The 112167-nt window shown below is 40.4% G+C and overlaps 2 protein-coding genes, 1 non-coding gene and 1 pseudogene across 7 annotated transcripts; 3 read left to right on the top strand and 1 right to left on the bottom strand.

The window, feature by feature from the left end:
• Positions 1 to 7735: 7735 nt before the first annotated feature.
• BHLHA15 (basic helix-loop-helix family member a15) lies at positions 7736 to 12198 on the top strand. Of its 2 annotated transcripts, none has more exons than XM_007498275.2 (2): positions 7736 to 7840; positions 8867 to 12198. In XM_007498275.2, the coding sequence occupies exon 2, from the start codon at positions 8924 to 8926 to the stop codon at positions 9455 to 9457; it is 534 nt and encodes a 177-aa protein (XP_007498337.2). In that variant the 5' UTR covers positions 7736 to 7840; positions 8867 to 8923; the 3' UTR covers positions 9458 to 12198. The 2 variants fall into 2 exon arrangements, with proteins under 2 accessions (XP_007498337.2, XP_056662491.1); XM_056806513.1 differs by having other exon boundaries at positions 7740 to 8060.
• A 4835-nt stretch (positions 12199 to 17033) lies between these two features.
• Positions 17034 to 101856, bottom strand: TECPR1 (tectonin beta-propeller repeat containing 1). Of its 4 annotated transcripts, none has more exons than XM_056806511.1 (25): positions 101570 to 101709; positions 85360 to 85597; positions 83132 to 83314; positions 82705 to 82827; positions 75956 to 76081; positions 74536 to 74710; positions 74320 to 74420; positions 71583 to 71684; positions 64417 to 64562; positions 62073 to 62497; positions 58718 to 58863; positions 57311 to 57466; positions 55684 to 55833; positions 55245 to 55402; positions 42929 to 43056; positions 41848 to 41950; positions 38696 to 38792; positions 38020 to 38099; positions 34743 to 34799; positions 33337 to 33511; positions 31579 to 31714; positions 27843 to 27935; positions 22916 to 23022; positions 22010 to 22129; positions 17034 to 19155 (listed from the first exon to the last, which is right to left on the bottom strand). In XM_056806511.1, exons 2-25 carry the CDS (start codon positions 85582 to 85584, stop codon positions 18955 to 18957), a joined length of 3513 nt encoding a protein of 1170 aa, XP_056662489.1. In that variant the 5' UTR covers positions 85585 to 85597; positions 101570 to 101709; the 3' UTR covers positions 17034 to 18954. The 4 variants fall into 4 exon arrangements, with proteins under 4 accessions (XP_056662489.1, XP_001377803.3, XP_056662488.1 ...); XM_001377766.4 differs by lacking the exon at positions 101570 to 101709 and adding an exon at positions 101284 to 101470; XM_056806510.1 differs by lacking the exon at positions 85360 to 85597 and having other exon boundaries at positions 101570 to 101856.
• Positions 22276 to 22382, top strand: LOC130455726 (U6 spliceosomal RNA). Its single transcript, XR_008913821.1, has one exon. It is a non-coding gene; the product is annotated as a U6 spliceosomal RNA (small nuclear RNA).
• Positions 67828 to 69933, top strand: LOC103106561 (ADP-ribosylation factor-like protein 1; annotated as a pseudogene).
• Positions 101857 to 112167: the final 10311 nt, after the last annotated feature.

The following is a 112167-nucleotide window of genomic DNA, read 5'->3' as shown; positions in this document are numbered from 1 at the left end:
ATAGTGTTCTTTCTCATAAGTCCTTCAGAATTGTCCTGGATCATTGCATTGTTGTTAGTATAGAAGTCTATTACATTCAATTGTACCACAGTGTATCAGTCTCTGTGTACAACGTTCTCCTGGTTCTGCTCCTCTCATTCTGCATCAATTCCTGGAGGTTGTTTCAGTTCCCATGGAATTCTTCCACTTTATTATTCCTTTGTATGTTCTCTAGTATTTTTAAAAGAAATGAGTACTGAATTTTGCCAAAAGGTGCCAAAGCATCTATTAACATAATCATGTAGTTACTTATTTATTATTTATATTTATATTATTAACATGGTTTGTGATATTTATAATCTATCTTATTTTGAACCAGTCCTGCATTTCTATTGTAAAACCAACCTGATCATCATGTATATCTTTCTTTTTTTTATTTAGTCAATTTCAAACATTATTCCTTGGTTACAAAAATCATATTCTATTCCTCCCTCTACTCCTCCCACCCCTTCCTGTAGTTGACACGCAATTCCATTGGGTATTACATGTATCCTTGATCAGAACCCATTTCCATGCTGTTGATGTTTGCACTGGGATGTTCATTTAGAGTCTACATCCCCAATCATATCCCCCTCGACCCATGCATGTATATCTTTCTAATGTGTTGTTATAGCCTATTTACTAATGTTTTATTTAAATATTTTGTATCCACATTCATCAGTGATATTGACCTGTATTTTTCTTTCTCTGCTTGCTATTTCCCTGGTTTAGGTATCATATTTATAGACATTTATATCCTGTCCTTTTTCTTCCTTATATAACATTAGAATTCATTGCTATTTGAATGTTTGATAGAATTCATTAGTAATTACATCAAATCCTGGAATTTTTCCTTTAGGAGTTCATTTATGACTTGTCCAATTTCTTTTTCTGAAATTGGGCTGTCTATATTAATTTGGTTATTTCATATTTTCAAAGAATTAGTTCATTCCCTATAAGTTATCAGGTTTTTTTAGCATGTATTTGGGTGAAATCTGATAATTTCCTTTATTTTCTCTTTGCTGGAATCTCCTTTTCCATTTTTAATGAACACTTTGATTTTCCTCTTCCTTTTTTAATAAATCAAATTAGTTAATAACTTATCTATTTGATTCATTTTTTAAAATGGTCCCTTGTTTCAGTTATCGATTCCATTTTTTTACTTTAAATTTTATAACTTTATATGTTCAAAATTTCTGCTTTGTTATTGAATTTGGGATTTTTTATTTTTGCTAATGTTCTAGTTCTTTTTAGTTCTATGCCCAATTCATTGTTTTGTTCTTTTCTTAATGAAACTAGTTAGAGACAAAAAAATTCTAAAAATGCTTTTAGTTGCTTTTAGTTTTAGTATGCTGTCTCAGTGCCATTTTCTTTTGTGAAATTTTCTATTTTTTCCATTTGTTCCTTGACACCACTTTTGTAGAAGTAAGGTAATTAGTCCATCATATACTTTTTATTCTTTCTTTACAGTCCCTTTCTTGAAACTAGTTGTTACTGTACTGTAATCAATGAGTGATATGTTTAGCATTTCTACATCTTTATATTTTGTGATGTTTTTATGCCCTAAAACATGACCAGTTTTTGTAAAGATGCCACAAACAGCTGAGAAATATGTAAATTACTTTCTATTCCCATTCAGAAATCATCAGAGATCTTTCATCTCTAATATTTCTAAGGTTCTATTCAGGTTTTTAACTTTCTTGTTTATCTTTTAATTAGATTAGTCTAAGTCTTAAAGGGATACATTAAGGTTCCCTACTATTGTAGTTTTATTGTATATTTCTCCTTCCAATTTGGTTAACATTAAAGTTAATTTGGTTAACATTGGTTAATATTGAAGTATGTAGTCGTCATGCTATTTGTTATATATATATATATGTGTTAAATATTGATGTTGATTCATTTTCTTTGGTGCTTTTAGGCATAATATTGCTACCCTGCTTATTATCACATCTGTATTTATTGTTATCTGAAATCATAATTGCTATCCTTGCTTTTTTTAGTTCATCTAAAGCATTATAGATTTTTTCTAGTTCCTCATTTTAACTCCATGTAAATCCTGACATTTCAAGTATGTTTCTTGTAAACCACATATTATTTGATTATTTTCTAATTCTGATCTAATGTCCTCTTATTTTATGCCTGAGTTTATCCCGTTCACATTCAGAGGTATCATTGTTATTTGTGTATTTCCCTCCTTTTCCTCTTGTATTTTTTCCTCTCTTTGCTCCCAATCAACTCCTTGCTTATAAATAAGAGTTTGCAAATGTATAAATTATTTTACCAATCAAAAGAAGCCAGTAAAAGAGAGGAAGTTTGCCTGACCTTTGTGGCCTATAAATGACATGGCCCATTCCCACTCTATTGCCCTTCTCTTCTGCTTGCCCCACTTTTCATTCCAGGTTTTTACACTCTCTTCTTTCCTTTTAATCCTTTCTTGACCTTTCCTTTCTCAGATATTGAAGTTTGTAAAGTAGGCTGAAAAATGTTTATGCTACATACTTCCCAGAATGTCTGTGAGAAAATCATTTTGGCAGTGTGAATTATTATAAATAAAGTGAAATTTAGTTATTTTTATGTGGATTGAGGAATCCATCAGAATATGGTTATTTTAGCATGGTTCTTAAGCAACCACTGCAGTTGTAGGGTTCTTATAGGGCAACTACAGAAATGATGTGAAAACATATTTTTTCTTTTTTTCCCAAAATTGTATTTCTTAAAACTTATTATTTATTTATTTTAACATTCTTTTAATAAATTTTTTGAGCTCCAAATGATCTCTCTCCTTCCAATCTCTCCCCTACCCACTGAGAAGGTAAGCAATATGCTATCTAGTATACATGTGAAGTCATTATGTAAAACATATTTCTTTATTAGCCAGAAAACATAAAATCTTTTCAATGTAAAATAAGATCTAGTCTGTCTTTCTCTGATGATAGCAATAAAGACAGAATATTCCTAAAGAAAACATTGTAATAATAAATGTACTTAAAGCTTTATGTGGGGGGGGGGAAGTTGCAATATATACATTGTGATGGAAGAATTTTATCTACTTTTTATTTTAATTTTCACATTGGTCATTTTGGTAAGAAAATAATCATATAAAAAGTGAAAAATCACATGCTTTTATCTGCATCTGATTCCAACCATTCTTTCTCTGGAGGTGGAGAGCATTCTTTGTCACAAGTCCAGAATGGTCCTGGATCATTTTATTGCTGAGAGTAGCCTAGCCTCTCACTTCATACATTATTGCTATTATTTTGTACAATGTTCTCTTGGTTCTGCTTATTTCACTGTGCATCAGTTCATGAAAGTCTCTCCAGCTCTTTCTGAAATCATCCTGTTCATCATTCCTTACAGCACAATAGTATTCCATCACCATCATGTACCACAATTTGTTCAACCATTCCCCAATTGCTGGAATCCCCTTAGTTTCTAATTCTTTGCCACCACAAGAAGAACTGCTATAAATATTCTTGTATAACTAGGTCCTTTCCCTTAAAAAAAACTCGTTGGATACAAGCCTAGTAGTGGTATTACTGGATATGTACAGTTTTATAGCCTTTTGGGCATAATTCCAAATTGCCCTCTAGAAAGGTAGGATCAGTTCACAACTCCACCAACAATGTATTAGTGTCCCAATTTTGCCACATCCCCTCCAACAGTTATCATTTTCCCCTACTGTCATCTTGACAAATCTAGCAGGTGTGAGGTGGTACCTCAAATCACAAGAAGTTTCTTAACTATTCTATCTTTTTGAGTTCTCAACTTCCATTCCAGCCTGGGATTAGGAAAGGGAGATGGAATAAAACAAGAGAGAAGAAATACAGAAAAGGCAGAATTTACTTGGCAGAGAACAACGAAGAGTATCAAAATAAAGTATTTCCCTAAATCCATGTGTTCTATTACTGAACACTTGTAGGGGGAGCTAGGAAAGAGGTCAATGGACAAAATACTTTGTTGGTTTAATTATTTAGAGCAGCAACACCTAATTTGCAGCTGCCGAGTGCCCCTAAAGACTGCTAAGCCTGCTGGACAGCAAACAGATGGGCATAGAGCATGTATCATTTTCAGCTCTGAGTGGAGTTGAATTTAAGTAAGATAACAGACTCAAATAATATTAAGAAGATAACGGAAGGTCTTCCTGAACTTGGCTGCCTTACAAAGACCTTGTTTTTCCAAGGAAGAACTATTTTGAAACATTTTCCTCTATGGCTTGCCCACTGGCCAACTTTCTTCCAGCTTGGGCACTTCCCATCTTTGGACTCTCTTACCAACAAGAACTTTGGAGGGAACTTAGAGGAAAACTCACTTTCCCAAATGGGGGAGTTTCCACAGAGCCAGTGTTAGCATTCGAAGGGACCTTCCTAGTGAGAAATCCAGAGCTTCCTTCGGCATTCTTGGTTCCAAACTCATTTTCCTGAAGCACTTCTTTGTCCCTTTCTTTTCAGGTTCTTTGGAGAAGGAGAAGGGAAATGGAGGGCGTCCTGTTCTGAGTATATGTGTAACTACTGCTTAGCTGGTCCATTTTTAGTCATTTCTCCATTCAGATGTCTCCAATGGAGATTCATGGCTCAGTCCTTTCAATTAGCTAAGACTCTTTGTGATCCCATTTGGGTTTGGGGGGGGGGGGGTTGGCAGATACTGGAGTGGCTTGCCTTTTTCTAGCTCATTTTACAAATGAGGAAACTGAGGTCAACAAGGTTAACTGACTTGCCCAGAGTCACACAACTAGGAAGTGGTTGAGGACTGATTTGAGTACTGGAGTGGCTTGCCTTTTTCTAGCTCATTTTACAAATGAGGAAACTGAGGTCAACAAGGTTAACTGACTTGCCCAGAATCACACAACTAGGAAGTGGTTGAGGACTGATTTGAGCTCGGGAAGATGAGTCTTCCTGCCTCCAGGTCCAGTCCTCTATCCAATGTGCCACCTAGATGCCCTTCCCTTCATGACATAGAAGACTCCTATGTATTTACTAAATTTTAAAAATAATAATAATAAAATCATCTATATAGCACTTTAAGGTTTTGTAAAGTGCTTTACAAATATTGTCTCTTTTTATCCTCACAACAACCCTGAGAGATAAATATTATGATAATGTCCATTTTATAGATGAAGAAAATGAGGCATCAGAGGTTAAGTGACTCATCTAGGGTCACACAGCTAGGAAGTTTCGGAGGCCAAATATGAACTCAGGGATGGTCCAGTTCTCTATCCACTGCATCACTGATAATGTGCAAAGTGAGTTGTTGAATTCATTTCCATATTATATCTCCTCTGGCCTCCATCACACCACCGCAGAAATCTTCTTCACCCCAGAGGTCCCAACCACAGAAATCTTAGTCTAGGCCAAAGGAGCAGGTCCTGAATTCTTGTCCCAGGGTTCCTAGGAAGGAACTTCTCACTAAATGGCCTCCAGTCAGTTCCCAGTTTCTGACCCCAGGCCAAGAGCTGTCTATAGAACCCGTCACACTGGAGAATAATAATAGCTAACATTTACCCTGCATTTACTGTATGCCAGACTCCACAATGATTATCTCATTTTATCTTTATAACAGCCCTGGAAGGCAAGTGCTTTTATTGCCTTCATTTTACAGATGAGAAAACCAGAGGTCAAGTGACTTGTCTAGGGTCACTGAGCGAGTGCCCGAGGCTCAGACTGAACTGAGATTTTCCTGACTCCAGGTCGCCTGTTCTACCTTCTGTGCCAGCGAGCTGCCAGCACCAGGATGGAGCAGCTGCTTTGACAAATATCGGTTGTGTGTGAGTGGTGTGATTCCGGGCAAAGTCGGGTAGTCAACAAGCATTTGTTAAGCATTTACCACGTTCTAGAGCCTGCCATAGACGCCACAAATGAAAAGAAAGATGCCCCTGCCCTCCAGGAGCTCACACTGCATTGTGGGGAGTGGGAAAGCCCACCCAGGGCACAGTAGTACCGACGGTCAGCTCTCCCCATGGACAGAGGCCACCGAGAAGAAAAGCTTTGGTGACCAAGTCCCATGAGTCACTGGGAGGGGAAGGAGGAATGTTCTAGTCAGAGGTCCCGGGTTACCATTGACCCCGGTTTCTGATGCTACTTCTGAGGTCTCCTTGAGCAAGTCATTTAGTCTTCCCGAGCTTCCGTTTCTTCATTTGTACAATTAAGAGGATGGACATGGACGTCCCGCTCAGCACCAGATCAAATCGTTGGGTCATTCCGGGAAGACCCGTAAATGGCAGAAGAAATGCAGCTCTGTACTGGGAGAGGGACTTTCCTCTTTGGGAGGTCCCTGCATCCATGAAGTCGCCGCCAGTCTGGTTGGTTGGTTGGTTGAAGACGCTGGTGTAGTCTCTAAAGAGGGTTTCTCTCTCCTTCGGTTTTTTCATTCCGCCCTTACAATTCAGATCCTCCCGGAATTTAGCCCACTCTCCTCTTCTTTTTCGACTCTTTACCCTCTTTTCTGGACTCTTCTCTATACTAACAGTCTCCCCCTGTGCCCAGGAGAAGAGAAAGAATCAAGCTGCGAAGCTGCCTTTTCCAGAGAGCCACACTAGCTAGGTCTCTGTTCCAGAGACCAAAGGGAGGAGAGGCGAGCCCAGGTGCCCACCAATGCCGCTCTGTAGCTGCTCTTTTTGTCTGCCAAAGGCCTGGACGCTAAGTGGAGAGGGCTGGCCCCTGTGGGGGCCTGGCTGAACAATGATGCCTGAATGGGTGGATCTGAATGTAAGGGAATAATTCCGTGCCCTAAGAAATGAAGAAAGGGATGGGGTCCGAGGACGCCTGGGAACACTCGTCTGAACTGATGGAGACTGAAAGTGAGCACAACCACGAGCTCCAATAAGAGCAACACTGGAAAGACAACCCACTCCGAAAGACCAATTACACAGCAGAAGACGGGGTCTAGCACAGTCTAGCGACCTCCAGACCCCGAGAAGAGGCACTCCCGGGGCAGAAAGGACCATCCTCGTTCCTAAGTTTGGACTCGACCGTGCTTATATTTGTTAGGAGTCCCTATTTTTACGACAGGGGAAGAGGGTGGAGAGGTGGGCGAGAGAGAAAATAAACGTTTGCGCATTGAACAATTATAAAAGAGAGTCACTGCTTGTTCCTCCCAGGGTGGCCCAGCCGGTCAGGTAACGGCTCGGGACTAGGTTTCTTCCTTAAGCTCCTGCAGACAATGCTCGTTCTGTGCCTCCCCCTGCCTCCGGGCGGCTGGACATCCCTCCCTCCCCTCCGCTCAGTGGGGAGAAGCCCGACCCACCCTGCCAGTTACTGTCTCTTCCTCTCTCCTTCCCCCAAACCCAGAGGATTTCCCACCCGCCTCCCCTTTTAAGAAAGAGATACGGGACGGACAGACACCACCCCTCACTCCGAATCCTCGAATCCAGCTCCCGCCTCCTGTCCCTCCACCCCACCCCACCCCACCAGCGGACTTCCTCCTAGTCTCCCCTTCGCTTCTCTCCAGCATCACCCCCCACACGCACGCACACACACCTTTCCCCTCCCATACCCCCACCCCTCCTGGCTCATTTACATCCCGGAGCCGCTGGCCCAGCCCTGCCCCGCCCCGCCCGGGCCCGAACTAAAGCGACGTGTCCTTGTCCCCCGTGGGCAGCCCGAGCCCGCCGGCCCCTCGCACCTGTCCCGTCTGAGCACCTGTTCTAGCCCCGCGCCTCTGATCTACAGGTAAAGGGGCGGGGAAGGGGGTCGCGCGCCGGCACCTGGGGCTGGGGGCCGGTAACTTAGCGGGGTCTGGGGTGGGGGAGCGACTCCACGTAGAAGATTGGTTGCCCTTGTCCTTCTCACACGTGTTGACGCGGGCGCCCGGGAGAAGGGTGATGGTGAGACGGGTGGGCGCTCTCGGAGTTAGAGGTGGTCCCGTAGTCGCCTCTCTCTTCCCATTCAGTCTCCCCACTGCTAATCCTTCCCATCCCCCCACCTATCGCTGTGGGTTAGAGGGAGAAGAAAGGGTCCCCCACTCGCTAGAAGCTGCCTGGGAGACTTCACTGACCGAGCCGAGTCTCCTGAGCCTTATCCTATGGGGATGGGACAGACCGAGCGGTACGTCTCGGCAGGTCCCTTGGTAGAGCCGCGGGTCCAGCTGAGCCTCTGGACGTCCTGAGTCGTCTCCCTTGTAACTTCTGCCCCCTAATGTTTAAAACCTTCTTGGCTCCCCTGCTGCTCTCAGAGCTACTTTGTATTCCCGTTCTCGTGTTCGCTCGTTAGCTGCTTCTGTGGTCCTCTAAGGAGCCGGGCTTGGGGGGTCAGTGGACCCCTTTGGGGTTTTCACGTGAGAACGTGGGGAAATGAGATGCTGTGTCCAGGGCCCGGGGCTCCCAGGGACTTCTCTCTCAGGGTAGCAGTCAGGGAACTACAGAGATGTCACCTTCTGGGGTGAAAAGTCCGGAGTTTTTAGAGTGAGAACTCAACGGCATCTAGTGAGAGCAAACGGCTGGGAGTCCCCAGGGATCCCGCAGAACTGGGCAGGGACACAAAGGCACTCGTGGGGAGCCCTGCTGATCTCCCTGAGTAAACCTAAGAAATGTCCCCGTCAATCAGTCAATCCAAGGGATTACTAATTTAGGACGCGCAGGGACTGCGAAGCAGACACAAAGATAAAGCAATTATTAGTCACGGTGGGGGAAAACGACAGAATACAGGAGAGGAGCTAGAAAGAAGATAGCCTAAAAGGCATTAGAAATGAAAGAGATCAGTTATGGCTTCTGGGTGTCTTTCTAATAACGGGGTTCAGCCCCCCTTGACAAACGTGGTCATTCAGCCCAACACTAGGAACTGCCTGTGTCTTATTGTTACCACCCATTCACGATTGGTGCCCAGAGATTTTTAAAAAGCCCTTTTATTTTTAGGAGGAAAAAACAATTGGAGATAAGCCTGGGCTGCCATTCCCCATCTTCTACTGAAATATGAAGACCAAAAACAAACCCACAAAGCGCAGGATTTTGGCGGACAAAGAGACATTTCATGGCGAGCCAACATCCAGTAAGCAGGACCTGGAGAAATGTTTGAGGAACAGGGACAGGCGGAAGGGAGAGAAGGTTGAAGGCAACAGCAAGGTAGCGACTGCCAGGAAGAAGTCCTCGTCGGGCAGCCGGGAGAGCAATCTGAGGAGGCTGGAGAGCAACGAGAGGGAGAGGCAGAGAATGCACAAACTCAACAATGCCTTCCAGGCCCTGAGGGAAGTCATCCCCCACGTCCGGGCCGAGAAGAAGCTCTCCAAAATCGAGACCCTCACTCTAGCCAAAAACTATATCAAATGCCTGACGTCCACCATCCTCAACATGTCCAACGGCTGCCTCCCTCCCCTGGAAGGAGAAGGGTCGGCTCACAACTCCAAGTTCTACCAGCACTATCAGCAGCAGCAGCGGGGAGATGAGGAAAGCGAGGACCACCTAAAGAAATATTCCACCCAGATCCACAGTTTTCGGGAAGGGAGCTAGAGGGCCTTTGTGCCTCTGGAGCAGCATCACGGGATCTTCAGGCCAGGAGGAATGGCCTCCAGAAAGGCGCAGCGATGCCTCTTCACCCTATATTTCCATTGTCTCTCCTGTTTTGGCCACCACCTCAAATTACCGCGCACAGACTACAGGGTGATTTTTTTTTTCTCATCTTCCTTCTAAAAGGTAGCCAGTTACTGAGAAAAACTTGAGCTTGCTCAATCACCATCCCCAGAGGGCATTTTCCACCCCTTAGCCCCAGGGACTGTGTGACTCTGGGCTCCCCCACGTCTCTGGACCCCTGGTGTCCTCTGACTGGCGTTCAAGGCCTGATTCTTGTATGATCCATTTGAAACGTGCCCTGAGGGGTAGGAAACGAAAACAGAGCCTGTTTTCAGTGGGCGGTGCATTGTGACCTTTGCGACTGAGATATTTCGGACCCTCTCTGGTGTGACAGATAATGTTCTAGGACACTTTTTTTTTTTTTTGTGGTAAATATCACCAACTGAAATTGAAGCCTTAGTCTACCTTTCTGCAATGAAACCTACTTTTTTTTTTTTTGGGTTGGGAACTGTGATTTATTCGATTTATGTAGGGGAACTCCACTAATGCAAATGGCAACTCTCTACCTTATAGTGTTAGTGACTTGACCACAGTCACACAGTTATATATACATCAGAAGGGAGAAATGAATCTACCTTCTTGACTCTAATCTACCCATAATGCCATGCTGCCAATTTAAATCAAATATCATTCTATGATTAATCTATAACTATTTGTTATAGTATTCAAGTACTGGAAAGGATTTTTATAATTATATGGTTCAACTTATTTTATAGATAAGGAAACTGAGGCTTAGATAGGTGAAGCAGGGTGGGAGGTTAGTTAGTTTTTTGCTTCTAGATGATCAATGATAGATCAGAAAATTCCTAAAATAAACTTCAGAGCAGGAGTTCTTCACCATTTTTATGTCATGGATCCCTTGGGTAGGCTGGCGCAGCCCACGGATAACCTCAGAAGAATTTTTAAATAATTAGAAGTGGTAATTTTATTGACTTCCATTTATTAAGAGTTTTTAATAATTGAAGAAAATGCTAGATTTTAGTTAGAAAGTAGGGAGAATAGGACAGTTTTTTTTCCTTTCCAAATTCACAGACCTCCCTTAAATCTATGAAGAGGCCCCTTAAAGTCTGTAGACACCAGATGGAAAACTCTTGTTCTAGAAGGAGCTTTGCCGGAAAAGGGGGGGGGGGAAGATTATCTTTTTTTCCTCCTCCTTTTGGTTTTCTCAAAGACCCTAATAATGTTTCTCAACAGAAGAGAGAGAGAACCAAATCCAAAGCAAAACACTGTGTTGGTGAAGTCTGTGCCTCAATTCTCTCAATCCACTAATCTAGACCCCAAAATGGGGCCCTGCCTTGGGAAGGAAGAACTTTCTGTCCTTGGTACAAACAAGCAGACTTTCTGCAGGGTTGGGGAGAAATTGTCTGGGTCCTGGGCACCAGGCCACTAGAAGTGTTAGCATACAGACTCTGAAGTGTTTGAAGGTTTCTTCTTCATGTGCATCTGTCCCTGCCGAAGAAAAATCTGTTGCTTTTCTTCTGTGGAAATGCTGGCTCTCCCTCACTGTCAGATTGCCCTGTTCTCCCCAGAAAGAAGTTTGGCCAAGCTTCATTGTGCTCCCTTTTCTGCTTGGGATGAACTCTGACAACAATTCTTCGAATAGTTGTTTGTGCTCATTGTGCATTGTTCCAGGCAAGGGATGATGGGGAAAACTGCACACTTCCCCCACCTGCAAGCTGAACACTTCCCTTGACCGCTCGAGCTGCTCTGCTTGTTCCCTCAGTTCCTGTAGAGGTCCCGGGGGGCTCCGGAGCGGAGGACCCCTAAGAATGCGGACCTACGTTCTTCCCTTAGCCACGTGCCCTGGTGTTTCAGAAAAGAGTGGGGGACTGAACTTAGATGCAGGAGGGATGTCACAGGGCTGTTTTTACCTAATGGAAACGAAGGAGAGAATAATGTAAAATCACACTTTCTACTTGGCACACAGTAGTCTCCCCAAATATTACATGCCTGTGCAGGGCAGACTGGAATCTCGTTCTGATTCCCTTTGGAAGGACAGAAGGTTTCTCCTCCAAGGAGCTGAACTGTAAAGCTTTGGGGAGCCTGGGGTGTCCCTGAGCACGAGGGGAATTGATAAATGCAAAAATGTTATTTAATTGTGTTATTATATGATTATGTAATATGATGTGATCACTGAGCTCTATGCAATCATCAGGGAAATATTGTGATGGGACTTTCTTGCAGTTTGCTCCTTAAAGTTGGAATCCTAAAACCCAGCTCTCGATCTGTTTTTTGGAGGGCAGCAAAGGGGCATCGTGGGCTGGAGTCAGGAAGACTTGGGTTCACATCCAACCTTAGACACGAGCTGTGTGACCCTGGGCAAGTCACTTAACCCTGTTGGTCTCAGTTTCCTCATCTGTCAAATGAGCCAGAGAAGGAAATGGCAAACCACTTCATTATCTCTACCAAGAAAACCCCAAATGGGGTCATGAAAAGGTGGGCATGACAGAAAGGATCTGTTTTATGATGCCGTGATGAGAGGTGGAAAGTTTGAGGAGGTGGCTAGAAACAAGAGGTCTGGGGGGTGCCCATCCCACACAGGCTCTGTTTCTAGTCCTCCACTAAAAATGCTGCATCTTCAGGTCCTCAATGACAGAAACAAATCGTTATTTGATTAGAGAACTATATAATAATTAGAGAATAAAGTAATAACTATAGAAGAGTTATAGATACATTATTCTATAACTCTTCTATAGTTATTACTTTATGCATATATCATAATTATTAAGTCAATTACTTCATCTCTTCACCTCAGACAGCGCTAGGAGACAGTTGTAGAGAGGCTGCAGACCAGCTCCTGGATGCATTGGCTCCTTTTCAGGAAGCTGCTTCACCCAGGGCCAAAATATGCCATTTGGACCCCCAGTAGGTGTTGCATGACTATTTCTAGTCAACATCCTCCTGGCTGTCTATTGCTTAGTGCTTCTTTCTTTTCTCTGGCCTAGCCCTTGGGGGGGGGGAGGGGCGGAAACTTAGCAAAGGGAATGAGGTTTGAACCCAGGACCTCCCATCTCTGGGTTGGGCTCTCCATCTACTAAGCCACCCAGCTGTCCTCTAAACTGGAAAAAAAATTCTCAGGATGGGGGGGGGGGGGTATGTTCCAGGCAGGAGAGAGAGTTCTTCATGACCCAGTGTAGACTCAAAGAGTCAGAAAAGGAAACACGATGTATGAGGAACAGAGAGAAGGCTGGCTTGTTGGACTATAGATACAGATGGGGAACTAATGTATGGTAAGGCCAGATAGATGGATTGGAGCAAGGTTGTCAAGAACTAGCTAAAAAAGCTAAAACATAGGGGTTCATATTTTAATCTTGAGGAAGTAGGGAGCTACTGAAATTTGAGTAGATATACTTAAAAGGAGGCTAGAAATCTTGATATTTGGGACCAGGAGAATTTTAATTTCTTATTTGAGTACTCAGTTGTATGAGATGTTAATATATTTTTTCACAAATCAAAAAAACTTTTTAAAAAGCCTTGAGAGAAATGAGACAGAATCCCTTAAAACATTCATCTCTTCCACTCCATTCCCCCAGTTTTAAAATTCCCTCAGGCAGTCCTGGATTCAAGTCCAGTCTCAGACACGTCCTAGCTGTGTGACCCTGGACAAGTCACTTTACCCCATCCTTGCCTAGCCCTTTACCACTCTTCTGCCTTGGAACACACTATTGATTCTAAGACAGATGGTAAAGATTTAAAAACAAAAAGTCCCTCAGGGTAGAGATTCTGGGATCTTTCTGAGCTGGGCTAATATTTTTGACACAATGCAATTTCAAGTACTGTTTACACAAATAGGAAAATGATGGTGGAAGGAGTCCAGGATAACCTCGTTGGGGTAGGGTTTCCCAGGGTGATTTCTTTAAGGTGCCACACTCGGTCTTCCTGAACTCGCCTTGCAGGGTTAGGCACAGGAGTGAGAGGCAGCTGCTGTTGTTCTAGTTAAAGCTTTTTTGGACTTGGGCAATTCTTAGGGCAAATAGAGGCATTATGAAATATCAAAGGTTTGGCGAACAGCCCTGTTTACATGAAACAGCAGTATCAGGCACCCCAAGGTACAGATAATGACTTTGAGTTTGAGTCTTAACTTTGCTGATCAAATACTGGTCACAGGAACTTGCTGTAACCAGTCCTCCTCGCCCCAACTCATATCTCTTGCAAAGCCAAATGCAGAGGTGCAACCTGTAGGCGTTTCAGAAATTCCCATAATCTTGTAGTTTAGTGAAAGAGGCAGCACAATCTGGGGTAGTTTGGGGAGATGTAGGTTCAGTCCTAGTTTCACCGTGCTTTTACTATATATAATACAGATAGATCTTATCTAGAGAGACACATGAACCAGATGGATCATTTTATTGGTTCAGGGAACTCCATCCACCCATGCCAACCAGCACCTGAGCTGCTTTTGAGAAATTGCCTGGGGCATTGAGGAATTAAATGACTCACCTAAGATATCACAGTCATTACTTCATAAGAGCATAGAGTTAGATCTGGAAGGGATTCTCACTTTACAGGTGAGGAAACTGAAGTTCAGACAAATTGTGCGAACAAGTATCTGAATTAGGATCTGATTTGAGAGCTTCCTGATGCCAACATTGGCTGCTGAGCCACACTAACCATACTGTTAAATGAGGCCAGGGAATAGTTCATCATCTTTCAAACAGGGAGAGAGAATACTTTTTCTATCTACCTCCCAGGGGGACTGAGAGGCCCAAATGAGTTAGAGAGGATGTAAAAGCACTTTGAAAACCATTAAAAGCGTTATAGATAAATAAGGTTGATAATGGAGCTCTTTTGTCCTTTGTAGAAACAAAGGTGAGCCATAAAGTTCCTTCCTTTGTCCAGTGTTTTGAAATCTCATAATTGGGTCTCAGATGAAAGGCAAGATTGCTCCATTGCCCCCTGAGGGGCAGGGTTTTCTTCCTTTGTACCATATGTGATTTATTCAAGTTACATTATAAAAATAATTCTTAGTTTCCCCATAAATAGCATCAGATAAACCTGATGTTGTGGGTGTCTAGTATGGTTCAGATTTGTATTTATCATGCTATGAGTGGGATGAGAAAGGAAGATGATCTAAATGGGATTTTAAGACTAGTGGAATTTGAGAAAACTCTTTGGAACATTGGTTTGTTTTTTGAAAATGTATTTTGGTCAATTTTGTGGGGCCACTTCTGGAAAGGGTTGGATTGCCCAGAACAAACTCGTTTCCTCGTCAGCAGCACCACTCTGTTCTGCCTGCTGAGGGGCATCCCTCCGAGGTATGTATGTACTGGATTTTGACACGGGAGGATAAAGGAAAGGCATAGTCCCCAGACATGAAATTTGAAGTCCAACACTGATGTGAAATCCAAAGGCCTGATGGATGGTGGAAAGTGCTGCTTAAATAACTGGAAAATTCTGTATTGGATGCAATAAATTCAACTACTTGTGCTCATGTTCTTTTGTATGACGTATGTAGAGGCAAACATCCCCTGGAGAACCACACAAGTTGCTTTTCCTCCTCAATTCTTTTCATCTTTTTTTTTTTAACCCTTACCTTCCATCTTGGAGCCAATACCGTGTATTGGTTCCAAGATAGAAGAGCGGTAAGGGCTAGGCAATGGAAGTCAAGTGACTTGCCCAGGGTCACACAACTGGGAAGTGTCTGAGGTCAGATTTGAATCTAGGACCTCTGGTCTTTAGGCTTGGCTCTCAATCCACTGAGCCACCCAGCTGCCCCTCTTCTCATCTTTTCTGACGAAATTTGGTAGAATTTTTTTCCTTGAGTCTGAAGTGGGTACATAGGTACAAATAACAATTTTTAAAAATTTTTTCCACAAACAAAAATGGATATTCTCTCCCTTCATTACCTATCACCTCCAATTAAGGGAAAAAATACAAATAAAATCTTTTTTTTTTTTTAAACAAATGTGCAGTCAAGCAGAACAAATCCCCAGATGGTACTCACTGGAAGTCATTTCTCCTCATTAAGTAAGACTTAAAAGATATCTTAATCCTGAAATCTGTTTTAATGTGTGTGTATGCTGGCTAAGGGGTGACAGAAGCAATCGAGGTTGATTCCATCTACTTTGCAATACGAGATGCTCAGGACATCTTTCCTGTGCCACCTGGATAAACACTGAACCTTTAGGAGATGGTAGGGGGCAATGCTAGGTGGCTCAGAGGATAGAGAGCAGACTAGAGATGGGTTCAAATGTGGCCTCAGATTTCCTGGCCATGTGGCCCTGGGCAAGTCACTTAACCTCAATTGGCCATCCTTGACCACTCTTTTGCCTTGAAGAAAGAAGGGTTTTTTAAAAAAAGGGCAGATCCATGACTTTCAACCCAATAGATATGAATTGACAAGGGAAAGTTTATGCTCAGAGTAGGGGTTTAAATGGGATAGGGGTAGGGTAATAAAAAGAATTCAATAGGTGGCTTCCATCTTTGACTTCCTATTCCCTTTCCTGAATTCAGACCAGAATATGGATTTCTTAGGCAGATACACAAGAAAAACAATCCTTGAATCCTCTGTGTACTGTGATGGAGCAACAGGGACACATTGTCTCAGAATTGGGAAGGGCCTCAAAAGATTAGTCCAGCTGATGGAGAATCCCTGCTCCCACACATCAGAGGAGAGGCTGTCCAGCCTTTGCTTCAAGAACTTGAAAGCCCACAATGGCCTGAGGTGGCCCCTCACGCTGTTAGGAGGCCTGGAGGCCCCTTTCATTTGGGGACAGTTAGGAGGCCTGGAGGCCCCTTCATTTGGGGACAGTTAGGAGGTCTGGAGGCCCCTTCATTTGGGGACACTGTTAGGAGGGCTGCCATTTTAACATGCCTAAATCTACCCATTTTGATGTTCTGCCCATTGGGGCCAAACAGAATATGCCTAATCCCTCTTCCCCATGAGGGGTCCCTTCACACACTGCCGTCTCTTTTAGGGCTAAACACCCCAGTCCCTCCACCGTCTGTGGTCACAAAGTGCTGGTTGTGGGGTGCAGGCTGTCCTTTGGGATTGCAAATATTGTCCGTAGCAGCTTTCACAGCCTGTTAAATACATGACGTATCGGACTATGAATAGCTCGATCACTCATCTGAACGATTCCCTCGTACACACAGATCACTGGCTCTTCCTTGGGTGGGTGGTGTAACGCCTGCTTGACACATTTACAGCACGAATGGACATTCCCTAAATGGTATAGACCCGTTTTCTGTGCAGCTAAAGCTACGGACTTCTTCATGCAAATAAGCAGCTATCAGTCGAGGCAAACACCTCAAATCCAAGTGGAAAATCCCCCCAGGAAAATGTTTTGTTACATGGCCCCTGGAGTCAACTTCTCTTCTGAAAATGGCTGTCAGTATGACAAAAATGGGGAAAAGGTCATTTTTCCAGCATTTCAATGATCCTCAGAGCACACAGAGGTACATGAGCTCTGAATGCTTCCTATACACACACACACATAAATAAAGGAAGTGGCCTTGATGAACAAGAGACATACGCAGCCATTTTATTCTGGAATATATTTTATGGATTCAAAGAATCTTGGAAATTGGAGAGAATTTGGTACTGTTAACATGTAAACATTCGATTCTCAAAAGGGAAAAGAACGAGTTCACCCTTTGAGAGAGTGCAGAGTGAAAGCACAAATAAAAATCAATGGCATAACCTGCAAGTCACTTTTAGGAAAAGACAGAACATAATGCCCATTTACAAGGAAATCTTGAAAGAAAACATGTAAACAAGACAGGAAATCCACCCACTGTGAAGTACAAGCATCTCTCTTCTTTTTTAAGCAAATCATCCTGAATAGTTTTCATCTGGGACATCGAAACTATACAAACACCTCCGGGTCAAAGTGCCAGGAGACACCGTGCATGCCAAAGAGCCGCTCCCTCTGGGGCTTCAGGTCTGGTTCACGAGATGGAGTCACAAAGCACATTTTTCATTCAGAATCAGGTCCGTGTGTCGTTAAACACAAAAGAGGAATAGGATCAGACCTGCGCCTGGCCTCCCCCGACAACAGAAGGAAACAGATCAAAGGAAAAGGCCGACGACTGGGCAGAGCCAAGTGTGAAGCCGCTTCTGTTCTGGAGAGAGCGAGGCCGGCGTGGGGTCCCGATTCTCAGCACATGCAAAGGGTCCCAGTTTGGAAAGGCAAACTGGAAGATGTCCCCAAGCAGACTGACCCTGGCAATAAATGACACGAGACTGCCTGCCATAAGAGAGACCTGAACTGGGGGCGATTTCACTGACTCAGGAGTCCAACAAAGTGCATTTTGATTCGGCGGATGGAACGGGCTGGGGGTTTGTCTGAGCGGAACAGCCGGCCTTATTTTCCTAGAAGCAGTTCCTGGAAGAACTCAAAATGAATATATAACAATGCTCACAGGGAGGGACAGAGGAAAGCGACCCCCCCCCAAAGGGCCGAGTCCCAACACCGATGTCGTCTTCCTTCCTCTGCCTTAGTGTTATTTGGTTACATTCATCTAAGTTAACGACTACTTAGAACAATGTCCATTCAAGTGTTCGGGACAAACTACATTTTCTAAAACTCATCTCTCCTTTTAGTCTAATGCCATAGCAAATGAATTCTTTCTAAGCGTGGCAGCACATTCTTTTATGACTCAAGTTAACGGCAACAACATGGGGAAAATTCAGTAGGATTGTCTACACACAGATGCGGATGAATTAAGTCCAACTGTTAGGTTTTTCTTAAACAACTGCTTCGGTAACTGATTGTTGTGGGATAAAATCGATCCACTTTTGTGGGATTTTGTGTTTGTTTTTATCTCGGTTTAGACGGACACACAACCTAGGTGAAAGAGAGGGACCAGGGGAGAAGAAGGCCATCGGGAGGTCCCCTCCAGCCTTGCCGCTCTCCTCCTGACCGTCCTCTGCTGAAGCCCAGGGGTAGGTCTAGGGGATGGCATGACGCTGTTGGGCAGGGGGCCTGAGGGCACCAGCAATTCCCCTGGCTTTACCTTCCTGTTCTCTGCTCCCCAGCCCTGGTCCATGGCTGGGCCTGTCTGCAGGGAGGAGGGAGGCTCCCCCAGGGGGGCTGCCCTGGGGAAGGGGGCCCGACTGACCAAGAAGTGGGGGGAGGACACTCCAGAGGCCAGGAAAGAAAAGATTAGACAGCAGATGGGAGACAAAAGTGCAATGACACCACAATTCACATTTCTGAGGTGGGGGGCGGGAAACTGACCGCCTCCCTCAAACCTGGCACAGGAATCAGGCTGACCTTCTCTCCCTGCACAAACTATAACACAAGAATAAAGGAATCGAATTGTAAAAGGCTCATGGAGCAATCTAGACCCTACAAACCCTGCTGGCCCCAGGGAGCTGGGCTGCCCGCATGGCTTCCAGTTTCAAGTTTCCCGAAGGGTGAAGTCGCCTGGACCCCTCAGCAGGTCACCGCGCTGCCGTTCGCCTCCTGCCCTGCATGCACGACGAGCATCGTCTTGTTGGAGAAGCTGCTCTCTCTGCTTTCGTCTCCTTCTTCTGGGTCTGCCGTTCTTGAGGGACTGTCTTGGGCCGTCTCTTGAGACACACTCTTTGGGGCTTTGGTAGCATTGGCCCGGACCGAAACATGGTCCCATCCTCCCTTGTAGAAAAGGGGAGCACATAAAGAGGAGTGAGGCAGCCTGGACTCAGAGGGGGGAGCAATAACAACTAGGGCCAGGAGAGTGAGCAGGAATGGGGGCCTCCCTCCCAGCGGGGCGATGGGTGTGTGTGGGGGTGAAGAGCCGGCCAAAATCAGCGAACCAAGGGCAGGCCCTCAAGCTCCTCACGGACAAGATACGGAATTCTTCTCAATTTAATAATCATTCCCTAACAGTTTTATAGACATAGCAGAACAGGAAAAAAATAGGAATCTGTTTTTATAAACAACTTGCTTTTTAAAGCCTACAGTAAATGTAATGTGCCACTTTCAAAGCTGCCACGTATGCCTCTTTTCTCCTGCACCCCCTTCTTTTGTGCCTTCTAATAAAATGTGTCAATGGCCTTCTCCCCCTCCGCCGTTCCTTCCCTTTTTTTTACTTCTAAACTACTCTGCATTTAACTACCTTGCACATGTTTGTATATAAATATATATAGGCATACACCCCTCCCTCCCAGTTTTGTCTCCACTAGAATCTAAGCTCACTGTGAGTAGGGATTGTGTCATTTGTTGTACTTGGACACCATGGGGCCAGCACACTGATTAATTGCCCACTATCATTTCCATATCGGTAAGGTTAAAATATATTTCCTTTTTGATTGATTAATTGGCCAATACTGGCTCCATATTAGAAAGGTTAAAGCACATTTCTTCTGTTAAGGAATAGAAAACTAAAATTTGAAGTTATATGAACTGTCAATATATTTTATATGGCATTGCTTAGCTTTTTAGAAAAATTATTCTGCAGTTAAACAGCTGAAGAAAAGAAGAGAATTTCCATAGAGAAAAGAAATATTATATGTGAATCTGCAAGTTTCTACTATGTACAGCTTGCTTTCAAAAAAGTATAATAAATATGAAAGGCCCTGGGTTTAAATCTGCCTTCAGACACTTCCTGGATGTGTGACCCGAAACAAGTCACTTCACCCCCACTGCCTAGTCCTTACTCCTCTTCTACCTTGGAACCAATACACAGTATTGATTCTAAGACAGAAGGTAAGGGTTTAAAAAAAAAATTCTCTATGTTGCTTTTGATACTATCCTACTTATCTCTGTATTTCCTACTAATTTCTTGTTCTAAATATAACATTTTAAATGCCTCAATGCCTTTCTTTTCTTGGGCAAAATTACTGACATTTTCCATTTTTCCCCAACTTAAAAAAAAAGAGAAACAAAACTCTTTTTAACAAATATTCACACACAAACCCCACCACATATTGTCCATGTCCAAAAATCATACATCTGTGTATTTGAGTCTATTACTGTCAGGAGGTGAATAGCCTGATTGGTAACTGAATTGAGCTGAGTTCTTAAATCTTTCAAAATCACTTTTCATTACAATGTTACTTGTTTTCAATGTGATGATGTTTACTAGGAAACAAACGATGCATCCAAACAAAATGCATCAATAAAGATGAATGTAGACTTAATTTTTTTCTTCTTTTCATAAATTTCCACCTTCAATTTCCATTTGCCAAGTACTGATTAATGTATTATGCTCTCTTCTTTTTCTTAAAAATTACCCTAATACTTAAGGCTTCCAGATCCATAAGGCACTGAGAAGCCCCCTGGCTCAGCCCACTGCCTTCAGGCAAGATGTGTAAACCTCTAGGCAAGCACTCAGGTGGCATTCAGAGCCTGCCTGCTGTCAGCCCAGCACAGAGTTTCTTGCCAGAGAGCCAGAGGGATGCGGGGCCAGGCTGCTCCCTCCTCCCCTCCTTGGCAGTTTGGGCACTTGGTCTTTCAAGGTTCGCTATCACTGCTCTGGTCCCTGGTCTTTTTCCTGACTTCATCCCCTCTCTCCAGAGCCCATTTAGTACTTCAGCAGCCCAGGGATGTTTTGGCCTTGGTTTTCATTTAAATCCATTTCTCCCTGTAGGGACCTCTGAAGACACAGAAGATAATAGCTAATCCAAAAATAAAAACTTCCTCACACGGCTAAGCTTGTCTTCTTTAGGCTAACTAGACCAATTCACACAAAATACCAAGGATTTCTGAGCCCAGATGATGATCACAAATTCTCAAGAACTATAAGTAGTGAATAGGGCTTAAATCGAGGGGCACATTTTGTGGAAATAGGGTGGCTTGTCCACAGGCAAAATTACAACTGGGACAAGCGCCAAACAATTCCATGTTCTCTTGAAATGGAATGGAGGGCTCTTCATTCTTCCTTTCTTCTCCCTCCACACTAGGCATTCCAGCCCCAAACTTGCCAGATTCTAAGACCAGGGGAAACAGGCGTGGGCCCAGGTCTTCATGGCCTTACTGACCGGCTGCCACCCATGTGTCTTAGAGTGAAGGAAGGGAAGGGTCTTGGATATGTGGTTCTTGAGCTCCAATTTGTACGAGGTGCTTCAGAGGGATTCCCCTCCCTGCCCCCCACCATCTCCCTCCAAGTTCTGTCAAGGTTTTGGCTGGGAAGGTGGCATCTGGGAACCAGAATGTCCTCTGCCCCTCCCTTCTTTGCCAGGTAAGTACGGTGAGCAAACATTCTAGAGGGCAACCCATTTTTAAAATTTCTGCCAGGTGCTCAGGGAAAATGTGTTATCATACCCAAAGCTAAGAATTCAAGTGGCTCAAGAAGCCAAATGTCCAAAAATTCCATGTGCTGAAACCATGCAGAGAGGTAGACGACTGTATTATGTCTGACAACATAACTGGGTGTCCTGGGGCTGCCTGAGTCTGGACTTCTAAGTGCCAACACTGAACAAGGTGGTGGAAGCAGCTTTGCGTCCCATTCTCTGCACGGACAACCACGTGCTACTCCTTCCTAACTCCAGAAGGCTTCCATACTCACCCCAATGCCATAATCCCAGCCTTGCCCTTTTGGCTCCCGGGGTTGCACTCCTGTTCTATGGCATACTGTCCCACAGCTCAGGCTGTGGCTTCCTTGAACTTTATTGGCAATGACCCAGACCTGAAATGTAAAAGAGGAGGTCTGAGAATGTCCTCTTCCACTGAAAGCAACAGCTACTGGAAAAGCCTTGGGAAGAGTGAAGCATTTACTCAGGGTAAAAAATGTAAAATGGAAAGGGCAAAGCTCATACAGAAATAAAAGAACCAGTGCTTGCTTTGGCAACACATATACTAAAATTGGAACAATACAGAGAAGATTAGATTGGTCCCTAAACAAGGATGGCATGCAAATTTGTGAAGCATATCATATATATATTTTATTTATATATATATATATTTTTTTTTTTAATTTAAGAAAGAAAGAGTGAGAGGAAGGAAGAGAATGAGAGGAAGGAAGAGAGAGGAAGGAAGGAACGAAGGAAAAGAAACTGTGATAAGCTCAAGGAGTAAGTAGTCTTGGGACAGCTAGGTGGGTAGCACAGAGTATAGAGCATCAGGACTAGAGTCAAGAAGTCTGGGATTCAAATATGACCTCAGACCCTTCCTAGCTGTGAGACCCTGGGCAAGTCACTTAGCTTTGATTGCCTGGCCCTTACTGCTCTTCAATCTTATCATTGATATTAAGACTGAAGGTAAGGGTTTAAAACAAACCCCCCAAATTAAATAAGTGAATAGATTCTGTGGGTATATCCTGGGCACTGAAATAAAGTAGCAGAGAGGTCATGAGCATGCAAGAGAAATTCCTATCCTCTGGATTTGGGTTTTAGCTTTCTCTAACACACCCTAGTAGCAAGAGTCCAACTGGAGGGTTTTTAAACACTTTACATCAGAGAAAACATATGCTGACCTGGTCCAGGGGGCCAACAGAAACCTTGCGGACATTATTAGAGACGTGATCCCAGCTGGAGCCCTGCGGGTAGCTGGGGGTGATTCCCTGTCGGTACCATAAGTTACCTAGGAAGAATAAGTAAGACATTAGTACAAGGACTGTGCTACTGTTCTGTTCTTTATCACCAGAGGTCAAATCTATACCCAATAGGTATGGCCAAGAAGGAAAGTTGCTTCCTCCTTCCAGCTTCATACTTGTGGCTTGGACAGACCTATCAGATATATATTTTAAACAACAGGCTACACTTTCTTTTGAGCATAACTGGATCACCCTGTGTTGCCCAAGTTGGAAGCAAAATAGCTACTCATGGACCCTGATCACCACAGAACTTTTAACCTGCTCTTTTTCCAGCTGGGTGACACTCTGCTCCCAAAGGGCTTACCCTATTGGTGTTAGATTTATTGTGGGTACCCAAATGGCTTTAGGTCTACTGCAGTTCAGAGCTCCCAATCTCAAGTGTTCTACTACCCTCCACCTCCTCTTAGTAGCAGGGATGCTAGGCATGTGCCAACACACCTGGCCAAGTATTATTATCCTTATTTTACAGGTAAAGAAACTGAGGCACAAAGAAATTAAAAGATCTGTCCAAGGTCAAACAACTTCTAAAAACAGATGTTAAACTAGGGTGTAGATCTACTGAATTTTGATCCACCAACTTTGTTTTTTTCTGTTACCATACACCATACCAAGTCACCTTACAGGGTTAGTGACAGGATCAAACTCTCTTCCTGATAGATTGTCCTAGAATTAATTTCCTGGTTTCACTGTTCTAGTACATAGAATAGAGGGGGGAAAAAATCCTAATCTCAGTTTATATGGAGATGACAAACTGGAGGGAGAATGGTCTTTGTCTTCTGCTTCCCTTTCCAAAACCCCCACTGGCTCAACCATCATGAACTACACATTGGGCTCCATATGCTCCTGTTCCCCATTGTTATTTGGCACAGTTCCAAAAATGCTAGCTACAGTCATCAGACAAGATAACAAAATCATAGGTATAACATTGGCAAAGAGGATACAAAATTATCCCTATTTATAAATAACAAGATTGTGGGAGTAAAAACACCGAAGAAAAGCAACTGCTTGACTACTGGGGTGGAGGGGATATGACTGAGGAGAGACTCTAAATGAACACTCTAATGCAAATACCAACAACATGGAAATGGGTTTGAATCAAGAACACATGTGATACCCAGTGGAATTGTGCGTGGGCTATGGGAGAGGTGGTGGGAGGGGGTGGAAGGAAGAAAAGAAAATGATCTTTGTTTCCAATGAATAATGTTTGGAAATGACCAAATAAAAATAAAAAATAACATAAACAAACAAACAAATAAATAAATAATAAGATTGTGTACTTAGAATACCTCAGAGAATCAGTAAAGAAATGGATACAATTAATAGTAATAGCAAAACTACAAAACAAATAAATCTGGGAAGATTATTAGCATTTCTTTAAAATACTAACAAAACCCTGAAAGAAATAATAAAGGAAATTCCATTCATAATAACTGCAAAGTTCTTCATATATGTGGATGTTTTTCCTATCACTGTATAGAAAAAATTTAGAATATAAAGGCTGTTATATTATTGAAGAGAAATTCACCTCTCATGGTGGGGCCATACTAATATAGTAAAAATGACAATACTCCCTAAATTAATTACATATTAAGTGCTAAACCAAATGACTAAGAGTTACAAAGCAATGATCTTCATTTGAAAGCATAAAAGGTCCAGACTGTCAAGGGAAATAAAGCTATAGCCATCAGAAAACAGAAAAGTAGATTGATGGAACAGATGTAGGCAAGAAACAAGTAAATGAACACAGTAGTCCAGTATCTGATTAACCCAAGTAAACAAATTGGAGGTAGGGAGGAACATTTTTAAAATGACTGCCAGGGAAACTAGAAAGTACTTTGGCAGAAATTACATTTAAACCAACACCTTAAATCATTTACTACTATAAATTCTATGTCGATACATTAACTGAATGTAAAAGCTCATGCCATAAAAAAATAGAAGCAAAAAAGACAGATAAAGTGCCTTTCAAAATTTAGACTAAATGGAGAATTCTTATCCAAGCAAGGAACAGAAGAAATCATAAAAAATAAGAAATAATTTTGACTGCAGAAATTTTAAAAATCTTTAATAGTAATAATTTATTGTATATTCAAGTAGAATGGGAAAATAACTGATTCCAAACCCTGACATACAAAAGTACAAGGAATTGACATTAATATACCACGAGTCCCTTCTTGATAAAGTGCCAAAGGATATGAAGAGTTCACAAATAACAAATGACCACATGAAAACATGTTCCAAATAACTAATGAGAGATATACAAATGAAAACAATCCTGAGGTCATACTTCACTCCTTGCAAGTTAGCAAAAATGAAAAAATAGGCTAATTTTTGATTAGTAATGGGGAGATAGATACATTACTGGTGAACTCTGTAATGGTCCAAATAATTTGTAAATTATGTAGGAAAAGTAACTAAATTGCCCATATCTTTAGCCCAGCAATCCTACTCTGTGTGTGTGTGTGTGTGTGTGTGTGTGTGTGTGTGTGTATCTACACCAAGAAAGTCAAAGAAAGAAGGAGAAGGTCCAAAAATACTCATTGCAGTACCCTTTGGGGAAGCACAGAACTAGAAACAAAGTAGGGATCTGTGGATCAATTAAAATTTAAAAAAAATTTTTCTTAAAGAGTGGATCTTTATATGAACTGATGCAGAGTGAAATAAGCAGAACCAGGAGATCATTACACACAAAATTGTTGATTGATCAAATGTGAAAGACTTTGTTACTAACAGCAATATAAGATCCAGAACAATTCTGAGGTCTTATGAAGAAGAATGCTATCCACCTCCAGAGAAAGAACTGTTGAAGTAGAAATGCAGGTGAAAACATATGATTTATCCCTTATTTGGGTATATGTTTGGGGGTTTTGGTTCTATAAGAGATTATTTGCTTACAAAAAAGAATAATATGGAAATAGGGTTTTTTGTGTATGTGTGTGATAATACATGTATAACCCAGATTGAATTGCTTGGAGACAACAAGTCTCCAAGAGGGGGGAGGGAAGAAAGGAGGGAGACAGCGTGGATCATATGACTTTGGAAAACTTATGTGGAAATTCATTATTAAAATAAAAAGTAAAAAAAATAGTGAGTTCCTTACTTTATCCAGGCTAAAAGTTTAGGTGGTACCCTGGGGCTTGATTTCACAACTGATTGGCATGGGAGCTTTGACTGTTTCTGACATGGGCTGGTTTACCCCTCTATAGGCAATCTGGTGGCTCATACTCTCAGCAGCAGCTCACTTTATCAATACTGGACCTAGTGTGGACAGTCCACTGAAAAGTGCATATCCACTGCTGCACACAATTCCAAAGCTCAAGAGATCCACCAGTCCCAGCCTCCCTGGTAACTGGGATCACAGATATATACCATGACAGCCAACACTTTTCTTTTAATGTCATGAATTATTATGCAGGGGAAAATGTTTGATACTAGGAATTTAGACAAATATGTGATGATCTGTATGAACTGATCATAATCATGAATTTATACTTAGAAGGGACTTTAGAGCCATCTAGTTTGATCCCTTTGATTTACAAATGAAGAAGAGATTTATCCAACGATACAAAGTGACAAAGTTGGAACAGAAATTCAAGAGTTCTGTTCCAAATTCTGTCCTCTTTTCTATATCATACGACAGAGTGAAACAAGAACCACCAAGAGAACGGTATACACAATGACTACAATGTACCTGAAAAAGATCACTAAGAAGTTAAAATTTGAGCAACAGAAAAAAAGCTAATCCCAGAGAAGAGAGAGAACATATCTTTTCTCTTATGATAAAGAAGTGAAGAACTACTAGAATAAAAGTGTCCAAAAAAGTCTTAATGCCATTTCAGCCTGTTAGAGCTTAAAGCTGCTCTAAGACAACTTGTATTATTTACACCATCAAAAGCATCTTTAATTGTTTTTCTTTGTAACAAATGGATGGTTAATGAAGTGTGTGTGTGTGTGTGTGTGTGTGTGTGTGTGTGTGTGTGTGTAAATGTGTGGAGAAGTGGAATGAAAAACAACTATGACGAAAAGACAAAAAGACTTCAATAAAATGTATTTTTTTAATTAGGCTTTTCCTCATTTACGTTGAACTTGAAGATCAGAAAAGAGCATAACATTTGTCATTGGATAATACCCTGCCAGCGAATGGGAATTTCTTAAGATTTTCTTCTAGGATTACATCTTATCAGTGATTTGATTCCTTGGTGACTCTGAGGTCACTGGAGCATTCACCAAAATTTGGGGAGTAATGATGCCATTCAGCATCACCAACATTAATTTTTCTGTAATTATGACTATTAGAAAAAGCTTACTAGTAGAATTCAACTATAATAAAATCTCCCAATCCTTTGAGTGGTTTTCCTGTCACATGGTCAATTTGGGGTACTTCTGGCTTTGTGTATCTATCAACAATATGAATAATCATAATTTCTGAAAAACCAATAATTGCTTTTTCTAACAACTATGCAGGCAGTAATAATAACATACATGAAGAGTGCTTTTAACTTTGGCAAAGCACTTTTCCATCTAAGATAAGAAGTACTTAAGGAAAAGTATTCCCATTTAAGGGAATTTAGGAAATTAGAAATTAAGAAAACTAAGATTTCATTTTCCTTACCTGTTAAATGGGAATAACACCACTTGCATGATTTGCTTACTCAAGACATCAAAGCAAGTGTGGGCAGAATAGGACCTAGAATCTCAGTCTATTAATTCCCGATCTGGGGCTTTTTACAATAGATCATGTTTCTTCTCAAATACCTGTATCACTTTGCCAAACCATAAAAGTCAAGATTAATCAAAAACAACTTACCATTTTCATCAAGTGCATATACTGATGTCTGTCCTACAGACACCTGCTTTAATTTCTGCTTCGGAGGAGAAGGGATGTGGTACCAACAATCACCTAAAACCAGAAACTCATCTTGTAAATCACAGTTAAGAAATAACACAGTCCAAGAAAGATTCAACTCTCCTACCCTGTTCTTGTCCTCACAAAACAGTATCACTAATAATTACTCAGAAAGTAGCCTTGTTAAAATGTAGAATGCCTTACAGTTGTCTCCCTTGCCTTTGATCTGAGAAAAGTGGAAAGGAGGAAAGAGAGGTACAAGTTGGTCATTAATTCCAGGGTTTTGGTATAGACTTATCTTCTGTTTTCTGTCCCAACCATTCTATTGAAACTGCTCTCTTGGGTCCCAGGGATTCCCTAATCCTGTCCTCTGAAGATCTCATTCTCCTAGTTCTCTAAGGCTTGTATTGGCTTCTAGTTCTTCCCCTTTGTTGCTGACTATTTCTGTTTCCTGTCTCCTTCACTGACTCTTCTTCCTGTTTCTTAATAAAGGCCTCTCTGAGACTCTCTCCTTAACCCTCCAGTATGCTCTCTCAATAATCTCATTTATTCATTCATAGTTTCAGCTGAGTAAGGGTGTCTAGGGCTCCAGCTCCATCCTCTTTCCTAAACTCTGGACTTGCATTCCCTACACCTCAATGTGTTGAATATTAATGCCATCACTCTTCTCCAACTTGTTCTTCCACCCAACTTCTCTATTTCCATTAACGAAGACATCAATTTAATTCAGGAAACATTGATTAGGCTCGTACTACAAAACAGGGCAGCATGCTTGATGATAATCAAAAACAAGGAATGACGGAATCCCTTCCCTCAAGGACTATAAGCATTTAACAGGGGAGGAGATCCAGGGTGCACACGTGTATGCTACCAGGAAGGGCCAGGGAGAGAGCCAGACAAAGTGCTTTATTGTTATTACTGGATGGGGAACCTGGAAATAATCAAAGATCGCTCAACCAACATTTACTAAGCTCCTCCCATGGGCCAGGCATTGGGCATGGGGTGGGGGATACAAATCATAAACAGTCCCCATTGTCAGGGACTTCTGGGAGAGAAGGAGGGACAAGGCTACACGGAGTAGAAAACAGAAAAAAAAGTTTAATAGAGGAGGGGCTCCAGTGAGCCCCTGGAAGGAGCAGGCCAATGACAGGAACTAAGTGCTGAAATGGCTGGGAAAGAGAGATTTGCATGATAGCGAGCTGGGGACGAGGTGGCTGGAACTAACAGGGCAAGGGGAATAAATACTAAGTAGAAAGAAGCTTACAGAATAAATAAACCTCAAGGTGATAACTAGAGTTTTCCCTCGTCTCCCTTCAATACCTAATTAGTTGCTAAGTCATATCAAGTTCAACCTCGCCCTGTCCCTCAGACTGATCCCCAGAGCCCCCCAAAAGAAGGCCCTCATCACTTAACTGGTCTCCCGGCCTGCCTCTCCCTTCTTCAGGTTATCTTCCACCCCACTGCCATCTGACATTCCTAAAGCCCAGAATTGACCCCAGGATTCCCCACTTTAAGAAGCTTTGGGGGTGCTCCATTGCCTTTTTGCTAAAAAGTATAAATTCCTCTTTGTGTGACATCAAAAGTTCTTCCTAACCTGGCTGCAGCCCATCCTTCCAGGCTGATTATACAGTATTCTCCACATAGCACTCTATGCTTCAGCCAGGCTGGCCTCCTTGCTATTCTCCAGACACAACATTCCCTCTGTCTCCTTTGTGCCTTTGCCCTGGCTGTTCCACGCCCCTGGAGTGCTCTCTCTCTCCCCACCTCAGCCTCTAGAATTCCCTAGCTCCCTTCATGACCCAGTTCAAGTGCTGCCTTCTTCACAAGGTCTATCATGATTCCTCCAGTTGTTTTCAGAGACAGTAATGATGCCCCCGATTATTGTGCATTTATTTTGTATATATCTTACATTTTCATATCTATGACCACGATACATCTACCCAGTTGAATATTTTTTTATCTTTTTTTTATCTTTTTTTTATCTTTGTGTTTTTATCTTTGTATGTTCAGGGCCTTTATACAGTGCCCAGCACCTAACGGATGCCTAATAAATGCTTACTGACTGACTGACTGACTGAATGTCAGTGTGAAGGTGACTTTTTAGGATTCTATCTCCCAGGTCTTCTGCTTGAACCCTCCTTGTCTTCTGCTTGAACCCTCAGAGGAGCATCACTGATATTTCTTAGCATTTCTTAGATATCCAATGAGTCCCCAAAGCCTTATAGATTTTCTCTTCACAGTATTATCCACAGTATATTAACCTTGGTTGAGGTCCTCTTTACCTTTGGATGGCTGCGATAGATTACCGATTTACCTCTGATTCTCTCCTTGGTCATCCTATCCTACACACCCTTTAATGTCAGACAAATCTTTTCAATAACTGATCACACCACTTTTCTCATCAAAAACTTTAAGTGTCTTTCAATTGCTTCCCAAAAGAGAATGGTGCAGAGGGCCTGGTCCACCACACTTTGGCTCCAGCTTCCCTTTCCAGTGTCACTAGGAGCAATACTCTACCTTCCACCCCAATGCAAGGTAAGCTAGTTTTTCCTTCATAGGCACTGATTGGCCCTGACTACTACTTTTACTAAATCGCCTTCTGGCCACCTAAATATAAAACACCAGGAGGAGTCCCAGCAGGACTTGGCTGCTGGAGCTTTCATCAACTTCATCAGCTCTGGGTGTCTTCAGGGCAGAGCCATGTTGAATATCCTGCTCTACCTAAGAACATTTTCTACTGGTGCTGGATGACCTTCAAGTGTCTCATTTCATTCAAATACAAATGACTGGGGACCGGGCCTGAGTAAATAGGTCCTTCTACACGCAACACTGCAGCCACACTGAACCACCTGCATTCTCTGCACACACCCTGCACTGTGGTCTGCATTTGTGCCTTTTTTCCTCTCGCTGCCCATCCCTCAAATTTTTGCCCATGCCCTCCAACACCGTTCTGCCATCCTGCTTTCAAAGCCCAGCTTAAATGGTACTTCCTCTAAGAAGTGTCTGGGATGACCCCCCCCCCCCCCCCCGCTAGAAATTCCTCCTCTGAAATCATGTAGTCCTTTGGACCTCTCTCATGCATTCAGGACACTACTTTGAATTCTATTTTGTTACATATAGGCATTACTTTTCTTGATTGTAAGTTTCTTGAGGAGGGGCATCATCTCTTATTCAACCTTGGATTCCCCTTTGGGGCCTACCCCACAGTGTCTGATCCTTTTAATCCACTCCATAATTACCCACTGAATTAAGACCACTCTGTCACAAGTTACTATTATCAGAATTCTGCTCTCTCTTTCTACCTTATAAAAATCCCAAACAAAATATATCCAATACAACTCAGAAGCCTGGCTTAATAGACAACTGGTGTGATCTGTGACTTTTTTCTTTGTGGGGAAATCAAAGCAAGATGCTGATTCAGGTGGTATCAGGTTTTAGAGGCTTTCCAAGCTTGTTATAAATGGTTATAACCGCAATGGTTAGGAGCAACTTTCGGATTGTAGGGAAAATATCTATATACAAAATTGGGCAGGGGCAAAGGGATTTCCAAAATCAAAAACAGAATCAATTCCAAAAAGCTTTTTGAAACTTACACAATGTCAGCATCTTGATCGAATACTTACTGCGTGGTAAGTGGGAGGATATAAGCTGTTAGCTTATTGTTCTGTGGCCCTGCTAGGGGTACTGTGGCACTTACCAGCTGGCTGCCTGGGGGACACAGAGCCCCTGTAGAATGCTGAGCCATCTCTGGCCACGGCCCAAACTTGGTAAAAAGCCCCAACAGAGACTGAAATGAAGGGCTGATCCGTGCCAACATGCAGCCAAGATGAACCCTAGACAATTAGGGAGAAAGGAATATTTTTTTTTCCAAGCATTTCTGTGACTTTATTAGTAATCTCATTTTCAATTTTTTTTTTACCTTTTAAACATCATTTTATTTGGTCATTTTCAAACATTATTTATTGGAAACAAAGATCATTTTATTTTCCTCCCCTCCCCCCAACCCCTCCTATAGCTGATGTGCGATTCCACTGGGTATCAAGAAAGGAATATTTTGAAAGGGATGAGATTCAAGGATGAGTCTGACCCATAAGGATCAAGGTTTACCAAGGCATGCAGGGGGTGGTTGAGGAAGGGAAAGAAATACCCAAGCAGAGTGGGATGGTTTCTCCCAAGGAGAAAAGGAAAATTTGCACAATGCAAGTCCACCAAGGCAGAATTTCCAGTGATTTAAATAGGACACAGTTATTCCTTTTGCCACTTAGAAAAGTATAGGTTACATCCATAGGGCGTATCCAAATTCAAAGGATTAAGAACTGTGAAATATCGCCATAAGACCATTCTTTTTTTAAAAAAACTCTTACTGTCTTTTTTAGGATCAATACTAAGTATGGGTTTCAAGGCAGAAGAGAAATCAAGGCTAGGCAATTGGGGATAAGTGATTTGCCCGGAGTCACACAGAAAGTGTCAGAGGTCAGATTTGAACTGAGGTCCTCTAGACTCCAGGCCTAGCTCTCTGTCCATTGAGTCACCTAACTGCTACCTAGCTGCCCCTAGGACTATTCTTAAACTAAGTCCTCCCTTCCAGAGAGAAATCTTATAGTTAGATGCCAAAGATTTATTTTCCCTTTCCTCCTCCATCATCCTCAGCACAAGGCCTAGGAGCAGAATTTATATGTGAGAATCTATGTGCTACTGCAAGCTCTGTCAGTTTTTTTTGTTGAAGTTACTGTTTGTCCTATTGGGTCATTTTTTAAAGTGGAATTAGTTCTCATCATACCATTCCCTTATTTACCTACTGGTGGGCTCTAGATGTATGAGCTCTGTGTGGGTTAGTAGAAACAACTCGCCTGAGAGTGGAAAGTCTGGATTCTAGTCTCACCTCTTCTACTTGCTAGCTGTGTGACCTTGGGCAAGTTCACTTAATCTCTCTGGGCTTCCAACACCTCAGCTATAGAATAAGGCCTGGACTAAATGATCTGTAAGGCACCTTTTGGCTATAACATTTTATAACTAACATGCAGGCAAAGACTAGGAGGGAGAGCTGCCACCATTCTCTGTAATTGATTTCATTCAAGAGATCTTGTCAGGGGCATCGGGGTGGCTCAGTGGACTGAGAGCCAGGTCCAGAGACGGGAGGTCCTGGGTTCAAATCTGGCCTCAGACACTTCCTAGCTGTGTGACTCTGGGCAAGTCATTTAACCCCCCATTGCCTAGCCCTTACTGCTCTTCTGCCTTGGAACCAATACATAGTATTGATTCTAAGGTGGGATGTATGGGTTTAAAAAAAAGAGAGATGGTTGTGGGAAGGACAAAGATTTCCTCTAAACCCGACACCTAGATGTCTCTGGAAGAGAGCCTTGGATTTCAGATCATTATTGCTAATAGGCACAGACCCCTGCTGTGAGAAAATTCATACAGAGAAATTAGCCAAAGGGAAGAGAAAGAACCTTACCGCTGGATTGAGCTCTGAAACGCCCAACCTACAAAGAACGTCCCCCTTGTCACTGATGGCCCAAAGGGCAATGGAGTCCTTGCTGCCTTCCTCATAACCAGGGATGATGGACACATCCCAGAGAGAGATAGGAGCAACTTCCAACCAGGGCCCACTGGTCACCAGCTTACATTTCCTAAGCAATGGAGGAAAAAGCAAACACCAAGCCCATTAAGTCCAGGTTTTCTGTCTTGCAAATACATGGCCCTCTATCAAAAAGGATTCACCAGGCTGGGTGGGAAGAAGGTCTATGACATTCTTTTACCTTGACACAAAAACCAAGAGAAGGGCAGCATGGTATAGTGAATAGGGCTGGCCCAGGAAGACCCAGGTTCAGGTCCTGCCTTTGACATATACTGGCTATGAGGCCTGGGGTAAATTACAACCTCCGAGGACACAAGGTGACTTTCTAAGACTCTAAGTTGCAGAGAAGGTACTGATTGGCACAAGCAGAAAGGTTCTTCACTCTAAAATGAAATCACAGGTCCAGTCCCTCTCCTAAAAACTATGACTCACAATGGAAGGCTCAATGTTATTGATGTGGGCTCCGTTTTTTATTAACATTTTTGACTGGAATCTAAAATCTATCAAGGAAGACAGTTTTACTTAGCCAAAGGGAATGCTCAGGCAAGTTGGTCAAACTGAGTTGTCACTTTTATTGGGTTTCCTGGCTTTTCTAATTAAGTCATACAAGGGGAGCAACAAAGAGGAAACAGGAGCTGTATCCCCTGTGCCTGGCACATTTATTGTTGTGCAGTTGTGTCTGACACTTTTTGACCTCACTTGGAGTTTTCTTGGTAAAGATATTGGAGTAGCTTGGCATTTCCTTCTCTGACTCATTTTACAGATGAGGAAACTGAGGAAAACAGGGCTAAATGACTTGTCCAGGGTCACACAACTAGGAAGTAGTTGAGGCCAAATTTGAATTTGGGAAGATAAAGCTTCCTGCCTCCAAGCCCAGTGTTCTATCACTGTGCCAGCTAGCTGCCTAGCACATAGTAGGTGTTTAATAGTTACCTGGTGACTGAGAGGTTTTATGGTTGTTCTCTAGTTTGCTCCTGCCTCACCTGAGCTCTCAACTACTCCAGGAGCCCCAGTCTGGCTCTGCCCACAAAGAACATGGCCAGATAGTGACATTCTCTTATTTGTTCTTGAAAATAAACACTTGAGAAAACAAGAGAGCACTGGGGACCTGAGGGCATTTCCTGGTTTGACATTTACTTTGATTCTCTTTCCGCCTCCAATTTGCTCTCTCTTGGTCAACAGATTTCTTCCAAAAGGTGTAAGAGGTGCCAGAGAATTCTCTAAAGAAATTCCACAGCTGGAGGGGGAGATGTCCCCCACCCTTTTATGGTTCCCCACATTACCTCGCCCATCGTCTCCGTCTGACAAAGTCCTTCATGGTTTTGTATCCGTGATAAGACCTGAGGGTAGAAGAATTTTGGATATGCTTAGCTTCAAAATCTATTTTCTCTAAACAACTCAGTGGCTGTGAGATATTGCTCCTACAAGTCAGTATTCTTTCCTCACTCCTTCAGGTAGTTGATTCATTAACAATCACTTACTGAAGGTCTACTAGGTGAGAAGAGCCATGCTAAGTCCTATGGGGAACCTTGAAATGGAAGTCATGATCCCTTGATCACCTTTGGGCCACATTCAACCCCAAGCTACCACCACTTGTAGGTTCAATGGGCTCAGTTCACTGTCTGGGGAGTCAGGGTGGCAAGGCGGACAGACAGAGCACTGGATTCAAAGTCAGAAGATGGAGGTTTGAGTCTGAACTCTGACTCTTCCCAGCTGTATGACTGTGGGCAAGTTACTTAAGTTCTATTACGCCTTGATTTTATAATCTGTAGAATGGGAATCAATCGATAAATCACCTTCTGCATGCCATACCATGCTAAGAATTGGGGATACAAAGACAAAGAGCTGCCATTTCAGTAGAGAAACAGTGTGTGCCCACAGAAAAACATTTGCCTATGTCACAGAGTTTTTGTGTGAGAAAAATGCTTTATAAACCATAAATACTCCAATGTAGAAAATGACTATTGATCAGGAATACTATTCAATTTTTCTTTCACACAAAAGTTATTCTTTGCTTTGGGACCTGTCTGCAAACCCAGAAACCCTGAGGGAGCTAGATGCACTTCAAAAGAAAATTAGCCTCTTAAGGACCTCCTACAGGTTCAATAGGAGGATCTAAGAGTCTGGGCCAGTTAGCTTAGTTGGTACGTGCATATTATTAATAAGGACCAAAGTTCTGAGCCCAGTAAGTTCAATCAGCTCCAATCTAGCCTTCAATCAATATTGCCCCCAAGATTTATATATATATATATATATATATATACACACACACACACACACACATGCACACACACAAATATGTTATATACATATATGTACATATATATACACACATACATGCATACACAAATATGTTATATACACACACATATATATATATATGTATTTGTGTATTTTAACTCCTGTTTAGCTTTTTTAAAATTATTTTTTATTTTTAAAAATCCTTAGAATTGATACTAGGCATAGGTTCTAAAGCAGAAAAGCAGTAAGGGCTAGGCAACTGAGGTTAAGTGACTTGCCCAGGGTCACACAGCTAAGAATGTCTGAAACCATATTTGAACACAGGACCTCCCATCTCCAGGCCTGGCTCTCTATCCACTGAGCCACCCAGCTGCCCCTTCCTCTGTTTAGCTTTTAAAGCCCTACACTAATCTGTTCCTAGCCTTCTTTTCCAGTCTCAATAGGAATGACTTCTCCTTAACTCTGTACACTGCACACTGCAAACTAAGCAACATGGCATCTTTTGTGTTCCTCACATTCACAATTCCATCTTGTCTCTGAGCCCTTGGTCATCTCCCATACTCAGAATATCCTCTTGAGTCCCTGCTCTTCGATCTACAGCTCAAATATCATCTTGGTTCTTCCTAATCTTTCCAATTGCCAATGCTCTCCTTCCTCAAATACCTTGCATTTAATTACTTTGGGTATATCTGCATTTATGCAGTCTCTACTTATATATGTACATGGTGTCTTTCTCATGGGCATGTTAGCTCACTGGTGCCTTACACAGAACAGATGATTAATAATACTCGATATAATTAAATTCCACAGCCATAGACTGCAACCCTGGTCCTGTACTGGCTGTCTTGGTTATAAGGAGGAACAGGCTGAGGGAACAGTGAGAGACTGAAAATAAGTCAGCCCCACTAGGGAGAAAATGCCTCAAAGAACACATTTTATGTAAGGAGTCACTGGTGTCATTACAAAGAAAAGCCCGTGTTGTTTTTGTAGAAGAGGAATTTTGGCACTGTGAATAGAGCTGCCATTAAAACCAGGGAAGACCTAAGTTCAAGTCCCAGCACTGACACATACTGTCTGGTGTGACCCTAGGCAAGTCATGACCTTAGTGTGTAAAGTCACTCTTTATAATATATTGCACTAAAGGTATTGACCTGAACTGAGGAAATCACAGGCCCTGTTCCTAATTTTTCTGTGTTAAAGATGTATATCGACTGCTCTCCAGCAATGACAGTGATAATTCTCAGGAGAAATCTCTTCTATTAAGAAACTCCTTCGTAATTTTAACCAGTCTTCTTTAAGGCAACTTTGACCATCCACAAATGGGCCTTTCTATCTACAAACCCATGTCTGTTTTTCATTTCAGTTTTACCCAGCTCTCTACCAATGAGGACTCCCCAGTAGATACTACTGTATATCAGAGAATATCAACTGACTGAGCCCATGGGATATCACAAATTCTTCTATCATAGAGGTCATCTTATACTGAGCTGTAGGGTTTCCCCCGGCTTGCTGCTAAAGCTACTGCTAATAGGTGGAAATCACTCCGGCACAGTTCTTGCTCCCTTTCCTTAGCTTATTTACAAACTATAATTGTTCACAGCTGCTCTTTTGAGGGCCTGGCTTCCCATCTAGGGAAATGAGTTTTGTTTTTTTAAATCTTAAAAGGTTAACATACATAACACTAATATATGGCATTTAAGGATGAATGTGAAAAGATTGCCACTCTCTCCCAACACTAGACCTATAGTGACTATCTGATGCCTTTATAAACATCGGAAAATTACAACTCCCATGATGGCACAGTAGAAGAATTGGATTTTGTGGGGAAGAGGTAGAAGAAATAGTGATTTAATTACTTAAATATTCAATATTTAACTACGTGAAAAGTTTTTATAAGAAATCTCAAATGAGATAATATATATTGAAAATCTTAAAGAGCTCTAGAAATGCTAGCTATTAGCTATTAAAAAGTCTGCCGACCAGGTTTGTTTTGTTTTGCTTTGTTTTTGTGTGTTCATGAAAGCATAGACAAGGAAAAATGAATTTAAATTGAAACAGGAGAAATTTGGCTAGACATGAGGAGGAAGTTCATGACAATCAGTGGGGAAAAGAATGGGATGGGCATCTGGGTATCAGTATGGAGCTTCTGTAGTCTATTCCTCCCTCCTGAGAGATCTTTAATAAGGGAAGATTTAGTCAATCAGCTGCCTGAAGACAGAAGGCAAGACCCATTAACCTCTAGAAGTTCCTTTCAGCCTTAAAAATCAGTGGTTCCCAATAACTCTTCATTATATACATCTAAAAACAGAGAATTCTCACGATGGGAAGTCACTCGCATACTGCCATCCTTCTCGATCAGTTCCACCAGAAATGTTGAAATCAATATACCAGTCAGAAACCTAGAATGAGACAGAGAGAATGCTGTTGAGCTCTTTCTTCTCCCTTCCTTCCCTGTGCAGGATATCCATCAAATGAGGAATGGCTGAACAAATTATGACAAATGAATGTAATTTTTGTGATATCATTATACCACAAGAAATGACGAAAAAGATGGTTTCAGAGAAACCTGTTCATACTTGTATGAACAGATGCAGAGTGAAGTAAGCAGAACCAGAAGAACAATTTATATAACAATTACTCTATAAAGACAAGCAACTTTTAAAGACTTGAGAACTCTAATCAATGCAAAGACCAATCATTATTTCAGAAGACAGATGCTAAAGCATGCTATCCCTGCCTCCTGACAGAGTCTTGATAGACTCAGGGAGCAAAATAAGGTGTATATTTTTTTGGCATGGCCCCTGGAGTATTTTTTTCATTTGACTATGAATATGTTATAAGAATTTTGCTTTTTGCTTTTTAAATGAGAGGAAGAAAGACAAAGTGGGAGGGAAAATAGATTCTTGTTCATTAAAATCAATTTTTTAAAATGCCTCCCTGTGCCAGCATTATTTCCCTAGATGAAATGGCACAAGGTGAAGAGCCAAAGACTCACCCAAGTCCAGTGGAGGGAGGGAGGCTTAGTGTTGGCCTTTGTGCATTCTTGCAGACCTGTCACATCACTCCACATGTAGCGGTCAGTAGGGAGACCCCTGCAATGAGCAAAAAAGAAGGAATAAGATATGTTATGGAAAACTTCAAAGGAAAACCAATAGGAAAAAACAAATTACCATACTCTTCCTAGTTCCCTATGTTACACACTTGATGTAGGAGGTCTAATGATAAGACAAATTGCCTGCAAATAAGAACACCTGGAAACAAGACTTACCTAAGTCATGACCCAGGCTGTTCTTAAATGCTGGGTGACTGCCTTTCTCAAACTACTTTAAGAAGGAAAGAAGAAGAAGAAATGATGGCTAGTAGTTTATGCCACACCAGACCATCAGTATAGTCATAGGAGTTCCTTGGAAATGATCTGCACAATGACTATAGCTAATACATTTCCAAGGGACCACTCAACTTCTTGTGTTCCTCCTAAAGCAACCAGATCATTAGAATCCCAGGCCTCATCTCCTATATGAGCTTGAAAGACAGTCAGCACCAGGGACAATTTCTTGGAAATCTCTAACCTGGTATCTATGATACTCTGAAAAGGAGTTCTAATGTATGGCTGGTCTGTGCAATAACTTTGGAGGGAGCAAAGGTATTTTACAAGCTAACAAAGCAGTTCTCACTGTCTCATCTCGTGGATTTAAAACAAAGCACAACTAAATTAATCCTTAGAAACCACAGGGTCCCTTTTTTCTTTAATGCTCATGTTGTTGACTCTATAAACAAAATGATTGAGAGGGGCAAACATCATTCTTGCCAGCACTCATGATTATAAAACTTCCACTTCAATCCAGGGTTGAACAAACAGGTGGCCATCCCAAACTCTTCCCTCAACCTTCTGTGAGGATGTATCCATCTCCCTAGAGTTACGGTCTCCTGCCACCCAATACCTCTCCCTTGTTAGAAGGGCTTTATGCTCTCTGCATAGTTAAATTATACTGTAATTATCTATTGAAGAGACTAGCAGATAAAGCTATGATGGCAGATTTTGCTACTCATTTACCTTGTGACCTTATATTACTTAAACTCTGAGCCTTAGTATGTTTCTCTTTAAAATTGGGGATAATTTAAAAATGGGGATAATAATCCCCATTCTCTTCAGGAATAAGAATTAATATTTATAGAAAAATTCTTTATGCTAACAATGAGGTGATGGACTCAGAATGCAGAAACAGATGAAGCTTTAGAAATGCCTGACGCAGGAGTTTTTTTTTTTCCTTTCTTTTTCTTTTTTTAAAATGGGGAGAGGGACAAGGGAGCTTTAAAAAAAACAACCGAAAACCCTTATAGCTGCCCAGTGGTATAAAGAGAGGACAAAAAAAGATCTCAGCTAATTGGAAAAAAAAATAAAATTGTATTTTTAAAAAAGCATCCATGATTTAAACATTTTTTTAAAAGCAATGTATTATAAAATCTAAATTACCAAAGAACCAACTTTTAAGTCTTAGGAGACTGTTGGGATCCCCTGTATGTATGAAGAGAGTATGCAGCATGGGATAGTGCAGCGATGGCAAACCTTTTAGAGACCAAGTGCCCAAACTGCAACCTCACACGGGATGTGAGCAGCACCCTTACCCCAGACAGGAGGGAGGAAGTGCTCCCATTGGGCTGTTAGGCAGAGGGGCAGGTCATGTGAGAAATGTCCTCAGGCATGTGTGGAGAGGGGGAAGGGAGTAACCTGCTCTAGTGTGTGTGCCACAGGTTTGCCAACATGGAGATAGTGGATTGAGGGCTTGTATTCAAAGAGAAGCGCTGGATTCAGGTCCTGCCTCTGACATACACTGGATGGGTAATCACAAACAAGCCACTTAACCTTTCAGAGGCTTGAGGCATCTCTCTAAAGTTATAAAGTTACAGCTCAGTTGTCTGTCTGCATCAGAGGAGGGAATTTCCCCATCAGGAAGTTCTCCATACTAATGGAATCATAGTTTTAGCAACCTCCCCACTCTTCCACCAGTCCATTTCAGGGGAAATAGTAAAAATTATGTAATTATACTTCAAAAGCAGCATGGAATAAACGATTGAGGCTTGCATTTGGGAAGACCTGGTTTCAAATCTAGTTTCAGACACATTACTAGCTATGTAAATCATTTCATCTCTGTGCCTTGGCCTCCCTGGGGCTCATCTACTAAAGCAAAAACATGTTTTAATCCATTTCAGTGAAGGGACTTCCTATACTGAAGTTCCTTATGATGATTAAGTAAGAGATCCTCAAAGGATGTGCTTAATAATACTTCTGTGTGAAATAAAAAGCCATACATTTGAGTGTGTCCTCTTTTCATCAAATTAGATCCAAGTCAACATTCTACACTGCCAGAGAACTAATACCAGAAGAATTAACTGAGAATGTTACCTCCAGAAAGTGAATAGAAAGATAAAACATGAAAGAGAATTTATATGAACACATTGGCCCTCCTGACGATATCCTATGTGATGTGGGAAGGGTGGAAAGGGACTGGGATACTTGTGGATGAGAACTATTATATAGATATGAAGAAAAGTAAGTTAAACGTAGGAGATTCATGATTTCATTTATGTAATATCTTCTTTTTCTTAACATATGGAAGTGTGTGTTTTGTTTGAATTTGTAAACATTTGGAATAATAAATTTTTTTTTAAAGAAAAGAAAAGAGATCCAAGTCCCTTTGTGACTTGGCAGATGGTCTTTGAGAGTCACAGGGATCAAAAATTGTTCCCCTTGTGGCCACGTCACGACGGCCTTTTCTATATTTACTGAGGCCTTAGAAGAAAGGTGTGGTCTGTTGCTGGGCCCATATTCAAGCCTTTCTTCTCACATATCTTGGTTATGTGATTGTGGGCACTTGGAGGTCTAGGAAACTCTAAGGCCCTGTGTTGCAGAGGAAGTATAGTTCTACCTTAGAAGAGGAGTTTTCTTCCCTGGAAGTCTCCTACCCAATTCTAAGCACAGGCTCACTCTACCTCCCAGAGGTACTAGAATCAAGGCAATCTTAAAGACCGACCCTGGGGCTCAGAGGACCACTCTCTCCCCACTGCCCCATCTCTTGGCTGACATTCCTAATTGCACTTCTGCTCTTGCTCAAAGTGTGGGGTATCTGCTTGCTCCTGGCATCTCACCTGCTGGTGTAGCCTGTGACAGGATTCCAGCGCTGGTTTTCATAGATGTAGACACATTTTACATCTGACTGCATGTAGATGTTACTGGTACTGCTGGCCAGGCCTGAAGAGGAAATATCCTCTGTGAGTCGGGTGTCACGGGAACGTTCCCTGCCCCACCTCCCCAGCTTCAGGTGTAGAGACAGGGAGCTGCCAATGGAAAACAGGCTTAACCTGCTATGGCTAAGAACATTGGGTTCTATTCTAGGCCTTTCTTCATTTCAAGGCCAGTAGAGATTACGGGCCTGCCTGTGCTTACCTGCAAACAACCTGTTCTGTTTTACATGCATTGGACTTCTCTCTGCAGCCAGTAGGGCCTGAGCCTAACATGTGTCCCAGGACCCCTCCCAGAATGCAAGGCACCTGGCAGTATCAATACCTAATAAATGCACAGCTATGTCCAGGAGCCCACCCAACTAGGCTATGTGGAATGGCAGAAACAAGAGCAGCCTGGGAGCCAGGGCCTTGGGTTTCTAGATACAGCTCAGCCACCCACTTGCTGTTCACCCTTAGGTGAGTCACCTGAGCTCTCTGCCTCTCTGAGCCCTGATCTGTTAAGGAGAAAATTTCTAGTCTTTTCCACTCTAAAATTGTGTTTTCCTATGAAGCTTACTTTTCCCCAGCATAACTGAAGTATCCAAAAGAAAATACTTGGTCAACTGGTAGTCATTCTTCTCAGTTCCTTCTAGAAAGATGCTCAATGAGGCAGGCTGGCTGCAGAGGGGGCAGAGAAGGGGCTGAGGAGAGGCCCTGAGAGGTCAGGCACCAAATGCCATGACATGGGCCGCGGGTTCCTTTCCCTTCCCTCATCTCCACCAGGACATTGGCAGCCCTGAAGGTCACCTGTCAACCAGCTGTTTGCTAGAGAGTAAACATCCCAGCAGCAGCAAGTATTCGAGCACTTGTTAGGAAAACAAAATGAGGATTAAAGCGGGGAACAAAAACACCGCAGACCAGTTAAAAGGGATGTGTGGAGGCACATGGCTTCATCAGCAGACAGGAGCCAGGGCCTTGGTGGCCACGGAAACATAGCCATGCTTACCTTGAAAAAAGCCTCCGCCATAGCCCCCCGTGTACACCCAGGCTGTGTGGTCGTAGCCGATGCCCCACACGACCCCGTGGCTGTTGCACTCCACTACCCGAAGGTGGCCCCCCATCTGACGCCAAAACCTAAAGCAAGGGTGACGAGATAATGACGTTAGCCTCCTGACATCCTTGGCCGGCCAGCCCCCAGGAGCACTTTGGGGCAGGAAATCCCTGAAGTGAATCCACGACAGAAGGCTGGCGAGAACGTGGAGTTTTAGAAGAATGATTAAGGGGCCAGGCCAGGAGTGTCAAACATGATACCATCCAATTGACTGATGGGCTAAAACTCTCCTCAGGAAAATACCATGGGATGAATGAATATTATTTCATACAACAAGGAATCAAAGCTTTTAAAAGGAATGTAAAGGTGTCACATTTTCAAAGTGCTCTGTGAACTAAGTGGTAAACTTATACGAGTCTGATGCCTTGCTGTTAAAGGCTAAACGCTGGCTCTAGAAAGTGCCAAGCAGGGTGAGGAACAAAGGCTTTTGGAAGAGGAAGAGTAGGAGGCTGCCCATTAGCTCCTAGAAACTGAACAACACTGGCCTTTCAATTTGAGGGTACTTCAATTTAATTTAACACTTTGTACATACTCACTATTTGACCAGGAGTGGCCTGGACACACGGAAGATTAGAAGCTTTTCTCTAGTGCTTGACTATGCACCAGGCACTGGGCTAATAATTTTACAGTGTTCTCATTTGATCCGCAGAATAACCCTTTAAGGTAAGTGCTGTTATTATCCCCATATGACAAGTGAGGAAACTGAGGCAAACACATGTTAAGTGACTTGCCCCAAGTCTGGCAGCTATGAAGTGTTGGAGACTGGATCTGAACTCGGGTCTTCCCAAGTCCAGGCATGGCACCCTGTCTGTGGCGTGCCACCAAGCTGACTCTCTGTGCCTCCATTTTCTGATCTATAAAATGAAGGGTTGGACCTGATGTCCTCTGGAGTGCCTTTCAACTCTAAATCTGGGACACTGGAAGGCCAAAGAGACTATAAGGCCTAACGGGCAGGGACAATGGCTTTTACTTTTCCCTCCACTGCAATAGCCAGTACTAGTGGCAAGCAGTAGATGGTTAATAATGGTATGTTTAGTTTACGAAAAGCATTACCCAACTAAGGGGTAGTATGTAAGTGTGTAGGACTTGGAGTCAAGGAGACTTGAATTCAAACCCAACCTCAGACTTGCTAGCTATATGATCCTGGGCAATTTAATACAAACTTCTATCAGTTTCAGTTTCCCCGTCTGTAAAATGGGGATAAAAATAACAGCACCAACCTCTTAGGGCTGTGGTAAGAATCAAATAAGATCCTATATGTCCATTGCTTTGCAAACCAAAAGCACTATAGGATTATAGGAATGCTATTAACCAGAAAAATAAGGAGTCTGTCCCTTGCTCTCTAGAGATTGCTGAGATCAGGAATCAGGTAAAGAGGTAATAGCTAGTCTCAGATTCTGCTGTCCCAAGGATGACCAGTCTCCAGGGGCCCTACCCACAAGCAAAGTTGGAAATTATCTGTGGGCATATTCTGGGCAAGGCACTACTCTACTCTGCCTGTGAACATGTCCTGCATATTACTGCCTCCACACTTCTTGCACATCATTCTTCCCTGCCTTCCTCACTGCCTAGTCAAGTCACTAGATCCTCTGGAGTCCAGAGAAAGACCCCCCTCTTCCACAAAACCTTTTCTAAACACCTCAAATGCCAGTGATCTGTCCTTTGAACTTTGCACTCTCTTGTTGCAGCAGTAAAGACAGGAGGTCATCTAATTTGCCTTTGTGCCCCTCACCACACTAACCACTTGCCATAGTAGATTATTGCTAATTAATCAACAACCTGATGGGATAATGCATAATCTTAAGAACATATCAGAAGGAATTAGTTTATCTGATGAATGTCTCAGCAAACATGATATGGTGGCACAAACACTGGGTTTGAAATAAGGATGGGAAACTTGGGTTTGACCCTGGCTTTATAGCAAGCATGGTACAGAGGAAAGAATCCACGGCTCTGGTGTCAGAGGACCTGCTTCCATCCTGTCCCCACCATGTAAGGCAGGGATGACACTGGGCAGGTGGCTCAGTTTCTCTGGGCTTCAGCTTCCTCATCAATAAAATGAGCAGGGTGGGCTAATAGCCTCATAATGAGAGCCCTCTCAGTCCCTCTCAGACATGATCAGGCCAATCCCTTCCCCTCTCTAAGCCTCAATGACTTCATCTGCAAAATGAGGAGGCTGAACTAGATGATCTCTAAGGCCTCTTCCAATTCTGAATCTTATAACCCAACTATGAAGCACGAAATAATCACATTTTATTTTATGTTGTATGGTTGCCAATGCACTAAATCATTTGATTCTCAGAAGCGCCCCGGGGACAGTGAGCTGGCTCAGTAGATAGAAAGCTAGGTCTGGAGAGAAGTCCTAGATTAAAATGTCACCTTGGACATTTCCTTTGACCCTGGGCAAGTTACTTGACCCCCACTGCCTAGCCCTTACCACTCTTCTGCCTTGGAACTAATACATAGTATTGATTCCAAGACGGAAGGTAAGAGTTTAAGAAAAAAATTTTTTAAAGCACCTAGGGAGGGTGTCTGCAGAGCAGTTATCATGATCCCTATTTTAAGTAGAAAGGACTAATATAATTTTAATTTAATTAAATTTAAGTATAATTGATTTGCATTATTTTAACTATTTTAATTAATTTAAATAGATTCGTGTATCTTTAATTAATATAATTTTAATTGAATTCATTTTAAGAAGGAAGGATTCATATTTTCATTTTAACTCACTGTTGGTTGTCTACAGGGTCCAGGGCTGGGTACAACACAGTTGGGCTAGTTAATTTTCTTTCTTTTTTTTTTAAACCCTTACCTTCTATCTGAGAATCAATACTGTGTATTGGTTCTAAGGCAGAAGAGCAGAAAGGGCTAGGCAAGGGGGGTTAATTGACTCTTCCAGGGTCACACAGCTAGGAAGTATCTGAGGCCAAATTTGGACCCAGGTCCTCTCATCTCTGGGCCTGGCTCTTAATCCACTGAGCTGCCCAGCTGCCCCTGGGGCTAGTTAATTTTCGAATGAACTGGCAAGTATTTGTTGAACATCTGCTATGTTATATACTGGGCACTGTCCTAGACACTGAGAATAGAAAGACAAAAATAAAACAGGCCCTTGCTCAAAGGGCTTATGTTCTATAGGGAAAGATATCATGTACGACATACACATAAATTTACCTAAGTGCATAAAAAATGAATATGTAAGGAGGATACCATATTTATTGCTTTTCTTTCCCTTGAGAAACAGGGAAGAAGCAGGGGGCAGCTTGGTACAGTGGAAAAAGCATGGGGATTTAGTCTTAGAACCTTGGTTCAATTCCCAAATCTGCAAATTAGGGCACTACCATGGTGACATTCATTTACCTTTCTGGGTCTATAAAATGAAGGGGTTAGACTAAATTGCCTTCTGAGATCCCTTCTAGCTCTACAGCTATGTTCCTATAATAGTAAGCTTTAATATAGAAAACATGAAACACTTCCTGGAATGACACCATAGAGGGACTCTTGGACAGCCATGTGACAAAGCATGGGCCCTGAATGCTTGGAAAGAGGTAGAGGACTGTAAGGATGTAGGCATTTTAAAATAAGGAGGTGGGAGGAAGGGAGAGAAGACGGATTTTTGTCAGTTGAAAAGATAAAATTAGCATTTTTCTTTTTTAAAAATGGGTGTAAGTTAAAAACAACAATGATGAGAAGGGAATCAGTTCCCTGGAATATTTTTTACAACAAGTTTCTCTGATAAAATTTCCATTTCCAAAATATATAAGGGACTTAATTCAAATTTATAAGAACAAGAGCCATTCCCCAATTTGATAAATTGTTAAGGGTTATAACAGTGTAAACCTCAAATTTCCTTAGACTTATAATTGTTGAAAATTTCACCATTGGGATATTTCATACTTGGAAAATTTCTTACTGATAGTCTATTGGAATGGGAACTCCATTGGCATGGGAGGTTCCTTCTCTTCCCTTCTTAAGATTACTTTAGGACAGAAACCCTTTGCTGAACAATGGAAAGGACTTTGATCTATGCTTAAGCATAGAACAGGAATTTCTTTGAGTCTTGATTGATTTTAGAATTGATACAATGGAGATACTTGGAATAAATCTCCACCCTATTCAGTCCTAATAGGATTGAGTAAGGGCTGCAGCCTAGATCAAAATTTAATTATTCCAATCTCTACCATACTCAAGTTAACAGGATTTAGAAAGGGCTGTAGCAAAGGAGTATAGATTTAATCATTTGAAAATATGACCTTCAACAGACATGTGCAAAAGCCAGAAACCTCTGGGCGGTCCTGGGTTAAGCGAGAGCCTCCATTGACAGGGAAATTGATGAAGAGTGATTGGTAGATGTGAGGACTGAGGGGAGGCAACTTGGATGGTGTCCTTAAAGATAGGAGGGTCTGGAGACTGGGGGTGGTTGATTTTGGTGGTCGGTGTGGTTCCTGGGTCGGGGAAACTTGCTCTGAAGGAAGCTGAAGGTGGGGGCCTCTGAGACTGTTTCTCCATTTTGGACACGTGAGTAATAGGGACTGATCTCTTTTCTTTGCCCCAGCTATCTAAGGGCTTGGGCCTTTTGGCCCAGCCTAAACAGAAGGGGTATTTAAGCCCTATTCCCTTCTCTCCCCTTTCTCTCTCTCTCTCTATCTCTAATTCCTTTCTTACTCCTATTGTAATTAAACTCCAAAAAAAGCTGCCGGCTGACTTGAGTTTTTCATTTAGGAATTACATAGCTGATTCCTTGGCGACCTTAAATTAATATATATCAGTCTTTTAAAGTGATTCCCTTGTAACATTGTGGCTGACCACACGGGAGTCTAAAGAATCCTCTCAATAAAACTTTTTCCTTGCCTTTTTACTATACTGTTTCACCACTTAGTCCTTTTTTTTTAACAAAAAACTTGGCTTAAAGACACAGCTGCTAGAACACGTGAGTATAAAAAACGTTTTCTCTTTTCTCCTTAAGTTAAATTGGAATCAGCAGTTTTTTCTTTTTCTTCCTTTTAATCTTAAGGGACAGCTGGGTAGCTCAGCGGATTGAGAGCCAGCCCTAGAGGCAGAAAGTCCTGGGTTCAAATCGGATCTCAGATACTTCCCAGCTGTGTGACTCTGATAGACAGAAAACAGCTGTTTTTAAATCTCAGCAACAGGACTCTAAAGTCCTGGCTGGAAGAACTGTTTCTAAATATCCTTTCCCTTAAGGAACAACTTCCTGCATTAAAAAAAAAAAAAACCCTGTGGAAAGTTTGTTGCTTTGCCCTGCTCCCCACGTGTTTTGTGAAATTACAAAATATATATATAAAAATGGGTACTACATTCTTTGACAATTATATGGCAGCTGAAGAAGTAGGGGCATTGAGGAATGAAGGATACCTCCAAATTTTTATATTAATAGGTACTGTCATTTTTGTACTCCTCAATACTATATTTAGAGATGAAAAAATAAAAAATATTGAGGATAAAATAAAACAAAATGAGGATAAAATAAAACAAAATGAGGATAAAATAAAACAAAATGAGGATAAAATAAAACAAAATGAGGATAAAATAGAAAATATTGAGGATAAAATAGAAAATGTTGAGGATAAAATAGAAAAAAATGAGGATAAAATAGAAAATATTGAGGATAAAATAGAAAATATTGAGGATAAAATAGAAAAAATTGAGGATACAATAGAAAAAATTGAGGATACAATAGAAAAAATTGAGGATAAAATAGGAAATATTGAGAATAAAATAGAAAAACTTGAGGATAAAATAGGAAATATTGAGAATAAAATAGGAAATATTGAGGATAAAATGGGAGATATGGAAGATAAAATAGGAAAAATTGAGGAAAAAATGCAAGCCCAATTAGAAGATCTAAAATGTTTCTTACAGGATCAATGGGCAAACACCCACTCTACCAGAAACAGACCTGTTTCTGAACCTTTGAATGAGGAAATTTCCTTCCCTGAAATAGAGATGGAAAACACCTTCCCTATAGCCCAGTTAACAGACTGCTTCTCTCGTGCAGTGCAAATCTTGTCTGAATTTAATCCCCAAAACCCTTCACCTGCAATCCCAGCTTCTCATGTTCCTTCTCCTACAGAAAACCAAATTCCAATGCAAGGGAGATCTTGTCCTCCTAGAGAAACCTGTCCTTGTCAAACTGACCCACAGGTGCAAAATTCAACTAGAGGCCTGTTTCCTCTAAGAGAAGTACCTGAAATAGGACGAAATGGGGATGTGGTGACTTTAAGACATAGGATACCGTTTACTCCCCAAGAAATAAATGAACTTACACGAAATATCCCCACATATGAACAAGATCCTTTTCTAGTAACAAAAAAGATGGGAGACATATTTTTTCAATATAATCCGTCTTACAAGGACGTTGAGAGCTTACTACAGGCTTTTTTAAGTGAACGTGAAAAAAATAAAATAATTGCTCATGTCAACAAAACCCGGGGGCGTAATGCAGCACATTGGCCATCTCAGGATCCCGAATGGGACTATAATAATCCTGAGGACTATCTACAACTATACCGTTGTAGAGAGGCCATCCTCACGGCCATGAAGGAATGTGCGGACAGTACAGATAAGTGGATGGAACTGGAAAAAATTAAGCAAAAGGAAAACGAAACACCCTCCAGATTTATGGACAGAATTATCGAGTTTGGGGACAGATACTTAGATTGGGACTTAAATAAAGAGAATAGTTTAAGACAAGTTAGAAGAATCTTTGTAAATAATTCTTGCAAAGTAATTAAAAATTATTTTAAAACACAATGCCCAAGATGGTCAGATATGGACCTTGAAGAATTGCGAAAAACAGCTATATATGTTTTTAAGGGAAACGAAGAAAAGGAGAAAGAGAATAATGATGACATGGAGGAAATGAAAAAAAAATGAGATGTGTAATAGATAGGATAACTAAATTAGAAAGTGGGCATGATAATGAACCAACGACAATTGCCCCTCTCCAGAAATCCAATTATCAATCCATTACTTGCCACTTCTGTGAGAAGAAGGGCCACAAAATGATGGAATGTAGAACCTTTCTTAAGATGTTTGGAAGGAATACACAGTTTAATAATGGTTTTAGAAATAATAACTATAGAAATTATGATAATGGTTATAGAAACCAGAATTCTAGAAATTATAATAATGACTATGGAAATAACTATAATGAATATAGAAATAAGAACTTTAGAAACCAGAATTATAGAAATAGGAATTGGGAATTTAATGACAATGCTCAAATTGAAGAAAATTTTAATGATAATACTCAACAATATATGAGAAATGGCGCTCGTCCAAAAATTACTCGAGGTACTAATGACCCTCAGAGAGGTGCCCTTCAGGAGGGTGCCCAGGGAACTTCCCAGTATAATAAAGATGATTCTTCTTAGATTGTATTGATTTTGTTGATATTAATTAACCTTTTTCAGTTTTTTTTTCTCCTCTCCAAATAGTAGGAAAGATGAATAAAGAACTTAAGACTATGATTGGAAAATTATGCACTGAGACCCATTTAAAATGGCCTGAAATTCTCCCTCTGGCCCTATTTTATCTTAGAAGCAGGCCTAGAGGAGACTTACATATTTCACCATTTGAGATGCTTTTTGGACATCCGCCTATACAGGCTAAGCCTTTCTCCCCGGCTTATACATCGCTATTAGGGGGAGATATTACTATTGCTTCCTATATACAGGAGTTACAGCACAAACTACGTGAACTTCATGAATCCGGAGCTGCAGTACAAGCTGGACCATTAGACTTTTCTCTGCATGACCTGAACCCAGGAGATAAAGTTTATATCAAGAATTTCAAGCGAACTGGAGCAACTGAACCTTCATGGGAAGGACCATTCCAAATATTATTAACTACTCCAACATCTATAAAGATTGGAGAAAGAGACTCTTGGATTCACTGCTCACATGTGAAGAAAGCATCTTCTGCTGAGACTGATTGACTCTATCCTATCATATGAATTGTGACTCTATCTTATCATAAGAATTGGAGATAATAATCCATAGACAAATAGATGTTTTTTTTTCAAGAATATATTGAATTACTGATTTTTTTCTTATTTTTTCTTATTTCTTTTCTTTTATTTTTTGATCAGAATATTTGATTTTTTTTCTCATTTTTGTACTGAAGGTACACATAATTAATATTAATATTTTTTCCCTGCAGTAATACAAGTTAATATATATACTCTTGCTATAATATCAATATATGCCTAAAGGCTTTAAACTATGGGAACCTGCCATTTATTGATAAAATATTATAGGACTGTGATTAATGTTTGTGTCTGATTCCAGGAAAAGGGATAAAAACAAGGAGCACAGACTAAACCTGAATAGTGCCAATAGAGCACACATGAAATATTAAAGTGAGACTCAAGGTTGCGACGCTTAACTTATGTTTAAGTCGTAGGACTTCCTTGTATCTACACTCCTTTTGAAGTACTCAAACAAGTACAAAGCTTGACTATCATGCTGGCTCCCTATATCTCTGAAAAAAAAAAAATCAGACAAGGGAATGACATTTCCCCATCAAAATAGAATTCTAATTCTTTCCTTCTTATATTATGGCAACTTCCTGTAGTCTTGGCTACAAATGGCTAAGTGAAATATTACTGTATTCTGTCCTACATACTTGTGGGATAGAAATTACTTTAAACTGGACCTATACAAGGCCTATTTTGAATTTTTCTTATGTTTTTGATTATTTTTCTATTCTTTTGATAATTGACACATACACCCCCATAACTGAACATTGCATTCTGAGCTAAACTTGATATTTTTTTTTACTTACTTCAGGGGGGATTGTATTTTAATTTAAAATCTAAGAATTTTTGAATTTTTTTTTTTGTTTGAGATTTTATTTTTATAAAAATCCAAGACTTTTGTTTAAGATTTTACTTTTATAAAATTTTCAAAGATTTTGATTTTGTTCGAGAAAAGATCTTCAAGAAAGAAGCTTGAAACTTTTATATCCAGAGAATGAACTGTTGCAGAAAGATGCCAAAAACCTACACTTCATCAAGAAGATCAAGAATGAACTTTGGATGTGATTGATTGGACTGAACTTTTGATTGAACATTTATTGTAACATTTATGCCAAAAGGGACTGCCCCTAATTTGGCTTTCTGTCAATGCGCCTAGCAAACATTGGTTTTGCTTTCTTTTCTTTTCTATTTCCTCTCTCACTATTCTAATTTCTCTTAGAAAATTGAATATTGTGTATATCTTTAGTTAGAAGTGAATTTAGAACTACAAAATGATTATGTTAAATGATCAATGGGGAGACTAGTCTCCCAATGATCATCAGGGGGGATTGTAAACCTCAAATTTCCTTAGACTTATAATTGTTGAAAATTTCACCATTGGGATATTTCATACTTGGAAAATTTCTTACTGATAGTCTATTGGAATGGGAACTCCATTGGCATGGGAGGTTCCTTCTCTTCCCTTCTTAAGATTACTTTAGGACAGAAACCCTTTGCTGAACAATGGAAAGGACTTTGATCTATGCTTAAGCATAGAACAGGAATTTCTTTGAGTCTTGATTGATTTTAGAATTGATACAATGGAGATACTTGGAATAAATCTCCACCCTATTCAGTCCTAATAGGATTGAGTAAGGGCTGCAGCCTAGATCAAAATTTAATTATTCCAATCTCTACCATACTCAAGTTAACAGGATTTAGAAAGGGCTGTAGCAAAGGAGTATAGATTTAATCATTTGAAAATATGACCTTCAACAGACATGTGCAAAAGCCAGAAACCTCTGGGCGGTCCTGGGTTAAGCGAGAGCCTCCATTGACAGGGAAATTGATGAAGAGTGATTGGTAGATGTGAGGACTGAGGGGAGGCAACTTGGATGGTGTCCTTAAAGATAGGAGGGTCTGGAGACTGGGGGTGGTTGATTTTGGTGGTCGGTGTGGTTCCTGGGTCGGGGAAACTTGCTCTGAAGGAAGCTGAAGGTGGGGGCCTCTGAGACTGTTTCTCCATTTTGGACACGTGAGTAATAGGGACTGATCTCTTTTCTTTGCCCCAGCTATCTAAGGGCTTGGGCCTTTTGGCCCAGCCTAAACAGAAGGGGTATTTAAGCCCTATTCCCTTCTCTCCCCTTTCTCTCTCTCTCTCTATCTCTAATTCCTTTCTTACTCCTATTGTAATTAAACTCCAAAAAAAGCTGCCGGCTGACTTGAGTTTTTCATTTAGGAATTACATAGCTGATTCCTTGGCGACCTTAAATTAATATATATCAGTCTTTTAAAGTGATTCCCTTGTAACAACAGACAGTTCTCAAAAGAAAAAATCCAAGCTATCAGTGGCCATACTTTAAAAAAAATGCTCCAAATCATTAAAATAATTAGAGAAATGAAAATTAAAGCAACCTCACATGCTTTAAATTGGCAAAGTTGACCAAAAAGGAAAATGACAAATGCTGGAGTATCTATGAGGAAGGAGAACTATGAATTATTGGGCTAGCTAATTGTGCATGTTCTTTGTCTTATTATTTTATTTTAATAACATATTTTCACATGAGTTTTCTGAAGTTATATGATCCAAATTATCTCCCTATGTTCTTCCCTCCCTACTCCCAGAGCTGGCAAGCAATTCAATCTGGGTTTTATATGTATTATCATGCAAAACGTTTCCATATAATTCATTTGATACAGTGAGTGATACTACTAGGCCTGTATACTCAAGAAGTCAAAAGAGAAAAAGGATCCATATATACAAAAATATTTACAGTGGTACTTTTTGTAACGGCAAAGAACTATAAACTGAGGGATGGTGTGGCTATCAATTGGGAATAGCTGGACAAATCATGGTATTTGAATGTAATGGAACATCCGCTTCCCCATAAGAAATGATGAAAGGAATGGTTTTAGAGAAATCTAGTAACACTTATAAAAAATGATGCAAAGTAAAAATGATTCTAGAAGAGAGATGACAAAGAAATGTCACCCACCTCCTGACTGAGGTGTGTGAATTTCAAAACTATTCCACCCTAATCAGACCATTCTTTAGAAGATCTGATTTAGCTATTTCCTGATCAATAACAATAGAGATACTTGGAATAACAGAATCAGGTCTTGGAAACTACATTTCTTCTCCCTTCTTAGTTTAACAGGTCTGCATCAAACACAAGATTTAATTATCTGAGAAAATGGCCTTCACCAGACATGTGCAAAAAAAAGGACAGACCTCTGGGCTGTCCTAAGTCAAGCTTGAGCCACTATTGGTACATGTGAGACGCAGGAAGTGAGGTAGAGGACAGCCTCTGGAATTCTCAGGACTTCCTGTGAGGAGGGCTAGAGTTCAGTTCGATCCTGGAGCTTGAGCTTGGAGGAGCCCCGAAGACAGCTTTCCTTCAGACTGGTCACATGAGTGATAAAGATTGACCCCTTTCTCTGCCTTGGGTCTCCAAGGCCTTAACACCCACTTTGGCTCAGCCTGAGTCAGAGTGGTTCTGAGTTAAACTCCTTTCCTTCTCTCCCTCTCTCTCTCTCCCTCTAATATTTTCTTCCTCCTATTGTAATTAAATCACCATAAAAATTGGCAGCTGACTTGGGTATTTTATTATTTGGGATTTCCCTTGACTACCATTTAAATTTAGATTTTTTCAGTCTCAACCATAATATTCACCCTCTACAGGTGATAGACTCAAGATGTAGAATGAGACATGCTTTTTATGACTAATGTTTTGTTTGGACTATGCGTATTTCTTATAAAACTTTTGTTTTCTTTTTTCTCTTTTTCAACTGGAGGAAGAACAGGTGGGGAGAGAAGAGAAATGCTTGCTAACTGGAAAAACAAAAGAACCAAAAACATAGGCAGGGGAAAGTCCCAAAGGGTTAGTGGAAAGAGTGAAAAAGACAAACTACCTGCTTTACCTGTCAGACATTTATAAATCTTCTTAGGGTTCTCACACAGAACAGAATCAACTCCTAAAACACCCGTCTCCTTAAGAATTACACTCCACCATTCTTCCTGAGAAATTAGCTCTAATTCAACCACTTATCAGTGGTTATAAGACTTATCAAAATGAAAACAAATCAATCTCTGGGGGTTTGATCTCTCTTTGCAAGGAAGCTCTGAGGTGTACTTATCCTTCAGGAGCCAGAAAGCAAAGCAATACATTAAAATGATGGGAAAACAGACATTTCTGACATATGGAACAAGGAGCAGTAAGGCTGGGAATTGCTTACATTTGGTCACATGGCATTGGATGCCCTGGTGCCTCTAGGTCCACACTGGGCTCACTCACAAAAATGTCTCCTTTGCAAGTGACAGACCAGATGGCCTGGGGGGAAGGGCGGCCTTGGATCCTTCGGCTTTCAGAGCAGGACGTACTGAGTAGGGCAAGCTGTGAATGGGAGACAGATGATAAGTAACTGACACAGAAGAGTAGCAGAAAAACTCTAAAGAATCCCAGAGGACAATTTTCAAGGAGTGAGGGGAATAACTCACACATTTTTATGAGGGAGAAGGTAAGGAAGGATGGCCTTTGGCCCCAGAAAGGAATCCTAATGTCGGTCTGTGATTTGGGGGGGTTTAACATCCTGATCTGGGAATGGGTCATTCAAACCCTCCCCCTTAAAGATTCACCTTGACCCAAATCACATGCCCAAGAGGTTTAACACTCACCCAGTCATACATTTCCTGCTCAGTAGCAGCAGCGAGACGGATGGGCCACCTCTGTTTGGTTTTCTCTGGGGTATAGAGGGCAAAGGAATGTTTGGCCTCATTTAGCACAGGAACCAGTACTGTCACTTCATTGAGAAATATGTGGATGTACTGTTCAAAGAAGGCAAGAAAAAACCATAAGCCTTCCATTATTCCATACCATGATTCCACCTCCTCCATTCAGGTACAATCTGTACCCTTTTGTCAACACGCAGGAGCCTAGGCACAGGTGTCTGTGCCTCACCCAATATTCTTAACTAGAGCAGCTCTTGCCTGGAAGGAGCTAAGCAGGAGGCCCCATGCTCCCTGGGGCCACAAGTTCCCCTTCTTAGCCTAACCATTTTTCTCCATCCACCACACATCCCTTCTCCCCCTTCCACCTTCAGCCTCTTTCTCTGAGAATTATAATCAAATCCCCACACTGTGACCCCTGGAATAGGTGTCTTAATGGCCTGCTTTAGTGTTCCATTCAATCATCTTAGAGAAATTGAGGTCAGGACAAGAATTTCCAGATGAAAGGGAGTCTGTCCATAGTCCCCCTATATGCCACTTCCCTTCCATGTGAAGATATAAGCTCCAGGCCAGCGGTGACTGTTTCATTTTTGCATCTCTATCCCAAGCACTTAGCACAGTGCTCGGCATATAGTAAGTGCCTGGGCTCACACAGGTAGGAAATGTCTGAGGCCAGATCTCAGTCTAGATCCTCCCATCTCCACACCTCATTCTCTACCCACTGAGCCACCTAGCTGCCTCTGTGCCCTGCTTCTTAATCAGTGCTAGCATCCTGGGCAATATGGCCCACACCTGTCAGCTACAGCCAGTAGGTTTGTCTTCTGGGAGATGAAAAGTTCCCACAGTACAGGAGCCAAGGCTTTGCTCCTGGCAAAGTTCACAATTAGTTATTTAACTTTTCTTTTAACTGGACCTATAATTTAACATTTTAAAAAACCAGACCTATAATTCCATTGATATAAGGAGTTCCCAAGGAAGAACAACTTCCTAACATAGACCAATATCTAGTCTTAAGAGTTGCCTGGGGCACTTTAAGGTCAAATGATTTGCCCAGACTCACAAAGCTAATAGATGGGGTAGAAATGGAACTAGAACCCAAGTCTTCCTGAGGACCAGATCAATTCTTATCTTCCACACCAGAGGTGCCAAAGGCAAGGCCACAAGAAGACTGCAAAACTCCAGGGCAGGAATAAGATTAAAATGCAATCAGGAAATTTTCAACAAAATAAATAAAAATACAAGATAACACAGTGTTAATTTGTGGTTTCTTAAATCAATATATAGGGATCCCTTTATATTTGAGTTTGACTATTCTCCACCATCCTATCCTCTCAAATACACACACACACACACACACACACACACACACCCTAAATTTTATAAGAGACTTTGCCCCCTATGACTATGGTGTTTGTAGTTCAAAGTCTCAGACCAGGAGTCTCTCAGATCCTTTCTTCCCAAAATAGGTTGGCCAAAGATAGCCTAATTTATTTTCATCTTGGCTTCCTTTTTTTCCCCCTTCAGGGCTTATCCTGGTCCCCATTCCCTTCCTCTCCCCAGCCATCTGCTACAGCACCTTCTTTTCCTCATGGAACATGTAGTAGATGAAGAGGATGCTGTCACGAGTCCCATCATTCCCAGTGAACTGCTCCAATGCCACCCGGACATCGATCCATTTGTGGGGCTTCCAGTCCACCCACCACTGTAGTGTGCCAGTCTTCACCCACACCGACTTAAAGATGCACCCAGGGAGGTAGAAACAAAACAGGGTTAATAGCAAAAAATCTGAGTCTCACCTGGATCTGGACAGATAGATGCCTTCTGAAGAGACCTCCATCTGGAGCACGCGTTCCTACCTTCCAGTGAGAGTCAGGTACTACCTTTTAAAACCCCTGAAAAGTCTGCTTTCTCATCTCTCACTTCTTTTTGCTCTGTTTCTATGACACAGACAGAAGCAAACTTTGGAATGCCCATATTATGGAGAGAGAGCCCAGGACTCGGAGAGCTTAATGAGGCCTCAGGTCAGGGAGTAGTAAGTCATCAGTGAAGAAGGGATCATTCTCTGGGTAGAGCTCTCTCTACAAAGGGCAGAAGGCAGCATGCTCTAGAGGAAGGCAAGGTCTGGGATTGTTCCTGCTATTGCCATTTACTGACTGGATGACCACAGCAACCCGGATTTGTCTATAAAATTGGCATTGTCATACTGCAATAACTGTATCAAAAGGGCATTTCAATGAAAGGAGCTCAGGAAGTCTTAAAGAGATGTAAGGACTGGGCCTGTGATTTCATTGCTGAAGGGAACCCTCAGATAAGGAAAGTCTCTTTACCAATGCAAATCAGCACATAAGTTTTCAGAGTTGCCAAGAGCACAGAGAAGTTCAGAGGCTTGTCCTGGTCACAGAACCAGGGAGGCAGGATGTGAACCCTGAGCTTCTTAGCTCCAAAGTCAGCCACTATTCTACGCATGCCTTAAAGTAGAATATGATCATCATCATTATTAAATGTGCTCTATTCCCTAAACTTAGAATTTAGGCCAACAAATGGTTGACTGATTAAGGGCTGGTTCCCAGAGTTTTGGTATTGGTGCCAAGATCATGCTTCAAGTGACTGATGAATCTATTGACCAGACATTCAACACTCTGCTACCTACAACTTAAAATTCAAGGCTCATCTTACGCTAAGTGTTGAATGACAGCAATACAAATTTCGTTTTCCTGAGGATGAAAAAGCAACAATGATATTAACTAGTGAGATGGGTCAAGTAATATCCATGCCTGGGCAGCTAGATAGCGTAGGAGGTAGAGCACCAGGACTAGTCAGGAGGATCTGGGTTCAAATCCAGCCTTGGACACCTCCTAGTTATGTGACTCTGGACAAGTCATGTAACCCTTACTGCCACACCCATACTGTTTTTCTGTCTTAGAATTGCTATTAGGTAAGAGTTTAGGAAAAAGAAAGAAAGAAAAGAAGTATCCATGCCCACCTGCTCCACAGCCTGTTCATAGTGTCTGAAATTCTCCAGTTCTCGCTTGGTCCTTTCAGTGAGTTGCTGGAAAATTTGCTTTCGCCACGCTGCTGTCTGAGCAGGAGTAATGGACAAGGAAAGGGTCTGCATGGAGGCAGAAAGACCTGAAAACCAGAGAGACCAGATAGTTCTGTCAATGTTGAGGGAAACTGAGGGAATAAAGACGAGTGATTTATTGGGGGAATTGAGTGAACCACATTCAGTCCATTTTGTGTCTCAATTCTGGAACTAGCTTAGTTTCTATCTAGTTAAGGGCTTAATCCAAATTCTGTCTCGTGAGAAAATTTTATTCACTTGTGGAAACTGGGAGAAAACCTAGCCTTGCATAGTTAGGAAATTGGATCATTTCTCCCTGCTATTTAGGGACCCTTCACCAAGGACCTAGGAACATAGTTAGATCCTAAAATGGATGCGAGTTTTCTCATAATTATACATCACAAGCAACTCATACTTCTTATCTGAAAACTGGCCCCATACTGGTCAATCAATTATTGTTTCCATGTTCCTTGGACAGTTTATAGATACTTGGGAGGAGTGGAACCACCTCTTTTTTTAAGTTCAGGGAACTGTATCTGTTTGCTTGTTCCTCCCAGCTTGTAAAGTCCCTAATCTTTCCTCCAATCAAAAATCAGATTATCTAATGTATTATTTCCTTTTAATTAATTGACCTTACCCAAAGCTGAGGAAGGGGCCTAGTCTTGATTTGTTTGGCAACTGACACATTGCTTAACAAATCAATATGCTCAGAGGATCAAACCTTTGTTTCCTCAGTCATTTTTTTCACCCACAACAAAATCAATGCTGATCAGCTCTGAAAGATGGGCATCAAGCCTATATGAAGCAGTTTGGCAAATAAAGCCAAACAATCCATAATTTCCTTTTTTTTTTAACTAGTCTAAGCTTTCCCTATGAATCACAAAAAGTAGAAAAAAGCAAAAAAAAAATCACTCTTCTTCACTTGTTGGAAACTATTACTCAATGGGCAAGTCCAAATTGAATTCTAGCTCTGGAGGTGGGAGAGACTTTAGAGGTCATTTAGTCCAACCTACTCTTTTTAAAAATATAAAAGGTCACATTAGGTAGTAATCATGAGAGAGAAGATTTAAATCCAAGATTTCTGACTCCAGAGTCAGAATTCTCTCCAATGTACTATACTGTCTCTGTAAAGAAAATTCAAGGTTAATGCTTTTCTTTTAACCTTGGGGAAAAATAAGCTAAAATCATCAGGAGAGTGAGAATGGATTAGGAGAACAGGGGGTTGGGGGAAAGAAAGGGAAGAGGAGGAAAAGACCTCAGGTAATTTCTGCTACCTCATACTATGGGAGATAAGTTTCCTTTTTCATGTTATTTTGTTTTTCAATTAACAAGTATCTATTCTGTCTCTCTCCCACCCTACCCTCAAACCCCTTATTAAAAATATACATAGTTTCAGTAAAACAATTTCCCAAATTGTCCATACAAAAACCATATGTCTAATTCTCCATAAAATTCATGCACACATTTGAGCTTTAGGAAATAAAAAAAAGTAGTTGGCACAAGGGGACAGCTGGGTGGTTCAGTGAATTGAGAGCCAGGCCTAGAAACAGGAGGTCCTGGGTTCAAATCTGACCGCAGACACTTCCTAGCTGTGTGACCCTGGGCAAGTCACTTAACCCCCATTGCCACTCTTCTGCCTTGGAACCAATATATAATATTGACTCTAAGACAGAAGGTAAGGGTTAAAAAAAAAGGTAGTTGGCATAGTTGGCTAGAGAAGAGTGCTAAGATTAGATCCAAAGACACGGGTAAAATGCTGACATGCACTATTTATGACATATTGGCTGTTTCCTGTTGATATTCAGGGACTGCACCTGTAATCTTGACCTGCCGTTCTGCAGGTGTGTGCAGCTGCTTACGAGGGAGCCTGGGCTAAAGAGTATGAGTGGTTTGCCCATCCCCCTACTGGGCAAACATCTCCAGGTTCTGACTGTGGCAGATCATCTTCATATCCTACTTTCAAAATCAGTAAGAAAGGGGGGAGGGAGCAGGGAAGGCACCGGAGTAATATTTACAATGAATCAAGTGCCCAACCCAGGTTTCTTTGACGATAGGGAACAACAGTTGGAGAAGAATTTGTAGTGTTGGGAAGAATAGTTAAATGGTTTTTTCTATACCATGGCAGAAAAGAATTTTTTGCCCACCAGTCTTGATCTGCCATCACTTGATGCGGTCTGAAGTTTTGTCATGCAGCACCTGCTTAGAAAGTCAAATTTCTGGCTCTTGGAGGGAGAGAAATCAGAAAAGACACGACTCTACTAATTTCGCATGTGTTCTACATGTAAGCTGCTGAAGCCAGGAAAGGGGGGGGGGGGAGAATTGCCATGTGTGGTGTTCGCTGGAAGCAAGGCCCAGAAAATCCAGCTATTCCATCTCAAAAAAAAGAGATGGCTCTCTATTCAAGGGCTCGAGGGCACTCTCCTTGTCTGAGGGAGTCACAGATAAACTCTGAGGACATCTGCAGTTAGCTGCAAGGTTCACTCCGAGGCCCCTGCAGCTGTTGCCACTGCTCCCTTGAGGAGCCTAAGACAAGGCACTCGAATTGAACAGCCAGTTCGGAATCCTGGTTTCTAAATGTTCCCTAAATGGAAACGGAGAGCCCTTCAGGGGAGTCGGCTCTACAGATGCTTCAGCCAGGGCAATCGGAGCTCCAGGCTGCAGCTGGAAGATCCCTAACTCCCTTGCCAGCAAACACCAGTCTGTTTTTAGAACTGATGCTGTCTGCCCTTTTCTTGCCTACTTGTGGTGAAAGAAATTCCCTGTCATAGCCAGAAAACTTGACCTGTTTAGATAATAACATATTTCCCCTTCCCCGAACCATCTCCCCCACATAGCACGATTCCTCCATTAAGTGACATGTATCTCTTCCAAGCCTCAACAATAACAATCTTCCTATTTTGGTTATATTAGGGATCCCAATGTTGATGTAGTACACACAGAGCAATGGACTTAAAAGTCAGAAAGACCGGAGTTCAAATCCTGCTTGAGATGGTTTTCTGGATAAGTCTAGGTTATCAGATAACCCTCTAGACTTCAACTATCTCCTACATAAAACAAGAAGGTTGTACCTGATGACCTCCAGTCTATGAACCTGACCCTTCATTGTGCTGGGACTTGGGGTTGGCCGAGGTCGGCACTCAGGTCCCCTTTCGTTCTAGGCCCGTACGTAGCCTGCTTGCCTCATCCCAATCTTTATTTCCTCTGTGGCTATTTCTGTGCTTGTGTCCCGCCACAGTTACCACCACTTAACCCTAGCCCAGCCAGAGGAGGTGAATACCTGACTGAATAGTGAACCACTTCAGAACCGTGTGTGCATCCACTGTGCATCCTCCTCCAGACACCCAGGCCCACAGCGGGTGATCGTCAGCTCCGTAGCCCTCCTCCAAGCCCATAGGGAAGAGCCCCAGGGACGAGAGGCTGGGCGTCTCAGCAAAGCAGCTGGCTGAGTGGGCGCAGGTTTTCCGAGTTTCCTTCAGGTCAATGTTAGTCCAGGGGAGTTCGGCTGGAGCCGTGCCCTGAGCTTTGCCCTCTCTGTTCACAGAGGACACGGCCTCCTCTTCACCGCGGGGCCTGCCGTGGCCCAAACATGGCTCATCCTCAGGCAGCAGCCCCGGCCTCTCGGCCTCAGAGGAAGTATCGGTGTCACTGGGGCCCAAGGAGTCACCGCTGCCTCTCACTTCATCCCCGAAGAAGCAGCCAGCACTGGGTGGGAAACAGCAAAGCGACCTTTTATGTTCACATCACCCAAGCATTTCTCAGGTGTCCCCGGCCCCCCACCCTGGGCCTGGGAGGTCTGGATGAAGACGGATTCCTCTGCAGGAACTGAAGAGCAGAGTTAGGGCCAGAGTGCAGGGGAGTCAGAGATATTCATCTTGCCCCTATTTTGTGGAAGAAGAGGGTCTCACTCTGATGGAACCAGTACAAACTGCTCAGAGAGAAATGCCAAGTGTTATCCCAGGTTAGTCAGTCACTGAGCCCAGAGTCCCATCTCTGCCCTTTATCTGACCTTGTATAGGTCACTCAACCACTCTGCACCTCAGTATCCCCATCTGCACAAAGAAGTGAGGGGATAGCTAGGTGGCACAGTAGAGTACCAGGCCTGGAGGTGGGAGGACCTCGGTTCAAATCTGATCTCCTTCCTTGCTGAGTAACCTTGGGCCAGTCACTTAACCCCATGTGCCAAGCCCTTGCCCTTCTGCTTTAGAGCTCTTGCTAAGATAGGAAGTAAAGGCTTTAAAAAAACAAACAAACCCCCCCCCCCAAAAAAAACAACACAGGGCTGGACTCTTTTGGTTCCTACATTCTGACTCCATGAGGGCTCTCCTGGCACTCAGCTCTCTCCTACTCTTCTTTCCTTCAATCCATGTTTTTCTCCTCCTTTAAAACCTGCTCAAAATTTAACCTCTTCCATGAAGTCTTTTCCAGTTATGCTCACCTAACTCCAATCTACCAGGACTTACCAAATATCTACACTGCCCAAAACTATGCCGAAGGCTGTGGAGGACAGAAGAAATGTGGAACACAGTCCCTGCTCACAAACAGAGCCAAGACCAGCCTGGAATGAAACAAGTGCTAAACTATGTGGCTCTGACTCAGTGCTTTCAGGGAAGGGGGACATCAGACATGGCTGGAGAACAGAAGAGCAAATAGGATGTGCATGAAAGATGAAAGGGCAGGACTCCCAAAGCATGGAGAAACAGTGTGAGGAAAGACAGAGATGCCGGAGAACAAGGAGACTTGCCCAACGGGAGGAAACAGTAAGTGTTGGGAAACAATGGAAAAATAGTTTTGGAGAGCCTGGAAAGTAGGAAGGGGAGAGAGAGGGAGAGGGAGAGGGAGAGGGACGTGGGGGAAAGATACATTGGAAGGGGGAGAGTCTGGAGGCAGGAGGACCAGACAAGGGCCTCTTGCAATTAGCTGTGTTCCCTCAGACACAACAAACATTCTTGTACTTTATTTCATGTGTTTATTTGGGGATTTATTTTGAATTATTTTCATATGGATGTGTCATGACCTCCCTCCAAGACTATAAACTGTCAACTCCTCCTTCTGGAGATCTCTGAAGGCCTATTCTTGTGCTTTTCTTTTCAAAATCCTTTCCCTCCATTTTTGAAGCAACACTATGTATTACTGATTGCAAGGTAGAAGAGGGGTAAGGGCTAGGGCAGCATTGGCAAACCTTTTAGATTACATGTTCAAACTACACCTCCAATCCTCCTGTGAACCCCCCAAAGGAAGGAAGTGCTCACATTGCACTGCTGGGTGGAAGGGCAGGACATGTGAAGGCACGAGGGGGAGGGGAGCAGCCCTCTCCATGCCACCCCAGCACCTGTGCTATGCTTTCACTAACATGGGGCTCAGCAATGGGGATTAAGGGACTTGTCCTGGGTCATACAATTAGGAAGTATCTGAGGCCATATTTGAGCCCAATACTTCCTGTCTCCAGGCCTGGCTCTCTATCCATTGAGCCCCAAATGACCCTGTCTCGTGCTTTTCAAATAGCAGAACCTTAGCATACCCTTCTATATACGAAGTCCAGGATTTCCTAAACTGCCAAGTATTTATCATGTACCCACCATTCTCCAGAATCAATTCATACTGCAGACACATAAACATATTACCTAAGGAGGCTGGATGAGCTGCCAGTATGAGATCGGTCATTTTCTCTGTTTGCAATGATTGCTTTCCACGTTTTTCCACTAAGTTCACTTGGTGTGACACCCTGTCGGAAATAAACTGCTCGATCATCACATCCAATTCCCCAAACCTAAAATAGGGAGGAAACAAGGTGTCTGGAGTCAAGTCAATAAACATTTATTAAACACCTCCTAGGCGTCCACCACTGGAGGATACAATGAAGGCAAATAATAGTCCCTGCTCTCAAGGAGGCTTTATCTAATGGTCTAGAAAACCTATAAACAACTATGTACAAATAAGGTATAGACAACATACACTGGAAATTATCTCAGAGGGAAGGTGGACGCCAGCATTAAGGAGGACTTGGAAAGGTTTCTGACAGAATGGAGGATGTTAGGGACAAAAGGAGGTAGAGCTGAGGAGGGACAGTTTCACACAGGGATAGCCATTAAAAAGGCAGAGTTGGGAAACAGAGCATCTCATTCAAGGGACAGCACAGAGGCAGCCAGTGTCATATCTGCTTCTGGTACACTAAAGGGAGTAAAAGTAGGAGGTCTGGAAAGGCTGAAGGGAGCCAGGTTAGGAAAAGCTTTAAAAACCAGACAGAAGACATATTTGGTCCTAGGGGTAATAGGGAACCACTGGAGTTTACTGAATAAGGGGGAGACATTTTTAGGCCCAAGCTTTGGGAATATCTTTCTGATAGTTGAGTGCAGGGTGTTCTGGAGTGGACCCAGGAGGGTTTCTATTCATAGCATCAAAGGGAAAAAGTGTGGCAGTGAGAGGGATAGAAGGGACTGTCACTGTCATATTTGAGGGACCATGGACTGGACTTGTGATTTCATTAGCATATGATTTTTTCTTGGTGATCAAACTCCCTCTACCAGTACAAAATAGCACCTCCTCTGTAAATACAGTCATAGTTACTTGGAAGCTCTAAGAAGATGAGTGAATTTCCTCAAAGTGTCATACAGCCAGTATTTGTCAGAATCAGTACCTGAACCCAGATCAAGGAGCAGCTGAGATCACCTGCTGAGGTGCTGGGAAAAACATAAATGGAAAGGGGAAACTACAAAAAACCAACATTACAATTTTGCCCAAAGCTGAACTTCCTGGTACTACTTTATTTAGAGTGTGGTGGTTGTTATATTGGAGAAGAGGAGGAGAGAATAAAGGGTAGAGCATAGTTTAATTAGGTCTTGAGTTCTGCTGCCCCTCCTGTCCTAAGTCCCTGGCCCATTGCCCTAGCTGCCCTTGAAGTGAGGCTGAAGTTGGGGAGGGCTGGATCTTGTATGCTGGACACATAAAATATAAAAGTCATGTTTAAATTTTCCTGTTTGTTTGCTTGTTTGTTTTAAAGGAATCCACCTGGCTGTAAAATGACCAAGCCAAATAGCAGACTTCCTTCTCATTTTCCAAATTTACTCAGAATGTATTGCTGCTAATGACACTGCATTTGGAACTGGTATTAATTCAACCAAAGTTGAGTACTCTCCATGAAGAATTTGTTAGACCATGAATAGCAAAAACCAAAAGGTGGCATGTTTGAGAACAAATTGGTTTGTTTTAAAATGTATTTATTTAAAAAAAATTTTTTTAACCAATTACATGTAATAAAAAATTTCCACACAAGTTTTTCAAAGTTATATAATTCAAATTGTCTCCCTTCCTCTCTTCCCTCCCTTCTCCCAGAATGGTCAAGCAATTTGATCTGGATTATACATGCATTACCATGCAAAAATCTATTGCCATATTGTTCAAACAAATTGTTTTAAAAAGGATTTTAATGTGTGAATTGCTTGCATACTAATAGCCACTGATCTGAAAAATTAGAGAACTGAAGAAGTACCACAGTATTAGAAACAGACACAAATCCTCAGTCTTTAAAAGGCAAAAGTGAATTCTCTAAACCATAGGGCAGAAGAGTCTGACTTCATTTTCTGGCAAAAGTGTAAGTATATTATTAAAAGAATGGCTTGCAAACACTTCCAAAGAGAAGCAAGAATTGCCACAAGTCACCATGAATAAGTGATATTGGTCTAAGCTTACTTATTTTTTAGATAGGGTTACTAGACTAGGGGAATGCCACAGACATTATACAATGTCTTGTTGAAATCTAAGAACACACATTCCTAACAAACACCCCTGTAGAAAGGATGGAGATATAATAGGATCTTAGATTTAGAGCTAGAAGGAACTTTATAGGTCATCTAATTCAATCCCCTCAATTTCTGAGGCAAGGAACTGAGGTCCAGTGGCAAGTGAAGTGATTTGCCTAGGGTCATGCAGCTGGTGTCTAAAAGCAGGATATGAACTTAGGTCTTTCTGACTCTAAGAAATATCCACTACATGTTGCTTCTCAATATAGGGGCTACATATGACTTAGAAGAGCAAATTTAAAGCTAAGAAAGGACCTTTGGGGTTATCTAATCCAACTCCTCTCATTTTGCAGAATAGGAAAGTGTGGCCCAAAGAAATTAAGTGACTTGCCCAAGGTCATCCAGCTAGTAAGTGATGGGGAAAAGATTTGAAACTCAGGTCCACTGTTTCTAAATCCAATATTCTTTCTAATCAGTGGGACGATCAGGATCTAGGACCTGGTAAGAATTGGTTAATGTCAATGTGGAGGGAACCTCTCATAGAACATCCACCTAGATGGAGGCCTGAGCAGTAAACTCATTGTTGCAGTCCTATCTAGGTCATTTTCTACTGTTTGTAAATTCCTACACTTAGAAATTTAAAATTTTAAAAATCAATTGTACAATTATTGATTGAGGGAGGTATGCCTAGATAATACTTTATCACATTAGAGAAATAGCATGAAGGACAGCTGGGTGGCTCAGTGGATAGAAGCCAGGCCTAGAGACAGGGTTCAAATCTGGACTCATACATTTATTAGCTATGTGACCCTGAGCAAGTCTCTTAACCCTCATTGCTTAGCCCTTAATGCTCTTCTGCCTGGGAACATGATATTACAGAAAGTAACAGTTTATGGCCAGAGCTAAGGAGGAGATTATCTGCTGTCCCCTGTTCAGAATGTATCCCTAGCATCACCCTTAAGGAAGAACATTGACAAACTGGAGTTGTGTTGGGGGTAGGGGTAGGGGGAAGCAGTATAAATAAGACAGTGAGGGGACAAAAACCTATGGCATATGAAGATTGGTAGCATGGCCTGGGAGACTGGACAAAGAGAAGGCCTGGGGAAAGGAGAGATAAACAGGAAAGCTCTTCTCAATTATTTTTAAGAGCTTTCTACTCAATCCCAATTGCTTAGCCCTTATTGCATATCTACCTTGAAACTGATACTTATTATGACTTGGTAAGTAAGAATTTTTAAATAAATTAATTTAATTTAATGCCTAAAAGACAAAGTAAATGTCAGAATTATATTTCTGTGCTCAAGAATCCATTTCACAGAGGGAGAGTGTGAAGGAGGGGAAGAATTTGGTACTGGAAATTTAAAAAGAAAAGGATGTTAAAAATTGTTTTTAAGGGGCTGGGGTCAAAAGTCACAGGAGGTTGATCAGTCATATCAGTGCTGAGGCCCGAGGAAGCACCGTAGGACTTGGGGGCCACATGCTGAGCAGCAGGGAGCTGGCATAGTCACAGGTAACTTTCTTTCATAACTATTTTTTCCAGTCTATTTGGAATATGAGGATTTTAATTTGGGGATTATATTAAGCTGGAAAAACAACCATTTTGTACAGATTACAAGTTGAAGAGGTTGTTACTTCTATTCCCAACACTGATTTCAATGTTTAGATGGTAACATATAAGAACCTTAAATTTCAAGTCTGGGATTTAGGAAGACAGACAAGTATCAGGCCATACTGGTGATATTATTATTCAAAGAGGGATGTGATCATTTATGTTGCAGACATTTATGTCAAGACAGCACTGGAGTTTCCAAGTTGGTGAGTTGCCATATTGGAGGAAGAAGACCTAAAGCAAGCAATTTTTGTGACGTTTGCAAATAAATAGGATATGAACAGGCTATGACCCTTACAGAGATGGCAAATTCACTTGGGCTCCCTATCTTGAAGGATTGAAAACAACAGATTTTCAAAACTTCAGCAACCAATGGCCCTGCCTTTGATGGGGCAATGGAATGGGTAACAGAGAGCTTCACAAGATGAAGGTGACAGCAGACATCTATTCTGAACAGTCAAAGGAGCTACACACTACTAAATTTGAATAGTTTCTGATATGTGCTAGACAGACAAAGATTCATAACATCAAAAATAAAGCTTTTGTTCAAGATTTATCTTATCTTGGAATATTCATAGCTGCGCTCTTTGTGGTGGCCAAAAATTGGAAAATGAGGGGATGCCCTTCAATTGGAAAATGGCTGAACAAATTGTGGTACCCAATGGTGATAGAATACTATTGTGCTCAAAGGATAATAAACTGGAGGAATTCCATGGGACTGGAACAACCTCCAGGAAGTGATGCAGAGTGAGAGGAGCAGAACCAGGAGAACATTGTACACAGAGATTGATACATTGTGGTACAATTGAATGTGATGGACTTCTCTAGTAATAGCAATGCAGTGATCCTGAACAATTCAGAGGGATTTATGAGAAAGATGCTATCCACATTCAAAGGAAGAACTGTGAGAAAAGAAACACAGAAGAAAAACAACTGCTTGATCACATGGGTTGATGGGGACATGACTGTGAATACAGACGCTAAATGATCATCACCCTAATGCAAACATCAACAACATGGAAATAGGTTTTGTTCAAAGACACAAATCCAGTAGAATTATGCATTGGCTATGGGAAGGGATGGGGGGAGGGGAGGGAAAGAACATGACTTGTAACCAGAGAAAAACATTCTAAATTGACTAATTAAAAAAAAAAAGATTTGTCTTGATTGAACCAACTGAATACCTATTCTGAATTATATTATAATTCTGCATTATATAAATATATAATTTTTCTTGCTTTCCTGTTTTGTCAAGATAGAGTCTGTTCATTTGTATGGAATTTCTAGATGTAAAAATGGAGATTTGAACTCTGGACTCCATTCCCCAGAAATCCTTGCTTACTTCCCAAAATGCCTTGTAACTTCACCTGGGCCCAGAGCGAGATGGGGTATTTAACCTGGTTGTAAAGGCTTCTAGGCCTCTTTACTACTTCCGCTGCGGAGCACACACGTCTCTCATGATGTGAGTGAAATTGAATTGGGCCTCTCGGCCCACCTAGTACGTGCCTTTCTTACTTGTATTTTCTTAAATTCTCAACCTTTAATAAACCTCATAAAAATATAATACTCCTTGCAGAGGTAAACTAATTTCTACCTTGCCTCAGTTTCCCCAAATTTTAACTTTTACATAGACAAGTATAATCTTTTTGAAATATGCATCCTTGTTGGAATTAAAACTTAATTTTGGAGTTAGTGGATGTCACTTGTTTATTGTAAACACTAAAAAATATTTTAATGGTCAAAAATGTTTTTATATGTAATTGGGAAAAAAATATATATATATATTCTTTAAAAAGAGCTTTTTTAGGTGAAAGAGGGATTTGATTTGTCCTGCCTGGCCCAAGAAAAGGAGTAATGGGTAGAAATTGCTGATAAGTTGATTTAGGATCAATATCAAGAAAAAGTTTTTTAACAAGTGAGCTATCTTATGGTGCAATGGCCTGTCTAAGAAGGTAAAGAGGGCTCCCATCACTAAAGGTCCCTAAGAGGAAGCTAGGTGACTACTTATTGGGAGGAAAGAGATTCACACTCCTGGTGTCATATGACCCCAACATATGCTTCAATCCAGTGACACTGGCCTCCTTGCTATTCTTTGAACACAACAATCCATCTCCTAACTCTGAGCATGCCCACTGGCTCTTCCCCAAGCTAGGAAATCTCTCCCTCCTCATCTATGCTTCCTAGCTAAGTTTCCATGGCTTTCTTCAGATCTCAGCTAAAAGCCCACCTTCTATAAGAAACTTTTCTCAGTCTTCCTTGAATTTAATGCCTTTCCCTCCAAGATGATCTCCAATTAACCTTATATATACTAAGTTTGTACATAGCCCTTTGTATGTTGTCTTCCTCGCTGAAATTTGAGTTAATTGAAGCAGGGACTATTTTTTGACTTTCTTTGTATCTCCTGGGCTTGCAGGCAATAGGGGCTTGTTGACTGATAGTGGACTGACTATGAAATCCATTCCACCTTTGAGATTCTGGGACTATACAGATATGAATAATTACAAATAAATGTCATTTCTTCATCAAGAAAGTTAAGAAGCTAGGAAATATTGCACAAGCAGTTGGATGGCCTTATCCCATGGACCAGGTCAGTGGATATTCTGCTCACTTAGTCAGATCATGATGGTCTTATGGATTTAATCTCTCTCCCATGGACACAGAATTAAACACCTAACCCTGAAAGGCATATCCAGGTAACAAAGTGGATGAGGCTTATGTTTGAGAATATATAGATAGGTCATTGTAAATCTGTCATCATATTAGAAAATACTCCAAGTGCCAACTAGCAGTATTACATCTATAATAACTACAAAAGATGACAAATCTTCAAGAAAGTAATAATAAAATTACATTAAAAAATATGCATCCTAATTCAGACTTCTCATGAATTATCGATGGGTATGAATGATATAGATGTCTTTGTACTCTTCATAACACTTTCGAGAAGTCAGAATTTAGTCAGATTTAAAGAAATCAGGTCAGAACCCTTCATTATCTACAAAAGCATCTTCTCTGTTAATCTGTACTAAAAATGTACAATTCATTCAATATCTTTCTATGATGAACAAAAATAGTACTAACCTCTTGCTAAAACTAACCAAACCTATCTATGTGCCTCAAGATGTCCACAGTGTGGCCTCTTCTAAAGGGTAATTGGGCATATGCCCCGGAGCCTAAGGGCAAGCCAAATTTGCTTGCGTACTTTTTCCCAGAGGAGGGGAGGGGGAAAATCAATGGCCTGAGATCTTAAAAATCCTGTATGGTGGCCTGGAATCTTGGCAATATTCCTGGTCTTCTCTTAAGAAGACTACCTCACCTGAAAGTCATTAGTGGAGTATTTGCCCCAGCTGTCCTCATGGTAATAAGACTGTGAGGCTGATGAACTGTATTACTGACTCAAACACCAAAGATCTAAATGTTCAAACACATTCTGCAGTCCTACCTGGTCATTTAACCCTACATTGACCATCATCATCTCTCCAACCATCTCAATCCAGCTGGTGCCACAGGGATTATGAGAATTGACACCTCTTCTGAACCAGACCTGGGGAAATCAAGGAGGAAAAAGACACCCTCAGAAAGTCACAGAAAGGCAAACTAGTTGTGTTATGCCATAAATCAGCCTGGGAAGTCATTAAAAAAATAAAAACATAAAAACCCCCACAAAGACTGCATTTTTCATTGGCCTGTGTACTTTCACTGCTATGACAAAAAGCATGACATAATAGATTGAGAAGGCAGCAAAACCCGGGCTCAAGTATTGCCTCCAACCCAAACTGGCTGGATGACTCTGGACAAATCACTTAATCTCTCAATGCTCCAGGCAACTCTCCACAACCTGATGTTCCCGAGAAAGTGCTGGATTCCATTGGTAGAGGAAGCTCCTTCTCCCCAGAGTTCCCTCTACCAGGGAACCACAGGTCCAGCTATCCCTATCTAACTGCCCAACAGCTGGCGAGGCCTCTCTGAAAAGGCAATATTTGCACTACCTACATCAAAGGGTTGTTCTGAAGATCAGACAAGAATGTCCATCACGTCCTTTGTAACCACATAGGGAAAGACTAACGTAAACTAGCATTATCTTACCCCATTTCTAATCATTGGAAGTGCTAGGAGGAGAAAAAGTATCAACTCTCCAGTAGACAAGCTAATTGAGCCACTGCTAATAATGTGGATTCTTACTATTTCTTAATATATATTTGTACAGGGACAGCTAGGTAGCACAGTAGATAGAACACCAGGCCTGGAGTCAGGAGGACCTGGGTTAAAATCTGGCCTCAGACACTTCCTAGCTCTGTTACCCTGGATAAGTACTTAACCCCAATTGCCTAGCCTAGTCCTTGCTGTTCTTCTGTCTTAGAAGTGATACTAAGACAAAAGGTAAAGATTAAAAAAAATTATACATATATCCAGTAGAGGGGTAAATGAGCCAGTAATGATAACCTCAATCTCTCTCTCTCTCTCTTTTTCTCTCTCTCTCTCTCTATATATATATATACACACGTATATGTATGTATATATGTATGTTTTGGGGTTTTTTTGTATAATGTATTTCCTAACAGGCTGCCCTGCCTCCAGCCTCTTCAGCCCCACCCCATCTATCTCTCCAAAACAGGTGCCAATTGGTATTTCTAAAGCACCAATCTCTCCAAATTGTTCTGTTCATGAAACTTTCATGGCTCCCTGTTACTTCTCAGATGAAATGTGAACTCCTCTGTTTGGCATTTGGGGCCTAGTTACATCATATTTTTCCAGATATGTCTTTCATTACTCCCCTTTGACTCCAGTCACAGCCTGTCCCCAAACCTAGAATGCCTTCCCTAGTCACTTCCTCCTCTTGGAAATTCTAGTTCCCTTCAAGGCTCTGCTCAAGGGCCACTTACTGCATGAAGTCCTTCTTGATCTCAAACCATTCCTCAAAATTACTTTGCCTAGTTTGTGTTTATCTGGGTAGAGGTTATTATCTCCCAATAGAATTTAAGCTCCTCAAGGATAGGAATGTTTTAATTTTTATTTTTCTATTCTTAGCACCTAGCACATTGGGTGTGGCACATAACAGTGCAATGAGGTAGGTACTATTATTAGATTCTTTTTACACGTGAAGAAACTGAGGCTGACAAAGGTTTAGTGTTTTAGCAGGCACTTTGCAGATACATTTTGTTGCTGTCTTTCCTCCCCAGAGCTCTGAGATGCCTGATCTCATTTATCTTTGCAGCATTCCTGTTACAGATACAGGTCCATTTTATAGCTGGAAAGTCTGAAGTTTGGGAGTTAAAGAATTCATGCAATGGTAACCAACACCAGAGCCAAATTGTACTCCAGTCTTATTCTAATGCCAATAACAGGCCGACTGACAGCTGCTCTTTCACAGCAGGCATGAAAGAAGAAGGTTGCTGTTTCTATCACCAGCCAGGACAGTGACTGCCCTTTACCCCTTGATGCTGTTTCCTGTCTATCAAATCTAGAAAGTAATCCAAGGGGCAGAGACCATGTCTATTTTTAAATTCTATGGAAAGATCATGATGTTGGAGCTCACAAATGCTTAGGCATAACAAAGAATACAGAAAACCTTCAATTGGATCCAATGCTTGGAAGTTCTGGTTAATTTTATTCTCTGGTTAAAAGAAAATATCTTTTCTATGGAAAGGCTTTCTGAAATGCATTACTCTATACTTTTGATTCTCAGGGAAGCGACAAAGGCATGTTTGCTGTAAGGCAGTGGCTCTTGACTGGTCTCCAGAATCATAACTTTAAATGAATTCTCAGTATTTGAAACTGGAAGAAAATGTGGATACACAAATATGGGATACTGACTCTTGTGCAGCTCCCGGAAGTTCTAATTAGTTGAAAGCTTATGGTCTCCATCACTTTGTACTACAGTAGTCGTTTCTCATTTTGACACCTCTCTCTGGGCTTGGGGGAAAGGTTCTGTGGCCACTGGTCAAATATGTTAAGCAAGAGGTCAGAAATCATACTACAATTAGAAGACTGTTCAATACTTCTGGGAAGTTATCACATGTCCCAAATATTACCATTTCAACAGATGATACAGGTTATTTTAATGCATATCTATGTTGTTCTACATTAAGAATGGAGTCATAAAACCAATGAAACATAATAATATATTAATATCACAAAAGAGAACAAAATTTAGGCTTCAGATTCCCTCCAGCTCTTACTTTTCTGTCTTTAGTGACTGCCCAGACTACATTGACACCAACAGAAATGTGCATGATCCCATTTTCAGGTACTGGTGGTTCCACTATTGACCAGGAACAGCCTATAAGTAGCCAAAACAAAAACAGAAGAAACCTAAGATTAGGCAAGAGTCCCCTAGGGCTCTCTGAGCTTTCAGGGGACATGGGACTCTGGGCTGGAAATCATTAGCTCATTACCTTTAGGGTTATTCCTATCAATTCCTTCTCGAACCATTGCTTGCCCTTCCCAAAGGGTGGCCCAGAGGAGATCATAAGGCCCGCAGCTGATTTGTACAGCTTCTCCAGGGGTGTCTACAAGTGACCAAGAGGAACCTTCAGGGTTAGGGTGGCAGACGTCCTCTCTGTACCATACCTAGAAAACAAGAAAATGTATCATGGAGAACTTCAGGTACACTATAGCTATAAATCATGATAGAATTTCCCCTCCAATAGAAACTATCTTCTCTGCTCCAAAAACAACATTATTTTAAAGGTTATAGATTTCCGTCAGTTCCCAAGTGGCTCTGCTTTGGATTAAGGGAGGACTAACATTTTCTTAAATTCATCTTAACTAGGTAAGCTGCCTAAGCCAGGTTCAAGATAGCTGACACTGTGACTGCTCTACTATCTAGAGAACCAATTTGGAATTAAAAAAAAAAAACTCAGCAAGAAATCCCTGACTTTCATTGAGACTTAGCTTTCTGCAGGCTTGTCTACCCCAGAAGATTTAAAATCTGTTCCTGAAGCTTTGGGAGAAGGCCAAAAGGAATCATTCTGGCTTTCACTGCTAGCTAGCTCCCACATGCAATACTGGAATTTCTAAACAGAACATGGTTCCTTGTCCCCCAGATCTGAACCTGACCATTTTGATTGCTTTTAAACTCAAAGTGTAAAGTTTTGGTACTTGACTGTATTAGCTTATATGAAGCAAAAGATATACTAAGCACTGTGTTACATATTGTTGTGTCACACACATAATCATATAGGTATAATTGCATAAACAAGTGCTTATACACAGACGTCTCAATCACCCCTACACACACACACACACACACACACACACACACAGAGCAAACAGGTTTTAAATATCCATGGTTCAAGGGCAAAGAGGGACTAGACTGCAAAAGGTGGCAACATATTTTGTCCTGCATGTCCCCCTAGTGGAGGCCTATACATAAGGCAGCCCTGAGCAATGGTCTCATCTAAATGGAAGTTGGATGCCAGAACAAGGCAAAACAATGAAGGGCAAGGGCAAAGGTGAGTGAAGAGGAAGAGACTGATCGGTACTGGGATCTTCACAATTCATTCTGGAGGGCGTTATGGAACACTGATGAGGAGTTTCTGCCACAGACCAGTACTACACACAGAGAAGGTGATCCATAAATAATGGCTTGCTGACAACAAGGCATTAGGCATCTTCACAATACCAAAGCCAACTACTGGGGAATCTAAAAGAAAATCATTTCATTACCTTTTTCAACCTATATGAGGAAATGGAATCCATCACACTATCTCAATAGGAACATGCCTGATTGGACCTCCCCTATCTCCTTCCCTAAATCTCACTCCCCACCTCAGGTTAGAGAAAGGGTAAAAATAAAAGCCACAGTTCTTCTACCTTGCCTTGCAAAGAAACTGCCCAAACAGACAGTCGACCTATAGGTTCATCTGTGATTTCCCATCCTCCAATGGAGAGATCATTGAAAGGGTCAGGCAGCTGTTTAGGGTCATCTTGGGATGGAATCTGAAACAAAGAGGGAAGAGTCCAAGAGGAAACCAAGTAATGAAACCATGAAATAGAATGAATATTCCAAAACCCTTTCCTATCCTGCAGGGGCCCACAATATATAAGGATCTCTAATTTGTTCCCCAAAGCCCATTATTTCATGTTAATTTTAAATTCTGGATCATCATCACTGCTAAAAGTTATGAAGTTTCTATCCCTCTTTGACCTTTCATTTTTCTATTAGTTATGCTTGCCCCATTCCCTCCTAGTCATAATGCAGCAGCCACATTTGCCTCAAATTCTTCAAGACTAAGACTTGGCCATTTCATTATTATGTAAGGATAACATAATATAATATGTAATAATAATATAATATAATATAATATAATAATAAAATAACATAATATAATAATACAATAAAATATATAAATATAATTCAAACATAATACTATATCTGTGTACATATATAATGTACCATATACAAGTATAATACTCTATATGTATCATAGATATAAAATGTACTTTACACAAATATAGTACTATACATACACATGCATATATAGATGATACAAGGACTGGAAAGGGGGATTAGGTCACATACAGTCTTCTGTTCCACTTTTTATTCTAAAATGTTCTTCTTGGGTGTTCATTAAATTTTGAATAATTTTTTTAAGGGACTACATCTGTGATCTCATTGGCATAAAGAACTTCTAAGTGAGGTTATTTCCTCTACCAAGGCAGGTAGAGGAATCAGGCCCTTCCCTGATTCTCTTCTTAGAGAAAGAGCACTAAGGCACTAAGGGACTTGCCCAAGATCATCCATCCAGTGAGTATCACAGGCAGGACTTGAACCCAGGTCTTCCTGGTTTCCTGGCCAACTCTCTCTCTTCTATAATTCAGCTCCTCTAGGATGCTAATTTTATTGGTGTCTTTTGTTTTTATAACCCCTCCATTTACCTCTTCCTTCTTTCCCTCCTGCACTCCCCACCATGAGTCAGCTTTAGAACAAAGAATTTAAAAGGGGGGGAGGGAAGAAAGTTTAGCAAAAATAATCAATACAATACCTGAGTCCAAAAGTAGTGTAAACCTCAAAATTTCTTAAGACTTATAAATGTTGGAAATTTCACCATTGGGAAATTTCATACTTGAAAAATTTCCTATTGATAGTGGGTCTTGACTATTGGAATGTGAACCCCATTGGCATGGGAGGTTCCTTCTCTTCCCTTCTTAAGATTACTTTAGGACAGAAACCTTTTGCTGAACAATGGAAAGGACTTTGACCTATGCTTAAGCTTAGAACAGGAATTTCTTTGAGTCATGATTGATTTTAGAATTGATACAATAGAGATACTTGGAATCAATCTCCACCCTATTCAGTCCTAACAGGATTGAGTAAGGGCTGCAGCCTAGATCAAAATTTAATTATTCCAATCTCTACCCTACTCAGGTTAACAGGATTTAGAAAGGGCTGTAGCAAAGGATCAAAGATTTAATTATTTGAAAATATGACCTACAACAGACATGTGCAAAGCCACAGACCTCTGGGCGGTCCTGGGTTAAGCTAGAGCCTCCATTGGCACAGGGAAATTGATGGACACGTGATTGGTAGATGTGAGGACTGAGGGGAGGGAACTTGGATGGTTTCCTTAAGGATAGGGGGGTCTGGAGACTCGAGGAGAGGTTGAGAAGTTGGTCGGTGTGGTTGGTGTGTGCTCTGAGAAGCTTGCTCTGAAGGAAGCTGAAGGTGGGGGCCTCTGAGACTGTTTCTCCATTTTGGTCACGTGAGTAATAGGGACTGATCTCTTTTCTCTGCCCCAGCTATCTAAGGGCTTGGGCCTTTTGGCCCAGCCTAAACAGAAGGGGTATTTAAGCCCTATTCCCTTCTCTCCCTTTTTCTCTCTCTCTATCTCTAATTCCTTTCTTCCTCCTATTGTAATTAAACTCCATAAAAGATTGACTGCTGACTTGAGTTTTCATTTAGGAATTACATAGCTGAATTCCTTGGCGACCTTAAATTAATATATATCAGTCTTTTAAAGTGATTCCCTTGTAACAGTAGGAAGTCTTACATTTTTTAAAGAGTTTTTAGATTTTTTGGGTAGTCACACAAGCAAAAGATCTTTTTTGATTCAGATCTAGGATGTCATCAGTGTTAGGAACTCCAGTTATGGAAATTCCCTCCACTGATGCAGATCAGCAACTGATGGTAGGTCGATTATTAAAATTAATTATAAAATTAAAGTTCCTTTCTCAGAATGCTTTTAAATATACAGAATAAAATATATAGAATTAAAAAAGAAACTAATTATATGAGATATAGCTATCAAATTATTTTAAGAAAAAAAGTTCTCAAACCCCAGGTTAAGAATCACTGGCCTAAGCATTGCCATGGGACACTGAAAGGTTAAGTGGCTCATGCACAGTCAGACAGCCAGGATGTGCCAGATGGAAAGCCCATAATCTCTTACTCCTCAGCTAGGGCTCTATTTGCCACCTTGGCTGCTTCTGGCTACAACAGCCTGTTTTACAGTTATTTTAAATGACAAGTACATAAACTGCTGATCCATAGAAACATGTGTATGAAATAGTGTTAAGTGAGAAGGGCTGAATGCAAAATAACATTTACACAACTATTACAATCATATGTATGAAAACGTATAGGTGTACAATGAACAAAGATGGATGGTAAGAGAATCAGATTGAAATAGTTTGAAGTTCTTTATAAATAAGCTATTTAAGTTCATAATAAAAAAGAATTCATATGTAGAATATTTTCACACATATTATCCCATGCTATGAGGTTGGAATGGAATGGCGTAATCCTCATTTTACAGATAAGAAAAATAATCATAGAATCATAAATGTAGAATCAGAAGGGACTGAGAGGCTATGAATTTAAGCTCCTCATTTTATTGATGAGAAAACTGAAGCCCTCAGAGATTAAATTACCTGACCAGGTAACATAACAGCTACGGAAAGTAGTGAATGCTGGAGGGGATGTGGCAAAGTAGGGACACTAATTCATTGCTGGTGGAGTTGTGAATGAATCCAACCATTCTGGAGGGCAATTTGGAACTATGCCCAAAGGGCAACAAAAGAATATCTACCCTTTGATCCAGCCATAGCACTGCTGGGTCTGTACCCCAAACAGATAATGGACAAAAAGACTTGTACAAGAATATTCATAGCTGCACTCTTTGTGGTGGCCAAAAATTGGAAAATGAGGGGATGCCCTTCAATTGGAGAATGGCTGAGCAAATTGTGGTATTTGTTGGTGATGGAATAGTATTGTGCTCAAAGGAATAATAAAGTGGAGGAATTCCATGGAGACTGGAACAATCTCCAGGAAGTGATGCAGAGCGAAAGGAGCAGAACCAGGAAAACATTGTACACAGAGACTGATACACTGTGGTACAATCGAAGGTAATGGACTTCTCCATTAGTCTCAATGCAGTGTCCCTGAACAATCTGCAGGAATCTAAAAAACACTATCCACAAGCAGAGGATAAACTGTGGGAGTAAAAACACCGATGAAAAGCAACTGCTTGACTACTGGGGTGGAGGGGATATGACTGAGGAGAGACTCTAAATGAACACTCTAATGCAAATTCCAACAACAGGGAAATGGGTTCAAGTCAAGAACACATGTGATACCCAGTGGAATTGCATGTCGGCTGTGGGAGAGGTGGAGGGAGTGGGGGGAGGGAAGAAAAGAAAATGATCTTTGTTTCCAATGAATAATGTTTGGAAATGACCAAATAAAAATTAAAAAATAAATAAATAAATAAATTACCTTACACACACACACACACACACACACACACACACACACACACACACACACACACAATTACTTGACCAGGCTCACACAGCTACGAAGTATCTGGTTCCAAGGTCAGTGCACTCCCCATCACAGCACACTATCTATTTGAGGGCTTGCCCAAAGTCACAGAGCTCCTTAGTGGTAAAGTCAGAATCAGAATTCAACAATCCAGATGTGGCAAATGTCTGAATGAGGGCTTTACAAGAGCTGCAGAGGATCTTTTAGGTCAAACCAGTCAATGAGCATTTATTAAGGGGCAGCTAGGTGGCACAATGGTTAGAGTGCCAAGCCTGAAGAAGAGGTCCTGGGTTCAAATTTGACCTCAGACACTTCCTAGTTGTGACTCTGGGCAAGTCATGTAATCTCATTTCTTAGCCCTTGCCACTCTTCTGTCTTACAGTTGATCCTAATACAGAAGATAAGGGCATTTATTAAGCACCCTTTATGTGGCAGGCACTGTGCTAATAATAAGCACTAGGGATACAAAGAAAAGTAAGACAGTCTCTCCTCTCAAGGAGCTCGCAATCTAATGGGGGAGACAATCTGAAGACAACTATGCACAAACAAGATATAAAGAAGATAAACCGGAGATAATTTCAGAGGGAAGGCACTAGCATTAAGGTAGATTGGGTAAAGGCTTCGTGTAGAAGGATTTTAGCCAGGGCTTAAAGGAAGCTGAGAAAGCCAGGAGATAGAGAGGTGGAGAATTCCCAGCAGGAGGGAAAAGCAGTGAAAACAGTTAGAAGGTGAATAACTTGTGTGAGGAGCAGCAAAGAAGCTTGTGACACTGGCTCACAATGTCACAATATAGGGGTGTTAAGTAGTTTTATCTTAAGTCAATCTTTTTTTTTTTGGAGAAGGGAGGGAGAAGGCAGGAAAATGTAAACTTGGCATACGAGGCTTTGTTAGGACAAGGTAAAATAAAACCTTCTCCCTGAAATCAGAGGTCTATGTGCTCAAGGAAAGAAACAAATTGATAAACTGAAGGCAGGTTAGCTTCTAAGAATTTTGGTCTTATCTCCAGAGAAAGAAAACTGTTGAAGACAGATGCAGATCAAAACATGCTATCTTCCATAATAGTTTATTTATGCTTTTATTTGGGGGTTTTGGTTTTATATGAGTATTCTCTTATAGCAATGATCAATACAGAAGTATGTTTTGCACAATAATACATGTAAAACCCAGATCAAATTGCTTACTGTCTCTGAGGGGTGAAGGGAAGGAAGTGAGGGAAATAATTTGGGTCTTATAATTTCAGAAAACGTTTAAAATTATTACATGTACCCCAAAGAGATAATAAGGAAAAAGACTTGTACAAGAATATTCATAGTTGCGCTCTTTGTGGTGGCCAAAAATTGGAAAATGAGGGGATACCCTTCAATTGGGGAATGGCTGAACAAATTGTGGTATATGTTGGTGATGGAATACTATTGTGCTCAAAGGAATAATAGAGTGGAGGAATTCCATGGGAACTGGAATAACCTCCAGGAAGTGATGCAGAGTGAGAAGAGCAGAACCAGGAAAATATTGTACACAGAGACTGACACACTGTGGTACAATCGAACGTAATGGACTTCTCCATTAGTGGCAATGCAATGATCCTGAACAATCTGCAGGGATCTAGGAGAAAAACACTATCCACAAGCAGAGGACAAACTGTGGGAGTAAAAACAACGAGGAAAAGCAACTGCTTGACTACAGGGGTTGAGGGGATATGACTGAGGAGAGACTCTAAATGAACACTCTAATGCAAATACCAACAACATGGAAATGGGTTTGAATCAAGAACACATGTGATACCCAGTGGAATCGCACGTTGGCTATGGGAGAGGTGGGGGGGGGTGGGGGGGGGAGGAAAAGAAAATGATCTTTGTCTCTAATGAATAATGTTTAGAAATGATCAAATAAAATAATGTTTAAAAAATTATTACATGTAATTGGGAAAATAAAATATCTTTGGAATTTAAAAAGTGTTTTGGTTTTATTTAACTTATCATGGGGTAACTATGACTAAATTAGTTCAGTTGCTTGGAGTACAATGTTCATAAAGCCAAAGTTATAAGTCCCCACAATGGTGTATTGGTTTTGCTCAATTCTATGGTTACACATTGTAACTCATATCCAGTCCTGCCAACTTGATAGTGAAAAGAGCTCTAGAGTTAAAGGTCCTGAGTTCAAATCCCATCTCTGATCCTTACTATCTGTGATATCTTGGACAAGCATATAACCTTAGTTAGGCATCCATTTCTTCATCTGTAAAAGGAGGGAGTTGACCTATGTGGACTCTGAATCTATTACTTGGTGATCTAAAGGGCAAAGTGGTTCAGAAAATATATTTCAAACCAATCTCCACAAATGGGAAATAACATCCCCCCACAGTCCCCTGTATACAAACATAGGAAGAGAAAAAGGACCTAGGGGAGTGAAATGAAGAAATTACCAAGCTATAGGCCTCTTCACAGTGTATAAACAGACTATATTACAAAAAATATAATCTAACTAGGAAAATGGAAAAAAGGGGAGGAGGGGGAACTTCATCCAACTGAAGAGCTCACATCCTACTAACGGGTCCATCACGTGAGCTTTGGGTGTGAATAATGACACTCAAAGGAGGCAATGAAAGTTGTGAGATGTGGAAGGCTAATATGAAGCATAAGCAATGGGCTGCATTGAAAATTTGGGAATATTTATGACATTTCCACATAGACTATCTAATATCATGCTCCTTGGCACTGGAAAGAGCTCTCTTTTCTGACTGTCACATAACTACTTCTGATCCACACAGTGATGTTAAAAAAAAAAAAAGGAACAAGGAGACCTTGGCCCAAGTGTCCCGCGATTTGTATCTCCTGTAGCGAATCCACTTCCGCCGCCGCACGCATGAGTTCCATTTCTTGTCCCTTGTGTAGGTGGCAGGGAAGTCTATGGCATATGTCCATCCCTGAAACAACAAGGGAGTTTTCCTTTATGAGGTTCAGGGGGAAGAACGTGGAGAAAGCCCTGGGATGAGTGGTCAGGATATGGGGAGGGCAGAAGCAGGAAGAAAGAGGCAACAACATCACACGCAAGCACATCAATCAGAGCAGGGCAAGCAGGGATGGCACACAGCAGCGGCCGGGTGGTGAGGGTGGGGATGGTGAATCCAAGTGGTGCAGAGGGGAGAGCAGCATTTCAGAGGAGGAGCCCAGCCAAAGACGTCAACTTCCTAAAGGGAATCTAAGTGGGTGGGTTTTCGAGTCACCTACCCCTTTCTCGGTGGGTTCCCCTCCAAAATTTTCATCCACGTACCAGTCAGACTCCCACTCCCAGTGTGGTGATGGCAGCACCAAACTATCCAGCTGTTGGTGCTTGAGCCCACTCACGTCGCTCCACTGCCAGCGGTCACTGGGCATGAGCTTCTCACAGAAACCACCAACTGGATTCCACCGCTATTTAGAAAAAAAAGGAGGAAGAAATACAATCTTCAACTGTGCTTTTGGATAAAAAAAAACTTAATGGGGCAGTTAGGTGGCTCAGTGGATTGAGAGCCAGGCCTAGGCAAATCTGGCCTCAGACAACTTCCTAGTTGTGTGACCCTGGGCAAGTCACTTCACCCTAATTACCTAGCCCCTCCCTTCTACCTTGGAATCAATATTTAGAATTGATTTTAAGACAGAAGGTAAGAGGTTTTTGTTTGTTTGTTTGTTTTTTAATGTTGAATTCAGATTGGGAGAGACTTTGGTTTCAATCTTGCCTCAACACTTACAAAATTGTGTGACAGTGGGCAAGTCACTTAACACTTTTCAGCCTAAGTTTTTTCATTTGTAAAATGGGGATGCTACCTGTAGTACTTAGACCTCAACGTTGTTACTAGGTTTAAATTGGATAATAGGTGTAAAGCAATTTATAAACTTTGAAGTCCTATATGACTAGCAGCTTTTAATGATAATAATAATCCATGGCTTAGCCAGGACTCTGGATTGAGATAGTGGGAAGAGAAGTCTATAGAGGAAGAATAAGAGAGCCTATACAGGAATACTTTTCTAAAAGAGGGAGTTACAGTATCCTAAACTTTTGGGATAATTCACTATAGCTCTATAGCTTTTTTGTTTTCCCACCATAATTCTACATATTATTATATATTAACACCAATATAGCATGCTTTATTTTAAAAAATCTTACCTTCTGTATTGGTTCTAAGGCAGAAGTAAGGGCTAGGCAACTGGAATTAAATGACCTGTCCAGGGTCACATAACTAGGAAGTATCTGAGGCCAAATCTGAACCTAGGACTTTCCATCTCCAGGCCTGACTCTCTATTCACTGAGCCACCTAGCACCTCCAATTCATTTATTTATTTTTAAAGGCAAACAGGGTCAAGTGACTTGCCCAGGATCACAAAGCTAGTAGAATACTGAGGCTAGAGCTGAAGCCCTAAGTAACATACTTTATATATTATCTCATTTAATCTTCATCATAATTCAGTGAGATAAATGTTATTATTCCTATTTTGCAGCCTTCATTTCCTCAACTGAAAGTGAATTGCCCAGGGTCACCCACCCACCAAGTGTCTAAAGTATTTGAAGTCAAGTCTTCCCAATGCCAAGTCAGGTACTATCCACCCTGCAATCTAGTTGCAACTCTTTATCCTCTCAAAAGCCCTATGAGTGAGGCAGGGGGTGATAAGTACTTCTCTGATTAAGGGCCTTGTCTAGACTCCACCAACTGTTAGTGGCAGAGCTGAGGCTAGAGCCCAGGTCTCCCAACTATCTAGTCCTATGCCTGAAAACAGTGCCTGAACTCAGAGGGAGCTTCATGGAGTCTGTCTCTCCTAGGTAGAAAAGGGTCTGGCCAAGTCCTGGTAGAGGAAATGTTTACATTTACACTGAAATGTCAGCCCCAAACATTTTATAAAGCTGACTTGCCCCCAAAGATCTGAGTAAGTTGTCTTTCTTTGAATCCCCAGCACTCAACAAAGTGTTTGGCAAACAGTAAGGCTATACAAACACCTGTAGATTGATTGATGGGAAACTCCACCCTCTGATATTTTGATTCCTATTTAGCCAGGGACATAGAAAAGGAAATTAAGTTTGGGTCTAGTGGAGATGAAGGGAAACAAGAAGAAATAAAAGAAAGGACTGTTTTCTGTACCTGCCAAAAGCATCAAGGGTTATTGCTCAATTTTGCTTTTCAGAGAAACACAGAATGTTAGCACCGGAAAGGGGCTAAGATCAAGGAGTCCAACCCCCACGTTTTTCAGAGGAGGAATCTAAAGCCTAGAAAAATGAAGTAACCTGCCCACACTCACCCAGTGCCATGAATATTATTTCTGATTTGGAGGCCTAGGATCTTCCATTACACAATGTCCTGCCTGTCTTGGATTCTCTCCTTTTTAACTTTTAAACAAACCAAGTTCAATTTAATCACACATAAGGCAAGTGAAGTTTAATCCAGCTCTCAGCTCTGCCTGGGGCTGGAGCTCCAGGTAGTCCCTACCTGGTTCTCATAGGTTTCCTCCCGGTGCCGGATGGGGACATCACTGGAGCATACATATACATAGACCTGATTGTCACAGGCAATCCCCCAGCAGCACTGCTTTACTGCGCTGACCCTCTTGAACTCCAGATGGGCATCCTTGCAGAGTTCCCAGTACTGGCCAGCTGTGGCAAGCGTGTACACTCTCCCAAAAATATCCACAGCCCACAGTAAGGAGTTTGGCATGGCTAGGCAGCAGCTAGGTGAAAGAAATACCAAATTAGCAGGTGGTCAGAGCCTCCACAGAGTCCTTTCCCACTTCACCTTGGATCCAGCTAGAAGATGTAACTTCTACATGTAAAAAGCCTGAATAACTCATGATGAGTGATAGGCTTTAAGAAATAATAAACAAGATTCACTCAGATAAAGTAAAATCTGAGGCTATTACATATATTCTCTCTACTAAATTCAACTTTAATGAGGAAAACATTGAAGAGGTGGCTGAACCAGTTCAGTGACTAAAGAACAGTGAGTCTGACTTCTGTTTCTGGAAAAATTCTAGAACACATCATTTGAGGTACAGCTAATGACCAGGAAACAGCAATCACAAGGAGCCAACATAGCTTCATCAAGATCAGGTCATTCTAAATTGACCTTATTTCCTTTCTTTGTTTTTGTTTTTAATCCTTACCTTTTGTCTTGAAATCAATACTAAGAAACAATTCCAAGGCAGATAAGCCCTAGGCAATGGGGGGAGTATCTATGGTCAAATTTGGAGCAAGGACCTGCTGTCTTTGGATCTGGATCTCTATCCACTGAGCTACTATGGCTGCTCCCTTATTTCTTTACTTGACAGAATTACTAGGTTGACAGACAAGTTTTAATAAAGCATTTGAGTCACTAATTTTCGTAAAAATGAAGGAAAATTATGGAGCAAACCATGACATAGTTAGGGAGATTCAGACCCAAAGAATCCATATTAATGTTTCAATGTCAACTAACTCATACATTTCAATTCAATTCCTTCTGCTTTCTAGCCTAGACCCAGATCTAACATGTTGCTTCCCAGGCATCTGCATTCTATGCCACTGTACAGACTCTTTCGGCATTCTTTCTACCAAATTTCTCCTCTAGCTCTAGGAGCAATAATCCAATCAACACTACTATCTCTGGAAAGAACAAGTCAATTACTTGCCTTTTGGCTCAATCCTTCATTCTTATGACATTCTAGAGCAAAATAACCATTTCCTAATCAGAACACCACTCCCTGACCACAACTCCCCTATACATTTTATTTTATTAGAATGTAAAATCCTTGAGGACTGGAACTGTTGTTTAGTCATCATTATCACCATCATCGCTAGCATCTATATTGTACAGTAAGGGTTTACAAAGTCCTTTACTAAGATTACCTCATTTTATCCACAAAACAACACTGTGAAGTAGGTGCTATTATTATCCCTATCTTATAGATGAAAAAACTGAGGCAGTCAGAGGTTAAGTGACTTGCCCATTGTCATGACTTCAAGTCCGGTGCTCTATATACACTATCTTAGTTCTTTTTCATTTTTATTTCTATTTGATGCCCAGTGTCTGCTTATGGTAAACAATGAATATTTTTTCATTCATTCGTTTAAGAAGCTCCAGTGGCTCTCTATTGCCTTTGGGGTAAAATACAAAACCCTCAGTACGGCACCTAAAGCCCTTCCTTCCCAAGTTGACTGCAGCCTACTTCTGCACTTATTATGTATTTCCAGCCAAAGTAGCTTACATGCTGTTCCTAACACATGACTGTATCTCTCTTATTTTCTAACCTTTTGCACAAGTTGTCCCCCAGGACTGAAATGTATTCCTTCACTTTTGCCTCATTTATCTCTAACTTCCTTCAAGGCTCAGTTTAAATGGCACTTTCTCTACTTGAAGTATATCCTGATCTCTTTGATAGTTAGTACCCTTCCCCCTGAAATATTTACTTTTATTTTATATTTAGTATTTTCTATGTAAAAGCTCCAAGAGAATGTAAACTCCTAGACGACAGAGACTTTTTTTTTGTTTCTGAATCCCCATCATCTAGGACAATACCTAGTATAAGGAAGGTGCTTAATAAATACTTATTCAAGGAATAAAGGCTTCCGATTTGGCCCTCTATTGCATCACATACAAGATATTTGGTGACTTCAGTGTAAAAGTGGGGAGAGAGGATGGTAGAGAGAAATAGACTGGAAAGCATAAAGCTCAGAAGTGGGCAGGCAAACCTAGCCTGAAGACAGGAGGTACTGAGTTCTAATTTGAACTCAGATACTTCTAGCTGTGTGACCCTGGGCATGTCAATTAACTCCAATTGCCTAACCTTTATGGCTCTTCAGCCTTTGAACTCATACTTAGTATAGATTATAAGGAAGAAGGTGAGGGCTTTAAAAAAGAAGAAATGAGAGGCCAAATATTTATAAACTACACAGAAATCTCAAGCTTTTACATCATGAACACTTTTTTTCCAGAAAAAATTGGCAGGCAAATAATAAATAACATGCCAAAAATTAAGTTGGTTACAATTAATGGACAGACATAAGATTTATGATTATTGTGAAGGTCTACCTTGAAACAATTATCTGTGTACTATCAAACCACCATCTTATTAAAAAAAGATCAGAATGGTAAGAAGATAGAAGAATAATAACAAAAGATATGACATACAATTAGAGCCATCAATCTCAAACTTTAAAATAAGCAATTGATAACAAAAATTAAACAATAAACCGCAGAAATTACATAGACACCGATTACAACAATTTTATATGGAAGTTTAATTGATGTAAATCAATTAGCACAAGAAGCTCAAAAGCAGCTAGAAAGCACTTGTTGCAATTTATTTGTCAAATAGAGAAAAGATATGGCACAGGACACTGTACAATGTCAACAAAGGCATCACCAATTTTGAATATGAACTCATTTTCTAAATCTTACCAAAAATGATGATTGTGAGCAATATAATGTCATAAAGCAGAGATAAGCAATGGAAGATAAAATCAGTTTAGAAAAAGTTTGACAAAATATCCAACTAAGCCAGGCCATCTAAAAAAAACGGAAAAAAGACAGATGAAAGACAATACAACAACAACAAAAAAGAAAGATATTTGCAAAGATTACTATAACAAACCATTTTCACCAGCAAGGACAGTAGAATCACTACATTTGATCTCTGACCTCACAGGCCAGGGAGAGGAGGTAGAAATGGCACTAAAGAAGATAAAGAAGGGGGGAAGTCATAATGAACTATCCAGAGAAGATTGCGCTGGAAATGACACAGTGGTGAAGATGCTAATTCACAAAGAAAGGAAGAGACTCAAGGTATAGGAATAAATCTCAGACCTTATTAATATCAAAATTTGAATGAGAAAACTACTATAAACCTATATGTCTATTTTTCCTTCTATGCAAAAATTTTGAGGCTTATTTACACATGAATCAAGACGATTCTCAGTGACAGCACTCAAGAGAAAATAAGCAAACTTTTGCCAGCAATATTCAGCAATGGACTGTATCTTTACCATTTTGCAAATGACTCAAAGATGTTGAGTGCACAGGATACCACTGTAGATAAATTTTAAACATTTTAGGAGTGTAATAAAATTCCACTTTACAGACTCTCTTCCGACAACGTGTCTCCTATAGATAAATCAAAATCATTCAAATTTCCTCGAAAGATATAATAACATGATAGTCCTGCTCAATGACTCTGACTATAAACATCAGGAGATGAGTAAAACTGAAAAATGTTTGCCAGAGGTGCTTTCTACTGTGAAGAAGGAATAGCTGAGAGTACAAATTGAAGAGATAGATGGGAAGGGCTCTTGTTAAAACATGATATTGTGCTAATTAATTAAGACCTGCAACTCCACAGGGCATTCTGGAAAAGATTCGTAACCAATCAAAAAAGCTTGATCTGATCATTCATCTAGGAAAGACTAGAATGAAGAATATCTGCTGCCCAGATTATGCCCATCACTACGTATAGCTGAGACAGAAATTAGAAATGGTCAAAGAGTTGGGTCCACAGTTGAATAGAAGAGGCTTTGTGAAACCAGTAATCTCTTTTGTTGATCCCAATATTCCTCTAAAAATAAAAAGGCCCATCTCGTTTTATGACCAAACTCTACCTGTTTGGAGGCAAGAAATATGACAGTCTCCAAAGAACTAAAAATGAGTATCACAGAAAAATGGGAAAGTAGTGGGGCAGAAATTAGAATTAGATCAGGGGTTTTTAATCTTCTTTGTTTCATTAATTTCTTTGACAATTTGGTGAAACCTATGGGCCCTTTCCCAGAATGTTTTTAAATTAATAAAAGGAAACACAAAGGAAAACACAAAGGAATACAGAAATAAAATACTTTTTTTGAGCCCATTGACCTCAGGTTAACAATTCCTGATTTAGACCAACATTGTATAACCCATAAGCTCAAAATGAACATATGCCTTGAATATCAAAAACCACACCATAAAAAAATTAGAAGAGGACCAGATCAAGTATCTTTAACAATTAAGGCTAGAGAGTGAACTCTTAACCAAACAACATATAAAGATGATCACAGAAGATGAAATAGATAACTTCAAAATCATGAAATGGAAAAAAAATCAAATGCAACCAAAATGAAGAAAGGAAATAGTCAATTTGGGGGGGGGGGTGTAAAAGATATTTCTGGTAAGACTCTGATATCCAAAATATTAAGGGAACTAAACAAATGCAAAACCCAAAAATCATTCCCCAGGGTCAAAGGGCATGGGTCAAAGAAGAAACCTGTTAGCAATAATATGAAAGACTACTCCAAATCACTAATTATAAAAGAAATGTAAATCAAAACAATTTTGAGTTTTTATCACACACCTAGAAAATATCAAACATGACAAGAGGAATACCCAGTGCTAGAGGAGTTATGGAAAGAGAAGTATACTAGCACATTGTTAGTTGAACTGTGAATTGGTCCAATAAATTTGAAAAGCAATCTGGAATATCCATAGTCTTTAGCCTACAGGTCCTACTAGCAGGCATAGACTCCAAAGAAGTCAAAGATGAAAAATACTGGTCTTTATATAAACCTAAAATATGCAGACTAGTATTTTTATGATGGCAAAGAACTGGAAACAAAACTAAATTCTCATAAATTGGGGACTAGCTAAACAAGGTACCTGAATATAATGGAGTATTACTATATTGTAAGAATCAAGTATTAACAACGAATATAGAGAAGCTTGGAATAATTTTTTTAAATTAATTACACTGATACCTTTTATGTTTATTTGAATTTCTCAATATTCTCCCCTATGCCTTCTCAGAGAGCTATCCCTGAGAACAAAAATAAAAGAGAAAGTTACGCAAAACTAATCAACCTATCAAAAAAAATCTTATATTAAAGTCAGTTACATATCTAGAGTCCCCTACCTCTACAATATAACAAACCTCTTATATTTCTTTTTTAGAGATCAAGCTTGGTTAGTACTATTCCACAATATTTAGTTCCAATTGCTTTATTGCTGTTTTTCTCAATTATATTGTTGCAGCCATTGTATATATATAGTTTCCATGGTTCTGTTTATTTCACTTCACATCAATTCATTTGAGCCTTCATGTTTTTCTGTATTGATAAAATCAATAATTTCTTATAGCTCCATAATATTCTATTATATTCACATATAAGAACTTGTTTAGATATTCTCCATCTGACAGACATCATTAAATCTTCCCATGGGGGAAAAAAAGGACCTCATGTACACCTATTACAAATGTTTTGGCATATAGGGTATTTCTTTTTATCATAAGAAGATTTACATGAATTGATACAAAGTGAAATTTAAAAAGCTGGAAAAAACATACATAATACAATATAATATAATGTAATGTAATGTAAATGGAGAAAACAAAACAAATTGAGTATGAATGCTTTAATATCCCAATAATTAAGCTTGCCCCAAAGAAAACATAAGAAAAGATGTTATTTGCTGCTTTGTTGCAGAGGTGGAGAATCATGAGTGTGAGTATGAGACTTTTTTCAGTGTGTGGTAACAATAGGTGAGATAAAAATGTAGATATTAATAAAATTGATTTTTTAAATATACTCAAGAGACCTAATTAAGAGATAACCAGGGAAACTATATTATGCTAAAAGGTACCATAAACAATGAATATAAAAATTTTTTACAGCAAGTTTCTCTGATAAAGTCTTCATTTCTCAAATATATACTGAGAATAGAACTGAGTCAGATTTATAAAAATAAGAACCATTCCCCAGTTGACAAATGGTCAAAGGATATAAACATGTAGTTTTCAGAAGAAGAAATCAGAAGAAGAAATATAACTAATATGAAAAAAATTCTCTAAATCACTATTGATTAGAGAAATGTAAGTCAGAACTGTGATACCACCTCATATCTATCAGAAATTGCTGGAGGGGATGAGGGACAAACATGTACACTAATGAATAGCTGGTAGAATAATGAACTAGTCCAACTAGTATGGAGAAAAATTTGGAATTAAGTATGAAAACTATAAACTTCATACTCTTTGACCCAGCAATATTGCTACTTGGTCTGTATCCTGAAGAAATCAAAGAAAATGGAAAAGAATACATACATACATACATACATGGAATATATATATACATATATGTTCACAAAAATTATAACTGTTCTTTTCATGATAGCAAAGCACTGGAAATGAAGGGAATGCTTCTCAAGTAGGGAATGGTTAAACAAATTGTGGAATATGATTGTGATGGAACACTGTTTTGCTATAAGAAATCCCAAGGAGGGTGGTTTCAGAAAAACATGGCAAGGCCTATATGAACTGATGCAAAGTAAAGTCTGAAGAACTGGAAGATCACTGTACACAATAACAGCAATTTTGAGATGATGATCAACTGTGAAAGACTTTGCTACTCTGATCAATACAATGATCCAAAATAATTACAAAAGAATCATAATGAAAAAATGCTATCCACTTCCAGAGAGAGAACTGATGAACTCTGAGTGCAATTTAACATATAATTTATTCACTTTTTTCTTGCTTTTTTTTTAAACATAACTAATATGGAAATATGTTTTGCATGATTTCATATGTGTAATTGACATTATATAGTACCTTACCTTTTCAATGGGTGGTGGGGAGAGGGAAGAGAATTTGGAACTCTAATTAAAAAAAAAATGCTAAAGCAAATCATTTTTTAAAAATGTACTTCATTCTTTCTCTTCATAGCAGAACACCAAGTATGTCAGACATGGTGACTGTGTTCATCAATATCGCTAATTTTTTTTTAAAAATTCTTTGTATAAAATGGCTCTCTGAGAAGAGGAAGGAATACATTGGGAAAGCAAAGTAAAATTTTTAAAAGTCACTAATGGAAATTTTAGAAAGAAAAAGTTAAAGGAAGAAGAGAAAAGGAAACAGAGAAAGGACAAAGGGAAAAGGAAAGAAAACTATACGAAATGGACAAGTATAAGGTACACAGGCTGTAAAGTATAACCAAAGAGGAATTTTAAGGAAGTAAAATATGTCAGGAGGATAATGGAAGAGGACTCTTCACATGAGAAGTGATGGACTTCACATAACAAGTTCAGTCCTGTCAGTCTACCTGAGATATCAGATGAAAGTGAGAAAAGCCTCCCATATGTTAAATAGATGGCAAACTCATGAGAACATGAACAAAAGTCACATATGAAAGGCCAGTATGAATGGGTTACAATCTTCATTGTTGAAGGGAATAAATATCCAAACTGACGAAGTCACAGAACCATTGAAATAAATGAAGTTTTAAACCTGGATTAAAAAAAATCAACTTCACAAATGCAATAGGAGAAAGGCATGGCTAGAGAGCAGTTTGTCTGAAAAAGAACTGGAGGTTTTGATGGAATGCAAATTTAAATCGGAGTCAAAAGTGTGACATGACAGCTAAGAAAATTAATACAATCTTAGGCTGTATTAAGAAAGGAATATTGTCCAAGGCAAGCAAGGTGATAAATATTCCTACTATACTCTGCCCTGACCAAACCATATCTAGAATAAAGTGCTTTGTTCTAGACACTACATTCAAGGAAAGGTACTGATAAACTGAATAGTATTGGTGGGAGGGGGTATCGAGGTAGCTTAGTAGATAGACAGCCAGCCCTGGAGTCAGGAGGACCTGGATTCAAATTTTAAAATCAAATACTTTCTAGCTGTGTGACCTACCACCTAGCCTTTGACACTCTTCTGTCTTAGAACTGACCCTAAGATAGATGGTAAGAGTTGAGGGAGAGGTGGAAGTACATAGAGGAGAGCAAGTTTGATTCATTCATTCATTCATTCATTCAATGGGCATTCAAAGTGCCTACTGTGTGCCAGGCACTGTGTTGGGTTCTGGCTGCAAAATCATGCTGAATCAGGATCAGTTGGAGGAACTGAGTATACTTAGCCTTTGAGAAAATTTATCTTTGAGTATTTCAAAGGCTGCATTAGAGAAGTGAATCTTTTTGCTTGCCTCCAAAGGGCAGAAATGGGAGTAAGCAGTGAAGTTGCAAGGAAACAAATTTAGATTTGATGTAACTTTTTAACAACCTGGGGAATTTGAAAAAGAACACTGCTCTGAAATTTGAAAATCTGGACTCAAATCCTACTTCTGATGCTTTGCTTCAGTTCAGTTTCTTCATTTATAAAAGGACTAAGTTCGACAAGATGGGCTCTGAAGGCTTTCCTAAGACTATCCTAAAGAGAACTGGCCTGGGGCAGGGGAGCCATTAGACATGAGGAATGGGGACAACCTAGGATCTTTCTCACTGGAACTCTTCAGCGTAAGTCTTGTTCAAGGACATATTGGACTAGATGGCCTCTGAGGTCCCTCCAACTATGAGAGACTGTGATTCTGTAGGGTAGAATCCGGGCTTCTGTGCCTGTCTTTTGTCTAGAAGCTAATTCACAATGCCTTGAGGTCAGGCCCCCCTCAGTTCTGCCGGGGTATATACACTCACAGATACTAATACTAACTATGGAACAGCAGGGTTACATTATACGCCCCCCTTCCTTCCTCTGACACTGTGGCCACTCAGATGCAGGCTCTCCTCACTTCATACCAGGACTACTGCAATAATCTGCTGGCTGGTTCTCTATTATTCCAGACCACTCAGTGGTCAAAGTGATCTTTCTAATGCCCAAGTCTGAATGTCACCCCAACTCCTACTCAATAAACTCCAGGAATTCAGATCTTTCAAAACCTGAGACAGATAAAAAAAGAGATTTTTCCATAAAAAAGATCTTGAAAATGTCAAAAAGGGGGAGATCTATCAAGAAGGAAACAAGCAGGAGAACCAGTAACCACCTTGAAGAAAAAGGAACTCAACATTAAGAATCAATGCAGGGAGAGGAATGGGGCAGACAGCTAAATAGTACAGTGGTTATAGAGCCAGGCATAGTCAGGAGGACCTGGGTTCAAATTAGATCTCAGACACTTCCTAGTTGTATGACCCTGAACAAGCCACCTCAATTTCAATTGCCTAACCCATACTATTCTTATACTTTACAATTAATACAAGATAGAAAGTAAGGAAAAAAGCCAATGTGTGGGAAATGCATAATAGGGCATGAACTGTAGGAGAAAATAAAAAGCAGAACGCAAAAACACAGAGGAAAAGACACCAAAAATGAAAACATCTAATTATAAAAGTATTTCATTTCTTTAAAACCAATGGGAATAAGAATGCTGTTCTTTTTAAATGTATTTTTTATGTATTTTAGAAAGTTGATATCTACTTTTAAGTTCTAAGCTAGTATACTTGAAATAAATCTAAGAGTGACCATCCTGGGATTCCAATGTAGCAACCAAAAGGTCAAAATGACAAGTCAAATCATTTGGGAAAAGAATTGTTGATTCTGCAATTCACAACCTCTTCCCCTCTGCTTCCTGCTTATTGAGAATATATTTATTGTCTATAGCACTCATTTAAGACCTAGCAGAGGTCTTAAATAAACCTTCCTTGTGCTATGTGTATGTATTTGTAAATACTTTTATATGTAGATAAATATCTGTCAAGCTGAGTAAAATAATATGTATTAAGTGCCTCCTATGGACTAGTTACTAAGTCTTTAACAAATATATCTTAAAGAAAGGCAAAAAGATGGTCCCTGATCTCAAGGAGTTTGGTATACTGGAAAGAGACAGCCTGAAAAGAACTGTGTACAAACAAAGTACAGATAGGATAAAATGGAAATTATCAACAAAGGAAAGGTACTCGACTTAAAAGGAATTGAAAAAGATTTCTTGTAGAAGGTGGGACTTTAGCTGGAACATGAAGGAAGCCCAGGAGGTAGAGATGAGAAAGGAAAAAATTCCAAGGATGCAGACAAGTCAGTGAGTCAGAAGGAGTGCAAGGAATAGTAAGGAACGTAGTATCATTGAATCACATAATAGGTAGGAAGAGTAAAGTGTAAGAAAACTGAAAAGCTAAGAGGGGATGGAGTTAAGGAGGCTTTCAATGTCAAAGGAGGATTTTATATTTCATTCTGGAGGTGGTGTGTGTGTGTGTGTGTGCGTGTGTGTGTGTGTGTCTGTCTGTCTGTCTCGTTGACAGAGGGTGGAAGATAGCATGGAATGGAGAGAGATTTGAGGAAGAGATCAACCAGCAGGATATTGCAATAATCCAGGTGTCAGGTGAGGAAGACCTATACCTAGCCTACCACGGTGTCAGAGAAAAGAAGGGGGGTGTTTTTTATACATGAGATGTTACAAAGATATGACAGGATTTAGCAATGGATTGAATATGAGGAGTTGAGAGAATGAAGTGTCAAGAGCTATACCCCAAGGAGATCCAAGAAAGAGGAAAAGAACCAATATGTACAAAAATATCTAAAGAAATTCTTTTTGTGGTGACAAAGAATTGGGAATTGAGGGGATACCCATCAGCTGAGAAATGGCTGAAACAAGAGATAGTATATGAAATGTGATGTAATATTATTGTGCTCTAAGAAATGATGAAGGGGATTGTTTTGGTAAAACCTGGGATGATTTATATGAAGTGATAAAAAGCAAAATGAATAGAACCAAGAGAACAATTTTCATAGTAAGAGCAATATTGTAAAGAAATTCAACTTTAAAAGATTTAGTAAGTGACTGACATAAAGATAACAACTCCAAAAGATTTGAGGAAATATGTTATCCACCTCCAAATAGGGAATTAATAGCTCGATGGAAGAATGAAGCAATTTTTTTCTCTTTCTTTTACCATTTTTGTTTGTTGTTGTGGTTATTATAATATTTGGAACATGGCTAATACTAATCTGTTTTGCATGACTATACATATTTGTAATAGATTTTGTTTTATTTTTTCTTGCCTCCTCATTGAGAGGGGGGAAGAAAGAGAAAGAATTTGAAACGTAAGGAATTTAAAAGTCTCTGTGCTTAAAAAAAAAAAGATTAAGATGTTGAAGGCAACATCTAGGTTTTGAGCTTGGATGACTAGGAAGATGGTGGTACCCGCAATAGTAATAAGGAAGTGTGGAAGAAGGGAGAGTTTGGTAGGAAAAATGAGTTCAGTTTGAAAAATGCTAAATTTAAAATACAGTGTGAGATGTCCAATAGGTAACTGAAGATGGAATCTGGAGGTCAGGAGAGAGATTATGGCTGGATAAGTGGATCTGAGAATTATTAGCATAGAGATGATTATTGAATTAATGGGAACTGATAACAATATGAAGCAAAATATCATACAGGAAAAAGAGAAGAAGGTCCAGGAATGGACACTGTGAATTATTGGGCCTAGATGAAGCAACAGTCAGGTAGGAAAATAAGGAAAGATTAGTGTCATGGAAAGCTAAAGAAAAAAGATTATCAAGAACAGGTTGGACACGGAATCAAGGTCTATAGAAAGGTTAAGAAGTATAAGGATTGAGAAAAGACCATTTGATTTGGCAATTAAGAAATCATTGATAACTTTGAAGAAAGCAGTTTGGTTGAACACTGAGATCTAAGCCAGACAGTCAAAAGAGTGGGGAAAAAATGAAAAAGGGAAGAGATATGAGACCATAGCTAGCTGGACAGATAAAGAGAATACAGTGAAAGACTCCCGGGAGCAGATGAGTAGCTCAGCGGATTGAGAGCCAGACCTAGAGACAGGAGGTCCTAGGCTCAAATCTGGCCTCAGATACTTCCCAGCTGTATGACCTTGGGCAAGTCACTTAACCCCCATTGCCTAGTCCTTACCACTCTTCTGCCTTGGAACCAATACACAATATCGATTCTAAAACGGAAGGTAAGGGTTTAAAAAAAAAAAAGAAAGTCTCCTGTCCCTCTGACTAGACTCCCTAAAGGGGACCTATTTAAACCTACTTTTAAGGAATGGTATTTTGAGATGGTATCATTTGAATGAAAACAGATTATAGAAAATTACAAATGTGTAAATTATTTGAATTTTTTAAAAATAACTATGTTATTTTTATATAAAAGAGCTCCAATATCTCTCCTACTTCACTATTAACTGTGCAAACAGCCAATTATGTACTTCTTGATGAAGTATTGCAGTCTATGTTTGGGTTTCTATTTTGACAAGTATTTGTTAAAACTTCATTCAGGGAAATGAATAGGCAGTAATTACCATGTAAAAACAATGGAATAATTAGGTTGACTAGAGAGAAATCCCTGGAGCCCTGAGGATTCTCAGTACTACAAGAGAAGAGTGGAAAGGAAGAAAGTCTGTAAGGAAAGAAAGACCTTGGCTACTCAGCTAAGAACAGAAAAGAACATCACCCAGTTCTTATAAAGACATCCTTTCAGGTGTTAGCTCACAACACATAAAGCAATGGTACTTTTATTTTAATAAAGAACTCTTAAAAATAAAAATACCTTCCAAAAGATGCAAAGGAATCAGTCTTTTAACTGTAAGAATTTCAGGCACTGTGCCACCCCAGAATAAGAAGGTATTTTTGATCCTGTGAAAGCATTTTAAGGGGCAGCACAGTAGATAGAGCCCTGGGCTTGGAATCAAGAAGACTCATTTTCATGAATTCAAATCTGAACTCAGATACTTACTAGCCATGTGACCCTGGGGAAGTCACTTAACCCTCTTTGCCTCAGTTTCCTCATCTCTAAGTTAAGCTGGAGAAGGAAATAGAAAACCACTCTAGGATCTCCATTAAAAAAAACCCAACTGGGTTGAAGAAGATGTGAAAAAGTTGGGACATTAATACATTGCTGGTGGAGTTGTGAATTGATCCAACCATTCTGGAGGGCAATTTGGAACTATGCCCAAAGGGCGCTAAAAGACTGTAGTAGCAAAAAATTGGAAAATGAGGGGATGCCCTTCAATTGGGGAATGGCCGAACAAATTGTGGTATATGTTGGATATGGATATAATATGGATATTGTGCTCAAAGAAATAATAAAGTGGAGGAATTCCATGGAGACTGGAACAACCTCCAGGAAGTGATGCAGAGTGAGAGGAGTAGAACCAGGAGAACATTGTACACAGAGACTGATACACTGTGGTACAATAAAATGTAATGGACTTCTCCATTAGTGGCAATGCAGTCATCCAGAACAACTGAGATTTTCGAGAAAGAACACTATCCACATTCAGAGTTTTGTGGGAGAAGAAACATAGAAGAAAAACAACTGCTTGATTACATGGGACGATGGGGATATGATTGGGAATGTAGACTCTAAATGATCATCCTAGTGCAAACACCAACAACATGGAAATAGGTTCTGATCAAGGATATGGAAATAGGTTCTGATCAAGGATACATGTAAAATTGAGTGGAATTGCCCATAGGCTACAGGAAGGGATGGGGGGGGGGGGCAGGGAAAGAATATGATTCTTGTAACCAAGGAAAAATGTTCTAAATTGACTAATTAAATAAAATTTTCAAAAAATAAAATAAAAATGAAAATAAAAAACCCACCTGGGGTTAAAAAGAGTTGGATATGATTGAACAACAAAAAAGCATTTTAAGGTCTCTTTTTTCCTTAATGAAAATATTAGGAAACAAATACTTCTACAGTCTAAAATTTCTTTCCAGACCTACCAAGAACATTTATCAAGTACATAAACTTCTAAAATAACAATTCCTTCCACTAAATTATTTTTCTAAAACCTTTCTGTTAGGAAAACTATTAAAGAAAACTCTAGGGTTCTGGAAAATGGATCAAGGTTGTTAAACATATATAGAACAGGAAATATTTTATTCTAGTGTCATTATCTATTCCTATTATAGATAAATTGAATGGTTTAAGAAAGGATGCCTTTAGAATATATCAGAAATTTTAAGTAACTATTGTTTGGTTTGAAGAAGCAAACTGTTAAATGAACTGTTATCTAAACACTGGACTTTTTCTCAGTCTCAATAAGTAAAATTTTCTTTGTTCAGATATGCTCTCTACCTCCTTGACTTTGACATGGCTTGTGTTATGAGAGATGTTATAAGGACAAAGAGACTGCTACTTTGGGTTTACCTCTTCCTAAGCAGAAAAATGCTTAGATGAGAATAATAAAAAATTAATAAAAATTATTTCTGGCAGTCTTGTGTTTAAAACTGAATACAGAATTTTCTTCCATAACCCATACCTCTCAAAATAGGTCTTATAGATCATTACTTCTCCCTGTTTCTCTCTGAGAGGACAAAAACTGGCACCCTCAGGGAATAGTCTTCCTCTGAAGATGCAGGATGCCAGATTGAACAGGTTTACTATCTGACCAACCAAAAACTCATACAGCAAAGCATTTAGTCCTTCCATCATTCCATTAAGAGTACTCTGGTTGCCAATCTGAAAACCATACACTCATAAACACTATAACAACTTCTTCCATATATATGTAACCACAAATTTTTTCAGAAGTCAAAAGATTCTGCAAAATTTCAGGAAATGGAGCTGGGGGAAAGGAGGGAGGAAGAAGACTAGCTAAACTGAATTCCCTAGATTTCATTTCTGCTAAACTCTACTCAGCTGAGAAAATGTGTTTCAGATGGTGTCTGAAAAGACACTGCACTATTTATACAATCTGCCTATCAAAAGTCTATATACTATATATCACTCAAAGAGATATGGAAAGAAAACACCATGGGAACTCTAGGACAACACAATCAATTCCAAGTATTGCTTGGAATTTCATTCAACATTTACTACCTACTATGTGCAAGGCCCATGCATAATTAGGTGGTTACATTTTAGGTACTAAAGATCCTCAGGTGAGCTGTAACAATGAAAGCTAAACCTGAATGGCAGTAGAGTCCAATTTTCTTTTTTAAATTGACCTTATTTCTTCTGTAAAAATAGCTGGCCAAGAAACTTATTTCTTTCACAGGCAAGTTAGTCCAACCTCCCAATTAAGTTTCTTTCTCTTTTGGAAACAAGTGTTTGCAGTCACTCAGAGAGAGTATCAGCATGTTTTATGGCATTGTCACAAGCAGCATATGTGAAAAGCTCCCAACCCCCTGACCATCTGCCCATAGTAAATCCCATTACAAACAGGTTTATTCTGGTGTGCCTGACACCCACTTCTCAAGACTGGCCAGGAAACACGCTGTTATTGAAGAATTGGATGTCTCCAAATTATAACAATTCTCTAATAAATTCCAGATTCTAACAAGATGACACACAAAATACAAGGTCTAAATACTTGCGTGGATCATTACAAGTTGATCTAGCAGTTACCGATGCTTATCTTATCCTAGAGATTTTTAGCATAGTGCCCGGAGCACTGTAGGCATTAAATAAATGCTAGTTGACTCTCCCAAGGTGTGAGAAGAACAAGAGCAATCTCTAACTGCAAACATGGGGAGGGGAAGGGGGAGGGGGAAGAAAAGCCTTCCTCATCATTCTGCTCTGCCCTCCCCCGAAGCAGCCAATTCAGTCCGCTAAACCATCTCAGAATAGGTCCCACTTACACCAGTTCCAGTTCCTCAGTAAATCAGATCAGCAGCCCCAGCCCTACCTCTTCAAAGTCATCCAGATGAGGAGACGAGAATGTCTTCAGCTTCCTGCTCGGCTCCACTTTCCCCCATTTAAACCAGTGCTGGCCATACTCTGGATTCCGACCTAGGCCGCCCACCTCCCCATTCTACCCCCGCCCAGAACTTCTTCAAGAACCAACACAACACACCAGGTTCTGGAGCTGCTTTGGAGCCCCGCCCCCATCCAGATGTGATTCAGCCCCCTGCCGCCCCTCCCCCAACCTCCCCCCCCCCCCAACCCCGCAGATGTGCTACCTCGGGACTCACCTCAGTAGGGGCTGCGAGCAGATGGCGGCCCATCCAGAAGTGGGCAGCGATGGAAGATCTAGAGCTGGGGGAGCTCCGGGCACCGTCAATATCCTCCCTCCCTCCGCTGTCAGCTAAGGCACAAACCCAGGACCCTCCCCTCCCACGGCCGCCGACCCGACGCACAGCCCCGGCCCGGCCCAGGCTCTCAGAGGAAGCCGCAGGAGACCCAGCAGCCAACGGATTGGTCACCCTCGGTTCCAGAGCAGCCCGCATATGCAAGGGGATTGGCTCAGTTCGCGACTGCGTCAAGGAGGCACATTTAGAAAGGAGCGCCCCGCCTCCCGAAGGGCGGAGAGGGAGACCGGAGGGGAGCCGAGCAGGAGGGGAGGAGGAGGGGCCAAAGTTGGGAGGGGGAAGTGGGAGGGGAGGGGCTATAACCGGACATGGGGTAGGGCCGGAGCTAAGGTGCGGTAGGCTGGAGGGGTTATCACTGGGAGATTCGGGAGAGAGCTGAGCTGTGAGGGAGACCGGAGTTTGAAAAGGACAGAGGGCCCCGCAGCTGAGTAAGAAAAAGTGAATCCACTCCAATGAATTTTCTGGTGTTCAGGATTTCGTCAGATTTACTAAGTGTTGCTTGCTTGCTTTTTTTTTTTTAAGTTTTAAATTAATTATTTTCAATTAACCAGTTTTTTGTTTTCTCTCCATTCCACTCACTCCCACTGAGAAGAAAAACCGGGAAAAACAAAACCCTTTCAATGAAACAAATATTCATAGTCAAACAAAATAAAACCCCACATTGGCCGTGAGGAAACATTGTATAGTATGTTCTGTATATTTGACTCCATCTTCTATCAGAGGACTTTGATCCTTTGGGAAGTGTTGCTTTCTGAATCAAATGTTTGGGCTTGGCAGGGAGGATAGGTGGCCCTGCTTCACTCAGAATAACGCATTCAGGAAAAAAGGCAAGGGAGAAGGAAATAACCGCGCGAAAACCAGAGAGCCTGAAAACATCATATGGCACACTAAGATCTAAAAAGGCTGAATGTAGCACTTAGGATAACCATCTTTGAAAATTTAATAGAATCATACAGTTTGGGTTGTTTTTTTTAATCCTTACCTTCCGTCTTAGAAGCAATTGATTCCAAAGCAGAAGAGTAATAAAGAGTAGGCAACTGAGGTTAAGTGACTTGCCCAGAGACACCATGATAGGAATTGTCTGAGACTAGATTGGAACCCAGGACCTTGAGCCATTTGCCTGCTCCAGAATCATAAACTTTTGAACTGGGGGAAAAAAACTTAGATCATCCAGGCCAGGAAGTTCTACCTTTTGTGTGTCCTTTTAGCAGTTGGGTGAAACCTGTGGAGCCCTCATCAAAGTAACGTTTTTAAACACAAAAATTATGTGGAACTGCAAAGGAAAATAATTATGTTGAAATGTAGACATCAAAAAAAATTTCTTTATACATCCCAGATTAAGAAGCCCTGATTTAATACAGCCCCTTCATTTCATAGGAAGGCAGGGGGAAAAAATTTATTGTGCCTTATGTGCTGGAATTATGCCAAAATACAAATATCTCATTTGATCCTCAATAATTCTGGAATGTTAGTGCTATTGTTATCCTCATTTTATAGTTGAGGAAACCAAGGAAAACAAAGGTTAAACAGTTTTTTCAGGTCACATGTGTCTGAGCCTAGATTTGAACTCGTTTTCCTGAGCCTTAATTCAGCAATCTATGCACCTAGATGAATATGGCAGAAAGAGAAAATTGAGTCCCCAGGCCAAACTTTTCTGTTGTGTCTTGTTGAACACTTTAACCCTTTTGTTCTGGTTTGAAGTTTCTTTTCTAAGATTTAAGAACTCTGGAGTTAACAGACTCCCTTCTCTTTTGAGGAGACACTTCTGAAATATCTCAGTAGTAAGAAGGAAAGAAAACTAGATTCTGGCTTGCATTCCTGCTGTCTCTATTTTTGCAAATTTACTTTCTGCCTTTCACTGATCTTATTTCTAAAGGCACAGACATTTTGTCAGTTGGAAAGGGTCTTGGAAACTTGGACTATTGCTAGAATCCCAGATTCCTGAAATAGGAATAGATTTTTGTACAGTTTTTTGGGTCATTTTTATCTCATAAATAAGCATTGGCTAATATGAGTCATAACTCAAAGAGTTCTCTGGAAATGTCTGTCCACCAAAGACCTCTGATTGATGCTATGGTATGTTTAAAGAGATGAATATATACAGAAGTCTTCTGTGTTCTTTGAAAATAAACAAGCTCCATGAGAGAGGCAAGAAAGAGCTTTTACAGTGAAGGGGAGGAGGAGGGTGGGGAGGGAAACACATGAACCTTATTCTCATTGGAATTGGTTCAGTTAGGGAAGAACATACCCAATCAAGTGGGTATAGAGATCTATCTTACCTTACAGGAAACTAAGAAAAAAGGAGAAGAGAAAGGAAGAGGGCTGAGATAAAAGATGGCAAATTGGGGGATGTGATGGTCAGAAACTAAACAGGGGGAAATAGGATGGAGAGTATTACACAGTAATCATAATGGTTCAAAAATGTTTACATCTCTCTAATAAAGGCCTCATTTCTCAAATACATAGAGAAATGAGTCAAATGTATGAGAATTCAAGTCATTTCCCAATTGATGAATGGCCAAAGAATATGAACAGACAGCTCTCAGATGAAGTAATTAAAGCTCTCTGTAGCCATGCAAAAAATGCTGTAAATCACTATTAATTAGAGAAATGCAAATTAAGACAACTCTGAGTACCACCCCACACCTATCAGATTGGCTATTACAACAGAAAAGGAAAATGACAACACTTGATGGAGATGTGGGAAAATTGAAACATTGAGGCACTGTTGGGGAAATTGTGAACTGATTCAACCATTCTGGTAAGAAATTTGGATCTGTGCCCAAAGAGTTATAAAACAGTACATTCCTTTGACCCAGAAATATCATTACTAGTTTTGTAGCCCAAAGAGATAAAAAAAAGGAGGGGGGAGGACTTATGTGGACAAAATATTAAAGCAGCTCTTTTTGTGGTGGCAAAGAATTGGAAAGTGAGGGGATAGCCACTGATTGGGAAATGGCTGAGTAAGTTATAGTATACGATTATAATGAAATATTATTGTGCTTTAAGAAATGACAAGCAGGAGGAGCCTAGAAAAAACCTGAAAAGATTTATACAAACTGAAGCAAAGTCAAGTAGAACCAGGAAAACATTATATACAGTGATAGGAATATTGTACAATGAACAACTATGAATAACTTAGCTATTCTCAGCGGTACATTGATCCAAAAACAATTCTGAAGAACTCATGATAAAAAAAAAAAGCCATTTATTTCCAGAGAAAGAACTAATGGTGTCTGAATCCAGACCAAAGCAAAGTCTTTTCACTTTCTTTCTTAATTTTTTTTGTTCAAGTTTCATGAAAAGATTAATATGGAAAAATGTTTTACATAATTGCACATATAAAATCTAGATCAGATTGCTTACCATCTTGGGGGGAGAGAAGGAGAAAATTTGAGACTCAAAAATGTTTTTTAATGTTGGAAACTGGTTTTACATGTAATTGGGGGAAAATTAAATTAAGTTAAAAAAAAAGAAAAGAAGCAAACTGTATAAATTCAAGAAAGGAGATGTGGTGGGTAGGTTTTGAACAATGATACATGTATAACCCAGTGGAATTGCTTGTCAGCTCCGGGAGTGGGGGAAGGAAAGGTGGAATCATAAATCATGTAACCATAGAAAAATATTTTAAATAAAAAATAAACAAAAGATGTGGTGGTAGCAGGATCTAATACAAGAGGGAAAAAAGGAAGAAGGAAGAATTTTCAGTTCAGTTCAATTTTCAGCATAGATAAGCCTCAGAATCACAAACTGAGATGGAAAGTTGAACATTATTTACTCCTTTACACTCTTAAAAATAACCAAGGATCCCCTCCCCAAAAAGTTCTTATTTTTATGGGTTATAGATATGAGTATGTTGATAAATGTTTAATAACCTTTCCCATCAAAAAAAAAAGAATGCATACTCAACACACTTTAAAGTTTAATATGTTAATAATATTTTGTTCATAACTTTCCTATATTGAAGCATTCAACAAGACAATAAATCAAGCCCCATTTCATAGTGTTTGTTAAATTTTCAGTGCTAGCATTTATATTTTAGAAATTTACAATCTACTCCAGTTCAAACTGGCTCCAGCACAACCCTGGTTAAAGCTCTTGATGTTTAATAAATAAATTATAACATCTTAGTATTCTTGTCGAAAATAATTTTGGCTTCAAGTATCCTCTGAAAGTGTCTTGAGGTCTCCTATGAGTTCCTGGATCACACTTGAGAATCAATGTGCTAGCTGACCTTCAAAGGTCAATCTCCTTATTTTGTAAATGAGGAAATGGTCCTTAGAAAGTTTGGTAACTTGCTTGAATTCAGTTCTCCTGACTCCCAGTGTAATGTTCTTTCACCCCATTTCACTGCTTTCTTGACACGTATTAAGTTCCAAATTCCCTAGCATGGTTGTAGAAAAATATTGAGAGACCAAATATGTAGAATTTAGAGAAGAACAAGTTTTTAAAAGCCAAATGGGCTTTGAGCTGCTTAGCTAATAAAGTAAATCACCAGTTTTTCAGGGCATCAGTTCAGTTTTCAAATGGGCCCATCTTTGACTTACTTTGGCCTTCTTGTATATAAGTTCCATTGGTTACAAAGACCACTTGGTGAGAAAGGGTTTCTGTCTCAGCAAAATCTATCACTACCAATGGATAAAACCAAACAATTTTCATTTCAATACAGAAAGCACATTATTTGTATTAAATAACTTTTCACATAACAGGGTGTGTTATTGTGGCTGTATCTGGTGTATATTCACATTATATTTAGCTAGTGCTAGATCATATTTCATATCCCATCTAGCCATCCATCAAGAAACCAGGTCCTTCCCAATATGAGCTTGCTATCTACTTACTTTTGCTTCTCCCCTCGACCCCAACAGAAGCAGGAACCCTCCAGAAGTGTCCATGCCCTCCTAAACTGGGGAATTAATCCACATAGCTTTGGTATTCAACCTCAAGGCTGAGCTCTTCTGTTTGGTGGGTGAGTGAGCAAAAACTGATTTAATCCTTTATACCTAGCAGGCCCCAGACTATGCTTTACATCTCATCCAGGCAACCAGCAAAATAGGGCCTACTCATTTCCTATATTTTACCAATTTCCCTGCTCCAACCCTAATCCCTTTCCACCTCTTGCTTTTGTTCTGGGAATGATAATCAAATTAATGCTGTAATTGTTACTGGAAAGAGTATAACACTTGACTGTCAACGTATATATATAATTGTTGTTCAGTTGTATCTGACTCTTGGTGACCCCATTTGGGATTTTCTTGGCAAAGATATTGGAATGGATTACCAGTTCAGAAACTGAAGCAAACAGGGTTAAGTGACTTAGGTCACATAGCTAGGAAGTTTCTGAGATTGGATTTGAATTTAGAACTTCCTGATTCCAGGTCCATCAGTTTAGCTACTGTGCCACCTGGCTGCCTATAGATGTAGATATGGCCTCCTATATATATTTAGATATAAGTATTAGCATATATATCACTAGATACATAAATCACACACATATATATATATAATCTTAACTCCGTTAAAATGTAATTTTCATTTCAGAAAGAGCTGTGTCACTTTTTTTGTATTTGTAGCTCTAGTACTTTGTATAGTGTCTAGCATATAGTAGGTGCTTAATAAATTCTTAATCATTCTGAAGGGATATTAAAAGTCCTTTGTCCTATCCTATTCACATAAAAATGTGAATGGCTAAATAACCTGATATGAAGATGGAGTCAACTAACCATGGGGTCACTCCTTTTAAGAAGAAACCATAAATACAAGATGAGTCATTTGAAATTAGAAATTAAAAATTAATTTCCAAATTTGTACTCAAGAACTGTTATGTGTAAGTTGAGTTAGGGTAAGAGAAATTAACATAGTGAACTTCTCTTGGCAACCAAAGGACTTCCTTCCCTTTGCAGAAACTGGAAAAAAAAATTTAACATCTCATTAACCTTAAGAGAGGAGATTTGAAATCCTCTCCAAAAATTTTTTCAGTAAGGCAAAAGTTCACATAGAAGAAATCAACTCTTAGGAATATTCTAAAGTTCTAAAGAAAGTTGGTAGTTTTCTTTTTTTTTCTTTTTTTTAAACCCTTACTTTCTATCTTAGAATCAAGGAAGAAGATTGGTTAGGGCTAGGCAATTGAGGTTAAATGACTTGTCCAAGATCACACAGCTAGGACTTGTCTAAGATCACATTGGAGCCCAGGTCTCTAGGTCTGGCTTCTTCTTCTGTGCTACTTGGTGCCCCTAGTTGGCAGCTTTCTGAGGAAAGATAGCTCAAACATCTATTTGGTCAATCTAGCTGAAACAGAGACATCATCAAAGGATTGGTACAATGAAACACTATAAAATTTACTCAATCATGATTTCTAGTCATTGTTTCCATATATAGACTGTGAGCTCTTTGAGGGCAGAGACTTCATATTAAGCTCCTTTATGTTCCCCTCAGTGTTTGATGTCCCACTCCTAAACCAATCAGGTGTTAAGTCTTATTGATTCTATCTACACATTCCTCAAATACTTCCTTCCCAAAATCTTCATAGAAACCTCTGACAAAGGTTTAATTACTCAAATTTATAAAGAGCTAAATCAACTGTACAAAAAATCAAGCCATTCTCCAATTGATAAATGGGCAAGGGACATGGATAGGCAGTTCTCAGATAAAGAAATCAAAACTATTAACAAGCACATGAAGAAGTGTTCTACATCTCTTATAATCAGAGAGATGCAAATCAAAACAACTCTGAGGTATCACCTCACACATAGCAAATTGGCTAACATGACAGCAAAGGAAAGTAATGAATGCTGGAGGGGATGTGGCAAAGTAGGGACATTAATTCATTGCTGGTGGAGTTGTGAACTGATCCAACCATTCTGGAGGGCAATTTGGAACTATGCCCAAAGGGTGATAAAAGACTGTCTGCCCTTTGATCCAGCCATAGCACTGCTGGGCTTGTACCCCAAAGAGATAATGGACAAAAAGACTTGTACAAAAATATTCATAGCTGCACTCCTTGTGGTGGCCAAAAACTGGAAAACGAGGGGATGCCCATCAATTGGGGAATGGCTGAGCAAATTGTGGTATATGTTGGTGATGGAATACTATTGTGCTAAAAGGAATAATAAAGTGGAGGAATTCCATGGAGACTGGAACAACCTCCAGGAAGTGATGCAGAGTGAGAGGAGCAGAACCAGGAGAACATTGTACACAGAGACTAATACACTGTGGTACAATCGAATGTAATGGACTTCTCCATTAGTGGTGGTGTAATGTCCCTGAACAACTTTCAGGGATCTAGGAGAAAAAAACACCATTCATAAGCAAAGGATAAACTATGGGAGTAGAAACACCGAGGAAAAGCAACTGCCTGAATACAGAGGTTGAGGGGACATGACAGAGGAGAGACTCTAAATGAACACTCTAATGCAAATATTATCAACAAAGCAATGGGTTCAAATCAAGAAAACATGTAATGCCCAGTGGACTTACGTGTCGGCTATGGGGGGTGGGGGGAGGAAAAGAAAATGATCTATGTATTTAATGAATAATGCTTGGAAATGATCAAATAAAATATTTAAAAAAAAATACTTCCTTCCCTTTCCAGCCTAAGAAACATCACTACCACCATCAAAGTGATACTCATTCCTAAAGCATGCTTGATGTTTCACTCTATTGCTTAATAAATTGCAGTAGTTCCCTAATTCTTCTAGGATCAAATATAGACTGTTTGGAACTTTAGATCCTTTATAACCGGTTTTAACCAACTCCTATGATTTGGGTATCCCAAAAGTCTTAGTGTAGTTTTTAGCTTTAATAGCTTAAAACATCATAGTTTAAAGCTTAAAACTACACTAAGACTTTTGGGACCACTTACTCCAACCCACATCCTATATGTTCCAACCAATCTGGCCTTTTTGAAGGAAGGAAGGAGAGAAGGAAGCAAGGAAGCAAGGAAGAATGGAGTTAGGAAGAAAAGAGGGAAAGGGAGCAGGGAGACAGGAAAGGACAGGGAGGGAGAGAAGGAAGGAAGGAAGAAAACAAGCATTTATTAAGTGTATACTATGTGGGATGCACTTTGATAAGTGTTTTGGGATACAAATATAGGCAAAAAAGAACATTTTTGTTCTCAAGGAGCTTACATTCACAGATAGAATCTTTCCAGCTCACCTCACCAAAAATCACCTTTATTTGTTTGTTATTTATAGTGTCCCCAAAAAGTGCAGTTTTCTGTTCTTAAAAGCTTAAATCTATACTAACTTTGGATACATCCTGTATATGCATGTATTGTTTCCCTCTAATAGAATATAAGATCTTTTAAAAAAGGAACCATTTCATTATGGTTTTGATGTCCCTAGCATTTAGTATAATAGCTCGTACATAGTAAGTAGTTAATAAATACTTGTTGTTTGATTACCTATATAGCACATGTATAATAAATATGATTGTGAATGGTTTAAAAAATAGCCACAGACACATCATTTCAGCATATAACATTCAGCAATTCCACAAGTCTCTCAGGCAGTCTATTCCCTAAAGTAAGACACAAATTCACTCACAGTTATAGACCAAATCATTATAAGTATAATCTATAATATGGTCCTTTGTATGTAAAGATAGCATCAGTAGAATGTGCACAGTGGTTGTGAGCTTTCACTGGCCTAGTGTCTGCAGACAGACATCTTTTCATATCCATTAACTCATTTGATCTTCACAAAAAACCTCTGAAGTAAAATAAATGTTATCTCCAGTTTATGGACTTCAAGTTAACCATTGTCAAGGGGTCATACAGTCAGTCAATAAGGGGTGAAAACCAGGGTTCCTGATGCCACCAACCTTTTTTTCCCATTACACATTACTGCCTTGAGGAGATACAATGGATTGAGAATTGTGTTCACCTAGTGAACTAGGTGAGATAGAGTCTGTGGTCACAGAGTATTCAACCCCAACCTCAGAAAATGGCTTATCCAACCAGCCAATGAAAAGGATTGTTGGTCTTTTAAACAACTAGCTGACAAACAAATATGTCTTATTCAGCTGTTAATTCAGTGAACAAATATTTATTGAATTGTTTGAAAAGTGCTTATGAGATATTCAGAATAACAAGACAGAGGTTCCAGCCATTGAGACATTATTGAGGAAAGAGAGCCTAAACATATAAGCAATATGATATGTCAATAATATATGCAAATCGACACAGATTTGTCTGTGTCAAACATAGGAGTTTGAATTGAATGGAGAAATCTCTGGCAATTCTCTCTTCAGGAGAGCAGAAGAAGATTGGATGAGGAGTTAGGAGGCTGAGGCCAATCTCGGGACTGCCATTAATTCATTTTGTGTACCCCAGGGAAGTCAATTTAGCTTATGGACCTGGGTTGTCTTATTTGGAAGACAAGAAGGTTAAACTATATTATCTTTAAAGTCCCCTTTCCATTTAAAATTCTATGACTCTAAATGTCAGATATGTATGAGACCCTCAGAGAAAGTGATTAGCTATCTGCTATCTGCTATTCATGTTATGAAAAGTGAAATGCACCAATGAAACTAACTAGTTGTTAAATAGTACCTACTATGTGCTAGGGACTGTGCTAAGCATACTTTCCAAATATTATTTATTTTGATCCTCACAACCAACCTGTGAGGGAGATGCTATTATTAACTACATTTTACAGTTGAGAAAACTGAGGCAGAGGTTAAATGCCTTGCCTAAGATTACCCAGAGAGTTAAGATTTAACCTGGTTTTTAAACTCATCTTCCTAACACTAGGATCAACATTTAATCCATGATTTCACCTCCAGGCTGTGATGTGTAATGGAAAAAATGCTGGACAGCATAAGGAGACTTGGGTTTGAATCTTAGTTTTGTTAGATTTAAATTAATAACTCCAGGTTCTTATTTTCCATAGAGTTTATTAATAACTTGAGACAAAGAAAGCAAAGAGATAGAAGTTTAAAGCCCATTTTCTAACCCAAGTCTGACCACATGCTGATCCTCCTGCACAATTCTCCATCCCTGCTCCAGTGCCCCATTCAGGGAAGTAGAGAGGGGGGCATCTCCACCCACCCCTCTTATCCTCCGACTCTCCCACACCTCCCTGTGTGCATACATCCCACACAAAATGGGATGAACCGGGCTAGCAATCCAGAGGGGGAGGAGATGAAACTCCCTCTACACAGTTTTCTCACTTACTGGCTATCTGACCCCATGGAAAATGGCTTAAAGTTTCTGACCCTCACTTTTCTCATAGGTAAATTGGGGATAATATTACTTTACCTCTGAGGAAAACTAGTGTTGAATTGGAATATTATTGAAAAATCATTTTCCCCTTTGCTCCTCTTCTTGGGGTCAGGTCAAAGAGGTATGATTTTAAAGCTGAAAATAAACAGTTTCTTCTCCCAGACTGTGAAACTGTGAAAGGTTCTCCCTTCTTTTGTTAAGATCTTTGTTATGACCATCCAAATAATTGACCATATTAACAAGCAAACCATCAAAAATC

This window comes from Monodelphis domestica, chromosome 7, assembly GCF_027887165.1.
Source record: "Monodelphis domestica isolate mMonDom1 chromosome 7, mMonDom1.pri, whole genome shotgun sequence".
NCBI lineage: Eukaryota > Metazoa > Chordata > Mammalia > Didelphimorphia > Didelphidae > Monodelphis > Monodelphis domestica.
Note: the sequence above shows the minus strand (reverse complement) of the source record. Positions and strands in the feature narration are given on the sequence as shown.

Bases quoted from the DNA above. Each gene is read 5' to 3' on its own strand.
- BHLHA15 (XM_007498275.2), top strand. From the start codon at position 8,924: ATGAAGACCAAAAACAAACCCACAAAGCGCAGGATTTTGGCGGACAAA.
- TECPR1 (XM_056806510.1), bottom strand. From the start codon at position 101,824: ATGCGGGCTGCTCTGGAACCGAGGGTGACCAATCCGTTGGCTGCTGGG. The intron at 41,951-42,928 runs GTAAGCATGGCT...TTTCCTCTTCAG, and splicing joins TGGCGGAGGCTTTTTTCAAG to GCCTGGCCAGCAGTACCAGT. The intron at 38,793-41,847 runs GTGAGATGCCAG...TGCTCATTGCAG, and splicing joins GTCACAGGCTACACCAGCAG to GGGTCTCCCTACTGACCGCT.